The sequence below is a fragment of the Salmo salar genome, chromosome 05, assembly GCF_965601325.2.
Source record: "Salmo salar chromosome 05, fSalSal1, whole genome shotgun sequence".
Taxonomy (NCBI): Eukaryota; Metazoa; Chordata; class Actinopteri; order Salmoniformes; family Salmonidae; genus Salmo; species Salmo salar.
Window position 1 is genome coordinate 39625729 of NC_138295.1, and position 134897 is coordinate 39760625.

The 134897-nt window shown below is 43.5% G+C and overlaps 3 protein-coding genes across 7 annotated transcripts; 2 read left to right on the plus strand and 1 right to left on the minus strand.

The window, feature by feature from the left end:
• Window positions 1-34331: 34331 nt before the first annotated feature.
• Window positions 34332-37186, minus strand: LOC106604895 (homeobox protein CDX-1). The gene is made up of 3 exons (XM_014200010.3): window positions 36650-37186; window positions 35244-35392; window positions 34332-35027 (listed from the first exon to the last, which is right to left on the minus strand). Exons 1-3 carry the CDS (start codon window positions 37059-37061, stop codon window positions 34824-34826), a joined length of 765 nt encoding a protein of 254 aa, XP_014055485.1. The 5' UTR covers window positions 37062-37186; the 3' UTR covers window positions 34332-34823.
• Window positions 37187-42174: 4988 nt separating this feature from the next.
• Window positions 42175-100107, plus strand: LOC106604848 (platelet-derived growth factor receptor beta-like). 2 transcript variants are annotated; one of them, XM_014199904.3, is made up of 23 exons: window positions 42175-42606; window positions 73765-73840; window positions 74215-74496; window positions 74991-75248; window positions 75606-75736; window positions 78043-78208; window positions 79265-79445; window positions 79844-79959; window positions 80264-80387; window positions 80662-80870; window positions 81191-81285; window positions 81421-81550; window positions 81703-81807; window positions 81906-82016; window positions 84201-84360; window positions 86217-86383; window positions 90532-90650; window positions 93772-93894; window positions 95705-95816; window positions 96354-96453; window positions 96571-96676; window positions 97003-97292; window positions 98204-100107. In XM_014199904.3, exons 2-23 carry the CDS (start codon window positions 73792-73794, stop codon window positions 98355-98357), a joined length of 3288 nt encoding a protein of 1095 aa, XP_014055379.2. In that variant the 5' UTR covers window positions 42175-42606; window positions 73765-73791; the 3' UTR covers window positions 98358-100107. The 2 variants fall into 2 exon arrangements, with proteins under 2 accessions (XP_014055379.2, XP_014055378.2); XM_014199903.3 differs by having other exon boundaries at window positions 42176-42606; window positions 81418-81550.
• Window positions 100108-100846: 739 nt separating this feature from the next.
• Window positions 100847-121301, plus strand: LOC106604846 (macrophage colony-stimulating factor 1 receptor 1). Of its 4 annotated transcripts, none has more exons than XM_014199900.3 (22): window positions 100847-101027; window positions 101242-101350; window positions 106315-106605; window positions 106709-106996; window positions 107178-107314; window positions 107431-107596; window positions 107833-108028; window positions 112079-112194; window positions 112381-112492; window positions 112648-112847; window positions 113118-113209; window positions 113427-113553; window positions 114667-114771; window positions 114941-115051; window positions 115221-115374; window positions 115534-115613; window positions 115735-115844; window positions 116053-116175; window positions 116276-116387; window positions 116504-116603; window positions 117786-117900; window positions 118111-121301. In XM_014199900.3, the coding sequence occupies exons 2-22, from the start codon at window positions 101299-101301 to the stop codon at window positions 118273-118275; spliced, it is 2952 nt and encodes a 983-aa protein (XP_014055375.1). In that variant the 5' UTR covers window positions 100847-101027; window positions 101242-101298; the 3' UTR covers window positions 118276-121301. The 4 variants fall into 4 exon arrangements, with proteins under 4 accessions (XP_014055375.1, XP_014055377.1, XP_045574194.1 ...); XM_014199902.3 differs by having other exon boundaries at window positions 106318-106605; XM_045718238.2 differs by lacking the exon at window positions 100847-101027 and having other exon boundaries at window positions 101055-101350; window positions 106318-106605.
• The last annotated feature ends 13596 nt before the right edge of the window (window positions 121302-134897 follow it).

Consider the following 134897-nt stretch of genomic DNA (forward strand, 5'->3'; position numbering starts at 1 on the left):
GAATATAACAGATGTGAGGAAGGTACCTATTTTGGTGATGTGCACGTCCATGAAGTCTCGTCCTTCCTCGTCATGTTCCATAGTGAAGCACAGGTGTTCTGTAATGGTTTCAAAAATTGATGAAAGGACAGGGACTGTAGGTCACCCTTGAACACAACAAAAATGGAATCAATGTTATGTTCCAAATGACCAGGTTCTCGAAAAAAGGGTTGGACGTCTCATTTATAATGTGAGCTTTTTCAACATACCCGAGGTGTAGATTAGGGAAGTTCAAGGGTGCCAATCTTGTGCCCATGGCTGTCCCACTACACTGAAGGAAGGCATTGTCAAGCTTGAAGTAGTTTCTGGTGAGCAACAACCTCATGAGTTCAGCTAGGAAAGAAGAAGGTCGGTTGGGATCTGTCCTCAAGACAAGAAAATGTAAACAATGTTCAATTCCTAACTTATGAGGAATAACTGTGTACAGGGACTGGACATCAAAAGAAAATAGGAAACACTGTTCCGGTATCTCAATGTCAGTCAATAGTGTTAGCAGTTGATGGTATTCTTCAATAACACAGACCCCAAAGCAAATCAGGGGGAGAAAAATAGGTTAATTCAAAGAGGACAAATCGTAGATGTTATGCTGAGAGGTATATGTTCATTTTCCCCTGTCCTCAGTGATTCTCTCCTCAGTGATTCTTTCCACAGAACAAAGCAAAGGGACAGGATGTATTTTTATAACCCAACCCTATCCTGTGGTTGACCATTTAGAATTCCTTGCAATAAAACTGGGCCAATGGTCAAATAACAAGTATCCTATTTCAGGCTCAATGTATAGACAAATTCCTCCCATGTCTCTGACCTATTGATCAATAATTCCCTATTACAGAAAAACACTATTTCCATTGATTGTTAGTACTCTATTGACTTTTAGTCCTCTTGACCTTTATTCCTCTTGACCTTTAGTCCTCTGCGTTGTGTATTTGTCTTCAAAATATTCGTACACTCCCCCCTAGACCATTTTAAAAAGAAATTTAATTAAAATGTGTTTTTAGAAAACAGTAGAAAACATTGAAAAAATGTACAGTATAAAAAACATGAGCAGTAAGCATAAAATAATTCACATTAAACACCTTGCATTTCTATAAAACACAAAGGGCATATTCTACTTGCTGTTACATTAATTAAATAGATTTCAAACAAAGTGTTACGGCCTTCGAAAGGAGGGGACCAAAGCGCAGCGTGGTGAGTGTTCATGATATTATTTAATAATACGAAACACTTTAACAAAAGAAACAAAACGAAAGCCAACAGTTCTGTCAGGTCACATAATACTAAACAGAAAACAACTACCCACAAAAACCAGGTGGGAAAAGGCTGCCTAAGTATGGCTCCCAATCAGAGACAACGATAGACAGCTGCCTCTGATTGGAAACCATACCCTTGCCAAAACATAGAAATAAAATACATAGAATGCCCACCCCATATCACACCCTGACCTAACTAAACAGAGAAAAATGACTCTCTCAGGTCAGGGCGTAACACAAAGTTATAGAAAATAAGTATTAACAGGTGTAATGATGATGTCCCTTATGATTCCTAACACATCCTGTATTAGGAGGAAACTCACAAAAAATAAATATTTGTCTACAAGACAATAATAGTAAATCGTCCTATTGGCAAGGTAATAATTCACCAAGTCCTTTAAAAGTGACCAGCTCTTCCACACTGGTATCATTCCCACATAGATAACTATCAGAACTTATGTTCTGACAGTCTGCCTCTAGTGAGGAATTCTTCTTCCGTTCCACTGGTTGATAAGGAATTCTCTAATTAACACTTCACCGGTGATCTTGTATCTTTTCAGGTACAGTCCTTGGGTCAAGGGATGTTGTGACAGCTTCACACAGTAGATTCTCATAACCTGTAATGAAGGAAACAATAAGTGAAAGTAACATGTGGTTTCAAGACAAATTGATATTTCAGATTTCCCTAAGTAAGCATGTCCCGACTTTCAGGAAAAAGTTGGACATTTCACCTAGATATCCTGAACACTCGGGGCTCCCGAGTGTCACAATGGTCTAAGACACACGCATTCTCCAGGCTCCGCTTTGTCATCAAAATGGACAACCTTGCAGTGAGTGACATTTTTCCATCGTGATTTTCCCTGGACTTTTACTGCTGACCTCATTATGAGTAAAACTTGATAAGGACTTTCCCATTTGGCCCTAATGTGTCTGTTACATATTTTTTTACCATCACCCACTGTCAAATAAAATAAAATAAAATTTTATTGGTCACATATACATGGTTAGCAGATGTTAATGCGAGTGTAGAGAAATGCTTGTGCTTCCAGTTCCGACCGTGCAGTAATATCTAACAATTAATCTAACAATTTCACAACAACAACCTTTTACACACAAGTGTAAAGGAATAAATAAGAATATGTATATATAAATATATGGATGAGCGATGGCCTGAGAGCCTTACGGTTGTGGGCGGAGCAGTTGCCGTACCAGGCGGTGATACAGCCCGACAGGATGCTCTCGATTGTGCATCTGTAAAAGTTTGTGAGTGTTTCTGGTGACAAGCCAAATTTCTTCAGCCTCCTGAAGCCTCGCTGTCTGTGTGGGTGGACCGTTTCAGTTTGTCCGTGATGTGTATGCCGAGGAACTTAACTTTCCACCCTCTCCACTACTGTCCCGTCAATGTAGATAGGGGGCTGCTCCCTCTGCTGTTTCCTGAAGTCCACGATCATCTCCTTTGCTTTGTTGACGTTGAGTGTGAGGTTATTTTCCTGACACCACACTCAGAGGGCCCTCACCTCCTCCCTGTAGGCCGTCTCATTGTTGTTGGTAATCAAGCTTACCACTGTAGTGTCGTCTGCCAACTTGATGATTGAGTTGGAGGCGTGCATGGCCACGCAGTCATGGGTGAACAGGGAGTACAGGAGAGGGCTGAGAATGCACCCTTGTGGGTGTTGTTTCCTACCCTCACCACCTGGGGGTGTCCAGTCAGAAAGTCCAGGACCCAGTTGCACAGGGCGGGGTCGAGACCCAGGGTCTCTAGCTTAATGATGAGTTTGGAGGGTACTATGGTGTTAAATGCTGAGCTGTAGTCGATGAACAGCATTCTTACATAGGTATTCCTCTTGTCCAGATGGGTTAGGGTAGTGTGCAGTGTGATGGCGATTGCGTCGTCTGTGGACCTATTGGGGCGGTAAGCAAATTGGAGTGGGTCTAGGGTGTCAGGTAGGGTGGAGGTGATATGATCTTTGACTAGTCACTCAAAGCACTTCATGATGACGGAAGTGAGTGCTGTGGGGCGATAGTCATTTAGCTCAGTTACCTTAGATTTCTTGGGAACAGGAACAATGGTGGCCCTCTTGAAGCATGTGGGAACAGCAGACTGGGATAGGGATTGATTGAATATTTCTGTAAACACACCAGCCAGCTGGTCTGCGCATGCTCTGAGGACGTGGCTAGGGATGCCATCTGGGCCTGCAGCCTTGCGAGGGTTAACACGTTTAAATGTTTTACTCTCTTTGGCTGCGGGGAATGAGAGCCCGCAGGTTTTGGTAGCGGGCCATGTTGGTGGCACTGTATGGTCCTCAAAGTGAGCAAAGAAGTTGTTTAGTTTGTCTGGGAGCAAGACATCGGGGTCCGCGACGGGGCTGGTTTTCTTTTTGTAGTCCGCGATTGACTGTAGACCCTGCCACATACCTCTCGTGTCTGAGCCGTTGAATTGCAACTCTACTGTCTTGGTACTACAGTGGGGGAAAAAAGTATTTAGTCAGCCACCAATTGTGCAAGTTCTCCCACTTAAAAAGATGAGAGAGGCCTGTAATTTTCATCATAGGTACACTTCAACGATGACAGACAAAATGAGAAAAAAAATCCAGAAAATCACATTGTAGGATTTTTTATGAATTTATTTGCAAATTATGGTGGAAAATAAGTATTTGGTCAATAACAAAAGTCTATCTCAATACTTTGTTATATACCCTTTGTTGGCAATGACACAGGTCAAACGTTTTCTGTAAGTCTTCACAAGGTTTTCACACACTGTTGCTGGTATTTTGGCCCATTCCACCATGCAGATCTCCTCTAGAGCAGTGATGTTTTGGGGCTGTCGCTGGGCAACACTGACTTTCAACTCCCTCCAAAGATTTTCTATGGGGTTGAGATCTGGAGACTGGCTAGGCCACTCCAGGACCTTGAAATGCTTCTTACGAAGCCACTCCTTTGTTGCCCGGGCGGTGTGTTTGGGATCATTGTCATGCTGAAAGACCCAGCCATGTTTCATCTTCAATGCCCTTGCTGATGGAAGGAGGTTTTCACTCAAAATCTCACGATACATGGCCCCACTCATTCTTTCCTTTACACGGATCAGTCGTCCTGGTCCCTTTGCAGAAAAACAGCCACAAAGCATGATGTTTCCACCCCCATGCTTCACAGTAGGTATGGTGTTCTTTGGATGCAACTCAGCATTCTTTGTCCTCCAAACACGACGAGTTGAGTTTTTACCAAAAAGTTCTATTTTGGTTTCATCTGACCATATGACATTCTCCCAATCCTCTTCTGGATCATCCAAATGCTCTCTAGCAAACTTCAGACGGGCCTGGACATGTACTGGCTTAAGCAGGGGGACACGTCTGGCACTGCAGGATTTGAGTACCTGGCGGCGTAGTGTGTTACTGATGGTAGGCTTTGTTACTTTGGTCCCAGCTCTCTGCAGGTCATTCACTAGGTCCCCCCGTGTGGTTCTGGGATTTTTGCTCACCGTTCTTGTGATAATTTTGACCCCTCGGGGTGAGATCTTTCGTGGAGCCCCAGATCGAGGGAGATTATCAGTGGTCTTGTATGTCTTCCATTTCCTAATAATTGCTCCCACAGTTGATTTCTTCAAACCAAGCTGCTTACCTATTGCAGATTCAGTCTTCCCAACCTGGTGCAGGTCTACAATTTTGTTTCTGGTGTCCTTTGACAGCTCTTTGGTCTTGGCCATAGTGGAGTTTGGAGTGTGACTGTTTGAGGTTGTGGACAGGTGTCTTTTATACTGATAACAAGTTCAAACAGGTGCCATTAATACAGGTAATGAGTAGAGGACAGAGGAGCCTCTTAAAGAAGAAGTTACAGGTCTGTGAGACCCAGAAATCTTGCTTGTTTGTAGGTGACCAAATACTTATTTTCCACCATAATTTGCAAATAAATTAATAAAAAATCCTACAATGTGATTTTCTGGATTTTTTTTCTCATTTTGTCTGTCATAGCTGACGTGTACCTATGATGAAAATTACAGGCCTCTCTCATCTTTTTAAGTGGGAGAACTTGCACAATTGGTGGCTGACTAAATACTTTTTTCCCCACTGTACATCATGTCCCCCCTCAGGATTTATTCCCCACGCCTCTTTTACTTGTCTGTCTGCTTCCCCTACTGCAGTATCTTCAAACTGGGGTACAATGCCGCCGGGGGTAGGCCAAATAAAAATGTGATTCACATTAAAAAAAATTATTAAATTCTAACAGTCCATTTATATTTTCCAACGGGGCTGTACATGTGGGTGAGGCTTCACTGCCAAAAATAAAATTAAACCATCTTGTTTTCTGCGAAATAACAACACAATGTCAAATACAGGTAGCTTAGTCAAATAATTAACATCCAATCACATTAACCGTTACTCTCTCGCAGGAATTCCACTAACTAAATAAAGAGCAAAATTAATGCTTGTTAGAGCTCTTTGTCACTTCCCACAAGCTGGGTTGTGACAAAAACTCACTCTCATTCTTATGTTTAATAAATGTATCGTATAGTGTGTGTGTGTGTGGCAGGCTTACAATGATGGCAAAAAAACAATATTTGAGACTGCGCTGACCCTGGTGCTAGAGGGGGTACGCAGCTGGAGGTTGAATATTTGAAGTGATACGGAACTATAAAAAGTTTGGGAACCACTGCCCTAGTGCAATAGAGAGTTGTATGCAATAGTTCAGCATTTTGTCACTCATAAAGTGAACGCCTGCTTTTCTCAAATCTAACGTGCCTGGTAGTGACATGGGTCGACCTGTGATGACCTCAAACGGACTCAACCCTGTGGTTTTGTTAATTGTTGCCCGTATACTACATAATACCATAGGCAATGCATCCGAGGTGTATTTCCTAATCAGTTTAGGTGACAGAGGTGTTCTCTCATCTGTAAAGATTTTTCCATGTGCTCTCATTTTCAAAATTGCAACTTGTCCAGGTAACTGGAGAGCATTCAGTAGAGCCATCACCTCTGGTCCATTCTTCACAGGAGCTCCCAGTGATGTCATGAATCCTCTGTTTTTCCATATTTTTCCAAAATCATGGGTAACACCAAAAGCATACCTTGAGTCTGTGTAGATATTAGCTGTTTTTCCTTTAGCCTGTTTGCATGCTTCTGTCAAAGCCACCAATTCCTCCACCTGTGCTGATGTTCCTGCAGGAACGTGCCTGTCACTATGACATTGTCCATTGTAGTAACTGCCCAGCCTGCCTTCCTCACACCCCCCTCCACAATGCTTGGACCATCTGTGTATAAGATAAACTCAGGGTTTTCCAACGGGTGACTCTTAATTATTTTTTTTATTTTTTTTAACCTTTATTTAACCAGGTAGGCAAGTTGAGAACAAGTTCTCATTTACAATTGCGACCTGGCCAAGATAAAGTAAAGCAGTTCGACACATACAACAACACAGAGTTACACATAGAGTAAAACAAACATACAGTCAATAATACAGTAGAAAAACAAGTCTATATACAATGTGAGCAAATGAGGTGAGATAAGGGAGGTAAAGGCAAAAAAAGGCCATGGTGGCAAAGTAAATACAATATAGCAAGTAAAACACTGGAATGGTAGATTTGTAGTGGAGGAAAGTGCAAAGTAGAAATAGAAATAATGGGGTGCAAAGGAGCAAAATAAATAAATAAAGTAGGTGAAGAGGTAGTTGTTTGGGCTAAATTATAGATGCGCTATGTAAAGGTGCAGTGATCTGTGAGCTGCTCTGACAGCTGGTGCTTAAAGCTAGTGAGGGAGATAAGTGTTTCTAGTTTCAGAGATTTTTGTAGTTCATTCCAGTCATTGGCAGCGGAGAACTGGAAGGAGAGACGACCAAAGGAGGAATTGGCTTTGGGGGTGACCAGAGAGATATACCTGCTGGAGCGCGTGCTACAGGTGGGTGCTGCTATGGTGACCAGTGAGCTGAGATAAGGGGGGACTTTACCTAGCAGGGTCTTGTAGATGACCTGGAGCCAGTGGGTTTGGCGACGAGTATGAAGCGAGGGCCAGCCAACGAGAGCGTACAGGTCACAGTGGTGGGTAGTATATGGGGCTTTGGTGACAAAACTGATGGCACTGTGATAGACTGCATCCAGTTTGCTGAGTAGGGTATTGGAGGCTATTTTGTAAATGACATCGCCGAAGTCGAGGATCGGTAGGATGGTCAGTTTTACGAGGGTATGTTTGGCAGCATGAGTGAAGGATGCTTTGTTGCGAAATAGGAAGTCAATTCTAGATTTAACTTTAGATTGGAGATGTTTGATGTGAGTCTGGAAGGAGAGCTTACAGTCTAACCAGACACCTAAGTATTTGTAGTTGTCCACATATTCTAAGTAAGAACCGTCCAGAGTAGTGATGCTGGACGGGCGGGCAAGTGCGGGCAGCGATCGGCTGAAGAGCATGCATTTAGTTTTACTTGAATTTAAGAGCAGTTGGAGGCTACGGAAGGAGAGTTGTATGGCATTGAAGCTCGTCTGGAGGGTTGTTAACACAGTGTCCAAAGAAGGGCGTCGTCTGCATAGAGGTGGATCAGAGACTCACCAGCAGCAAGAGCGATATCATTGATGTATACAGAGAAACGAGTTGGCCCAAGAATTGAACCCTGTGGCACCCCCATAGAGACTACCAGAGGCCCGGACAACAGGCCCTCCGATTTGACACATTGAACTCTATCAGAGAAGTAGTTGGTGAACCAGGCGAGGCAATCATTTGAGAAACCAATAATAAATTATAATAATAAATTAATAAACCCATCTGAGAGCTGATCCAAAACCAACTCACAACAGTCGTGCTCAAGTAATGCGGTATCTGGAGGAAGCATCAGAGTAGCTGGATTACATGGTGTGCCATGTGGTATGGTGATCTTAGGAGCCTCCAACACAGTCAACCATTTGTTCCTACGAGCAGCTGTGACCTGTGCAACTTGATTCATTGTCAAAAGAGTATGAACGCATGTCGGCAGACTGTGGCCTTTTCAACTATACCCATGTTGCATAGATCTTTAATCTCTACTTTGGTAGTGTCCATAGCTTGGAATGGAATGGAATATTGTTTTGTGCAAGGTGGGGCAACACTTGTCAAGCACACTGGTTCCATATCCAAAGTTCCACACTCATTTTTCTTCGTAGTCTAAATAGGATAGTTCTGAACTGTAGATCCCTGCAGTTGTCTGATTTGCCATGTCACCTTCCCTTCAGAGATGTTCAATGTAGAGTCAAGTTGCATAATAACATCAAGGCCTAAAATAGGTTGTTCAAATGAGCCTATCCACACACGCATCAATCTTCATTGGACCAATAGAAATTGATAATAGTTTGGTCTGTTTCATATCTGTCTTCCCCCCCCCACTCCTGTTGCTCTCATCTTATTGCCCGTGTATTGAGGATATATATCTTTTGCATACGATACGGGCAATACAGTGACTTCAGCACCCGTATCTACAAAAAAATCTATTGCAAGTTGTTAACCATCAAGTTCTGTAATGCTTAGGCGTAGTGGAGGAAGAATCAGACGCAGGAAGCAGCAATACGGGTGATGGCTTTTAATGAGCGACACAGCAAAACACCTGCCACCCCAAATAGCGAACTCAGCGCACACAAAAATCTAGGTGCCCCAAACACAGGGGACAAAACACAGTGAGCGTAAACCCACGCACTAGCGCTAAATACAATACAGAGCTTAACAAAGCAACCAACAGAGAAACAATCCCGCACAAAGAGCAGGCGGGCCAACTAGCTAATATAGCTCCGCTAATCAACCCTACTAAGGACAGGTGAAAACAATAACAGAAAGGGGAAAACAAAAAGGAATCAGTGGCAGCTAGTAGGCCGGTGACGACGACCGCCGAGCGCCACCCGAGCAGGAGGGGGCGCCACCTTCGGTGGGAGTCGTGACATGTTCACACATATTCCATCCGATTTCATATGTACACCAGCTGAGATGGGACGTAAGAGGGGGTCAATTAGTTTACCTCCACAGCATCCAGCAAACTCTGCTGATGAGCCGGAGAGACCTTCTTAAATTTCTGCATCAGCATCGTGTCAACGGACAGCGTTTCTCCTGGCCATTCCTCATAAAGACACGAGCTTTCTCTTCTGTTGAACAAATAATGTTGTTTCTACTCGGAACCTGCGCAACACTGATAACAGCCATTTTATTATGTTGATTGATGTCTCTGTCCAGTCGTGACAGCCTGTAGATGATGTCGCCGTAGTTTTGTCTCTCCCAGTCGTTAGTTGTGTAAACAAAAGTTTTTGCAAATCATCATGTATGGATTGCATCAGCTGATGGGTGATTGCCCCATTTTTGGAGGAATTGAGTGCTTCTTTATCACGATTTCCACCGAAGGTGGCTCCTTTCCCTGTTCGGGTGGTGCTCGGCGGTCGTCGTCGCCGGTCTACTAGCTGCCACTGATCCTTTTTTCTTTTTCGTTTGGTCTTGTCTGTTTTGATTGTGCACCTGTTCCTTGTTTAGGTTAATTCGTGTGGTTATTTATTTTCTCCCTACCCGCTTTTGTTTCGTGCAGGTTTATTTTCGTTTCCTTGTTTCTATGTTGGGCAACGTTATTTTTGTTCATGTATATTCATTCAGGTTTTTCCCTAGATTGTTATTTCTAGTGGTGTTAACGGACTGTGTATTTAGGTCCTGGGCCTGTATGTTTTGGATGGACTCATTAACCTGTTAGGGCTAGGGGGCAGCATTTGCACGTCTGGATAAAAAAAATGTACCCCATTTAATCTGGTTACTAATCCTACCCAGTAACTAGAATATGCATATACTTATTATATATGGATAGAAAACACTCTAAAGTTTCTAAAACTGTTTGAATGGTGTCTGTGAGTATAACAGAACTCATTTGGCAGGCAAAACCCTGAGACATTTTCTGACAGGAAGTGGATACCTGATGTGTTGTATTGACTTTAAACCTATCCCATTGAAAAACACAGGGGCTGAGGAATATTTTGGCACTTCCTATTGCTTCCACTAGATGTCACCAGCCTTTACAAAGTGTTTTGAGTCTTCTGGAGGGAGATCTGACCGAACAAGAGCCATGGAACGATGATGTCCCATTAGACACCTGGCGCGCGAGTTCATGTTGGGTACCCTCGTTCCAATACGTTATAAAAGAGTATGCATTCGTCCACCTTGAATATTATTCATGTTCTGGTTAAAAAAGGCCCTAATGATTTATGCTATACAACGTTTGACATGTTTGAACGAACGGAAATATATTTTTTCCCCTCGTTCATGACGAGAAGTCCGGCTGGCTTAGATCATGTGCTAACAAGACGGAGATTTTTGGACATAAATGATGAGCTTTTTTGAACAAAACTACATTCGTTATGGACCTGTGATACCTGGAAGTGACATCTGATGAAGAGAATCAAAGGTAATGGATTATTTACATAGTATTTTCGATTTTAGATCTCCCCAACATGACGTCTAGTCTGTATCGCAACGCGTATTTTTCTGGGCGCAGTGCTCAGATTATTGCAAAGTGTGATTTCCCAGTAAGGTTATTTTTAAATCTGGCAAGTTGATTGCGTTCAAGAGATGTAAATCTATAATTCTTTAAATGACAATATAATATTTTACCAATGTTTTCTAATTTTAATTATTTAATTTGTGACGCTGACTTGACTGCCGGTTATTGGAGGGAAACGATTTCCTCAACATCAATGCCATAGTAAAACGCTGTTTTTGGATATAAATATGAACTTGATAGAACTAAAAATGCATGCATTGTCTAACATAATGTCCTAGGAGTGTCATCTGATGGAGATTGTAAAAGGTTAGTGCATCATTTTAGCTCGTTTTATGGTTTTGGTGACCCTGTCTTTGACTTGACAAAACATTACACACAACTCTTGTAAATGTACTGTCCTAACATACTCTAAATTTATGCTTTCGCCGTAAAACCTTTTTGAAATCGTAAAACGTGGTTAGATTAAGGAGATGTTTATCTTTCAAATGGTGTAAAATAGTTGTATTTTTGAAAAATTTGAATTTTGACATTTATTTGGATTCAAATTTGCCGCTCTTGAAATGCACCTGCTGTTGATGGAGTGCACCACGGGTGGCACGCTAGCGTCCCACCTAGCCCATAGAGGTTAAACACTTTTTGCATCTACTCCTCTCCTGCGCCTGACTCCTACACCCACCTCTCGTAGAGAGCTCTGACAGAAACCCGCAGCTATTATTATGGAGTCAGCAGGAGCCGACGCACCCGCCCCATCCATGGAGGAGCGCGTATGCCAGCATACAGCCGTACTCCACCAGTTGGGAACGGCAATGGACCAGGTACTGGCGAGACTGGAGAGATGGGAGAGGAGTAGTATTCCTCCACCATCAGCCACTTTTCAGCCTGCACCACCACCCTCTCCAACGGTATCCAGCTCCAGCGGGATTTGACTCGCGCTTCCGAGAGAGTACGACGGAGCGGCTGCCGGGTGCAAGGGGTTTCTGCTCCAATTAGATCTTTACCTGGCGACCGTTCGCCCCAACTCCCTCGGGAGAGGAGAGCGTTAACGCCCTCATTTCCTGCCTTTCGGGGAAAGCCCTGGAATGGGCCAACGCCATTTGGGAAGGCCCAGACTCAGCGAGGGAGGATTACCCAGAGTTCACCCGCCGCTTCCGGGCTGTGTTCGACCATCCACCAGAGGGTAGTGCGGCGGCTGAACGTCTGTTTCATCTATGGCAGGAGACGAGGAGGGCACAAGACTTCGCGTTGGAGTTCCGGACCCTGGCCGCAGGTGCGGGGTGGAACGAGAGGGCCCTGATAGACCATTATAGGTGTAGCCTACGAGAGGACGTCCGCAGGGAGCTAGCTTGTCGGGACACCTCCCTTACCTTGGACCAGTTAATTGACGTGTCCATTCGACTGGACAACTTGCTGGCTGCTCGTTGGCGTCCTGATCGGGTCCTGCTCGTTCCACCTCCAAGCCCACCTGCTCCGATTCCCATGGAATTGGGAAATGCTGCCGCTAGGCCGACAGGAACCTCCTCCTGCACCAGTTGTGGTCGTAGAGGACACACTGCTGACCGGTGCTGGAGGAGCTCGTCTGGGAGTCGAGAGGGCAGGCAGAGTACTGCTCGAACATCCCAGGTGAGTCCGCACCAGACTCATCTAGAGCTCCTTGTTGGTAATATGTATGTGTATGTTTCCTTTCCTGAGTTTTCCCCTCACTCCCAGCATAAGGCGCTAGTAGATTAAGGCGCAGCGGGGAGCTTTATTGATCTTGGGTTCGCTAGTAAGTTAGGGATTCCCTTGGTTCAGTTGGATCAACCCTTCTCCGTGCACGCCTTAGATAGTTGACCACTAGGGTCAGGGCTGGTCAGGGAGGCCACGGTCCCACTGGACATGGTGACGCGAGGGGGGCATAAGGAGCAGATTAGTCTCTACCTCATTGACTCTCCTGCGTTTCCGGTGGTACTGGGGTTTCCCTGGTTGGCTGATCACAATCCTAAAATTTTGTGGAGACAGGGGGCTCTAGAGGGGTGGTCAGAGGAGTGCTCAGGTAGGTGTTAAGGTGTTTCAAACGGTGCAACGACGGTGGAGAGTCCGGACCAAGTCTCCACCGTGTGCATCCCCCCCGAATATGCCGATTTGGCTATCGTTTTCTGTAAGAAGAGGGCGACCCAATTACCACCTCATCGTAGTGGGGATTGTGCGATAGACCTCCAGGTTAACGCTGCACTTCCTAGGAGTCACGTGTATCCCTTGTCACAGGAGGAGACAGTGGCTATGGAGACATATATCACTGAATCTCTGAGACAGGGATACATTCGGCCATCCATGTCACCCGTCTCTTCGAGTTTCTTTTTTGTGAAGAAGAAGGATGGAGGTCTGCGTCCGTGTATCGACTATCGAGGTCTAAATTCCATTACAGTGGGGTTCAGTTACCCATTACCTCTCATCACCACGGCGGTGGAGTCATTCCACGGAGCACGCTTCTTCACAAAACTGGATCTCAGGAGCGCGTATAATTTGGTGCGTATCCGAGATGGAGATGAGTGGAAAACCGCGTTTAGTACCACATCTGGCCATTATGAGTACCTCGTCATGCCGTATGGGTTGAAGAATGCTCTAGCAGTTTTCCAATCCTTTGTAGACGAGATTCTCAGGGACCTGCACGGGCAGGGTGTGGTGGTCTACATCGATGACATTTTGATCTATTCCGCTACACGCGCCGCACATGTGTCCCTGGTGCACAAGGTACTTGGATGGTTGTTGCAGCATGACCTATACGTCAAGGCCGAGAAATGCGTGTTTTCCAAACAAGCCGTCTCCTTTCTGGGGTATCGCATTTCCACATCTGGGGTGGTGATGGAATGTGACCGCATTGCTGTCGTGCGTAATTGGCCGACTCCGACCACGGTGAAAGAAGTGCAGCGGTTTTTAGGGTTTGCCAATTACTACCGGAGGTTTATCCGGGGTTTTGGACAGGTGGCTGCTCCCATTACCTCACTGCTAAAGGGGCGGCTGGTGTGTTTGAGGTGGTCGGCAGAGGAGGACAAAGCTTTTAGTCGTCTGAAGGCTCTGTTCACCGATGCGCTCGTCTTGGCACATCCGGAGCACATCCGGACCCCTCTTTACCATTCATAGTGGAGGTTGATGCGTCTGAGGCTGGGGTTGGAGCTGTGCTCTCACAGCGCTCGGGCACAACCCCCAAGCTTCGCCCCTGCGCTTTCTTCTCTAGGAAGCTCAGTCAGGCGGAGCGAAACTATGATGTGGGGAACCGGGAGTTGTTGGCTGTGGTCAGAGCCCTGAAGGTGTGGAGACATTGGCTTGAGGGAGCGAAACACTCTTTTCTCATCTGGACTGACCACCGTAATCTGGAGTACATCCGGGCGGCGAGGAGACTAAATCCCCGTCAGGCTATGTGGGCGATGTTTTTCACCAGATTCCACTTCACCATCTCGTATAGACCAGGTTCCCAAAACACTAAGGCTGACGCACTGTCCTGTCTCTATGACACTGAGGAGAGGTCGATCAATCCCACTCCCATACTTCCGGCCTCTTGCCTGGTGGCACCGGTGGTGTGGGAGGTGGACGCGGACATTGAGCGGGCATCACGATCAGACCCCCCTCCACCAGGTTGTCCAGCTGGTCGGAAGTACGTTCCGCTTGGTGTTCGCGATAGATTGATCAGATGGGCTCACACGCTACCCTCCTCTGGTCATCCAGGTATTGATCGGACGGTGCAGGGTCTTAGAGGGAAGTACTGGTGGCCCACTTTAGCTAAGGACGTGAGGATGTACGTCTCTTCCTCTGTGCGCTCAGTGTAAGGCTCCTAGACACCTGCCTAGAGGGGAGTTACAGCCCCTTCCCGTTCCACAGCGACCTTGGTCCCACCTGTCGGTGGATTTCCTTACTGATCTTCCTCCATCACAGGGAACACTACGATCCTGGTCGTTGTGGATAGGTTTTCTAAGTCCTGCCGTCTCCTCCCTTTGCCCGGTCTGCCTACGGCCCTGCAGACCGCAGAGGCCCTGTTTACACACATCTTCTGGCACTATGGGGTGCCTGAGGACATAGTTTCTGATCAGGGTCCCCAGTTTACGTCCAGGGTGTGGAGGGCATTTATGGAGCGTCTGGGGGTCTCGATCAGCCTGACCTCTGGTTTTCACCCCGAGACTAATGGGCAGGTGGAAAGAGTTAATCAGGATGTGGGCAGGTTTTTGCGGTCATATTGCCAGGACCGGCCTGGAGATTGGGCGAGGTTCGTCCCATGGGCCGAGATGGCCCAGAATTCACTCCGCCACTCTTCCACGAACATGTCACCGTTTCAGTGCGTGTTGGGCTATCAGCCAGTCCTGGTACCATGGCATCAGGGCCAGACCGAGGTTCCTGCGGTGGAGGATTGAGTGCAGCGCTCAAAGGAGACCTGGAGAGCCGTCCAGGAGTCTCTTAAACAGGCTGGGGGACGGCAGAAGGTGAGCGCTGACTGCTACCGCAGTAAGGCTCCAAGTGTTCACGCCGGGAGACCGGTCTGGCTCTCGACCCTCCACCTGCCCCTCCACCTGACCTGCCGGAAGCTGGGCCCACGGTTTGTAGGGCCATTTAAAGTCCTGAGGAGAATTAACAAGGTATGTTATAGGTTAAGGCTCCCCTTTCACTATCGTATTAACCCCTCGTTTCATGTGTCTCTCCTCAGGCCGGTGGTAGCTGGTCCACTGCAGGACGCCCCCCCTGGACATCGAGGGGGCACTGGCGTACACTGTACGGTCCATCCTGGACTCTAGGCGCCGGGTGGGGTGCCTGCAGTACCTTGTGGATTTGGAGGGTTACGGCCCGGAGGAGAGGTGCTGGGTAAGGAGGGGGGACATCTTGGACCCATCATTGCTAAGTGAGTTCCACAGCTGCCGTCCGGATTGCCCTGCGCCTCGTCCCCCGTGTTGTCCTCGAGGCCGGTGTCGTCGGGGGGGGGGGGGGTGGTGGTGCTCGGTGGTCGTTGTTGCCGGTCTACTAGCTGCCACCGATCCTTTTTTATTTTTGGTTTGGTCTTGTCTGTTTTGATTGTGCACCTGTTCCTTGTTTAGGTTAATTCGTGTGGTTATTTATTTTCTCCCTACCCGCTTTTGTTTCGTATGGATTTATTTTCGTTTCCCTGTTTCTATGTTGGGCAACGTTATTTTTGTTCATGTATATTCATTCAGGTTTTTCCCTAGATTGTTATTTCTAGTGGTGTTAACGGACTGTGTATTTAGGTCCTGGGCCTGTATGTTTTGGATGGACTCATTAAACACTTTTTTCATCTACTCCTCTCCTGCGCCTGACTCCTACACCCACCTCTCGTAGAGAGCTCTGACAATCTTCCTCTTCCATGTCAGGTCACTGTGTCTAACCACTTCTGCTCTAAACCTTTCTTGAAATTCAACAAACGGTTCTTTCGGTTTTTGAACACATTTGGTTATCGCTCCCTAATTGCTTAAGGAAAAAATGTATGGCTCTCCATCCATCGGCCACATCTTGCTCTTCACCGCCCACAGCTCTATAAATCTTTTCTTCAAGTACGCCATGTTCACGGTTGTTCAAAACAAAGGCTAATAACTGTAACCCATCATGAGGACGTAGATTGTAGAGTTTCTTATAACGCTTCAAATGGTCCCATATCTTCATACCACGTCTCGGGGATGTTTCAAGGTATTTGACCATTCATCCAACTGTTTTGGAGATGCTGATTTGTGTGTGATTACTGTCACTGGAGGATTGTCTTTACTACCTTTTACAGCCTGTGTTCTGGTTGGCCTAAGACATCGTTCGTCACCGCTGTCAGAATCTATTGACTCAAAGCCATGCAGTGCTGACCAGATGCTTGCAACCTGATCTTCCTTCCACAACTCAGTGTGAGGATATATGGAAGGTACAGAGAGCCCACAGGTGGGGGTCACGTCTGACTTTTTCACCCGTGTCGCCTCCTCTACTTTGAAAGGATTCTTTGTATCACTAGACTGTGCATTTGAAATTTGTTTCATGCTCACATCTGGAAGAGCTGTTTCACTCTTTTCCAGAGTGGTTTTCTCACTTAACAATACATTAACTTCAAAAGTTGTGTATATATATATATATATATATATATATATATATATATATATATATATAAATAGAAAAAACACAAAGGGGGGTGAATACTTATGCAAGGCACTGTATATGCCTTGCATAAGTATTCACCCCCCTTTGTGTTTTTTCTATTTTGTTGCATTACAACCTGTAATTGAAATGGATTTTTATTAGGATCGTATGTAATGGACATACTCAAAATAGTCCAAATTTGTGAGGTGAAATTAAAAAAATTGCTTGTTTCAAAAAAAATAAAAAATATTAAAAACGGAATAGTGCTGCGTGCATATGTATTCACCCACTTTGCTATGAAGCCCCTAAATAAGATCTGGTGTAACCAATTACCTTCAGATGTCACATAAATAGTTAAATAAAGTCCACCTGTGTGCAATTTAAGTGTCACATGATCTGTCACATGATCTCAGTATATATACACCTGTTCTGAAAGGCACCAGAGTCTGCAACAACACTAAGCAAGGGGCACCACCAAGCAAGCGGTACTATGAAGACCAAGGAGCTCTCCAAACAAGTAATGGACAAAGTTGTGGAGAAGTGCAGATCAGGGTTGGGTTATAAAAAAATATGAAACTTTGAACATCCACTGAGCACCATTAAATCCATGCTAAACAATTTTTAAGAATATGGCACCCCAACAAACCTGCCAAGAGAGGGCCGCCCACCAAAACTCATGGACCAGGCAAGGAGGGCATTAATCACTCTTTACGGAAGAGTGGCCAGAAAAAAAGCTAACTAAAAATAAGCAAACATGTTTGGTGTTCACCAAAAAGGCATGTGGGAGACTCCCCAAACATATGGAAGAAGGTACTCTGGTCAGATGAGACTAAAATTGAGCTTTGTGGACATCAAGGAAAAAGCTATGTCTGGCACAAACCAAACACCTCTCAACACCCCAAGAACACCATCCTCACAGTGAAGCATGGTGGTGGCAGCATCATGCTGTGGGGATGTTTTCCATCGGCAGGGACTGGGAAACTGGTCAGAATTGAAGGAATGATGGATGGTGCTAAATGCAGAGAAATTCTTGAGGGAAACCTGTTTCAGTCTTCCAGAGATGTGAGACTGGATCAGAGGTTTGCCTTCCAGCAGGACAATGACCCTAAGCAAACTGCTAAAGCAACACTCGAGTGGTTTAAGGGGAAACATTTAAGTGTCTTGGAATGGCCTAGTCAAAGCCCAGACATCAATCCAATTGAGAATCTGTGGTATGACTTAAAGATTGCTGTACACCAGCGGAACCCATCCGACTTGAAGGAGCTGGAGCAGTTTTGCCTTGAGGAATGGGCAAAAATCCCAGTGGCTAGATGTGTCAAGCTTATAGAGACATACCCCAAGAGACTTGCAGCTTTAATTGCTGCAAAAGGTGGCTCTATAAAGTATTGATTTTGGGGGGGGTGAATAGTTATGCATGCTCAAGTTCTGTTATTTTGTGTTATTTCTTGTTTGTTTCACAATAAAAAATATTTTGTAACTTCAAAGCGGTAGGCATGTTGTGTAAATCAAATGATACAAACCACCAAAAAATCTATTTTAATTCCAGGTTGTAAGGCAACAAAATAGGAAAAATGCCAAGGAGGGTGAATACTTTCACAAGCCACTGTAGAGGGACTGACTAGTTGTTTTTCTATGGGAGAGGGCTCACCCTTCATTTTTACCCAGTTGGGGTATTTCAGTAAATAGTCTCTTAGCTGTAAATAGCTACAGAAATCTGACTTTGGCAAATGTTATTCTGAACTTAGTTCATCAAATGATTTAACTTGGTTGTTCTTTAAGGCTTGGTGTACATATTGCAAATTAACCTCTATGGGCTATGTGGGACGCAAGCGTCCCACCCCTGGTACACCCAATCAACAACAGTTGAAATATCAAGAGCGCCAAATTTGAAAACAATTAAATGTCATAATTCAAATTTCTCAAAGATACAACTATCTTACACCCTTTGAAAGATAAACATCTCCTTAATCTAACCACGTTGTCCGATTTCAAAAAGGCTTTACGGCAAAAGCATAAAGTTAGATTATGTTAGGAGAGTACATTGACAATAGCTGTGTGTAATGTTTTGTCAATTCAAAGACAGGCGTCACCAAAAGCAGAAAACCAGCTAAAATGATGCACTAACCTTTGACAATCTCCATCAGATGACACTCCTAGGACATTATGTTAGACAATGCATGCATTTTTTGTTCTATCAAGTTCATATTTATATCCAAAAACAGCGTTTTACTATGGCGTTGATGTTGAGGAAATCGTTTCCCTCCAATAACTGCCAGTCAAGCAGCACAACAAATTAAATAATTACTATTCGAAAACATTGGTAAAATATTATATTGTCATTCAAAGAATTATAGATTTACATCTCTTGAACGCAACCGGATTGCCAGATTTAAAAATAACCTTACTGGGAAATCACACTTCGCAATAATCTGAGCACTGCGCCCAGAAAAATACGCTTTGCGATACAGACTAACCGCCATGTTGGAGAGATCTAAAATCGAAAATACTATGTAAATAATCCATTACCTTTGATTCTCTTCATCAGATGTCACTTCCAGGAATCCCAGGTCCATAACAAATGTAGTTTTATTCGAAAAAGCTCATAATTTATGTCCAAAAAGCTCCTTGTTGTTAGCACATGATCTATGCCAGCCGGACTTCTCGTCATGAACGAGGGGAAAAAAATATTTACGTTCGTTCCAAACGTTGTATAGCATAAATCATTAGTGCCTTTTTTAACCAGAACATTAATAATATTCAAGGCGGACGTTTGCATTCTCTTTTAAAACGTTTTGGAACGAGAGTACACAACATGAACTCGCGCGCCAGAGTCTAATCGGCCACCACCGTTCCAAGGCTCTTGTTCGTTCAGTTCTCACAGTATAAGACTCAAAACACTTTCTAAAGACTGGTGACATCTAGTGGAAGCAATAGGAAGTGCTCAACAATTAATAAGCCCCTGTGTGTTTCAATGGCATAGGCTTAAAGGTAATTCAACACATCAGGTATCCACTTCCTGTCAGAATTTGTCTCAGGGTTTTGACTGCCATATGAGTTCTGTTATACTTACAGACACCATTCAAACAGTTTTAGAAAATTCTGAGTGTTTTCTATCCAAACCTGAACAATAATATGCATATTCTAGCTTCTGAGTTGGTGTAGGAGGCAGTTAAAAATGGGCACATATTTTTTTCAAAATTCTCAATACTGCCCCCTAGCCCCAAGAGGTTTTAAGTAAGGAACACCTTAGAAAACCTGAATCTAATGGGATAATGGGATGAAATCTGTAAGATATGCAATACCTGTTAGGGATGATATGCCAATAGGCAGATGGAAACTGCATTGTACTTTCCTATAAATCAACCTCCTTCTATCATATTGAATCTAGACAGTACCTTGCTTACTGGCCTTTCTGTACCCTGGCGTATACACAGTCCTCCTCAGGTATGTCTACCTTCCACCGGGGACCCTCTAATATTTTAACCTGTCCATACTGCTCCAATGGCTGCTGGGGAACCCCCACCACTTTCACCTGTCCGTACTCCACATTTCTTTCCTGCTGTCTCATCAGATTTTTCAGTATCCTGACATCCGCGTATTCCATATCCTGACTGTCAACATTAGAGAGAGAGAGAGAGAGAGAGAGAGAGAGAGAGAGAGAGAGAGACTTTGACTTTTTGTCTTTCTTTACTGAAACATTCTCATTTCATTTAAAACTCACCACCCAACCTCCCCCTTAAAAATAAAACCAAAAATACATCCTGTAATGCATACATGTACCATACTCGCCTTTCCAGCAACCACATGATACAAGCCAACATCACAATACTCAAGACAATACCCACTCCTACAACCGTATATCCAAAACATCTTCCCCAGCTATACAGACAGCCCCCCCAACACACCATATCTCCTGAAACATCTCCACACTTTTTATCATTTTATAGAACTCAAACTCAACCCTAAGGCGCGCAGAGACCATCCCATTAAACAATAATAAAGGGTCTGTTATCCCCCCACCTTTGACCCTGTTCCTCCTTGTTAGCCAAATAGCTAACTTTGCCTGAGCAAACAGAAAATTCAACAAAACACATTTTTCCTTCTCCTTACTTGAATACCTGTATCCCATTATGAACACCCCAACAGTAAAGACCACCCCCAACCTCTCACACAGACATTCCAACAGAGACATTAATGGCATTAATCTGGTGCACACAGAAAACACATGAATCACAGTTTCTTTCATTTTACAGAAATGACACTCCTGCCCGACTCCCGGTTCAACCCGTGCCAACCAGCTGTTAGTGGCCAGGGCTCCATGTAGAACCCTCCACTGGAGGTCCCCTGACCTCTTTGGTACTGGGGGTTTGTAGAGCCCCCTCCATCTAAAACCCACCATACTCTCCACCCCACATACCCCCTGCCACTGATGTGCCTTCACTCCTGTTAGGCTCCTAATGTTCCTCACCTTAACACAGAGGTTGTAGAGGGCTTTACCTCCCACCCCTTCAAACTCCCCCAGGCTCGGAGTGTTAAAATCTAACAAGTCCTCCAGACCCCCTTGCCAGTCTCCAGTCTCTGCCGTCACTTGCAGTGGCGGAAACATTGGTGGCCCCTCTCCCTTTGGCTGCTCAAACATCCCCCTTACCGGCTCAGACAGTGCCTCCTGGACCTCCTCCAGGAATCTCTCCAGCAGCCTAAGAGACGTTATTCCTGTTTGCTGTGCCAAGACTTCTGGGCTTTTCCACCCCTCCTCTCCCAGGAGTCTCAAGTCACCCAGCCTTTTTACACCCCCTGCCATCAGTTGCCTCTGCAGGGTGGCCGACTGGACCGATCTCAAAGGGATGGCTGGGTTGTGGAAGATAGGCTCCTCCCACACCCACAGCCCAGGCTCCACACCCCCTTCTCGTGTGTGCCTTAGCAGCTGCCAGGCCCTCAGCACCGCAGAGTAAAAATCGGAGAGACCTGCTGTACTCAGCCTCTCCAGCTTCATGAGGAACAGCTGCCGGTCCAACCCTAAATCTCCAGCTCTCCTCAGCAGCGCGCATGCTGGTTCCCTCCAGCCAACATCAGTATGGTACAGCAGTCTCTGTGCCGCCTTTAGCCGGAAAGCAGCCATCCTGCTCTCCAGTTCCACCAGGCCCTGTCCTCCTTCGTGGACGGTCATATACAACACTGCCGCCCTCAGCCAGTGATGGCCCGACCAGAAGAAGTCCACCAGCTTGCGTTGCAGGTCTGCGAGCAGACCGGCGGGGGGGTTGAGGACAGCCAGTTTATGCCACAGGGAAGATGCCACCAGGTTGTTAATTATCAGCACCCTCCCTCTATATGACACTTGGGACAGGAGCCACCTCCACCTGGCCAGTCTTGACACCACTGCCTGTGACAGCCCCTCCCAGTTCTTCCTGACCCACCTCTCCGAGCCCAGGTACACCCCCAACACTTTAAGCCCTTCACAACCCCACTGCAAACCCCCTGGAAGCAGAGGAGGAGCCCTATCCCCCCATGCCCCACATAACAGAGCTTTGCTCTTGCCCCAGTTTACCTTAGCTGATGAAGCTCCCTCGTACACCTTCAGACTGGTCTCCAGTGCCTGCATATCTTGACCATCCCTGACCATCACAGAGACATCATCTGCATATGCTGACACTGCTATGCCTGTCACCACACCCATACCTGTCCAGCACACTCCCTGCAGTCTCCTGTGTAGCAGGCCTAAAAAAGGCTCAATGGCTAATGTGTATAACTGCCCAGATAGAGGGCATCCTTGTCTAATGCCCCGTCTCACCCAGACTGGCCTACTGAGCCCCCCTCCCACCTTAACCATACATGATGCCCCAGCATACAACAGCTTCACACAGGTCAAAAAACTCCTCCCAAACCCAAACACAGACATCACATTAAACAGATATTCATGGTCCACTCTGTCAAAAGCCTTCTCTTGATCTAAAGAGACCAGTCCAAAGTTCACATTAGAACCTCTCGACAAGTCCAACATGTCCCTAATTAAGAACAGGTTGTCCGTGATTGAGCGTCCCGGTACACAATATGTTTGGTCCTTATGTACTATCGAGTCCAAGTGGGACTTCAGTCTGTTAGAGAGGACCTTGGCAAATATCTTGTAGTCCGCACAGAGCAATGCCACAGGCCTCCAGTTCTTAAGTTCACACAAGTCCCCTTTTTTGGGCAGGAGAGTCAGAGCCGCCCGACGGCAGCTCATCGGCAACTCTCCTACCCTGACGCATTCACGCAACACGCAAAAGAAGTCCTGTCCAATTATTCCCCAGAATTTTTTATAAAACTCCACTGGGAGTCCATCGACCCCCGGTGCACGACCGGGGGACATCTGGGTTACGGCCTCTGCCAGTTCATGGGACAACAGAGGAACGTCCAAATCGTCCCTCTGTGCCAGAGAGAGTTTAGGGAGTTCTGTGAACAAGACCTGAGCACACAAAGGATCACACTCTTCTGCCCTATACAATTCAGTATAAAACTCCACAGTCCGCTCCCGCATCTCACCCACCACAGAGGTCACCCGCCCATCAGACAGCCGTAGACAATGCATACCCTTGGCTTCACTGCTCTGTCTTTCCAAACCAAAGAAGAAGGAGCTGGGAGCATCCATCTCCTTGAGCATGGAGAATCTAGCTCTTACAAGTGCTCCCTTTGCTTTAACCTGGAAAAAACTGCCCAGGTCCCTGCGTAATTCAGCTAAATTAGCCTGGAGGCCTACATTGCCTTGCCCCATCATCTCTACCTCCATCTCACTAATACACCGCTCTAGTTCCCCCAATACTCTCCTAGCCTCTGAGGATGAGAGAGCTGTGTATTGTTGACAGAAAAGCCTAATTTGGATTTTCCCCACATCCCACCATTGGCTCAGAGACTCATACTCCTCTATTTGCTGCCTCCACCTTTCCCAGAAGGTCTGGAAACCTGCGCAAAAAGTGGCATCTTGTAAGAGCTTTACATTGAATTTCCAATAGGATGCCTGCCGGGGCCCTGGTGAAATAGACAGCCGAGCCATGGTTATGTGATGATCGGAAAACCCCACCGGGAGAATGGTAGCGCCCAACAGCCTATTGCTCCGATTCCTAGACATATAAAACCGATCAAGTCGGGCTGCACTCACCCTAGCCCCAAAAACCTTCACCCATGTGTACTGTCTTGTGTTCGGATGTTTAGTTCTCCAAACATCCACTAAGTCGAACTGATTAATAATGTCCCTTAACACTCCCACTGACACTGAATGAGGCTCTTCCCCATTTCTGTCTTTTGTAAAATCCATTGTGCAGTTCCAGTCCCCTCCGACCACCAGTGTCTCCTCAGGCGCTACCTGTGAGAGTTCCTGTCTAAGACTCCCAAATAGAACCCCTCTTTCTCTCCCTGTGTTAGGCGCATACACATTTATAAAGACAAAACCCATGTTGTTAATTTCTGCTTTAACAACAAGGAGCCTACCCCTACACACCTCCTTTGAGGAGCACATTTTTACAGACAGACCCGGTGCAAAAAGGACTGCCACTCCTGCACTAAGATTTGTCCCATGGCTCAACACACTTGCCCCTTTCCACCAGAGCCCCCAATCGACTTCATTCAACACATCACTATGTGTCTCCTGCAGAAACAACACCTGTACTTTTTTTTGTTTTACATATTCACCCAACACACTCATCTTTCCCGCATCTCTGGCGCCATTTATATTGAGCGAGCCTACCCGTAGAGTCTCCATAAGAAGTGGGAGAAAAGCCAGCAGAGAAAAAAGACCAATAGCAAAGCTCAAAAGTCCCAGTGTCAGAAAGAAAGTATACATCTAAACAGTGTCCGAAGGTAAACCCTTACGCACTGTTGTGACCCACTTCCTCAACCTAAACCGTTTCCTGGGTGAGAGGACACCATGCCCCTCATTTTTCACAGCATGTTGTACTGATCGTACAAACTTTCTTGAATCAGGGAAAAAAACCTCAAGATTAACTTTTTTTCCCTTGGTCTCATTCAGGAACCTTGTCAGTTCTCTCAATGTGTACTTAGACCCCTCTGCTTGACTGGCTGTCAGCTCCGGGCCTATTGAAGAGGAGTCTGAAAAAAATATCTCCTCATCCTCTTCCTCAGACTCACTTTCCTCCTCATCTCTATCTCCCACCCTGACCACCTGCTCTTCCTCTCTGGTCATGGCATCTCCCACAGCAACAGGCAACATTTCCATTGTGCCTTTAACCACACCCTTTTTCCTTTTCCGTTTGGCACCCTCCTCCTCCCCCCCTAGTCTCTTACACTTCCCCACTATACTCTCCTCATCCACTAGCATAACCTGACTAGACCTAGCATCCTCTACACCACCCTCCATAGCATGACTAGGCCCAGCATCATTTACACCATCCTCCATATCATAGCTAAGCCCAGCCTCAGCTACCCCACCATCTCTAGCCTGACTAGGCTTAGCCTCCACTACCCCACCATCTCTAGCCTGACTAGACCCAGCCTCCGCTACACCACCATCTCTAGCCTGACTAGACCCAGCCTCCACTACACCACCATCTCTAGTCTGACTAGACCCAGCCTCCTCTACCCCACCATCTCTTGCCTTACTAGACCCAGCCTCAGCTACCCCACCATCCCTGGTATGACTAGGCCCAGCCTCTGCTGTCTGCATCTCATTTCCCCCTGCACTTTGACCTCGATTTCCCCCACCGGCGCTTGTACCCTCACTTTGTCTACGGCCTTTATGTGGCACGCAAAGCTCTTATGCCCCAAATCCCCACACTCAAAACACCGTAGACTGTCTGTGCTGGCAAACCCTGCATAGAGCCCCTCCCCATGCCTCACTTTAAAATGCACATTTAGCTGTTGCTCATTGTTGTTCAGGAACATAAACACTTGCCTCCGGAACGAAACAACGTGCTTAACAGCAGCTGCCTGAAAACCTGCCGACAGTACACGAAACCCGCTAGCAAACTTACCAAAACGACTCAGCTCTTTCCTGATTTGATCGTCCGTAATAAACGGAGGTAAATTTGCAACAACTACTCTTGTCGAAGGGGTAGAAAGAGGTAAAACTGGCACCAACACATCCCTTACAAATATTCCGCTAGCAATTAGCCTACCAACCAAATTTTCTCTTTTCATGAACACCACCACCGCTTTGTTCATTCTAGAAGCAGAATGTATAAATTCAGCTCCTACCTGTTCGCTGACCGCGAGCAGAACCTCCTCCACCTTAACTCCATTCTCAGGAACACACCTGAATCCATGCCGTATCGACAGCGTCTCCTCCGCGCTAGGCTGAGAAGCCATCGCGCATACCACACCTTGCAAACCCCAGAAACCTTACTCTGTCTTCTTCCACCCTAACTCTGAAAAAAAACGGTGGATACCGCTAAAACAAATATTGCATTAACCCTCCACCATAGAAAAAAAAATGTAAGAAAAAGATCAAGAAAAGAGTCTAGAAAGTTAGTTAGGCCAGAGTCCTCCGCACCAAACACTCAAACAACTCCCAGCATGCAGAGAGAGAGAGAGGAGAGAGAGAGAGAGGAGAGAGAGAGAGAGAGAACTTCAGAAAAAAGTTGACTACAAATACAAAGTTGACAATGTCTTTGCATTTGTTACAAACAAGCGACATGTAAAAAGATGCTTCAAATCAACTGAATTGAACACATAACAAGGCCTATTTTAATCATTGAAATACATTTTATGTTCAATCGAGTACTGTTCTGCTACTTGTAGGCCACTGTCTGTAATTTGCCTCAATATATTTTATGATGAGTAGCCTAACGTGTGCAATGATGTGTCATATCTGGGATTTTATGAATTTTTATTGGGTAAGCATAGAATAAGCCGCCTCAATATTTGCAGCCGTAGGTGGTACGATCTCTCTAGGAGCTGATCCGTTGTCAGTATTGTGAAATAATTATATAATGCTAAGGAAATATTTGAATGGAGAAAGCTGATCCGATCCCTTTCTTTTGATTCTATCAGTATCGACACATACTCCAACGACGCACTTAGCGACTGTTCTCTCTGAACTTTGAACGCAAAAACCATCAAGCGCTATGACGAAACTGGCTCTCATGAGGACCGCCACAGGAAAGGAAGAGCCAGGGTTACCTCTGATGCAAAAAATACGTTTATTAGAGTTACAAGCCTCAGAAATTGCAGCCCAAATAAATGCTTCACCAGAATTCAAGTAACAGACACATCTCAACATCAACTGTTCAGAGGAGACTGCGAGAATCAGGCCTTCATGGTCGAATTGCTGCAAAGAAACCAATGCTAAAGGACATCAATAAGAAGAGACTTGCTTAGGCCAAGAAACATGAGCAATGGACGTTAGACAGGTGGAAATCTGTCCTTTGGTCTGATGAGTCCAAATTGGAGATTTTTGGTTCCAACTGCCGTGTCTTTGTGAGACGCAGAGTAGGTGAACGGATGTGTAGATCCCACCGTGAAGCATGGAGGAGGATGTGTGATGGTGTGGGGGTGCTTTTCTGGTGACACTGTCAGTGATTTATTTAGAATTCAATGCACACTTAACCAGCATGGCTACCACAGCATTCTGCAGTGATACGCCATCCCATCTGGTTTGCGCTTTGTGGAACACTCATTTGTTTTTCAACAGGACAATGACCCAACACACCTCCAGGCTGTGTAAAGGCTATTTGACCAAGAAGGAGAGCGATGGAGTGCTGCATCAGAAGACCTGGCCTCCACAGTCACCTGACCTCATCCCAATTGAGATGGTTATGGATGAGTCGGACCTTGGACATGGAGGCTGTGTTTGGACTGCTGGGGATCTTAGTAGGAGTGTCTCATGGTAAGAAGTTTCTTTATGTGTCGGTGTCCCTCTTTTTATGCATAATATAAGGAGTTTTGTACAGTATATAAAGCAGTAAGAGCATCGCTTGATCACAGCTCTTTGTGATACAGTATACCGTAGGTTACTCAGAATCACTTTTGTCAAATTAATACCTCTCATAAACTGAGGTGCTGTTACAGTATAAGAGTCTGGGGGGGGGGGGGGCGGGGGGGCTACATAGAATTGTTTTAAGAAGGTCATATACCAAGGATCATTTTGCTATTTGATTTTGAATTTTAAGACCCCTTGAAATTATTAAGTTTGACCTTATTGCTATTGGCCCATACAAATGCATTGAATAACAGATAGTCCCATGAAAGAATCTAAAGGATAGTATCTAAAGCTATATAGAATTGTTTTAAGAAGGTCATATACCAAGGATCATTTTGCTATTTGATTTTGAATTTTAAGACCCCTTGAAATTATTAAGTTTGGCCTTATTGCTATTGGCCCATACAAATGCATTGAATAACAGATAGTCCCATGAAAAAATCTAAAGGATATTTGTTCTGAAGTGTCTTTCCTATATCTGAGAGATATAAGAAATATCAGGAAATGTGTATATATACTACCATTCAAAAGTTTGGGGTCACTTAGAAATGTCCTTGTTTTTGAAAGAAAAGCACATTTTTTGTCCATTAAAATAACATCAAATTGATCAGAAATACAGTGTAGACTTTGTTAATGTTGTAAATGACTATTGTAGCTGGAAACTGCTCATTTCTTTATGGAATATCTACATAGGCATACAGAGACCCATTATCAGCAACCATCCCTCCAGACGCCCCAAGTCCTCAGCTGGCAGCTTCATTAAATAGTACCCGCAAAACACCAGTCTCAATGTCAACAGTGAAGAGGCGACTCCGGGATGCTATTTATTTGAGATTCTTCAAAGTAGCCACCCTTTGCCTTGATGACAGTTTTGCACACTCTTGGCATTCTCTTAACCAGCTTCACCTGGAATGCTTTTTCTACTTTTTAGAAGGAGTTCCCACATATGCTGAGCACTTGTTGGCTGCTTTTCCTTCACTATGTGGTCCAACTCATCCCAAACCATCTCATCTGGGTTGAGGTTGAGTGATTGTGAAGGCCAGGTCATCTGATGCAGCACTCCATCGCTCTCCTTGGTCAAATAACTCTTACACAGCCTGGAGGTATGTTAGGTCATTGTCCTGTTGAAAAACAAAGGAGAGTCCCACTAAGCACAAACCAGATGGGACGGCGTATCACTGCAGAATGTTGTGGTAGCCATGCTGGTTAAGCGTGCCTTGAATTCAAAATAAATCACAGACCGTGTCACCAGCAAAGCCCCCCAACACCTCCTCCATGTTTCACGGTGAGAACCACACATGCGGAGATCATCCGTTCACCTACTCTGAGTCTCACAAAGACACAGCATTTGGAACCAGAAATCTCAAATTTGGACTCATCAGACCAAAGGACAGATTTCCACCTGTCTAATGTCAACTGCTCATGTTTCTTGGCCCAAGCAAGTCTCTTCTTATTATTGGTGTCCTTTAGTAGTGGTTTCTTTGCAGCAATTCGATCATGAAGGCCTGATTCACGCAGTCTCCTCTGAACAGTTGATGTTGAGATGTGTCTGTTACTTGAATTCTGGTGAAGCATTTATTTGGGCTACCATTTCTGAGGCCTGTAACTCTAATATCTTCTGCAGCAGAGGTAACTCTGGGTCTTTCTTTCCTGTGGCGGTCCTCATGAGAGCCAGTTTTATCATAGCGCTTAATGGTTTTTACGACTGCACTTGAAGAAACGTTGAAAGATCTTGAAATTGTCCAGATTGACTGACCTTCATGTCTTAAATCTAATTGGTAAAAGACCATTAGTTTATCTTCTGTTTATGCCCCTACCTTGTCACAGCACAATTGATTGGCTCAAATGCATTAAGATGGAAAGAAATTCCACAAATGTCCTTTTAACAAGGCACACCTGTTAATTGAAATGCATTCCAGGTGACATCCTCATGAAGCTTGTTGAGATAATGCCAAGAGTGTGCATAGCAGTCATCAAGGCAAAGGGTGGCTAATTTGAAGAATCTAAAATGTTTTGATTTAACACTTTTTTGGTTACATGATTCCATATGTTATTTCATAGTTTTGATTTCTTCACTATTATTCTACAATGTAAAAAATAAAGAAAAATCCTGGAATGAGTAGGTGTCAACTTTTGACTGGTACTGTATATATATATATATATATATATATATATATATACAGTACCATATATATATATATATATATATATATATATATATATATATTACATTTTTGCACTGAACAGTCTCATATATATATATATATATATATATATACAGTATATATACTTCCATATACTGTTGCGTGCTTGTATCATCATCTGTAAAATTAAACTCAAAATGAGGACAGTAATAGTCACTGACTTTCTTCTTGATTTTCAGGTATGGTGACCTCCTGTGATGCTAGACAGAAAATGTCATGTTATGCAGCTGTGGGAGGAACTGTCTATCTCCATCTGGTGACTTATGCCAGAGCATATGAAATCACGTTTAAAAGACTCCACTGGTAGTTCTACACGAATATTTCGAATGAAAGACAACAAGGTGATAATCCATGACTCCATTACAGCTAGGTCACACTTCTTCATCAGCAATGGGACATTTATGATAAATAACACAGAAAGGACTGATTTAGCTGAATACATAATTGTAACCTTTGATACAAATAGAACATCATCGGGCACCAGAGGACTACAACTGTTAATTGAAGGTAAATGCCTAACTCTCTAACTCATGACCATATTATTTTATTATTTGATACATTCATTTCACTATTTGCTTACTAGATATTAATTTAGGACATTTCATCAACAAGTATGATGCAATGACTTATAAATCAAAGTAACTAAAAATGCATGTAATAATGTGTAACTATTTAAAGTATGTAAATGTGTCCATAGAGCTGTAATTGTGATAAACTAGACAGCAACCAGTAACAACATTATAACCTCAACATAAATACCATTGTTCATCTTCCCCCATAGCCCCTGTGTCCCCTGCAAAGCTGTCCTCTGAGTGTCTGTCTAATGGAGAGGTGAGGGTGTCCTGCTCCTCTGAGGGGGACAGTCCCCAGTACAGCTGGACTCTGGATGGACACCCACTGAGAGACACTGAGGCCTCTCCTGGTGACAAGACAGACACCATCACGCTGGAGAAAGGCCTGTCTGGAGATCTCACCTGTACCGTCGAAGAACAACATCAGCAGTGTTACCACCAGCGAGAGAATCTCGCACTGTCCAGGTTATCTGCTGTTTAATTTATATTGTTAAAGTGATAAGTGATAATGTTCACCCTGATGTTTTATTGCTGTCATTATCATTATTATACAGTTTAGTCTAGTTTATTAATTCGACCATTTAAAAAAAACAAGCACACATAAAACTTGAAAAAGCCATACTTGCACATGAGCAAAATCATGGAGGATAACACACAGTAAAGTCTGGGACTTATTTCCATGGTGGTCCTCTTGAGACAAGATCAAACACGGTTGAACACAGTATGGCAGCGAGATAATACAGCATAAAAACAAAGAAGAACATTTATCTCATCATTGCAGTTATGTCGTAGGGGACATTAATATGGGAACAGAAGACTTCAAACAATGCAGAGAGAGCTTCTCCAAGACATTTGCTAATGTTAGTAAGCTCTGTGCTAAGTATGCTCTCCAACAGTTTTACTTTAATGAGACACCAGAAGTGTAGTCATCCTCATAAAGGAAAAGACTGAGAACAAGCCTCTTTCGTATCGTTTATATACAGTAAAAACAGTAGTGGTCCAAGCACGCTCCCTGCAGAACACTACAACTTATTGGATTTGCCTGAAACAGTGAACCATTTAACCTCTACCACTTGCTCCTTACCTGACAAGTAGGACTTTAACCAGCCTAGAGGGATACTGTTTAACTCCAGTGCCTCCAGTTTGGAGATTAGGAGACAATGGTTGACTGTATCAAAGGCCTTTTGTAGGTCAAGAAGTACCATTCCACAAAGACAATTAGCATTTCCTGTTAGTGCAGGAGGATTTTCCTGCTGTAACAAATGGGCTCAAATTAAGATCCTATATCTGTAGTAACATTGGTGGCTGGTTTTACAATGGAACAACCTTCCACATTTCCATATGTTGTTTTGTTTCCTCTCTTTTACCCAGTGATCATCTGGATGGTAGCAGGGTCTCTGGCAGCAGTGGTTATTGTTCTAGTGATGGTGTTGGCAGTTTACTGTGTCCAGAAGAAAAATAAACCTTCAAAGACGCCAGGTTAGAGGACATTTATCAGTAGCTCTTAATTTTTTCTTAAGTACTACAATTTACTGCGTTTACCAGTCTTGCCAGTGAAATACTAGATGTAACGCCTCCCCACCTGTCCCTCTCGCTCGCTCGCTCGCTCTCGCTCTCTCTCTCTCGCTAGCTAATGATGACAGCCAGGATGTGGAATACGTTGATGTCAGGATACTGAAGAAGCAGATGAGACAGAAGGAGAAGGAGGCGTCAATCGAGGTGGAGTATGGACAGTTTAAAATATTAGAGGGTCCCCGGCGGAAGGTAGACACACCTGAGGAGGAGGACTGTGTGTACGCCAGATTACAGAAAGGCCAGTGAGCAAGGTACTGTCTAGATAGAACATTAATGAATAGAAGGACACTGAGAGTTGAATCACTGAGAGTCTGAGATGAATCACTGGTTGCGTCCCGATAATCTCTACTTTTCTTGTTCACTTCCCTTCTTGGATTTGAAAGGAAATGAATGGAATATGGAATCTCCCTGTTGCCCGTGCCAACACCAATCCAATGCTTTTAAATGTGTGGGAAGTAGTGAACGAGCGCACATTTCAGGAAGAAAGAGAGGCCCCTGAGAGGCCCAGAGTTGATACAGACGACAGCCATGTTGAATCATGTTGTCTTAGTTACAAAACACAGCTGTTACTGTAACTGTATGTTCAGCTTTAGAGCACATACTGTCTGTTTCCAAGAAGTGGATACAACACTTCTGTTTTTCTTTACCACATTTCTTTCTTTGGAAAAGTGTTTTACCAGTTTACGTGTGGTCTTGTTTCAGTTGTGTGATATGTCCCAAATTCTTACATGTGTTTGCTGCATGATAGAAGTAATGAAATAGTTATTTCAAATAATGTTTAAAGAATTTTTGATTTTGATAATTGCATAACAGAAATTGAATTACCAATTTCCAATAGCTTAAGTCAATACTTTAAAGCTTGCAGTCCATCTCCCTCATGGACATAGCTTGAGATATTGCAAAAAATCTAATATACTCTTCTTTTTCTATGAGGAAAATCATCCTGGCATCCACACACATGCATACATTTCTGGTAATATCTAAGATAGTAGTTACATGATGATCTTTTTACAGCACAGTACCTGTACAGCAAATAAGATCATGTTACATTTTTTGAAATTGTATCTGTTTTTAAGCTAGTGCAATAATAAGCTAATGTTGTAAAATAGTTGTTTAGATACATGGTCATATCTTTTCACACCATCAAAAAAATTTTTTTCTTCCCTTGAACCTTTCCACGTCTCTGGTTTTGGGGGGTTAAAGTTGGTGATGCATTTCCTGTTCGAGTTGCATTATTTCCAGTTGAGAATCCCCTCATTAACTAAAAATAAATCATATATGATTTTGCCATATGGTATCTCATTCTCACTCAATAAGTTAAGCTAAAAGAACAAATTGTGAAGCGGCTGTTTATAAATAAAGATTTGTTTCTAACAAAGTGTTGATATCAATGTAATATGCAGAGGAATCACTTGTCGTGCTCATTGTTGATGCCACTGTGTGATTGGAAACTGCAATTTCATAATAAAATCCTGTGTTTTAAAAACAAGCAAAAGTTGTTCCTGTCTTCTCTAATAGTACAGTATAGAGGTCAGAGGTCGAAGGTTAAGAGCATTGGGCTACCATTCATCCCATCTGAGGAGTAATAAACACAGTCTTTATGGCCAATCATAGTTGAATTCTCCACAACCCCAAGATCATTACCTCTCTATGGTTACTGATCTATAAGACAGGTGACAGATGCCCAGGTATGCTGCTGTAATCATATAACTAACATGTTCTTCTGACATCTTCTTTTCATGTCCCCTATTAGACAATAAGCAGGGAGAAAAGAGTATGCAATTTCAAAATCAGCAGACTGCACAGATTAATGTGAAATTCATAAGAGTTAAGGCCAAATACTGTCATATGGGTACTGTAAACTGGGGATGTAAGTGTCCATAAGTTTTACAGCAATGGAATGAGTTCATTACCCATCATCATGTGACTTAGATAGGGCTTTTATCAGTTTGATAGTGCAATCATGAAACTTTTCATTTGCCTATGGCATTAAAATAGCAAACTCATCACTTGTGGAGAGACTGTAAACAGCTAAAACGTGTGGTTTATCTCCTTGGTGATCATGGCTGTCTTGCCACATACTGTACAGGGTATACAGCAGTGGTTTTCAAACTTGTTTTCAGGTGTTCATTTTGGCAAACCAGGACAAACAACATCTATATGTAGCCTATGTGTCACCAATACACTTGTAAAGTCGTTCGTAACACAGAAATGAAAATAAGACGTTCCAAGACATTTATTTGTCTGGATGAATCATATGATTGAGAAACTGAGGCCAGCTGTAGGTCAACTATCAGGATGTGAAGAGAAATAACCCTGCTTACTTCGTATCTCAACACCTCTTCAATTTAATTTCTCTTCACAGTGCCTCAAAACTAATCAAACCTTTCACGCAAAATATTAAAGATAAAAATCTTTAAAAAAAACATGAGATCAGATCAAAACATTTCCATTATTTTGCAGTTACAAATTCATTGGGTCAAGAAAATATAAACACAAAAGCAGTTTCAAATAAGGCACTTATGCCTTTTATACATATTTGCATAGTGTAACCTGTTCTTCTCTCTCTCTCTTTCTTCTTATCATAACACAGACCGTAGAATTCTATTACAGGTGTGGAAGACGCATGTAATAGTATTTTCATCATATCACTGAGGTCAATTACATCTTCTGTAGTGATTGTCATGGGAACAGCAGTTTAATATTGTTATCCTCAGTACTCCTCTTTTATAGTCATTGATATTGTCTCTGACAACAAGCTGGAGCTGGTTGCCATGGAGCCGTTGCTGGGGTCAGCCAGGCAGGATGGGGGAAAGGTCAGGGTAGTTGTTGTCTTAGAGGCCTGCTGGGACAGCTGGATCTTCTTCTTGGTAATTTTCCTCTCCTTGGCTCTCCTGTTCTGGAACCAGATCTTTACCTGTGGTGATATCAGAGAATGATGAGACCTACATTGCTCTCTGAGACTCACCTGTAGCGCTCACCTGTCTCTCTGACCCACCCGTCACTCTCACCGACATGTCTGCTCTCTGCCATCTACCTGTCTCTCTGAGAGGCCCAGGGCCAGCTCTGCACTGGAACTCTTTCTACAGCTCTCCAACTGTCTCTGTAACACACACCTGTCTCTCTGACCCACCTGTCTCTCTGAGAGGCTGAGGCCCAGGGCCAGCTCTGTCTTCCTCCTGATGGTGATGTAGCGGCTGTACTGGAACTCCTTCTCTAGCTCTAGGCGCTGCTGGTCTGTGTACACCACCCTGTACTTGTCCTTGGTCCGCGTCTTCCCTCCTGGAACCAAACACAAGTATGACAATGCAACAAGTATAATAACCAATGCATCTATCAACAATCAAAGGAATGGTCCAGCACTGAGTATTTGTCAAGGATTTTGATGTCGATGTTCTATATTGGTTAAATTGGTATGTCGGGTGATATGATCAATACAAAAAGTGTATAACTCTTGGAGGGATTGGCATACGTAGATTCAAGTGTAAGCAGTGTGAAGATATCTCCATGACTCAGGCTGCACAATGTATGAACAGTAGTGTCACCGCAGACTGCTACATTTGCTGATGGAGATATGTCTGGAGCCGTGTTAGAGTTGAGTCTCACACATGGGGGTGGTTGAAAGCACTCTGGCGCCTGTGAAGCCTCATCTACCCTATTAGTCATGTTAATCATAAGCACTGTGTAAGAGACTACGTAAGACATTACTGTGGTAGTTCTTATCACTGTGAGAGCTGTTTACACAGGAGTTTACATAGATAGCCATTCAGTCCCACTTGCGTGCGTGTGTACACACACAATTCCTATACACACACACAACACACATTCTCTCACACACACACAGCGCCAGGGACTGGTGAGTCAGGGAGATGGTATTGATCCACAGGAGAGATCTTGACGGCACAGTGCGACCGAACATTGATCGTAGTAGGGCGAGGAGGGGAACACAAAGTGAGATAAGGCCAGGAGCGTTTCCAGTAGAGGGGGGTTGATCCTGTCCTCTGTGAGACACCCAGCCCAGTCCAAACCAAACCCCTGGCTCTCAGCCTTATCTGCTTAACCTGTCACCCCCACAGTGGACAGAGAGGGTGGGGAACCACAGGCTGCAGAATCCCTCGCCTCGGATGTTAGCTTTTCACAAAAATATTTTAACCAGTGGAAAGGATAGGTGAAAAGGTTCTGTTTGATGAATGTGTGTGACGTTGTGCAATGGTTCTGAAACTTGTGTATATGAATATGTATTCTGTTTTCAGTGTGCCAACAATGCTTGTTTTGTATCTTGTAAGCCTACACCCACTCAAAATGTTAAATCTGATGTCTGCCATTGAGCATTGACATTGGATCAACAAATCGATAACGTGTGCTATTTTTCGAATAGGTGTAATACTCTCCGCAAAGTTCATAAATCAACAAACTGTTTTGGGCGTTCAACGATAAGTAGCCTACTGTACAAAATAAATACATTTTATTGAGGAAATAAACTATGCCAGTTTATAGATATGAGACAGGCTCAAGGGAATTGGGATTTGGGGAGTTTACCTGTACTGGATGAATGTACATTGTGTCTGATCCAGTCGTATGAGTTTCTTCTCTCTGAGTCTGGAGAGTACTGCCCGGCAGGTGAGTTGAGTGATGGAAGAGTTCCCGGCCCCGTAGGCAGGATGGATGTCAGATCCGGGGAACTGAAACTTATCTGTTCTGTACCTGGGCTCAAACCGTGGAAGTCCGCGCTCTGGCCATACGGTGACCACTCCTCCCGCGGACCTGCTAAGTAAGCAGGGTTCCACACACCTGTCATCTGGGCATGCGGGTCACTGATGCCTGTGACGTGATGATAACCGGTGAAATCCGTATATTGCATGAAGTTCTGACTGTTCAGAGGTTGAGTCGGGTGTCCCACGGAATTTGAGTACATTCCGGTGTTTTGATCCATCAGGTAACTCACGTACATCTCAATGAATTAACTCCTCTGCGCATGGTAATCCACAAAATTATATCACCAATTCTCTAGAAATTCCTACAAATCTATCTATGTGACTCGACCTCCTGTAACCTACGCACCTGTTGGGTATCTACACCTCACCACACCTTTATATAGTGTTGTTTCCTGGACAAGTTGACAGTTCGAAGGTATCTCCATGACGTCAACTTTACAACCTGGAGGGACTACCTAGTTAGCTCAGCTCCTCACATCAAGATTATATAGGGTATTTTTCAGAAATTGTGTTGATTAAAAAGTTAGGATCAGTTGAGGCCCTTGAGGTGAGGACATTATGGTTATTTCATGTACAAAATGATTCCTTCAATCAAAGTCATTCACTGTGTTTATGTCTATATGAGGTGGGGTTGGGGGATATATTCCCTCCTTAAAGTCGGATACACTGCATGACTTTACAGTGATCATAGTGGGGCATCAGATTACCAGACATGGCATGCAGGCCTACAACCTGAAAGGAGAGACGACAACATGCTGGGGGTAAAGTACATCTAATGTGTGTTGTAGCTCTCTTCATGACAACAGACACAGGTTGGTTCCTTGAAACGGGCGTTTATTGCCTTGCACGTCTTTTTCTCCGATGCATCCACGTCACGCCGTGAGAACTATATGTTTGAATGAACACAGTAACGTTGATAAATTATACAGTACTGAAACAAAGGAATACAAATGGCGCTCGGCGCAACAATACAAATGGCGCTTGGCGCGACAATACAAATGGCACTTGGCGCGACTATAAACAAAGTTCTAAAGGTTGAACAAAATACCTCATTTGCTGCTTGTACTGAAAAGAGGTTCTTGAATCCTTAAAGTCCCTTGAAAGTCCCTTTACTGTCTTTCTTAGCCTCTGCCATCAACAATTATGACTCAGACTAAGATCTGCTTAAGTTAGATTGCACACAGTCAATTAACAAATTCCGTAGCAGTAACACAACAGAGAACGTTAGTTCCAGGATGGAACATAAAAACACAAACAATGGCCTAATGTTAATTTACCTGTTACATCACATTTACATTCTTATCTATACATCAATAAATCATTTATTTATTTACTACATCAAATAAACCATGAATTATGTATTAATCATGCATCGTGAACACAGCATCTATGTAACACCACTTACATGTGTGATCTGCTGTCCTCTACTGTTTGTGAAAAGTAATGTTTCTTGGGTTTGAAGTAGGCTGCCATCTCAAAACTACTTTTACTTTCACCTGAGGCAATTAATGCTGTATAGACCCTTCTACTTACTTTATGAATAAAAATGTCACATTGTTGATAATCTACAGTGACAGCCTACTCAGCTGGTGCAAAGACACCATCCATTTGAATTTCGGAAGGGAAGGCATTTATTAAAGATTGAAGTCAATATCTAGTCTAGACGTCCATTAGCGACAATCCACCATTAGCACCGGCCAAGTGAACACTAAAGGATGAGAAACTGTTATAATACTCTTAAAGCATCCAGCCAAATTCACCTGCCGGCGCCCTATAAACATGATGTCCATCAGAATGTGTAGAAAAATGTACGGTGATCTGGCATCCAGACAGAATATAGCTCATACTGTACTATAAATCCCACTTTCTCTACCACTTGTAATGTAAAGAATAGGTTATAAAGTACAGCTTTGTGGAGAGTGTGTTTTCAGCACTGGTATCTTGTTGGACTCACTAGCGGTTCTGGGGGGGGGGGGTCAGGGGGGGCCAGTGCCCCTGTGACAACAATTTTGGACCCCCTTGTGGCCCCCCTAAATATGGAGTATTAAATAATTTTTACATAACAAATTTTTGCTTTCGTTCTTTTTTTACATCCGTTATTAGACAGTGGCAACGATGATGATTATGAACATGGTCTTTTGCCTGCTAATGCCTGCAATGCAATGAAGAAAACGATATGACAACAATAACGTCTAATGTAACTGGCCCCTCTAACAGTACAACTGGCACCAGCTTGGCCCCCCCAGTTGAAATGGTCTAGAACCGCCACTGGTTGGACTGTGTAGGACCACGCATATCTTCGTTGTTGTTGCTGCAAAAAAGACAGACAGACAAACAGACATACATACATACATACATACATACATACATACATACAGACATACAGACAGACAGACAGACAGACAGACAGACAGACAGACAGACAGACAGACAGACAGACAGACAGACAGACAGACAGACAGACAGACAGACAGACAGACAGAGACAGGAATGCTAAGCATGCACACTCACGCACGAAGCATGCACACTCAACTCAACAGGCAAGTCTGTCCATTACACAACACAGATTCCAGACACAAGCTTTGAGCAAAGCCAACTGTCTGAGCTTTATGTAAATCTAAAGTTATAAAAGTTTCCACATCTGCCGAAAAGTTTCAAACTACAAAACACTTTAAATAGAATAAAGTGCATATAGGCAACTGAGTTAGAGGAACTTGACCCTCGCTCTGTGCCAGAAATAAGAATCAGACTTTTTCTAATTCAGAGGTAGATTGAATTGTCTCTGTGGTTAAGTGTAGTAGTCCTACATAAACAGTATAGCATTTCACTACTGTATGTCTTGTAGGCACATAAAGTGTAACTGGGGAAGTAATCAAAAATTTCTAGCCTCTTTGGGCCACTTGTGAGACGCTTACACGTGTCAGGAGCACTGCCTCTGGGCGGTGATGAGTTGTTATGGGTCCCCAGGCAGACCCAATGCTTTGATGTTCACCAGCCTCCTCCTGGAGGGAAAGATACTGTGGACTCAAGTCACAGTCTGAGGCAACCTGTGGCCTACAGCAGGGGCGTCATGATCCCAAAAACTCTGAGGGGGCACAAAGTACGTGAGGATCGCTAGTGGGTGGACACCGGTAAATTGGAAGATTTAGCATTTTTCAAACACCTGAAACCTATCAAGAGCCATTATCATTACGCTTAATTCTATGTAACAAATATGTCTATTTTTCTCCATATCTAAGCATACCTCTTGAGCTGTCTGTATCCTCCTGAGTGGTGGTCCTTTTTAAAGAAACTAAATATGTTTCTCTGCATCTCTGCTAATATCTGGGTCAAAGATTGGTAGGAATGTGAGTCTTATTCTGTACACTTAGTTATTGCTTGCTTTTCAAAAGTCTACAAACCTTGAGAGCAGGGTTGGGAACCTATCTGGGCAAGCTAAGGCCAACTTCATAAAATTTCTAAGTGGCTAGTAGTATTACAGAAGTGTAGAATGTAGAAATCTGCGGTGGCACATGCCCCTGTGTTGCCCCCTATGGGCATGATGCCTCTGGCCTACTGGGCCTTGCTAAATGCTGTGTTATCTATTCTTACTGTGTTATGTAATACTTTATTATGCAATACTAAATGTGGTTGCTTGAAGTTTATCCCACAGATCGTTTACAAACCTCAAACAAGCAAGTCATTGATAACGTCATAACAATTCTTTAAGTGTTTAATTGTGGCCAGTATTCATTCTTATACAACATAATTCTCTCTTACTGTAACTACTGATGAGGATTGACCAATTTCAGACTCTCCACACATAAACCAATATACAGTAGGCAGAACTGCATGGCACCTTATCCTAGCTCGAATTAGTGATTTATTTCCCTACTAAGCTTTCTATATTGTCACACCCTGATCTGTTTCATCTGTCTTTGTGATTGTCTCCACCCCCCTCCAGGTGTCGCCCATCTTCCCCATTATCCCCTGTGTATTTATACCTGTGTTCTCTGTTTGTCTGCTGCCAGTTCGTCTTGTTTGTTCAAGTCAACCAGTGTTTTGTGTCTCAGCGCCTGTTTTTTCCAGTCTCTCTTTTCTCGCCCTGCTATTTTTGACCCTTGCCTGTCCTGACTCCAAGCCCACCTGCCTGACCACTCTGCCTGAGCCTGCCTGGTGAACTGTACCTTTGCCCCCCCCTCTGGATTACCAACCTATGCTTTACCCGGACCCTGAGCCTGCCTGCCGCCCGGTAACGTTGCCCCACCTCCGGTTTACTGACTCCTGCCTGGGGAAGCAATAACTACTGAATAGCAGCCATGGTGTTACTATTACTGGTATTTCAAAATGAGGATGTTTTCTACATCTGGTACAGTAGATGGAGAAGCTGTAGCAGAGGGCTAATATTACAGTGATAGAAGTTTAAGTAATTGATGTTTTAGTAGTGGCAGCAGTGTAGCGATCTGTGCAATGTTTATACTGCACTATGAGCTCACTTTGGGCTTGTAGAGAACATGATAATATCTATTCTAAAGTATTACAGTAGATTACTATTGCATTAGTATAAAACTGAGGTGGGGGCCCACTATGCCCCGACTGGCGGCTTCTGTTCTGAAGACTATGCTGTTTTCCCCTCTGAACTCCATGTGCTGTTGTAACTGCCCTCCTATTTAACTACTAGGCACTATACATCCCTCTAACTGCTGCTGCTGGGCCTTCACATTGACTCACACAATTAAAGGAGAGTATCGTCCAATATTCCCCCGCATCGCTAACTCTCGGTCCCCCCGTTCCCTCTCAGGAGGCCCTCTCTAATAGAAAGGCCTGAGTCAGCTGCTGGCTGGCATTATGAATTTTCAGGCCATCCACTCATATCCTGGGAAAGGAGAAACTAGGAATCTGGCCAAGATTGAAAACAGACTTGGGCACAGACATTGAAAACAGAGATTCTTTCAAACTGAAAGCAGAGCTCCTTTGCACAGTACAAACCTGCTGTTTTCTCTCACTCTTTCACACTTTGTGTAGATGAGGTGATGAATACTGAAAGTGAAGCTGAGTTATGTTACTAAGTGAAAGAGACTTTTCGTTTATTTTCTATAGCCTCGCACAGGCTTGCCAAAACATGTTTTCTCCTGGAATTGTCCCTTTCTCTCACTTGGTTGTGCTTGTTTTGAGTCTTAGATGCAGTCCAGTCCTGTTGCTAGTAGTGACTGTCGGAACTGCTTCAGTTCAGTTACACCTCAAACAAATCACATCGGTGGTGAACCATAGAACAACAAACACAACCTGATCCATTTGTCCCTCCTCTCTCCTCCTCTCTCCTCCTCTCTCGAGCACTGGCAGTCTCTTCTGGGTGAGTTTCTCTTTGCTATTCGGCAGAGCAGTGGGCTGGCTTTATCTGTGTGTGAGAAGAGCGCAGAGGAGAGCAGACCAGAAGAGAGGAGACCCCCTGTGCTGTGATTTGACTACATAAACAGAGCTCAGAGCCGTACCTCCTCCTGCGGACTCCCAGGACACTGGAGATTAACCCTACAGTCCTGCACTTCAGAGGAATCTAGTCCAATCCTTAAAAACACAATTGGCTGGAGACTGTTACTAGAGACCATTACTGTTACTCTAAAGGCAACCAACCGCTGGATAGAGCACTTCTTTGACAGAAGAGAGAGAGAGAGAGAGAGAGAGAGAGAGAGAGAGAGAGAGAGAGAGAGAGAGAGAGCGAGAGATAGAGAACTAGACACTCACAGAGACTGAGACTTGATCATGTTTTAGGAGCCAAGACAGCTGAGAACTGATACACTGAAGGTAAGAGGGTTTAGTTTAAGCCTGGCTCTTTCTTTTTCACATTTACAGTATTTCTGACTAATACATTTTTGGCAGCTTTAATAGAGCCTATGATTTACTACTGGACATGAAGGATGTATAAATTCAATTAGTTGGGACTGAAATCCCACTACGAATAATGAAATTACATGGCTGTCTATCACATGTAACTGTCCACCACTGGATAATGCCATTTTCTTAAAACATATTTTCTGTTGTAATGATTAATTGGGAATGTATTCATTTAGTTAACTTTGTGTATTTAATGTCATGGAATGGCTTGCCAGTCTTACACTATCGTGTGTTTTGTGTGTGTTGGTGGTTGGTTCTGTTTAAGACTGGGGAGGATGATTTTATTTTATGAGCATGGCCTTATTTCTACTACTTCCTATTGGATGACAGGTCGAGAGAAAATTGGATTAATCAAGGTGATAGAAAGTGACACATTCAATACCGTCTTGCACACTCTTGTCTGCATCTAGCTGATCTATGGCGTAATCATTAGTCCAAACAGTTGCAAACAAGAGTTTCTAGACAAATTCAGGTAGATTTATCACCATTTTGTCTGCTTCCATTTAAGAAAAGTTTTTCAACAGAATCTGTCAAATAAATACACCCCTGAGCACATACAGTTCACTTTCATAGCAGCCACATACAAAAAGCATCATCACTTTGCTTATTGTGTAAGTCCTTTTATCTACACACTTTCCTCCTCTCACATTTTCCCTTTGCTTGTGGACTTCAATGCACAACACAACAGCTGCCTGACCAGGCAAAAAAAACATACTTTCCAACCCAAACTTTCATACCATAACCGCTAACCAGCAGACACAGCCTAAATCGTTGTCACCATATTAGCTAACGTCATAGTCAACATAGCTTCTAGAACTAACGCGTTAGTAAACCCACTACAATCACACAGTACAGTGTACATACAGCAAGCAGTTTAGGAGTTACACAGGTGGGACGCGGTGGCAATAAATTAATAAAACCAAAAGCTTACCGTGACTTGGAAGAGTTTTAGTGTTGGATAGCCTTAGCCAGCTAGCTAACATAAATAGCATTCCTCTCTGTTTGAGCCGGGTGTTTGGTAAGCTAAATTAGCTAGCTGCATTAGCTAGCTAAGTAAGTGAAAGTGATACAATTAAATATAGCTATTTCTCTATATCGTGGCTGCTTCTCCTTAATTTTTGAAGAAATTAATTTGTTCAAAACTGTTCAACTATTGTCAAATCAAATTTATTTAGATAGCCCTTCTTACATCAGCTGATATCTCAAAGTGCTGTACAGAAACCCAGCCTAAAACCCCAAACAGCAAGTAATGCAGGTGTGGAAGCACGGTGGCTAGGAAAAACTCCCTAGAAAGGCCGAAACCTAGAGAAGAACCAGGCTATGAGGGGTGGCCAGTCCTCTTCTGGCTGTGCCGGGTTGAGATTATAACAGAACATGGCCAAGATGTTCATAAATGACCAGCATGGTCAAATAATAATAATCACAGTAGTTGTCGAGGGTGCAACTAGTCAGCACCTCAAGAGTAAATGTCAGTTGGCTTTTCATTGCAGAGTATCTAGAGTATCTCTACCACTCATGCTATCTCTAGAGAGTTGAAAACAGCAGGTCTGGGACAGGTAGCACGTCCGGTGAACAGGTCAGGCTTCCATAGCCGCAGGCAGAACAGTTGAAACTGGAGCAGCAGCACGGCCAGGTGGACTGGGGACAGCAAGGAGTCATCATGCCAGGTAGTCCTGAGGCATGGTCCTAGGGCTCAGGTCCTCCGCGAGAGAGAGAGAATTAGAGAGAGCATACAAAAATTCACACAGGACACCGGATAAGATAGGAGAAATACTCCAGATATAACAGACTGACCCTAGCCCCCCGACACATAAACTACTGCAGCATAAATACTGGCGGCTGAGACAGCAGGGGTCAGGAGACACTGTGGCCCCATCCGACGATACCCCCGGACAGGACCAAACAGGCAGGATATAACCCCACCCACTTTGCCAAAGCACAGCCCCCACACCACTAGAGGGATATCTTCCGGAGGATATCCTCCAACCTATCTTTGTCTCTTGAGTCAACTACTCACCACATTTTATGCACTGCAGTGCTAGCTAGCTGTAGTTTATGCTTTCATTACTAGATTAATTCTTTGATTGTGTGAACAACATGTCAGTTCATGCTGCAAGAGCTCTGATAGGTTGGAGGATATCCTCCGGAAGTCGTCATATTACTGTGTAAGTCTATGGAAGGGGGTGAGAACCAAGAGCCTCCTAGATTTTGCATTGAAGTCAATTTACCCAGAGGAGGACGGAAAATAACAGTCCTCTGGCTACACCATGGTGCTGCCCCAGAGAGTGCTGTTGAGGCTACTGTAGACCTTCATGTGTGTTGACAAGTGAATAAACTGATTTTACAAAATATCAAGAACGCCTCCTCTTTCCATGACATAGACTGACCAGGTGAAAGCTATGACCCCTCATTGGTGTCACTTGTTAAATCCACTTCAATCAGTGTGGTATGAAGGGGAGGAGACAGGTTAACGAAGGATTTTTAAACCTTCAGACGATTGAGACATGAATTGTGTATGTGTGCCACTCAGAGGGTGAATGGGCAAGACAAAAAATGTAAGTGCCTTTGAACGGGATATGTTAGTAGGTGCCAGGCGCACCAGTTTGTGTCGAACTGCAACACTGCTGGATTTTTCATGCTCAACAATTTTCTGTGTGTATTGAGAATGTTCCACCACCCAAAGGACATCCAGCCAACTTGACACAGCTGTGGGAAGCATTGGAGTCCACTTGGGCCAGCATTCCTGTGAAACACTTTCGACACTTTGTAGAGTCCATGCACCGACAGGGATGTTCTGAGGGCAAAAGAGGCGGTGCAACTCTTGCACGCACACACACACACACACACACACACACACACACACACACACACACACACACACACACACACACACACACACACACACACACCCTGACACTTTGTGCTTCGGTGCTAAAGGGGCTATTTGTACAGCTTTCTCAACTCACCCTTGGTGAACCACTGGTCCTCACCAGTGAACCATTGATGCCCTGCAGCCCTGGTGAATGACCTTTACAGAATCAATCTTCTACGCATAGCTGCACAGAGGAGCCACTGACAGCCATGGAGCCATTATCATAGCATAGCATCAGTCACGTCATAGGAGTCTTCAGTTGAGGATACAACTCTGATTTGTTTTAACCACATACACAAACAGATGTAGGATCTTAATTTGACTATTGTCACAGCAAAATAATCCTGCAGCAACCGGATTTAAATGTTAAGTCCATAATGTTGCTTGATGGGTGGTTAGGCTATTAGCTGGCCAAAAGTAGGCTACATGAAAAGTGCAATACTGTTAATATAATTGTGTGTTAGAGTGGGTTTTCAGTGAATGTATGTAAATCACAAAGCTCATCTACATTTCCTGTGGTGCAGGAAAATTCCCGGGAACAAAAGTGATCAAATTAAGATCCTACTGTACATCTAAGTGTAATACATTTGGGCCCGGTTTCCCGGACTCCAGATTTCCCGGACTCCTAGTCCTAGGCTGAAACAGGATGTGAATGGAGATTCTCCATTGAAAAGGTTTCTTAGTTCTAGACAAGGCTTAATCTCTGCCCAGGAAACTGGCCCATTGAATTTTTGCTTTGTCATTGGTGAGCATGTGTCACTTGTAACCAGTGAGTTGTATCTGTGTCAGCTGAGCAGAAAAGAGGGAGAGGCAGACATTCATACAAACATACTCTACTCTCTGACATCCCCACAGACAGACTTAATCACTGTGGATGTTTCAGTTATTGAGCTGGCATACATATTACATACCGTATGGTTATAGCAGTCATTTAATCTCATAACAAAGACATGTGTGGCATGTTGATCTTTCATCCAACAGATGTTGTACACCTGAGACTGCTGTTCTATGACTATGGTCAGATGCTAGAAGCCTTCGGTATACCAATGCTCTGGCATGGGGCGGTTTAGGTTGTAGAGCCACAAACAGACAACACTCTAGCACTCTAATGCAGATGGATCTGTTTGATACAACCGATGTTAGCATGACATGTGGTTTACTGTTGACTCCTCATATCTGTCTCTTCTCTGAAGTAGAGTTTTTTTTAATCATGTTTAACCATCTTGTCACGAGCTGTCTGGATGTATATAAGACATGTATAGCCTGTTTAATGATCTTTTAAAAATGATGTTCATACCATTGTTTTGTAACGAGTGTTTTATGTATCGTTTGATAATTGCCATTCTAAGACGTTCGGAAGTTTAATTTAAGGCAAGTTTGGAACATTGTGTGGATTTTCTTAGTGTGTCAGGGGGCCGGTATGTTGGATAGAAAGAGTTCTCCCTGTGCTGTTGTAGTGCACAGTCTTCTCTTCTCCCCTCCGCCCCTCTCCTCTCCCCTCCCTTCTTTGTCTGGCAGTAGAACTAATCCTTTAGCTGTCATCAGCTGTATCCTGGCTCTCAGAGCTCCCTGCATGCCAGCCAAAGTGAGAAATGTGACTCACATTATGACCATGCAGAAGACATGCAGTGTATCTGATTAAACAGGCGGCTCACAGGCACTAACCCATATGGTCTAAAGTACCAGTGTGGTAACTTACAAGCTTTGCAGCACATTGAATAAGGCCTATGATTGATCTTTTCAATCCAAAGTCATAAGTGTTTTGAATCAAGCACAGGCACTAATGCTGTTTAGATTTGGTACTAATAAATCAGAATTCTCTCAAATAATTGTATTTAAGTGGCCTTCATGGATAGATAGTTTAGTATACCTGCTTTAGAGATCATACAATGATTACAGAATTGGCTAAGCGTTGTCCGGGTTAGGGGAGGGTTTGGCCGGGGTAGATGGTCATTGTAAAATAAGACTGTGTTCTTAATTGAATTGCCTAGTTAAATAAAGTTTAAATTAAAAAAATAATAATAATAATAATAACAACAAGGGTTTAGACCCTGGCACTTAACTCTCCTTGAAGTGTTGCCACCTCTAACTTGTACTACAGCTATAGTATATATAGAGATCAACACTGAAAAGCCACATCTTCGTGCTATTGTCAGAACACAACATTATATGAATAATTTACCAGTGGTCAATAATCCATTGATTCATTATGTATCATTCTTATAATTCTGGATCAAGAAATAGCCACTGTAGTAAGGCCAGTGGTGGCTGAAACAGCCTGCTACTCAAAGCCTCCCTCTTTCTCATGCTCCTCCACCTCTCCCTCCTCCTCCACCTTGGTACAAATCATTCTACTGACAGAGTCATTAGAACATAGAACACTTAATGAGTTGTGAGGAGTGCTTGGCTAATACATCCTGTCCAGGTCTGGCTTGCAGCACTCCTCTCCCTCCCTCCCACCGCCTACTCAACAACACTACAAGAAGCAGCTGCATCATATCTGAGAGTGGGTGTGACCGCTATTCAGCCAGCCACTCTCTTTGGAGGACAATAGAAATGGAAGGGTTCCGTAAAAGCTTCGTAACAGAGTAATAAGGCTTCATAAGAAAGTGAAACGCATCCCATGAGGTCATGTGTATTGACAGCGAGAATTCGCCATAACAGTATCACGATGAAAGTGAATGGTGAATAGAGTCAGTTTGACTATTCAGGCTGTAGTGGGTCCATTGAAAACAATGCTGTTTCCTCTGGCGCTGTCCTCGGTCCAACTAAAACATGTCAGGGATTTGTTCTGGTGATACAAACTGGGCAGGAGGGCAAAGGAAAGCATGCTGTAGCTCTCAGAAGTGATAAGACCTTTCACACGAAGGAAAACAGAGAAAAAATAGTCCTTGGCTAGAGTGAATTTATCTGGCTTGCTACTCGTGTGAATTTGAAAGATAAACGCTAAGCTGATGATACTACAGTGAACAAAACTAGCTTATGTGTAATTACATTTTCCCTCCTTAAAATCATAAATTAAACTACCCATGAGTCTCAGGGATGGAAATAGAAAATCACCACTATATGAGTATCTCATTAAAACACTTATCAATAAACATGAAAATAATAAACTGAAATTCCTCAAAGCAGGGTCAGTTGACCCCATAGTCCTGACCCCACTGTAAAGCTGCTTTAATGGACAAACTTTACAAACTTTTTAAAAATCTCCTTTTCCTTCCTTTTTTCTCTCCCTCTCGGCTGTGTTGGAAGCCGCCATGGAAAACGAGAGGGATTTAAAGCCAGTCAGAGCTGTAATTGTATTCAGCTGTTTCTTTTTCTTTCCTTTTTTTTGAGGAGTGTAGGCGTCCTCTATTTCTCACGGGGAAGGGGAGGGTCTGTGGTAGGGTCTGCTATTCCCTCAAGTGTTTGAGCTGAGAGGTGGGAATGGGGTTGGGGGACATGGGTGTTTTACTTGCCAGATGGGGAGGGTTTAGTGGAGTGGGGGGGTGTAGGGGACTGGGGCTAGTTGTCAGTGTCTAACCCTCTACATCCGGTATCTTCGCTAGGAGTGGGTTTTCGGTTGTCATTTTACTGGAACTCTGCCCTTCGTCTTTTTATAACATATTATCATTGCCTGGTGATAATACTGGATGTGCTTTTTACTCTACGTCATAGACACTGGTCTAGATTTTTTAGGCCTTGATAGTAAAGGACAAACATTTGATTACAGGACAATAGTTTTTATTTTGACAAACGCTTAATGAGACATTGAATAAGAGCTACTTTGTTAAGTGTTTTTCCTCCTCTTTAATGCTTTTTAAGCCCTTTTCCTCGTTTAGTTTTCCAAATGACTTGCAAACGAGATCATTAAACTGATATCAAACGTCAGCCACATCCAACAACTACCACACTTTTTACCACTGGGTTTTACCAGGTCCAGACCCTCAGTTCCCCTCCTCCCCTTAGCCTTCTCAGTATCATTTACAGCTTCATTTAAATAGGAGCTAGCCAGAACCCACAGCTTCCCAAATAAGAAGTCTGACACAACTCTGTTGAGGTAGGGCCCTTCAGACACCAGTCACTGTTTACCCATGATAATCCAACACCACTGCGGTGCATTTCAAGAAGCGGAGAAAATACAGCAATGGACATTTGCTGTTATATCAGTTTCACTGTAGTTTCCTCTGTCTCGTTCAATTAACATCTTGTTCTGTGACGATAGTATAGCGATTTAGGGGAGACTGCTGGAGTGGTGTGTGAATCAGCATCTCTGGCATACACTTCCCCGTTACCACCTGTGCCATGAAGGTCCAGACCTCTTGGCAGAAGCTGCAGTATACTTACTGTACAAACAAGGAAGTTAACAGTTAGTCTATAGAGAATGGCCTCTGTGTGATCCTTACTGAAGGGTCAGTAGTTTAATTGTAGGAAAGCTAAGATCTATTAGCCAAGGTAGCGTGGTGTTCTACAAGGATGTAGACTTGGTTGGTTCTATAAACACAGTTCCAGTTCATTTTCCGAAGAGACTGTGACAGTGTCAGACAAGTTTCAGTAGTGGGAAAACATTTCTGGTATTTCCGCGATGGTGAAGTATTTTTATTTAATCTTTGTTGTCTGGCACATAAAGCTGTTCATGTAGCGACCGTAATAATAAATGAAGAAATAGGTCAATTCAAGAATGTTAAACAACTGTCATGAAGATGCATCTACAGTAGAATACATCTGTGTTCCAGTGACATGTTGTTTACACTTTGGTTGTGGATGGAAAATGCCCAAAGGCTTGAAATGTTACTTTTCTCACAGACTGGAAGATTATTGGTTATGGTAAAAATAATGTACTTTACTCTACTGTATAGACCACACACACCCAGTACTAAAGTAGAGAAGACGTATGGTTATGCACAGTACAGTATGCACAATATGCTGAAGATACTATATATCTGGACTGAAATCTCACAACTTTTCTTAAACAATATGTTACAATATTCTAGAAGTTTTAAATAGCTAATGCTATCTCGTGAATTTGCAAAGAAGAACTTGGCTAACTTAGCTAACGTTAACGTTGTTAGCTATTTTGGCTATAATGTCTTTACACGTTAGCTAGCTAATGTAGCTAACTAACTTACCGGTCGCGCAGTCCCTCTACCACCATCTCTATGATGGACTACACCTTCTCCTCCAGCTGGTCCACATGAATGGTCTAATGAATGGCACCATTCGCGCATAACTGAAGCGTGAAACAATGCTTTTAATCACGGCATGGCTGTTCATCGATTACAGCTCAGCATTTAACACCATAGTTCCCTCCAAACTCATCATTAAGCTCGAGACCCTGGGTCTCGACCCCGCCCTGTGCAACTGGGTCCTGGACTTTCTGACGGGCCGCCCCCAGGTGATGAGGGTAGGAAACAACATCTCCACCCCGCTGATCCTCAACACTGGGGCCCCACAAGGGTGCGTTCTCAGCCCTCTCCTGTACTCACTGTTCACCCATGACTGCGTGGCCATGCACGCCTTCAACTCAATCATCAAGTTTGCAGACGACACTACAGTGGTAGGCTTGATTACCAACAACGACGAGACGGCCTACAGGGAGTAGGTGAGGGCCCTCGGAGTGTGGTGTCAGGAAAATAACCTCACACTCAACGTCAACAAAACAAAGGAGATGATCGTGGACTTCAGGAAACAGCAGAGGGAGCCGGGACAGTAGTGGAGAAGGTGGAACGTTTTTAAGTTCCTGGGCGTACACATCACGGACAAACTGAAATGGTCAACCCACACAGACAGCTTGGTGAAGAAGGCGCAACAGCACCTCTTCATCCTCAGGAGGCTGAAGAAATTTGGCTTGTCACCAAAAACACTCACAAACTTTTACATACGTACAATCGAGAGCATCCTGTCGGGCTGTATCACCGCCTGGTACGGCAACTGCTCTACCCAAAACCGTAAGGCTCTCCAGAGGGTAGTGAGGTCTGCACAATGCATCACCGGGGGCAAACTACCTGCCCTCCAGGACACTTATACCACCCGATGTAAGAGGAAGGCCAAAAAGATAATCAAGGACAACAACCACCCGAGTCACTGCCTGTTCACCCCGCTATCATCCAGAAGGCGAGGTCAGTACAGGTGCATCAAAGCTGGGACCGAGAGACTGAAAAACAGCTTATATCTCAAGGCCATCAGACTGTTAAACAGCCATCACGAACATTGAGTTGCTGCTGCCAACATACTGACTCAAATCTCTAGCCACTTTTAATAATTAAAAATTGAATTAATAAATGTATCACTAGTCATTTTAAACAATGCCACTTTATATAATGTTTACATACCCTACATTACTCATCTCATATGTATATACTGTACTCTACACCATCTACTGCATCTTGCCTATGCCGTTCGGCCATCGCTCATCCATATATTTATTTGTACATATTCTTATTAATTTCTTTACACTTGTGTGTGTATAAGGTACCGTAATTTCCGGACTATTCAGCGTACCTGAATATAAGCCGCACCCACTGAATTAAAAAAAATATATTATTTTGAACATAAATAAGCCGCACATGTCTATAAGCCGCAGGTGCCTACCGGTACATTGAAACAAATGAACTTTACACAGGCTTTAACGAAACACGGCTTGTAACAAAAATAAATAGGCTTTAACGAAACACGGCTTGTAACAAAAATAAATAGGCTTTAACGAAACACGGCTTGTAACAAAAAAAAAAATTTGCAGTAAGCTTTAGTTGTCTTTTTGCACTGAGTCAATTCCTCACGCTGCTGTTTCCAACATCTTATCATCGACTCATTAAGACCAAGCTCCCGTGCAGCAGCTCTATTTCCTTTTCCAACAGCCAGATCAATCGCCTTCAACTTGAAAGCTGCATCATATGCATTTCTCCGTGTCTTTGCCATGATGAGGGTGACAAAATGACTACCGTAATCAGAATGATGGGAAGTTTGAGAGCGCTCGATTTAATCTAAACAGTAAACCAAAAAGTTGTTTGACCGTAACCCGTTCGGCAATTTCATTGGTCTAATGAAAGCTTCATGCCGCCAAAAAACTGACACGTCACAGAATGTGTTTTTTTTGGAGAAAGCGGGAAAGCGGGAAAAATCCATATATTAGCTGCGTCATTGTTTAAGCCGCGAGGTTCAAAGCCTGGGAAAAAAGTTGCGGCTTATAGTCCGGAATTTACGGTAGTTGTTGTGAAATTGTTAGATTACTTGTTAGATATTACTGCACGGTAGGAACTAGAAGCACAAGCATTTCGCTACACTCACATTAACATCTGCTAACCATGTGTATGTGACCAATAAGATTTGATTTGAGCTCCCTTCTTAGCAGCCAATTTGATGTCGGACCACTTCTTTTTTACGGCGTCACTGTCCCTTGCCATACCCCCGACGGCAGAGACAGACTCGGCCACTCTCGCCCATCCTTTCTTTTTGGTCTCTGCAGTGACCCCGCAGTGACCTCCCCAACAGCAACCTTTTCCCGGTTGCTATTTCCTCCACCATCACTTCAATCTCTTTTCTTGGTTATCCATTTTTGATTTTTGATATAGCTAGTCTGATGGCTATAATGTGTGAAAAATAACGAAATAACCAAATCCAATCATCCCTGTCACATAGGCTTATTTATTGGTTTCAAGCACGTCACTAACGTCAATGCCACATTAAGAAGATACTTACGAAGTTCCTAAGAAAGTTCATAAATGCAATTCCTATCTTATGAACTTCCTATTTTTCTTCCTTAAGAAACTTCTTCATTACTTTTTTCATAAGTAATGTTTCGTGAATCCGTCCCCAGGAGTCTTGTCTCAGGGGGGTTTAGTCACTCTGTGAGGAATAATAGAAAAATAGGTTTATTTTAAAAAGGACAATGGATCATTTTTTTCCCACATTGTCATTGTCAGAGACTGACTCTGTTGTCTAAAGAGAACTCCAGAAAAATCTGGAGGATGACAATGATGTGTAAACGTGTCTATAGCTACCATATTAGTCCTGTGATTTAGAAGATGTCCAATTCATGTATAGTATGACCACTACACTAGTGCTTTCAGAGCACGGTTCTGTAATGGAAAAGTTGACCACAAAGTTGGAGAGGTTTGTTTAGTTCAGGACCATGTCCTGCACACGTATTAAGAATAGGCAATACCCTCTGTGTTGAGTACGCTTTGTGTCTGTTCTCATATTCTCTTTGTTGTACTTCTCACTTTGTTGTGGTGTTGTGTCATAAACTGTGTTCTGCCCATCAGTGTGTCCCTTCTCTGTTTTGTTTGTATCATCTGAGGTTGTGTTCTATCCGTTGTTGTGGTATCTCTCATTCTTCTATTCCAGTGAGTTTGATCTTGCTCATTCTGTCCCTTATTTTGTCCTGATTTATGCTTTGTCTTGTGTTTTCCTGTGTACAGTTGTCTGGTCTATTTTAATTGTCTGTTTGATCCTGTGTTTTGTCTGTGTTGCGCTCTTCTGTCTCTGATTGTGATGTGCCATTTTTTGTGTCATTGTTTTGTGTGTGTACGGATGTGTTGTGTTGCACTGTACTCTGTATCTGGTTACGTTGTGTTGTGCTTTACAATGTGTCTGGCCAGTGGTCTTGGTGGTCTGCAGCATCACTGTTGAATCACTCCTTCACACCCACACATGGCCGCATGTTTCCCCATACAGGAAGTGAAGACTTTCCAGCTGCGCTCAAATAAGCTTTTTGGACCAAGTGTCTGTCTTTTGTTAATAAATGTATTTTTTATTCTTTCAAACACTGTCTTTCCTCTTCCCCTTGGGACACACTCAGTAAGGCAAATGCTTGGTTGCAAACGTGATTGAGAAAGTGGTTCCCACCTCATCATGTGCCAGATGTCTAACTCAAACACGGACCAGTATGGATAATACCCAGAGATTGAGCATGAAGGCTGCTGAGGAAGGTCAGTTTACACACTAGCTGTATCCTGCGCCTGTGCGTGGGCCGGGCCGCCTGCACATCAGGGGGGGGGGGGGGGTTGACACTGAGTGTGGTGGGGTTGGTAGTGAATGCTGGGAAGGCATCCCTGGGAAAACTCACGCTCTGAGAACACACTTTTAACTGCATGGTGATTACCATGACATCTCTAATGTAAACACCTATCTTTACGTCGACCATGGCCAATGGGGGAAAGGGACAGTATACATACTGTCCTACACCACTCTTTCTATGGACCACTCAAATCTGATAACGCCCCTTCAATTGACCCTTCACCAAGCCCAACTCACCTTGGTTACTGTTGCAACCTCAACATTTTTCCGGAAAGCCCAAATCCCCATTCAACCACTGGCAAAATCCCCTCACTGTTTCTTAAACACAATAAAATTAAACACATACTACCCCTTGCTAATCAGGAAACTCTTGTGGTGGACTGTCATTATAATTGCTTCACGAAAACCTGGTCAAATTATGTTTGTAGTGTAGCTAGCCAGTGAATGGCTCTGAATTCACTGTCATCATGCAGTCAAAGTTTTATAACCACTTTTGTAGCTAAATAGTCCTCTCAAATCGGCAGATTGGAGTAGTATTCATACCATTGCTAGCTAACATACATTTTGAGAACACGTTATATTAAGTGGCTAGCTAGCTAGCATTTGGTGGTCAATGAGACTGAGCTAGAAAACAACGTAACAAAAGTATAATTTTGGATTTGAAAAATATTCCATAATTTCAGAAAAATATTCCATTTCAGGAATTACAGTAGCAAGTACGCCCTTTAATTTTTTTAAAGAAAACTCTGTTTTTGCCACAGCCTTAACTGCCGTTAATGTGATTCAAAGGACATTTCACCACTGCTCTTTAACTGTATATGTCCATTAATATGTTATTAATATATGTGTCAAATTAATAATTTCCTCACTACATGCAAATGCAAGCATTTCAGCATCTTACCGGTAGAAACGGGCCATCTACATTTACTGGTTGTAAGCAAGCCACAATATACAGAATTCACAATTTCAGGATGAATTGCCGCCCCTGCCAAGGTGGATTCGTTTGAGAATGGGAGTCAACAGGTATCTAACTAGCTAGCAAACTACATTTGTTTATCTTAACCAAAGTCGAGCTAGCTAGCTTTCATAATATGCTGGCTAGATGTTCCAAAGCAAATCATTGTAATTAGCCAGCTGCTATCTGGTAATGTGATTTGTAACTTTGCAAGCTATGTCAGATTACACTAGCTACAGCGTACCGGACCATATCTAACTGTTAGCTAGCTAACTACCGCATAGGCTAACGTGACTGGCCTGTATGTTCGAGTCTGATCCCATCAACATCTGCAGCAACATCAACATCAAACTCAGCACCAGGAACTAGTGTTTGTTAAATCTTAGCAAAGTCACCTTTGCTAAATCTTTCCATGACTCCATGATGATCAAATAAATATACTGGAGCTAGGCATAAACATGGTGTGTCTTGTTATAGTTGTTGTAGTTTATAAGTAGGGTACCACTTCTACTGTAGTTATCTGTATTGTGGAGGCTTAGCTGACAGTTAATGCAAAGCTTAATTTCTAAATTGGAAAAAAAGCTAAGTTATTAGTAAGGAGGGGATGGTGTGGGTGACTGACTGGTGTCTGTTGGGGATGGATATTTTGTGGGATGGTTAGTCAGCGTGATCTATTGACACGAGGGTGATGGGGGGGATATAGTACCTTGTTTAATTGTGTATTGATGGGGACAAAGTAGTAAAATGTTGGCTAATCACTGACTTGTGTATGTCCTACTGACTAATCCTGCTGCTGATAATCATGATGACGACCTTGACACCAGCTTTAGTAGTACAGATCCTGTAGACCCATTGGATTTTTATTTCACCTTTATTTAACCAGGTAGGCCAGTTGAGAACAAGTTCTCATTTACAACTGCGACCTGGCCAAGATAAAGCAAAGCAGTGCAACAAAAAACACAGAGTTACACAGGATAAACAAAAGTACAGTCAATAACACAGTAGAAAAATCTATATACAGTAGAAGTTGTAAGTTTACATACACCTTAGCCAAATACATTTAAACTCAGTTTTTCACAATTCCTGACATTTAATCCGAGTTAAAATTCCCTGTCTTAGGTCAGTTATTATCACCACTTTATTTTAAGGATGTGAAATGTCAGAATAATAGTGGAGAGAGTGATTTATTACAGATTTTTTTTCTTTCATCACATTTCCAGTGGGTCAGAAGTTTACATGCACTCAATTAGTATTTGGTAGCATTGCCTTTAAATTGTTTATCTCGGGTCAAATGTTTCGGGCAGCCTTCCACAAGCTTTCCACAATAAGTTGGGTGAATTTTGGCCCATTCCACCTGACAGAGATGGTGTAACTGAGTCAAGTTTGTAGGCCTGCTTGCTCGCACACTTTTTCAGTTCTACCCACAAATTTTCTATGGGATTGAGGTCAGGGCTTTGTGATGGCCACTCCTATTGTCACAGGCGTCGTAGTGAACAGACCAAGTGTTGAGTGCTCATCTTTTATTTTGAATGAAAGCACTTCACAAAGAAAAACAAACGACAGCCAAACAGTTCTGTCAGTTATACTCACACACTAAACAGAAAGCAACCACCCACAAAACCCAAAGGAAAACAGGCTGCCTACGTATGGCTTCCAATCAGAGACAACGAAAGACACCTGCCTCTGATTGGAAACCATACTCGGCCAAACATGGAAAACGAAACATAGAAATAGAAAACTAGAACAAATTCCCCATGAAACACAAAACCCCAAAACACACAAAACAACCCCCCTGCCACGCCCTGACCATACTACTACGGCAAATTACCCTTTTACTGGTCAGGACGTGACTGTAGGGGCGTCGCCGGAGGCCCCGTGCCTTGGATCATCACTGGAGGCTTTGTGCCATGGATCATCACTGGAGGCTTTGTGCCATGGATCATTACATTTACATTTATGTCATTTAGCAGACGGTCTTATCCAGAGCGACTTACAAAATGGTGCATTCACCTTATGATATCCAGTGGAACAACCACTTTACAATAGTGCATCTAAATCTTTTAAGGGGGGGGGGGGGGTTAGAAGGATTACTTTATCCTATCCTAGGTATTCCTTAAAGAGGTGGGGTTTCAGGTGTCTCCGGAAGGTGGTGATTGACTCCGCTGTCCTGGCGTCGTGAGGGAGCTTGTTCCACCATTGGGGTGCCAGAGCAGCGAACAGTTTTGACTGGGCTGAGCGGGAACTGTGCTTCCTCAGAGGTAGGGGGGCCAGCAGGCCAGTGGTGGATGAACGCAGTGCCCTTGTTTGGGTGTAGGGCCTGATCAGAGCCTGAAGGTATGGAGGTGCCGTTCCCTTCACAGCTCCGTAGGCAATCACCATGGTCTTGTAGCGGATGCGAGCTTCAACTGGAAGCCAGTGGAGAGAGCGGAGGAGCGGTGTGACGTGAGAGAACTTGGGAAGGTTGAACACCAGACGGGCTGCGGCATTCCGGATGAGTTGTAGGGGTTTAATGGCACAGGCAGGGAGCCCAGCCAACAGCGAGTTGCAGTAATCCAGACGGGAGATGACAAGTGCCTGGATTAGGACCTGCGCCGCTTCCTGTGTGAGGCAGGGTCGTACTCTGCGAATGTTGTAGAGCATGAACCTACAGGATCGGGTCACCGCCTTGATGTTAGTGGAGAACGACAGGGTGTTGTCCAGGATCACGCCAAGGTTCTTAGCACTCTGGGAGGAGGACACAAGGGAGTTGTCAACCGTGATGGCGAGATCATGGAACGGGCAGTCCTTCCCCGGGAGGAAGAGCAGCTCCGTCTTGCCGAGGTTCAGCTTGAGCTGGTGATCCGTCATCCACACTGATATGTCTGACAGACATGCAGAGATGCGATTCGCCGCCTGGTTATCAGAAGGGGGAAAGGAGAAGATTAATTGTGTGTCGTCTGCATAGCAATGATAGGAGAGACCATGTGAGGATATGACAGAGCCAAGTGACTTGGTGTATAGCGAGAATAGGAGAGGGCCTAGAACAGCGCCCTGGGGGACACCAGTGGTGAGAGCGCATGGTGCGGAGACAGATTCTCGCCACGCCACCTGGTAGGAGCGACCTGTCAGGTAGGACGCAATCCAAGCGTGGGCCGTGCCGGAGATGCCCAACTCGGAGAGGGTGGAGAGAAGGATCTGATGGTTCACAGTATCAAAGGCAGCAGATAGGTCTAGAAGGATGAGAGCAGAGGAGAGAGAGTTAGCTTTAGCAGTGCGGAGAGCCTCCGTGACACAGAGAAGAGCAGTCTCAGTTGAATGCCCAGTCTTGAAACCTGACTGATTAGGATCAAGAAGGTCATTCTGAGAGAGATAGCAGGAGAGCTGGCCAAGGACGGCACGTTCAAGAGTTTTGGAGAGAAAAGAAAGAAGGGATACTGGTCTGTAGTTGTTGACATCGGAGGGATCGAGTGTAGGTTTTTTCAGAAGGGGTGCAACTCTCGCTCTCTTGAAGACGGAAGGGACGTAGCCAGCGGTCAAGGATGAGTTGATGAGCGAGGTGAGGAAGGGGAGAAGGTCTCCGGAAATGGTCTGGAGAAGAGAGGAGGGGATAGGGTCAAGTGGGCAGGTTGTTGGGCGGCCGGCCGTCACAAGACGCGAGATTTCATCTGGAGAGAGAGGGGAGAAAGAGGTCAAAGCACAGGGTAGGGCAGTGTGAGCAGGACCAGCGGTGTCGTTTGACTTAGCAAACGAGGATCGGATATCGTCAACCTTCTTTTCAAAATGGTTGACGAAGTCATCCGCAGAGAGGGAGGAGGGGGGGGGGAGGGGGAGGAGGATTCAGGAGGGAGGAGAAGGTAGCAAAGAGCTTCCTAGGGTTAGAGGCAGATGCTTGGAATTTAGAGTGGTAGAAAGTGGCTTTAGCAGCAGAGACAGAAGAGGAGAATGTAGAGAGGAGTGAGTGAAAGGATGCCAGGTCCGCAGGGAGGCGAGTTTTCCTCCATTTCCGCTCGGCTGCCCGGAGCCTTGTTCTGTGAGCTCGTAGTGAGTCGTCGAGCCACGGAGCAGGAGGGGAGGACCGAGCCGGCCTGGAGGATAGGGGACAGAGAAAATCAAAGGATGCAGAAAGGGAGGAGAGGAGGGTTGAGGAGGCAGAATCAGGAGATAGGTTGGAGAAGATTTGAGCAGAGGGAAGAGATGATAGGATGGAAGAGGAGAGAGTAGCGGGAGAGAGAGAGCGAAGGTTGGGACGGCGCAATACCATCCGAGTAGGGGCAGAGTGAGAAGTGTTGGATGAGAGCAAGAGGGAAAAGGATACAAGGTAGTGGTCAGAGATTTGGAGGGGAGTTGCAATGAGATTAGTGGAAGAACAGCATCTAGTAAAGATGAGGTCAAGCGTATTGCCTGCCTTGTGAGTAGGGGGGGAAGGTGAGAGGGTGAGGTCAAAAGAGGAGAGGAGTGGAAAGAAGGAGGCAGAGAGGAATGAGTCAAAGGTAGACGTGGGGAGGTTAAAGTCACCCAGAACTGTGAGAGGTGAGCCATCCTCAGGAAAGGAACTTATCAAGGCGTCAAGCTCATTGATGAACTCTCCAAGGGAACCTGGAGGGCGATAAATGATAAGGATGTTAAGCTTGAAAGGGCTGGTAACTGTGACAGCATGGAATTCAAATGAGGAGATAGACAGATGGGTCAGGGGAGAAAGAGAGAATGTCCACTTGGGAGAGATGAGGATTCCAGTGCCACCACCCCGCTGGCTCGATGCTCTAGGGGTATGCGAGAACACGTGGGCAGACGAAGAGAGAGCAGTAGGAGTAGCAGTGTTATCTGTGGTAATCCATGTTTCCGTCAGCGCCAGGAAGTCTAGGGACTGGAGGGTAGCATAGGCTGAGATGAACTCAGCCTTGTTGGCTGCAGACCGGCAGTTCCAGAGGCTGCCGGAGACCTGGAACTCCACGTGGGTCGTGCGCGCTGGGACCACCAGGTTAGAGTGGCAGCGGCCACGCGGTGTGAAGCGTTTGTATGGCCTGTGCAGAGAGGAGAGAACAGGGATAGACAGACACATAGTTGACAAGCTACAGAAGTGTTGTTTCTTGTATTATTGTCTCCTGTGTCTTTAGAGAACTGTTTCACTTTGATATCCTTTTTCTTCTGTCCTGATTTTCTCTTTCTTTTCTTCTGTTAACTAGATATTCTTTGTTGTTCTTCGTTAGCTAGCTAGCTTCTTCCAAAAGAGTCCCTAGCAACAACTTAGCAACTGATAAACAATTCAGCTTGCTAAGATAACTACAATTTTATGAAAAATAGTTATTTTTCAAAAGCCTATCTTCTTTGTTTGTTGCTTGTTTTTTCTCCTATTCAGTCTTGCAGTTTTCTTTTGCTTTTTTCCGATGTACTTCACTCTAAAAACCATGTAAATTTCAATATTTGTAGGAGCTCATTTTTCAGCTGCTGCTGCTCAAATTGGAGTTCCGGAACTAGACTAGATCATAACTAGATCATCACTGGAGGCTTCGTGCCATGGATCATCCCTACAGGCTCCGGGTCATGGATCAACACTGGAGGCTTCCTACGGGGAGCTGGAACCGGTCTCACCAGACTGGGGAAACGCACAGGAGACTGGGTGCACAGAGCAGGCACAAGGCACACTGGGCCGTGGAGGCGCACCGGAGGTCTGGAGCTCAGGGCTGGCACACCCCGTCCTGGCTGGATGGTCACTGTAGCCCGGCACGGGCGGAGCGCTGGCACAGGGCGAACTGGGCTGTGCTGGGGAATGAGGGCTGCTGTGCGTAGAGCAGGCGCAGGATAAACTGGGCCGAGGAGACGCACTGGAGACCAGATGCGTTGAGCCGGCGCACTTCTTCCTGGCTGCCGTCCAACTCTCGCCTGGCAACGCTGCGGAGCCCGTACCGACCGCACAGGACTGTGCGTTCGGATGGGCGAGATAGTGCGCATCTCACCGTAATGCATTTTTCACCCCTCTGCACGCCCGCTCCGCAGTGCCCTTTCCACCAGTACCATTTCCTGGAATCTCGCGTCGAACTCAGCGCTTGACTCCTTTACTGGCTCCGGTTTGCTCCACGGCTCTCTCCTGTACGCCCGGGAAGTTAGGTCAGAGCTCCCCCTGACCTAGCCAAACTACCCGTATGCCCCCCCAAAATGTTTTGGGGGGGCTGCCTCTCAGCCTCCTCTTGCCGTCCCAGCCGTTCCTCCCAGTATCACCATCCCGCCTTCGCTGCCTCTATCTCCCATTTTGGACGGCAATACTCCCCGGCCTTGTCCAGGGTCCTGCCCCATCTAGAATCTCCTCCCAGGTCCATGACTCCACGTATCTCCTCCCACACACCTTGGTCTTCTTATGGTGGGTGGTTCTGTCACAGGCGTCGTAGTGAACAGACCAAGGCGCAGCGTGTTGAGAGCTCATCTTTTATTTTGAATGAAAGCACTTCACAAAGAAAAACAAACGACAGCCAAACAGTTCTGTCAGGTATACTCACACACTAAACAGAAAGCAACCACCCACAAAACCCAAAGGAAAACAGGCTGCCTAAGTATGGCTTCCAATCAGAGACAACGAAAGACACCTGCCTCTGATTGGAAACCATACTCAGCCAAACATGGAAAACGAAACATAGAAATAGAAAACTAGAACAAATTCCCCATGAAACACAATACCCCAAAACACACAAAACAACCCCCCTGCCACTCCCTGACCATACTACAATGGAAAATGACCCTTTTACTGGTCAAGACGTGACACCAATACCTTGACTTTGTTGTCCTTAAGCCATTTTGCCACAACTTTGGAAGTATGCTTGGGGTCATTGTCCATTTGGAAGTGTACCAGTCCCTCCTGTAACAAAGCACTCCCACAACATGATGCTGCCACCCTCATGCTTCACGGTTGGGATGGTGTTCTTCGGCATGCAAGCCTCCCCCTTTTTCCTCTAAACATAACGATGGTCATTATGAACAAACAGTTATTTTTGTTTCATCAGACCAGAGGACATTTCTCCAAAAAGTATGATCTTTGTCCCTGTGTGCAGTTGAATCCATAGTCTGGCTTTTTTTGATGGTTTTGGAGCAGTGGCTTCTTCCTTGCTGAGCGGCCTTTCAGTTTATGTCAATATAGGACTCGTTTTACTGTGGATATAGAGACTTTTGTACCGGTTTCCTCCAGCATCTTCACAAGGTCCTTTGCTGTTGTTCTGGGATTGATTTGCACTTTTCGCACCAAAGTACGTGCATTTCTAGGAGACAGAACATGTCTCCTTCCTGACCGATATGACGGCTGCGTGGTCCCATGGTGTTTATACTTGCGTACTATTGTTTGTACAGATGAACGTGGTACCTTCAGGTGTTTGGAAATTGCTCACAAGGATGAACCAATTTTTTCCTGATGTCTTGGCTGATTTATTTTGATTTTCCCATGATGTCAAGCAAAGAGGCACTGAGTTTGAAGGTAGGCCTTGAAATACATCCACAGGTACACTTCCAATTGACTCAAATGATGACAATGAGCCTATCAGAAGCTTCTAAAGCCATGACATCATTTGCTGGGATTTTCCAAGCTGTTTAAAGGCACAGTCAACTTAGTGTATGTAACTTCTGACCCACTGGAATTGTGATACAATGAATTATAAGTGAAATAATCTGTCTGTAAACAATTGTTCGAAAAAATAACTTGTGTCATGCACAAATCAGATGTCCTAACCGACTTGCCAAAAGTATAGTTTGTTAACAAGAAATTTGTGGAGTGGTTGAAAAACATGTTTAATTGACTCCAACCTAAGTGTATGTAAATTTCCGACTTCAACTGTACATTGTGTGCAAATGGGGTAAGGAGGTAAGGCAGTAAATAGGCCATAGTAGTGAAGTAATTACAATTTAGCAAATTAACACTGAAGTGATAGATGTGCAGATGATGATGTGCAAGTAGAAATACTGGTGTGCAAATAAAGTAAATAAAAACAATATGGGGATGAGGTAGGTAGTTGGGTGGGTTATTTACAGATGGGCTATGTACTGCTGCAGCGATCGGTAAGCTGCTTAGATAGCTTATGCTTAAAGTTAGTGAGGAAGATATACAGTAAGACTCCAACTTCAGCGATTTTTGCAATTCGTTCCAGTCATTGGCCGCAGAAAACTGGAAGGAAAGGCGGCCAAAGTGGGTGTTGGCTTTGGGGATGACCAGTGAGATATACCTGCTGGATCACGTGCTACGGGTGGGTGTTGTTATGGTGACCAGTTATGCTCAGATAAGGCAGAGCTTTACCTAGCAAAGACTTATAGATGACCTGGAGCCAGTAGGTCTGGCGATGAATATGAAGCGAGGGCCAGCCGACGAGAGCATACAGGTCGCAGTGGTGGGTGATTATATGGGGCTTTGGTGACAAAACGGATGGCACTGTGATAGACTGCATCCAGTTTGCTGAGTAGAGTGTTGGAGGCTATTTTGTAAATGACATCGCCGAAGTCGAGGATCGGTAGGATAGTCAGTTTTACGAGGGTATGTTTGGCAGCGTGAGTGAAGGAGGCTTTGTTGCGAAATAGGAAGCCAATTCTAGATTTCATTTTGGATTGGAGATGCTTAATGAGTCTGGAAGGAGAGTTTACAGTCTAGCCAGACACATAGAATATGTAGACAACTACAAACACCTAAGTCAGATCCGTCCAGAGTAGTAATACTAGGCGGGTGCGGGCAGCGATCTGTTGAAGAGCATGCATTTAGTTTTACTAGCGTTTAAGAGCAGTTGGAGGCCATGGAAGGAGTGTTGTATGGCATTGGAGCTCGTTTGGAGGTTTGTTAACACAGTGTCCAAAGAAGGGCCAGATGTATACAGAATGGTGTCGTCTGCGTAGAGGTGTACGGTGTTTCCTCCGACACATTGGTGCGGCTGGCTTCCGGGTTAAGTGAGCAATATGTCAAGAAGCAGTGCATCTTGGCAGAGCCATGCTTCGAAGGACACATGGCTCTCGACCTTTGCCTCGACCGAGTCCATACAGGAGTTGCAGTGATGGAACAAGACTCTAACTACCAAAATCATGGAGAAAAAGAGGTAAAAAGTACACAAAAATAAATAATAATAATACTGTGGGTGTGTTTGTAAATTCACTCTGGAGAGCCAGAGTGCGCTCCGAGTGCGCTCCGAGTGTGCTCTGGGCATTCGTAAATTCAGATTATTGTCTGTTTGTAAATTCAGAGCGCACACTGGACGCTCTAGCTGAGGAGTAGGGTTGATCTGAGTGTTCTGGCCTCACAACAGCAGTCAAGCACCCAAGCTAACTGGCTAAAGTTGGCTAGTTTGCTAGCTACTTCCAGACACAAATGAGAGAACACCTCACTCTGACCATTTTGCTCACCCTAGCAGAGCTGGTTAGGCTGTTTTCATGTTATCTAGAGCGTTAGTGACTGTAACTCTAGTGCTGACAACAATATAATTACGTTTTTTTGCTGACGTTTACTGACACTGGTCATATATATACTGCTCAAAAAAATAAAGGGAACACTAAAATAACACATCCTAGATCTGAATGAATGAAATAATCTTATTAAATACGTTTTTCTTTACATAGTTGAATGTGCTGACAACAAAATCACACAAAAATAATCAATGGAAATCCAATTTATCAACCCATGGAGGTCTGGATTTGGAGTCACAGTCAAAATTAAAGTGGAAAACCACACTACAGGCTGATCCAACTTTGATGTAATGTCCTTAAAACAAGTCAAAATGAGGCTTAGTAGTGTGTGTGGCCTCCACGTGCCTGTATGACCTCCCTACAACGCCTGGGCATGCTCCTGATGAGGTGGCGGATGGTCTCCTGAGGGATCTCCTCCCAGACCTGGACTAAAGCATCCGCCAACTCCTGGACAGTCTGTGGTGCAACGTGGAGTTGGTGGATGGAGCGAGACATGATGTCCCAGATGTGCTCAATTGGATTCAGGTCTGGGGAACGGGCGGGCCAGTCCATAGCATCAATGCCTTCCTCTTGCAGGAACTGCTGACACACTCCAGCCACATGAGGTCTAGCATTGTCTTGCATTAGGAGGAGCCCAGGGCCAACCGCACCAGCATATGGTCTCACAAGGGGTCTGAGGATCTCATCTCGGAACCTAATGGCAGTCAGGCTACCTCTGGCGAGCACATGGAGGGCTGTGCGGCCCCCCAAAGAAATGCCACCCCACACCATGACTGACCCACCACCAAACCGGTCATGCTGGAGGATGTTGCAGGCAGCAGAACGTTCTCCACGGCGTCTCCAGACTCTGTCACGTCTGTCACGTGCTCAGTGTGAACCTGCTTCATCTGTGAAGAGCACAGGGCGCCAGTGGCGAATTTGACAATCTTGGTGATCTCTGGCAAATGCCAAACGTCCTGCACGGTGTTGGGCTGTAAGCACAACCCCCACCTGTGGACATCGGGCCCTCATACCACCCTCATGGAGTCTGTTTCAGACTGTTTGAGCAGACACATGCACATTTGTGGCCTGCTGGAGGTCATTTTGCAGGGCTCTGGCAGTGCTTCTCCTGCTCCTCCTTGCACAAAGGCGGAGGTAGCGGTCCTACTGCTGGGTTGTTGCCCTCCTACGGCCTCCTCCACGTCTCCTGATGTACTGGCCTGTCTCCTGGTAGCGCCTCCATGCTCTGGACACTACGCTGACAGACACAGCAAACCTTCTTGCCACAGCTCGCATTGATGTGCCATCCTGGATGAGCTGCACTACCTGAGCCAGTTGTGTAGGTTGTAGACTCTGTCTCATGCTACCACTAGAGTGAAAGCACCGCCAGCATTCAAAAGTGACCAAAACATCAGCCAGGAAGCATAGGAACTGAGAAGTGGTCTGTGGTCACCACTGCAGAACCACTCCTTTATTGGGGGTGTTTTGCTAATTGCCTATAATTTCCACCTGTTGTCTATTCCATTTGCTCAACAGCATGTGAAATTTATTGTCAATCAGTGTTGCTTCCTAAGTGGACAGTTTGATTTCACAGAAGTGTGATTGACTTGGAGTTACATTGTGTTGTTTAAGTGTTCCCTTTATTTTTTTGAGCAGTGTATATTCATAAATTCATCAGTTATTTTGCGCTCTGGCACACTCAGATGAGAGTGCTCTGAAATCTGAGTAGATAGCCAAAATGTATTTACGAATGCACCAAGTGTTGCTTCACGTGCATCTTGTCACTATGGTCTAAGTCAATGTATTTTTATCCATCTCCTCTGGGATCAACTGGAACCAACAGCAGCTTGTATTATTTGGGCCGTTCAGGGTTACTGAAGAACAACCAGGCCCTCTTGGCAGATCCTCCCATGGTTCACTGTCTTCACGCTTAATAAAAGTTACATTCCTCACACAGAGTCCTGACCTGGACATAGATCTACTCTGCACATACACATTTGTATCTTCTTACACCCCCCCCACAGTCTCACTTTACAATACCACAGAGTATCTGATGCACTTTGTCTTTCCCAGAAGCATTTTAATGTGCATAGGCACGAGCAGTGAGTGTTTTCCTATCCTTGGGGTCAACTCTGATGTCCACTCTCCAGACCTCTCCTCATCGCCACTCATGAACGTATACTGTGGTTTGCTATTCACCCCCTTGGCCTTTTTCCTATTTTCTTGCCTTACAACCTGGAATTAAAATTGATTTTTGAGTGGTTTGTATCATTTGATTTACACAACATGTCTACCACTTTGAAGGTGCAAAATACAGAAAACTTGAGCATGCATAACTATTTTGTCGTATTCGAGTGTGTAGGCAGGAGAAACCAACTTTGGGTAAATGAAGTAGTTTAATAAATATAAAACAAACTCGAAAAAACCAACGTACATAAATAAATAAACATGGGTAAAATAACCCGTCGGCACCAATACAAAACACGAGCACATAACACAAACAATCTCTGACAAGGACATGAGGGGAAACAGAGGGTTAAATACACAACATGTAATGAATGGGATTGGAACCAGGTGTGTAGGAAGACAAGACAAAACCAATGGAAAATGAAAAATGGATCAATGATGGCTAGAAGACCGGTGACGTCGACCACCGAGCACCACCCGAACAAGGAGGGGCATCGACTTCGGCAGAAGTCGTGACATATTCACCCTCCCAAAGTCAATACATTGTAGAGCCACCTTTTTCAGCAATTACAGCTGCAAGTCTATTGGGGAATGTCTCTATAGGTTTGGCACATCTAGCCACTGGGATTTTTGCCCATTCTTCAAGGCAAAACTGCTCCAGCTCCTTCAAGTTGGATGGGTTCCGCTGGTGTACAAAAATCTTTAAGTCATACCACAGAGTCTCAATTGGATTGAGGTCTGGGCTTTGACTAGGCCATTCCAAGACATTTAAATGTTTCCCCTTAAACCACTCAAGTGTTACTTTAGCAATATGCTTAGGGTCATTGTCCTGCTGGAAGGTGAACCTCAGTCCCAGTCTCAAATCTCTGGAAGACTGAAACAGGTTTCCCTCAAGAATTTCCCTGTATTTAGTGCCATCCATCACATCATTCCTTCAATTCTGACCAGTTTCCCAGGCCCTGCCAATGAAAAACATCCTCACAGCGTGATGCTGCCACCACCATGCTTCACTGTGGAGATGCTGTTCTCGGGGTGATGGAAGGTGTTGGGTTTGCGCCAGACATAGCATTTTCCTTGATGGCCAAAAAGCTCAATTTTAGTTCTCATCTGAACAGAGTACCTTCTTCCATATGTTTGGGGAGTCTTCCACATGGCTTTTGGCGAATTATTTTGTGTATGTCCATTACATGAAATCCAAATAAAAATCCATTTAAATTACAGGTTGTAATGCAACAAAATAGGAAATACGGCAAGGGGGATGAATACTTTTGTCATATGTGACACTGAGTAGACTTGTGCTCATAAATATTGATGTACTGTTTTCCTGGTTGCGGATCGTTCTCTGAGTGTTCTGATGTATGGCCTTCTGGGACGGTGTGACCTCCAGGCCCTGGCGCTTCCGTCACCATCCCCACTGTATCAGTGGGCCTGGGAAGTTTCATAGGAACACTGTGGGAATGTGAACTGTACTGTACACCAGTGACACAGAGGGGAGGTAAGGGGAGGGAGTGTGTGTTGAGGGTTGAATGAAGTGTGTGCATGCATGCTTGTACATATCATGGTGAATGTGTGTGTGAGTGACAGTAAGTGTGTGTGTGTGTGTGTGTGTGTGCGTGCGTGTGTGTGTGTGCGTGCCTGCGTTTGTTTCCTCTGTAACTGTGAGTGTGTGAGAGAATCCAAAGAATGTATAATGAAATCAATCAAACATTACACAAGGCCCTTGCTAGCCTAGTGCAGGATGACGTCCAATCGCTCTCTCTCTGGATCCTCAGCTTTATTAGAACCAGGAGGATGGAGGCGGGGGAGGAAATGTACTAGTCATGTTGTTGGAACAGTTTAAGAGTTTCAGTTTGGGGAACGGAAGTGCCAAGGGCAGTTTCTTTACACAGGCTTAAAGATCTAAAGATATACTGTATCTAAGTTTGAGTAACTGTTAGCTGGATAGTCAGGGGATTTCAAATATTAACAAATGCTTTATATAGAACCTTTCATAGGCTAGAATACTTGTAGCACAACGTGCTTTACAGTAATCAAAGTAACAGTAATACTTTTTCCAGCAGGTTTTATGATTCTGTTGATTACTTCTAAAAACAGAACAATTAATCAATTTACAGTATTTCAAACTGTATATGACAATGAATGAAATATTGTCTTGTGAGGAGGAACATCTTCATGGTGATGGAACAGTTCCGCAGTTGTATCGTGATCAGATGAGAAGTTGGATCATTTTTACTACACATGCTTTTAATAGCACGCATTAAGTAATCCAGTTCAAAACAGAATTAAAACAATTTAAGTGCCCACAATTATTTTTAAGATCAATTTCAATGTTTCCACTAAGGATTCCTCCTCCTTTTGCTTCTCCTCCCTCTCTTCCCAGGGCTTCTTTCTTCCGCCCTCTCTCCATTTCCCACCCTCCTCCTGCGTACAAGCCTGTGATCTATCCTTAACTGTTTCCAGACGCCTGCTGCTGCACCCCTTCCCTGTGCCCCCCTTAACGCTCCCCCTCCCCACTTCCACCCACAAGAACCTCCACCCCTCTTTCCCTCTCTCCTTCCATCACATTATCTGTGTTGTAGATATTTCTCTCTGTCCTCTTTCCCTCTTATGATGCAGTGTTTACTCAGGAATACTTTCCAGCTCTCTCATTGGCTGTCTGTAGTCAATGATGGGTGAGCCATGTCACCTTTAACCTCTATTGATCTCTGACATGATGTTGATGCTGAAGTGATGACGTTGCTCTTAAAACATCAAAACCAGTCTGTGTCTCAAAAAAAGGGGGTCTGGTAGTGAACCTCAGTGGCTTCAGAAAGTGTTCACACCCCTTTACTTTTACTACATTTTGTTGTGTTACAGCCTGAATTTAAAATTGATTACATTTAGATTTTTGTTGGTCACTGGCCTACAATGTCAAAGTGGAATTATGTTTTTTGAAATTTTACAAAATACAAATAAAAAGCAGAAATGTCTTGTGTCAATAAGTATTCCATCCTTTTCTTATGGCAGGCCTAAATATGTGCAGGCGGAGAAATGTGCTTAACAAGTCACATAATAAGTTGCATGAACTTACTCTGTGTGCAATAATAGTGTTTAACATACATTTTTTATGACTACCTCATCTCTGTACCACACACATACAATTATCTGTAAGGTCCCTCAGTCGAGCAGTGAATATCTAATACAGATTCAACCACAAAGACCAGGGAGATTTTCCAATGCCTCGCAAAGAAGGGCACCTATTGGTAGATAGTTAAAAATAAAAAGAGCAGACATTGAATATCCCTTTGAGCATGGTGAAGATATTAATTACACTTTGGATGTTGAATCACACCCAGTCATTGCAAAGATGCATGCATCCTTCCTAACTCAGTTGCTGCAGAGGAAGGAAACCACTCAGGGATTTCACCATCAGACCAATGGTGACTTTGAAACAGTTACAGTTTAAACTCTGTGATAGGAGAAATCTTAGGATGGATCAATAACATTGTAATTACTCTACAATACTAACCTATTTCACAGATTAAAAAGAACAAAGCCTGTACAGAATACAAATATTCCAAAACATGCATCCTGTTTGCAACAAGGCACTAAAGTAATACTGCCAAAAATTTGGTAAAGCAATTCACTTTTTGGCCTGAATACAAGGTGTTGGGTTTGGGGAAAATCCAACACAACACATTGCTGAGTACCACTCTCCATATTTTCAAGTATAGTGGTGTCAGCATAATGTTATGAATATGCTTGTAATCGTTAAGGACTGGGAAGTTTTTCAGATTAAAAAGAAACAGAATGAAGCTAAGCACAGGCAAACTCCTAGAGGAAAATCTGGTTTAGTCTGCTTTCCACTAGACACTGGGAGATTAATTCACCTTTCAGCAGGACAATAACCTAAAACACAAGGCCAAATCTACACTGGAGTTGCTTACCAAGATGACAGTGAATGTTCCTGAGTGTCCAAGTTACTTAAATCTGCTTCAAAATCTATGGCAAGACCTGAAAATGGTTGTCTAGGAATCAATGATCAACAACCAATTTGACAGAGCTTGAAGAATTTTGAAAAGAATGATGGGAAAATGTTGCACAATCCAGGTGCAGACAGCTCTTATGCCTTGCTCACACTGCAGACCTTAATTCTCAAATCAGTTTTGTTTTTCAAATCCGTTTTGGAATACTGACTGTCCAAACAACAAGTTACAAGTGACCAAATTGGATTTGTGTATAATCAGACAGCAGTCACTTGCTGACATGGCTATGCTAGTTGTCATATAATGACGGGTGTGTAGGCTGATTGGTGGTCGTGCTTCCTGTAGCTCAGAAGTTAGCAGGTGACAACAATGCTTACCATTGGATGTTTCCCAGTTGCATTGAATGTTCTAAATCATAGTGTAAGAACACCTTTAAAGCATCAAAGAATAAGATGATCCAACTTTCAAAATAAGTCATTTTTGGTTAGCCACAGCAGTCAGCTAGCTAGGTAGCTGTTTATCTTTCTATCACATTTCAAACACTAATTTGTTTGTAAACAGTGAACAAGTTAGGTACAACGCCTTGTTCTTGTCAAACTGTCAATAGAGTAGCTAGCAAGCAACAAGACATGCCAAATAACAGTCTCACAACCACTTGAGGGCAAATAAATCAGATTTGACTGTTCAGACATGATTCGCTAGGCCAGGAATCAAATTTGTATCTCATTTAAACTATATCTGAAGGTGGTTTGAAATGTGGATTGAAATATCAGATTCCATGTGGCTTTTGGGTGTTCAGACTGCAGGAAAAATAACAGATTCAAATCGGATATGGGAAAAATTTGGATTTGATTCACTTCAAACTGCCAATGTGAACAAGGCTTTAGAGACTTACCCAGAAACACTCACAGCTGTAATCGCAGCCAAAGATGATTCTAACATGTATTGACTCAGGGGGTTGAATACTTATTTAATCAAGGTATATTAGTGCTAGATTTTTAATCTTTAAAAAAAAAAGTATTTTTACAATTGATAATTTTCTTCCACTTTGACATTACATAGTATTTTGTGTAGATCATTGACCAAAAATTACAATTATAGGCCTCCCGAGTGGCGCAGCGGTCTAAGGCACTGCATTGCAGTGCTTAAGGCGTCACTACAGACCTGGGTTTGTTACCAGGCTGTGTCACAACTGGCCGTGACCGTGAGTCCCATAGGGCGGCACACATTTGGCCCAGCGTCATCCGGGTTAGGGGAGGGTTTGGCCGGGGGGCTTTACTTCTCATCATGCTTTAGTGACTTCTTGTGGCGCGCCGGGCACCTACAGGCTGACTTCCGGTCGTCAGTTGAACAGTGTTTCCTCCGACACATTGGTGCAGCTGGATTCCAGGTTAAGCGGGTCATGTTTCGGAGGATGCATGACTCGACCTTCGCCTCTCCCTAGCCCCGTTGGGGAGTTGCAGCGATGAGACAAGATCGAAATCCATTTTATTCTTACTTTGTAACACAACAAAATGTGGAAAAAGTCAAGGGATGTAAATACCCTTTCTGAAGGGTAATAGGGTATCATTTGAGATTTTACCTCAGTGTTGAGTTTTAAAATACAAAACTACACATTGTATCACCATAGCAACTTATCAGTAAACAAAACCCCAAATATGGTTTGCTATTGCCGTTCTGTGGTTGCCGCTATTGCCTAATTACTTTTGTTTACTTGGAATCCAATTAAGGGTTCAACACGACAGTGGAGTAGTTTTAGACCCAGCAGCATTGTTGGGGAATAGGGTATCATTTGAGATTTTGCCTCAGTGTTGTTTTAAAATACGAAACTGCACATTGTATCACCATAGCAACTTATCAGCAAACAAACTCCAAAATATGGTTTGTTGTTGCCGTTCTGTGGTTGCCTTTTGTTTACTTGGAATCCAACTAAGGGTTTGACACGACAGTGGAATAGTTTTAGACCCAGCAGCAGAGTGTTGCAGAGGCACACACTGACCTGTTAGTTGGACAGAACGCTGGCAAAACAAGAACAAAAACTCTCCGACATTGTTCTGTCCCTGTGCAGCGAGCCGTCACATACCTCTCATGTGAACCCATTCAGAACATAGAACCGGAATGTTGTGTACAGAACTCACATCTCATTATTGAGAGGGGAGTAACCTTCCATTGTATTTTAAGAGCCGCATCTACTCTGTTTAGTCTGTCTATGATTAGCCCTGTGTTCTTTCTGTGGCATACAGTATCTTTGGATTAGGAACAGATTGTGCTGTCATGACATGTGATTTATATAGTAAGCTCTCAACTTGGTTTCGACCTAACCTTGTTGGTCCATCATGATATGAGCGTATCAGTAGTGTATGTGAAGAGATATTAATGAGATGTTATGAGTTCAGAATGTTCAGACCAACTCTGAGTCCCACCCTCCCCATGTCCCAATCCCCGAGCCGTCCTAATGCCTGAGCTCATTAGTAACCGGCGTCGGAGGGAACAACACCCTTGCGCTAACCTTGGAGTCGTCTGTCTCTCTCAATCATTTTGTCTGTCATAAGCCATTTACTGTATGAAGGACAAGTGTAAAATAGAAACTCTGGGTAGGGAGTTTGTCTTTAACACAAGGGTCAAACTCAATATGCTGGGAGGAATGTCATGAAGAAAACAGGGGCTATAATGGAGAATACAATATTCAGTGTTTTTGTTTTTAAATCTGTTTGCAGAATAATTCTCTCCTGAAGCGTATCACCATGAGGAGTGTCAGAGTATGCACTCTCCATCTGACAACCATTCTTACAGGTGAGAGGAACAACCACACATCTACTGAAATATAATGAAAATAAACTGTGAGGTATAACATGACTAGAGCCTGAGTCTTTCCTAGTTAGGTTACATAGTAGGGAAAAACTTCTGTACTTTGTATCCAGCTATTTTGCCATAGAGATTGTTCTTTAATATGGATGGCAAAGAGCATTGATCAGCTTAAAAGGATCTGTCATTAACGGTGCGTCATCATCCCTCCTCCATAGCCCAGCAGACTGGTCACATCCGTCATCGCTGTGTAATTGGACGGATATCTCAGTTGTTATTGCTATCTTAACCTTTGACCCTTGACCTGGAGATCTAGCTATTTGATCCCAAACCTGACCTTTTCTTGTTTGTGTTGACTGCAGCTCTTTTACACTTCTGTCCTGAGTTCTGTTGCCTGGAGATCTCCCCTAGCAACAGTGAAGTCGTCATGGCAGCGGGTGACTCCATAATCATTACCTGTACCGGCTGGGGGACGGTCGAATGGAGGTTCAAGCGGGATGACAATGTTCCCTATTTTGGAGTGGAGAACCAGAACACGACCAGTGTTCTCATTCTGGACAATGTGACATGGAGCCAAACGGGAGTATATGTCTGTGCCGAGACTTGGACTGACAAGACTATAGAGGTGGCAGTCTTTGTGCCAGGTGAGAACACTGTTATAATTTTAAAATTAGATTAAGATCACTTTATTGGTCAATTAGACACATGGTCCAACCAAAATTGTACTTCCGCTTTTAACACAACCCCACCTTTGGAGAGGTGCGCAGGGCTGCCACACTCGGCACCGTTGTAGTGGGGGTTAAGTGCCTTGCTCAAGGGTACAGCAGCATCTAGGATTTGACACCAGCAACCCTCCGGTTACTGTCTCGTCTCTAACTGCTAGGCTACCTGTCACCCCCTTTACACTCTGTCACAGCTATAGTACTTTTACAAAGATAGGCTAGGTTAGACAACTGTTATGTTCCCACTGCCCAGGCAAATATTGGATATTGTAACAGCGAACTCAGCTTATAGGCCTCCATATCTTGGTTCAATCATGATATAAAGTAAATATGTTTATTCCTCATATGGTGTGAAATGATTCCTCTTATTCTTCAAGTGATGCTAAGTCTTCCCGTCCCTCGCCTTCCTCATACAGACCCTGATGTGTGGTTCATTGAGAGTTTCCACGGCATGGTGACCAAGACCAGCGAGGAGGGCATCATCCCGTGTGTGGTCACCAACCCCCAGATCAACGTCACCCTCTACGAAAGAGACAGTGACATGCACCTGAAGGGGGTCTACATCCCAAGTGAGGGCTACAGGGCGCCCCTGGAGGACAGGACCTATGTGTGCCGAGGAGAGCTGAACGGGGAGGAGAAAGAGTCCCAGGCTTTCTACGTCTTCAGCATTGTTGGTGGGTACCTGGGCTGAGGCTGGGGCTGGGGTTCAGAGATAGGGCTGGGGATGTAACAATGAAGGAGACTAGAGAACGCAAGAGACCTAGCGTTACATGACATTCATTGTACTGTACAGGCCATGAACGTCATTGTTGATATGCATGTATGGATGTAACGAAGACAGTATTGCAAGGGTATCAATCTATGGTCTCAAGCTGTTGTATATCAGTGATATTGCTAAGTAAGCAATATGTTCTCTTTCACCTTGCGGTAATGTCTAAAAAATAACAAGGAACTCATTATCTCTATCCCTCTTTCCCTGACACCCTCCCTTTTCTTTCTTTTCTTCGCTTTCCACACATTTCCCGTGTTAGTTCCGGAGATGATCGACGCCTACATCAATGCGTCTAAGACGGTGCTGAAGCAGGGCGAGCCTCTTACAGTGAACTGCACGGTGCACGGAGTGGATTTGGTCTCCTTCTCCTGGGACTATCCCAATAGAGACGTGAGTGGGAGAGAAGAGAGGAGAACAGCCATAGAGTAAATTACATCAAGATGTCTGTGTAGCCACACCTAGATGTGTTAAATCCCCAGGAAATATAATTCATGACAGACATGGTTTTCATATCATCATTCATAATACACTATCTTTTTGGTGGTGAAAGTGTTTTACCTCTATGGGATCGGTGTCCCTATACCGGGACGGTTGAGCTAACGTGCGCTAATGCGATTAGCAGGTTTTTGTAAGTAACAGCAAACTTTCCAGGACATATGTCTTCTATGGGCAGAAAGCTGAAATTCTTGTTAATCTAACTACAGTAGCTATTACAGTGAAAAAATACCATGCTATTGTTTGAGGAGAGTGCACAACAACAACAAACTTTATCACGGCAACTGGTTTGATACATTCATATCTGAAGGTAAATAATGTACTTACATTCAGTAATCTTGCTCTGATTTGTCATCCTGAGGGTCCCAGAGATAAAATGTAGCATAGTTTTGTTTGATAAAATCAATTTTTATATTAAAATGTAGGAACTGGGTTCTACAGTTTGAACCCCTGCTGTCTCTGGCTCCACACCCACCCCGCCCGGCCATCTAGATGTGTGAAAGTTAGTGTAATAGCTAATGATCCATCATGTATGACATTCCTGGGAGTGTTTAAACTTTTTTTGTAAAATGTTGTATTACCATATAATTTGTGTATGTTCTCTATAGTTATGTACTTGAAAATGTATCAATTCACCAATTCGGCACATTTAGGCAGACTTGATACAAAATATTGTCCAGTATTGCAATGCTTCACTGGATCAATCTAAAACTTTGCACACACAAGTGCCTAATCTGCAATATGATGTTATGGCCTTTCTCTTGCATTTCGAATATTTTTTTTGAAAACACATTTTTTTTGTTTGTATTATCTTTTACCAGATCTAATGTGTTATATTCTCCTACATTAATTTCACATTTCCACAAACTTCAAAGTGTTTACTTTGAAATGGTTTCAAGAATATGCATGTCCTTGCTTCAGGTCCTGAACTACAGGCAGTTAGATTTGGGTATGTCATTTTAGATGAAAACTTTTTTTTAAAGTGTAAGATCCTTAAAAACCTGTTTGGGATAGGGGTTCCACTAGCGGAACGTTTCGACAACATCCGGTGAAACTGCAGACCGCGAAAAAAAAAAAAAAGTATTACAAATATTTAACTTTCATACATTCACAAGTGCAATACACCAAATTAAATCCTAACTTCTTGTTAATCTAGCCACCGTGTCAGATTTCAAAAGGCTTTACGGCGAAAGCAAACCATGCTATTATCTGAGGACAGCACCCCATCAAACAAACACATGACAATCATAACTCAACCCACCAGGCGCGAAATAACGATATAATTCATGCCTTACCTTTGAAGATCTTCTTCTGTTAGCACTCCAATATGTCCCATAAACATCATAAATGGTCCTTTTGTTCGATAAATTCCGTCATTATATCTCCAAAATGTCAATTTATTTGGCGCGTTTTATTCAGAAAAACACCGGTTCCAACTCGTGCAACATGACTACAAAATATCTAATAAATTACCTGTAATCTTGATCCAAACATTTCAAACAACTTTCCTAATACAACTTTAGGTCTTTTTTAACGTAAATAATCGATCAAATTTTAGACGGGATAAACTGTGTTCAATACAGGACGAAAACAAAGTGGAGCGAGCTTTCAGGTCGCCCGCCCCAACCACAAAAGTACACTACACTCGACCTTCGTTCTGAACAGCCATACTTCTTCATTACTCAAAAGAAAAACATCAACCAATTTCTAAAGACTGTTAACATCCAGTGGAAGCGATAGGAACTGCAAGCAAGTGCCTTAGAAATCTAGATCCACATAGAAAACCCATTGAAAACACTGTCACCTCAAAAAGAATCCTGGATGGTTTGTCCTCGGGGTTTCACCTGCCAAATAAGTTCTGTTATACTCACAGACATAAGTTGAACAGTTTTAGAAACTTTAGAGTTTTCTATCCAAATCTACCAATTATATGCATATCCTAGCTTCTGGGCCTGAGTAGCAGGCAGTTTATTTTGGGCACACTTTTCATCCAGACGTGAAAATACTGCCTCCTATCCCAAACAAGTTAAGAGGTTTGAAGGCCCTTGTGTTAGGATTTCACTGATAGATATACATGTGGATAAAATCAACACATCCTGTTAAACTTGTAGAATCTGATATTACTTAGTTTATATTTCCATAGCCTTCAATCAGAAGGAATACAAAATGTATGCACCCCTTTCCTCCCCTGTGTCTGTCAGGTGGACTCCATTGAGCCTCTGACTGACGTCCTGTCATCCCAGAAGATGCGCTCACGCCTCATAGTCTCCAAGGTGACGCTGGCCAACACAGGCCAGTATGCGTGTCATGTCCACGAGGGTGTCCAGGACCAGAGAGCCACAGCCAACGTCAACATCACCATCCTTGGTGAGAAGGAGACAGGAAGAGACTCTCTAAAAACAAACAATGACTGGATAGATTATTATTAAGGCAATTCTTTAAGACTGAAAGAGCATCACTCATAATATGAACCCCCATGCACTACGCGAGAGAGAGTTCTGTTAAAATAAACCACATGTAAATGTTTTTTTTATCATTTAGCTAGTGAACGTCTCTGAACATGCAAACACAACATCTGTGTTTTGTGTGAGATAGTCAATTAAAATAAAATAATATTGAATTATTATTTTTGATAACATTATGTGCAAAGTGTCCAATCTGAGAGATTTTGTCGACTCAGAATCAGCACTGTACCTTTACCTTTGAAGTCATTTCAAATAATTGAAATTCATTCAACTTAACTGCATCTAACAAGCTGCAAAATGAAAGTCAGCAGAAAGTTTTTTGAAGGGTAAACCCAACATTTTTCTCTTTCACCCTTTTTGAGGATTGGATGTAGCCAAAGACAGTGGTGCCTCTGTGAATGCTTACCCTATTCCCACTGAGTTGTGCTATATTTAGGCCACGGTAGTCAAACATGTATAAACTGCCTTCTTCATACAGCCAGGGCATGCATGTTGTAAGTCTTTCTCTCTACATGGCTCTGGGCCAATACTCTGGACAGCCCACTGGAAATGACAGATCCTCATTTCAGTCTCTAAACAGTTCAACCATTTGAATAGACAGCTTTGTAATCACCTCAGTCTACAATATGGACCCACTATACTTAGCAGCCATACTGTAAACACAGTGAATTACATTTAATACTCTTAAATAGTAGTTACGATAAAGGGGAAAAAAAGAACTTTTGATATCATAGCATATACGCTAGCATACTGGGCATCAGAAAGCATTGGCTGCAGATATGGATCAACAATTTAAAGGCATCTTCCCTTGCCCTGGGTGCCTGTCTGTTTCAGCTTCTCAACTCCCATTTGTCAAGCTATTTATTCCTTAACGCAGGCTACATGTTCTTGCAGAATGTTTACAGAGGTACTATACTTAATATGTGTTAACTAACTAATGACAACCTTCTTCTGTCAGAACAAGGATTCGTGGAGCTGAGGTCCATCCAGGATCGTAATGTCTCAGCCCAGCTGCACCAGAATGTAGAGCTGAGGGTGGAGATTGAAGCTTACCCCCCTCCACGTGTCCGCTGGACCAAAGATGATGCCACGGTCAATGGGGACAAAGTCGTAGTCACCACGCAGGAGCATGAGACCAGGTGAGACCACCTGGACGACGATCAATTCTAATCAATCTGGAGATTACATTTCTCAGATTAGATCAATAGAGTTTGTTCTATTTGTCGTTACATGAAAGTATAAAACAGATCAGGCAACCAGATTTACAATCCCACTTGTGTGGTATGCAATGCATTACGTTAGCGACTAATTGGGTAATTTACCCCTCAGAGATGGTCTTAGTCTGCCTCTGGTTCCTGCTGGGTGTTGGGTTACCTGCTGTCTAGGCTTTATCTGCTGTTGATTGATAGAGACTGGATGTCTCAGGAGGTTTTATGGTTTTAGCAATGTTGATGGGTTTATTAAGATAAACCCATTTTTACAGGATCAGTGAACCAACATTATAACTGTGTGGTTTTCCATTACCCCTCTATCTCAGGTACGTCAGCACGTTGACCCTGGTGAGGATCAGGACAGAACAGAAAGGCCTCTACACCGTTCACGTCGCCAACGGAGATGATACCAAGAAATTGACCTTTGATCTAGAGGTCAAAGGTGAGTCGCCTTTGCAACCAATGTAAACCAATGTGGTGTATATCAGTAGTCTGTTAAGTGGTTCCTTCTCCTCCTTTACCTTTTGTCATCAGCACTGATTTGAAAGAACTGCATCCACCATGGATGTAGCTCCATTGCTTTCACACTCCCTATGCTTTGAGATCAGTATAAATAAATGAGAGGCGATGATAATAAAAAGTAACTTAAGACTATTGAAATTCCACCCTGGCTCAACATATACCTACACTTATCATCTAGATTCATGGGATATGTCGTTCCTAATCCTGTACCCCTCTCTGTGTAGTCCCCCCTCAGATCACAGACCTGTCAGACCACCACCTCCCTGGGAAGAGGCATGCAGTGACCTGTGTGGCTGAGGGGGTACCTTCCCCCACCATCCAATGGTTCAGCTGTGACAGCATGCTCAAGTGGGTCATGTCATCATCATCATCATCACACTGTCAGTGTCTGGCATTCTGTCACACTCTGGACACTAGAGGGCAGACTTAGCTTGTTTCGTTTTAGTAATCGCAGTTAAACTGATATCAGGCCAGCTATGGGTTATCAGACAACTTCTATACCACAGTGCATTAGCTCACAGCATTTACCTCAGACACACCTGAGTAAAGGTAGCAGTAGTAGTTCACCTTCACTACTGTACTATTGAAACACCTGCAGTTATCATTATAACATCTGTCCCAGGTGCAGTAACCGGAGCACAGTGTGGCAGCCCCTAGTGTCAGACCCCGAGACCCTGAGCGTCCAGACCAACGTCAGCTTCAACGAGAGCCGTAAGGTGGGCCAGGTCCGCAGCCAGGTCATCTTCCACAAGCCCCAGCAGGTGAGCGTCCGCTGCGAGGCTAGCAACGAGAGAGGACTCCGCAGGAGGGACGTCAAACTGGTGTCCAGCAGTATGTATCTAAAGATAGAACCGAACAATGATGCTATTGCCATTATCTAAGAACAACATTTTATCGATGGGGATATTTGTATTTCGATGTGTATCTACCTAAGGGGTTGCATTTATCAAGCACATACTGTAACTAGACAGTCCTGGAGAGTTGCAGGGTGTACTGTGCAGGCTGTTGGTTCCAGTCCAGCACTAGCACACCTGATAAATAATAGTTTATGTATAAATAATGGTGTGAATGTTAATACTAGGAACAAATGTTCTCTGTGACTATGTCGACTATGTAATAGTTGGACGTTAATGTTCTGTGTTGTGTTCTAGCTTTTTTCTCCCAGGTGGCAGTGTTGGCTGCGGTTCTAGCCCTGGTAGTCATCGTCATCCTCTCCATCATCATCCTCATCGCTGTGTGGAGGAAGGTGAGACTACACAAAGACACAATGAACAATGTTAAAACAACAATGCAAAATGGAGTACAATTACTAACTCACTCATGGTATCTCAATGTGCCTGAGTGATTGGGTAACTCTTACTCTTGTGTGTTGCCTCAGAAGCCTCGCTATGAGATCAGGTGGAAGGTGATCGAGTCAGTGAGTCTGGACGGACATGAGTACATCTACGTTGACCCCATCCATCTGCCCTATGACCTTGCCTGGGAGATGCCCCGAGACAGCCTGGTGCTGGGTAAGGACCAGGAACCATGGGGGAAGGGGGTGCCAATGATGTCTATGGGGCTACCCCCAGTCTTTATTTGATAGTGTATTTAATAGAGACAGATATAAGTTACTGTTCATATTGACTTTTCTGATTTGGGCAATGTTTGTGTTGTGTTCCAGGTCGTACTCTTGGGTCCGGAGCATTCGGCAGGGTGGTCGAAGCAACCGCGTATGGTCTCGGTCATTCCCAGTCCAGCACGAAAGTGGCAGTGAAAATGCTCAAATGTAAGTGAGAACAATCATCTTCAGCATAGAGATAGTTTTAAGCCTGTATGCCAGTCTGTTTCATGCTTTAGTTCTCTGACCTCTGACCACTCCTCCAGCCACGGCTAGGAGGAGTGAGACCCAGGCTCTAATGTCAGAGCTGAAGATCATGAGCCACCTGGGGCCTCACCTCAACATTGTCAACCTGCTGGGGGCCTGCACCAAACAGGGTGAGCCCTGCCCCCGTCACCACAGCAACAATCACAAGCTCACAACCTAATGTCATTAGTCTCTGAAATCCCAGACCTAGGACAACAGCATGTACAGTGGCTTGCGAAAGTATTCACCCCCTGTCACCCCCTGACCATAGAGAGCTCTTATTTTCTATGGTAGAGTAGGTGGGGGGGGGGGTGGGGGGGGGGGGTTGTTATCTAGTTTATTTAGTTCTATGTTGTTTTGGTTCTAGTTTATTTTTTCTATGTTGGGATTTTTGTATGATCCCCAATTAGAGGCAGCTGGTCATTGTTGTCTCTAATTGGGGATCATATTTAAGTAGTTGTTTTTCCCACCTGTGTTTGTGGGAGATTATTTTTAGTTAGTGCATGTTGCACCTCTTTCGTCACGGTTTGTGTTTTGTTTGTAGTTTATTGTTTGTTTTGCAAAGTTTCACATTAAAATAAAAGATGTGGAACGATACCCACGCTGCGCTTTGGTCTCCCTACGACGAACGTGACAGAATCTCCTACCACCAGAGGACCAAGCAGCGTGGCCAGGAGTGGACATGGGAGGAGATCCTGGATGGCAAGGGGCCCTGGACGCAGATTTGGGAATATCGGCGTCCAAGGGAGGAGATAGAGGAACGGCGACGATACGAGGAATTAGCACGGCAACGACGGAAACCCAAGAGGCAGCTCAAAAGATTGTTAGGGGGGGGTGGGGGGCACACGGGGAGATTGGCGGAGTCAGGGTTTAGACCTGAGCCAACTCCCCGTGCTTACTGTGGGGAGCGGGAGCGTGTGACAAGTCAGGCACTGTGTTATGCAGTGATGCGCACTGTATCTCCAGTGCGCATTCATAGCCCGGTGCGCACTTTAGCCCGCATTTGCCGGGCTAAAGTGAGCATTCAGCCAGCACGGGTTGTGCCGGCTCAACGCTCCTGGTCTCCAGTACGCCTCCTTGGTCCAGGATATCCTGCGCCAGCTCTACGCACTGTGTCGCCAGTGCACATTCACAGCCCAGTTCATCCTGTGCCAGCGCCCCGCACTTGCCGGGCTAAAGTGAGCGTTCAGCCAGGACGGGTTGTGCCAGCTCTACGCTCCAGACCTCCAGTGCGCCTCCACAGTTCAGTATATCCTGCACCGGTTCTACGCACCAGGTCTCCAGTGCGCCTCCACAGCCCAGTACGTCCTGTGCCTCCTCCTCGCACTCTCTCTGGAGTGCGTGTCCTCAGTCCAGTACGTGCTGTGCCTGCTCCCCGCACTCGCCCTGAAGTCCGTGTCACTAGTCCGGTGCCACCGGCTTAAAGTGGTCCTATGGACAGATATTCCAATCTCCACTGTGGAGCTTCGCAGCTCCTTCAGGGTTATCTTTGGTCTCTTTGTTGCCTTTTTGATAAATGCCCTCCTTGCCTGGTCTGTGAGTTTTGGTGGGCGGCCATCTCTTGGCAGGTTTGTTGTGGTGCCCTATTCTTTCCATTTTTCAAAAATGGATTTAATGGTGCTCCGTGGGATGTTCAACGTTTCTGATATTTTTATATGACTCAACCCTGATCTGTACTTCTCCACAACTTTGGCCCTGACCTGTTTGGAGAGCTCCTTGGTCTTCATGGTGCCGCTTGCTTGGTGGTGCCCCTTGCTTAGTGGTGTTGCAAACTCTCGGGCCTTTCAGAACAGGTGTATATATACTGAGATCGTGTGACAGATCATGTGACACTTAGATTGCACACAGGTGGACTCTATTTAACTAATTATATGACTTCTGAAGGTAATTAGTTGTACCAGATCTTATTTAGGGGCTTCATAGGAAAGGGGGTGAATTCATATGCACGCACCACTTTTCCGGGTTTTTTGTTGTTGAATTTTTTCAAACAAGTTATTTTTTTCATTTCACTTCACCAATTTGGACTATTTTGTGTATGTCCATTACATGAAATCCAAATAAAAGTCAATTTAAATTACAGGTTGTAATGCAACAAAATAGGAAAAACACCAAGGGGGTGAATACTTATGCAAGGCACTGTATGCTGGAACATTGTTAGGCAGATGGGTTGCCTCCCACACTAAGGGGACTATAACATCATAGTTACAAACTTTTATTTTTACTAACCATGTAATTGTATGTGTAATACAATAGTTCACACAAATTCTTCCCCGATGAAGATAAAAATGTCCCTTTTGTGGCACCCAACCTCTCAGGCCCTCTCTACCTGGTGACAGAGTACTGTCGCTATGGAGACCTGGTGGACTACTTACACAAGAACAAGCACACGTTCCTGCAGTACTACCTTGAAAAGAACCAGGAGGACTCTGGCTGCCGCATCTCTGGAGGGAGCACTCCTCTCAGCCAGAGGAAAGGGTGAGAGCTACCTCTTCATCTGGGGGTCTGTCACGAGAATGTTCAATCCCATTGATAAGCTTTGACTAATCCCCAAGGTTTGTAAGACACTGGGTTAATAGTAATTAGGCAAAGACTCAGCTTATGCAAAAGGTTCGTACAGTTTATTCAGAGAACGTTCTGAAGTCCATTATTCAAAGATATTCATTTTATAACTTGCTTCTTCCTTACACACATACATCCACACAAACAGTAGATATCCTACGCACATACATACACACGAACAGTAGGTGGGATGTATCCCTCCCCAGAGTTCTCACCGCTGTTTATCACTACCCAGCACTGTCCATTCCATTCCCCTGAGATTAGAGGAACCTTGAAGTATTCCCTGTCCTATCATAAGTTTCTCAGAGTTCTAGCCAGGTCGAGCCAAACACAGTCTAATTGTTATTTTCTTAGGCACACACATACACACATACATTTCTCTTCCTCACAGGTCTCTACTAAACCTTATGGGACTTACGTTTAGTACTTTAATTATACATGCTACATAAACGAATAATCACTAATAGTTAGGTTTCAGGGTAGAATTATTTAATCATTACATTTAAACATATAAATCCTTTATCAGGGTCACTCAGGTCTTCATTTGGAAGATAAAGAAGAGGTTATATTGGCCAGTGCGTGGATCAAGTACAACCACATATGAATGGGAGAAAAAAGACATACACTACCATTCAAAAGTTTGGGGTCACTTAGAAATGTGCTTGTTTTTGAATGACAAGCACATTTTTTGCCCATTAAAATAACATAGAATTGATCAGAAATACAGTGTAGACACTGTAAATGTTGTAAATTATTATTGTAGCTGGAAACTGATGATTTATTATGGATATCTACATAGGCCTTCTTTAGAATAGTTGAGTATCTGGAGCATCAGCATTTGTGGGTTCGATTATAGGCTCAAAATGGCCAGAAACAAATAACTTTCTTCTGAAACTCGTCAGTCTGTTCTTGTTCTGAGAAATGAAGGCTATTCCATGAGAGAAATTGCCAAGAGACTGACGAGTTTCAGAAGAAAGTTCTTTGTTTCTGGCCATTTTGAGCCTGTAATTGAACCCACAAATGCTGATGCTCCAGATACTCTACAGAAGGCCAGTTTTATTGCTTCTTTAATCAGAGCACAGTTTTCAGCTGTGCTAACATAATTGCAAAAAGGTTTTCGAATGATCAATTAGCCTTTTAAAATGATAAACTTGGATTAGCTAACACAACGTGCCATTGGAACACAGGAGTGATGGTTGCTGATAATGGGCCTCTGTACGCCTATGTAGACATTCCATTCAAAATCAGCCGTTTCCAGCTACAATAGTCATTTACAACATTAACAATGTCTACACTGTATTTCTGATCAATTTGATGTTATTTTAATGGACAAAAAATGTGCTTTTCTTTCAAAAACAAGGACATTTCTAAGTGACCCCAAACTTTTGAACAGTAGTGTCCATATGTAGGATCTTAATTTGATCACCCTGTTGCAGGAGAACTTTTCTGCAAGGCAGGAAATGTAAACATGTTGTGTATTTGAGCTTTAAAAATGCTTCTGAAGTTGTCATTTCCACTTTGAAATTTCAGACTTGATTTTCATTTACAAAAAATTGATCAACCACAAAAATGTCCATTCATTATAATCCACATAATAATTTGCATTTCCTGCTGCTGCAGGGTTATTCCTGTTGTAGCAAACTACCTCAAATTTAGATCCTACATCTGTAGACATTCAATTACAAAATGAGGCCATAGAAACATAGAGATGACCATGCGTTTTTTTATTTTTCATTATACTTTACCCTAATGTGTCCCAAATATCTTGGCAGCTACGTGTCATTTGGCAGTGAGTGTGACGGTGGTTACATGGACATGAGTAAGGACGAGCCCACAGTGTACGTCCCCATGCAGGAGCTGAAAGACACCATCAAATACGCTGACATCCAGGCTTCTCCCTATGAGTCTCCCTATCAGCACGACCATTACCAGGAACAAGGTATAGAGTCCAAGAAATGCAGAGCCATAACAAAGCTCAAGCGTACTGTATACTTTGTATATTTTAGGTCTGTTATATGTCAAACATATGGGAAGCACATGAGAAGAGAAAGCGCAGGAGGATGGGTTAAGGACAGTTTAATTGTTTATTTGACCTACAGAGCCTCTATGTACACTGAGTGTACAAAACACTAAGGACACCTGCTCCTTCCATGACAGAGACTGACCAGTTGAATCCAGGTGAAAACTATGATCCCTTATTGATGTCACTTGTTAAATCCACTTCAATCAGTGTAGATGAAGGGGAGGAGACAGGTTAAAGACAGATTTTTAAGCCTTGAGACAACTGAGACATGGATTGTGTATGACATCAATAAGGGATCATAGCTTTCACCTGCATTCACCTGGTCAGCCGTCAAGGAAAGAGCAGGTGTTAAAATGGCGCCGAAGAGGATGGCTGACGTTTTACATGCCCGTAACCAATTGTGCTATTTTGTTCGTTTTTTGCGTTGTTTGTAACTTATTTTTTTTACTTATTTTGTACATAAAGTTGCTGCTACCGTCTCTTATGACCGAAAATAACTTCTGGACATCAGAACTGGGATTACTCACCACGAACTGGAAGAAGCTTTTTCCTGTAACGAGTCCAACGAGAAAGATATACTGCTCTCCCGGAACAGGCCCAAATCCCCGTCATATGCGTGAAGAAAAGATAGAGGAAAAGAGGATGCAGATTGGGCTGCCTTTTGAGAATCCGTAGGCGAGCGAGTAAACTCCCACTGCCATCAATTCTACTTGCTAACATGCAATCATTGGAAAATAAAACATTAAGAACTGTAATATCTTGTGTTTCACCGAGTCGCGGCTGAACGAGAACACGGATAATATAGAGCTGATTTTCAATGCACCGGCAGAACAGAGAAGCCACGTCTGGTAAGACGAGGGGTGGGGGGTGTGAGTCTTTTTGTCAATAACAGCTGGTGCGCGATGTCTAATATTAAAGAAGTCTCGAGGTATTGCTCGTCTGAGGTAGAGTACCTCATGATAAGCTGTAGACCACACTGTCTGCCAAGAGAGTTCTCATCCATATTATTTGTAGCCGTCTATTTACCACCACAGACCGATGCTGGCACTAAGACCGCACTCAACCAACTCTATAAGGCCATAAGCAAACAAGAAAATGCTCACCCAGAGGCAGCGCTCCTAGTGGCTGGGGACTTTAATGCAGGCAAACTTAAATCAGTTTTACCACATTTTTACCAGCATGTCACATGTGCAACCAGAGGAAAAAAAACTCTAGACCACCTTTACTTCACACACAGAGATGCATACAAAGCTCTCCCCCGCCCTCCATTTGGCAAATCTGACCATAATTCTATCCTCCTGATTCCTGCTTACAAACAAAAACTAAAGCAGGAAGTACCAGTGACTCGCTCAATACGGAAGTGGTCAGATGAAGTGGATGCTACGCTACAGGACTGTTTTGCTAGCACAGACTGGAATATGTTCCGGGATTCATCCAATGGCATTGAGGAGTATACCACCTCCGTCATCGGCGTCATCAATAAGTGCATCGACAACGTCGTCCCCACAGTGACCGTACGTACATATTCCAACCAGAAGCCATGGATTACAGGCAACATCCACATCGAGCTAAAGGCTAGAGCTGCCGCTTTCAAGGAGCGGACACTAATCCGGACGCCTATAAGAAATCCCGCTATGCCCTCAGATGACCTATCAAACAAGCAAAGTGTCAATACAGGATTAAGATTGAATCCTACTACACCGGCTCTGACGCTCATCCGATGTGGCAGGGCTTGAAAACTATTACAGACTACAAAAGGAAACCCAGACGCGAGCTGCTCAGTGATGCGTGCCTACCAGACGAGCTAAATGCCTTTAATGTTCACTTTGAGGCAAGCAACATTGAAGCATGCACGAGTTCACCAGGTGTCCTGGATGACTGTGTGATAACGCTCTCGGTAGCCGATGTGAGCAAGACCTTTAAGCATGTCAACATTCACAAAGCCGCGGTGCCAGATGGATTATCAGGAGCTGTAGTCTATTATCAGGAGTCTGTAATACCTACATGTTTCAAGCAGACCAACATAGTCCCTGTGCCCAAGGAAGTGAAGGTAACCTGCCTAAATAATTACCGCCCGTAGCACTCACATCGGTAGCCATGAAGTGCTTTGAAAGGCTGGTCATGGCTCACATCAACAGCATCCTCCCAGATACCCTAAACCCACTCTAATTCGCATACCACCGCAACAGATTCACAGATGACGCAATCTTAATCGCCCTCCACACTGCCCTTTCCCAGCTGGACCAAAGGAACACCTATGTGAAAATGTTGTTTATTGACTACAGCTCAGCGTTCAACACCATAGTGCCCACGAAGCTCATCACTAAGCTAAGGACCCTGGGACTAAACACCTCCCTCTGCAACTGGATCCTGGACTTTCTGACGGGCCGCCCCCAGCTGGTAAGGGTAGGCAACAACACGTCTGCCACGCTGATCCTCAACAGTGGGGCCCCTCAGGATGTGTACTTAGTCCCCTCCTGTACTCCCTGTTCACCCATGACTGCATGGCCAGAAAACGACCAAAACCATCATTAAGTTTGCTGACGACACAACAGTGGTAGGCCTGATCACCGACAATGATGAGACAGCCTATAGGGTGGAGGTCAGAACTGGCAGTGTGGTGCCAGGACAACAACCTCTCCCTCAATGTGAGCAAGACAAAGGAGCTGTTCGTGGACAACAGGAAAAGGAGGGCCGAACAGGCCCCCATTAACATCAACGCAGTCATAGTGGAGCGTGTCGATAGTTTCAAGTTCTCTGGTGTCCAAATCACCAACGATCTATCATGGTCCAAACACACCAAGACTGTCGTGAAGAGGCCATAACAAAAGCTTTTCCCCCTCAGGAGACTGAAAAGATTTGGCATGGGTCCCCAGATCCTCAAAAACTTCTACAGCTGCACCATCTAGAGCATTGTGACCGGTTTCATCACCGCCTGGTATGGCAACTGCTCGGCATCTGACCATAAGGCGCTACAGAGGGTAGTGCGTACGGCCCAGTACATCACTGGGGCTTAGCTTCCTGCAACCCAGGACCTATATAATAGGTGGTGTCAGAGGAAAGCCCATAAAATTGCCAGAGTGTCACGTCCTGACCAGTAAAAGTGGTTATTTGTCATTGTAGTTTGGTCAGGGTGTGGCAGGGGGTGTTTGTTTTTGGTTTAGGTTCTATGTTTAAATCTAGTTTTCTATTTCTATATTGGATTTTTGGTAGGACCTCCAATTAGAGGCAGCTGGTTGTCGTTGTCTCTAATTGGAGGCAATATTTAGTTGAGGTTTGTTTCACTTGTGTTTTGTAGGTGGTTATTTACTGTATAGCCTGTGTGCCTTATGGAACTGTTTTCGTCGTACATTTATTTTGTTTAAGTGTTATCTTTAAATAAATTAAGTATGAGCACTTTACCCGCTGCGCCTTGGTCCTATCCTTACGACGCCTATGACACAGAGACTCCAGTCACCCAAGTCATGGACTGTTATTTTTCTGCTACCGTACGGCAAGCGGTGCCGGAGTGCCAAGTCTAGGACCAAAAGGCTCCTTAACAGCTTCTACCCCAAAGCCATAAGACTGCTGAACAATTAATCAAATGGCCACTGGACTATTACATTGACCCCCCCCCCCCCCTCCATTTGTTTTGTACACTGCTGCTACTCGCTATTTATTATCTATGCATATTCACTTCACACCTACCTACATGTACAAATTATATCTAACATGTACCCCCGCACACTGACTCGGTACCGGTACCTCCGTATATAGCCTCGTTATTGTTATGATATTGTGTTCCCTTTTATTATTTTAGTTTATTTGGTAAATATTTTCTTAACTCTTAAACTGCACTGTTGGGAAAGGGCTTGTATGTAAGCATTTCACGGTAAGGTCTACACTTGTTGTATTCGGCGGATGTGACAAATAAAGTTCGATTTTATTTTATTTGTTATTGATGTTTCGTACACTCAGTGTATACTGTCCATGTGTATCATCTGAACATCTATTCACCTTTACATTGTCTCTCTTTTTTACCTCGTTAATGAACCCTGCCATCCCTGTCTCTGCTCTCCCTCCAGACCAGACCATAATGGACCCTGCCCTGTTCATCAGTGACTCTACCACCCTCAGCTATACTGACCTCATCGGCTTCAGCTACCAGGTGGCCAAAGGCATGGAGTTCCTCGCCTCCAAGAACGTATGTAATGTTTTATTTACTCAGCCTTTACTAATTACATGGAATCTAAACTTTATTGATATATATTTATTTATCATTTACCCTTTAATGAGCCAGGCACAGTAATTACAGAGCTGTAGATATGGATATAGAATGTACTTCACCATCAATAGTTAATGTCCAGTCTGACCTTGGCTTCCTGTAACCCTGTTGTTTACATGGGCAATCAGCAGTTGAAACAATAACAAAGCATCTTCCCTGCCAATGTTTTGGTTAAAAGCTGATAGATGGGGCTGGAGAAATGTAACCACTCTCAAATAGACAGAGCTATGGATGCAACAGCTGATCCAAAATGACATATAAAATTAGTTTGACATGTACACTAAACAAAAATATTAACACAACATGTAAAGTGTTGGTCCCATGTTTCATGAGCTGAAATATAAGATCCCAGAAATGTTCCTTATGCACTAAAAGCGTATTTCTCTCAAATTTCATGCACACATTTGTTTACATCCCTGTTAGTGAGCATTTCTCCTTTTCCAAGATAATCTATCCACCTGGCAGGTGTTGCATATCAAGAAGCTGATGAAATAGCATGATCATTCCACAGGTGCAAATTGTACTGGGACAATAAAAGGCCACTTTAAAATTTGCCACAGATGTCTCAAGTCTTGAGGGAGCGTACAATAAGCATGCTGACTGCAGGAATGTCCAACAAAGCTGTTGCCAGAGAATTCAATGTTCATTTCTCTACCATAAGTCGCCTCCAACTTCGTTTTAGAGAAATTGGCAGTACATCGAACCGGCCTCAGAACCGCATACCACGTGTATGGCATTGTGTTTTAGCATGATTATGCACGGCCCCATGTCGCAAGGATTTGTACACAATTCCTGGAAACTGAAAAGGTCCCAATTCTTCCATGGCCTGCATACTCATCAGACATGTCACCCATTGAGCATGTTCGGGATGCCTTGGATCGACGTGTAGCGTGTTACATTTCCCGACAATATCCAGCAAATAAGCACAGCCATTGAAGAGGAGTGGGACAACATTCCACAGGCCACAATCAACAGCCTGATCAACTATATGTGAAGGAGATGTGTGGTGGTCACACCAAATACTGAATGGTTTTCTGATCCATGCCCCTACCTTTTTTTTAAGGTATCTGTGACCAACAGATACATATCTGTATTCCTAGTCATGTGAAATCCATAGATTAGGGCCTAATTTATTTATTTAATTTCATTGATTTACTTATATGAACTGTGCCTCAGTAAAATATTTGAGACACTCAGACATCATTTACAAACTAACATTTGTGTTTAGTGAGTCCTTCAGATCAGAACCAGTAGAGATGCCAGGTATGTTCTCTTGATAAGTGTGTGAATTGGCCCATTTTCCTGTCCTGCTAAGCATTCAAAATGTAATGAGTACTTTTGGGTGTCAGGGAAAATATATGGAGTAAAAAGTACATTATTTTCTTTAGGAATGTAATGAAGTAAAAGTTGTCAAAACTATAAATAGTAAAGTACAGATACACCCAAAAAGTACTTAAGTGGTACTTTAAAGTAATTTATACCACTGACAGAATCAGAATCCCATTTATTGTCCTACAATTGGAAAATCTTGGCACAGCTCACACAGGAATAACTAAAACAAATATGAAAACACAGAAGAAACAAACAACAGTGTTGGTTATGCTTACAGAGGACTGGGTGTTATCTATTCTCATGGCCTGAGGTCTGCCACTTAAACAGTTGTGGATCCAGCGAATGATGGTGGGAGATATGTCCAGGTTACTGAGCTTCTGGATCATAATGTGTCGTTGGATGGTGTTGAAGGCATAGCTGAAACCCACGAACAGGATGTGTGCGTAATTCCCCATTCCTTCCAGGTGTTCCAGGAGCCTGTGCAGGCTGCAGACCACCGTGTCATCCGTTCCTCTCCCTGCTTTGTAACAAACTGGTAGGGATCAAGGGCGGAGTGAACGGTGGGTAGTAGTAGTAGGATGTTAAGAACCAGTCTTTCCAAGAATTTCATGATCAGTGACTTGAGAGCAACATGCCGGTTGAACTCAGTCGAGGTAGACTTTTTAGGAATGGGGACGATGGTAGATGTTTTCCATAGGGTGGGGATTGTGCCAGTGGATAGCAATAGGTGGAAGGCTGTGGAGGATGGGGCTGAGCTCAGAAGCTCAGGCTTTTGGGACTCGACACTTTATCTCGCCTGGCCTTGCACTTACTGTAGCTTTCCGCTGGTATACCGCCACCTCCTCCTCACTGAAGAGTGGGGCAGGGGAATCAGTAAAGTGGAGGGCATCCAGCAGGTTCTCACAGCTTCTGGATCATAGTGGGTATCAAAACGTGGGTATCAAAACATGAGAAGAAGTTTCTTTGTACTCCCTGACGAAGGCCATGCAGCCGAAACTTTGTTTCTATTGAACATGCCATACAAATCAAGGCATTTTAATTAATTATATGAAGAGTGCCTTGGTCCTCCTTGCTTTTTGATAACCAATTTACCCCTTTTACCAAAGAGCACCTTCTGTCTACCAAAATCTACTTTTGTGTACCTTAGCAGCGCTTCCCTTCCTCCTCTTTTTTCTACATGACAAGAAGTTGTTGAGGTTGTTGGACAAGGCGAGTGGGTCATCATGGGCCGGCGGAGATGGTTTGTCAGAGTAGCCTGCCAACTTCCTGACTTTTTGAAAGACCTGCTTAGAAATCATATTGCTGTTTCCACCTCCACCTTGTCCTTGTATCTTAGTGTGGCTCGTTGGATGGCATGTTTGTGTGAGCTGTTCAGTTAGCGCAGGGACTGCATATCCCGATGGGAGAACGCAATCTTCTTCATCCGTAATGCGTTTTTGATCTTGCCATTAATCCATGGTTTGTCATTCGGAAATAACCTGGTGGTTCTCATGGGGATCACACGGTGTGTACAGAACTTGATACTGTCTGCTATTGTGGTAAGCATTTCACCAATGATGTTGTTGGGTATTACAGTAAAGCTCACGAGGCATATATACGTCCTACGCTTCAAGAATCAACGGGTACATAATATATCATACATTTTATTAGTCCAAAAATGAATGTAGCAACTGCAGATTGCCCCTTTTTAAAACCCTCTCCTCCCCAGTGTGTCCATCGTGACCTGGCCGCCAGGAACGTGTTGATCTGTGAGGGGAAACTGGTGAAGATCTGTGACTTTGGCCTAGCCAGAGACATCATGCACGATTCCAACTACATCTCCAAAGGCAGCGTGAGTGGCAGGCTCACTAAGGGTCACTCATACACATACAATGGGGGGAAAAAGTATTTGATCCCCTTCTGATTTTGTACGTTTTCCCACTGACAAAGAAAGGATCAGTCTATAATTTTAATGGTAGGTTTATTTGAACAGTGAGAGACAGAATAACAACAAAAATATCCAGAAAAACGCATGTCAGAAATTTTATAAATTGATTTGCATTTTAATGAGGGAAATAAGTATTTGTCCCCCTCTCAATCACAAAGATTTCTGGCTCCCAGGTGTCTTTTTATACAGGTAACGAGCTGAGATTATGAGCACACTCTTAAAGGGAGTGCTCCTAACCGCAGCTTGCTACCTGTAAAAAAGACACCTGTCCACAGAAGCAATCAGTCAATCAGATTCCAAACTCTCCACCATGGCAAAGACCAAAGAGCTCTCCAAGGATGTCAGGGACAAGATTGTAGACCTACACAAGGCTGGAATGGGCTACAAGACCATCGCCAAGCAGCTTGGTGAGAAGGTGACAACATTTGGTGCGATTATTCGCAAATGGAAGAAACACAGAAGAACTGTCAATATCCCTCGGCCTGGGGCTCCATGCAAGATCTCACCTCGTGGAGTTGCAATGATCATGAGAACGGTGAGGAATCAGCCCAGAACTACACGGGAGGATCTTGTCAATGATCTCAAGGCAGCTGGGACCATAGTCACCAAGAAAACAATTGGTAACACACTACGCCGTGAAGGACTGAAATCCCGCAGCGCCCGCATGGTCCCCCTGCTGTAGAATACATATACATGCCCGTCTGAAGTTTGCCAATGAACATCTGAATGACTCAGAGGACAACTGGTGAAAGTGTTGTGGTCAGATGAGACCAATATGGAGCTCTTTGGCATCAACTCAACTCGCCGTGTTTGGAGGAGGAGGAATGCTGCCTATGACCCCAAGAACACCATCTCCACCATCAAACATGGAGGTGGAAACATTATGCTTTGGGGGTGTTTTTCTGCTAAGGGGAAAGGACAACTTCACCGCATCAAAGGGACGATGGACGGGGCCATGTACCGTCAAATCTTGGGTGAGAACCTCCGTCCCTCAGCCAGGGCATTGAAAATGGGTCGTGGATGGGTATTCCAGCATGACAATGACCCAAAACACACGGCCAAGGCAACAAAGGAGTGGCTAAAGAAGAAGCACATTAATAAGGTCCTGGAGTGGCCTAGCCAGTCTCCAGGCCTTAATCTCATAGAAAATCTGTGGAGGGAGCTGAAGGTTTGAGTTGCCAAACATCAGCCTCGAAACCATAATGACTTGGAGAAGTTCTGCAAAGAGGAGTGGGACAAAATTCCTCCTGAGATGTGTGCAAACCTGGTGGCCAACTACAAGAAACGTCTGACCTCTGTGATTGCCAACAAGGGTTTTTCCACCAAGTACTAAGTCATGTTTTGCAGAGGGGTCAAATGCTTATTTCCCTCATTAAAATGCAAATAATTTTATAACATTTTTGACATGCGTTTGTCTGGATTATTTTGTTGTTATTCTGTCTCTCACTGTTCAAATAAACCTACTATTAAAATGATAGACTGATCATTTCTTTGTCAGTGGGCAAACGTACAAAATCAGCAGGGGATCAAATACTTTTTCCCCCCACTGTATACATAAAATAAGACAAAGTTTGAACGATCACAGTAAAACACCATTTAAACACCATAAATTACAACTTTCAACCGACTTAAATTGTAAGCCATAACTGCTGCTGTAACCTACCTCTAAGTACCTGGCTGATGCTAACGTTCTCTCTAATTCTGGCCCTCTTAGACATTCCTGCCCCTGAAGTGGATGGCCCCAGAGAGTATCTTCCATAACCTGTACACAACCCTGAGTGACGTGTGGTCCTACGGCATCTTGCTCTGGGAGATCTTCACCCTTGGTACGTGGACGGGAAATGGAATCCATTCAATATTAACTGATAGAGTGAAGAGATTACTGTTTGATTAAATCGAAACAACCCATTAACTGGAATTCGTTCAGAAAGATCAGTCGAAGCATGAGCGGTTTGATGACCTCGTTTATTTAATGTATGTTAGTATAGAGGTTTCAAAAGGCTGTCAATACCGTGTTTAAACAGACAGGCAGTAAAGTTGTCTTAAGAGGACAAGACAATCAGCTTGTCTAATCCTGAGTCTATTTAGGGTCAGATGAGGTTTTGTTATTAGCTACAGTCTGGGTTTATTATCAATTAATTTTAGGATTTTTACAAATGCTTTTGGAACTGCTGTGACAAGAAGAGTACCAATTGAGAAGTGATTAATTTAGCGTGAAACAGCGTGAACAATGTTTTTCGTGGGAAACCAAATACAGCATGAGTCTTGTTTCATTCGAGATTTGAGAACTTTTAGACACTGCTGATTCAGCATGACTTAAACAGATCAGCCTTTAAATACTTGAATGGTTGATCTTTTAACAGGAGGAACCCCTTACCCTGACCTTCCCATGAATGAGCTGTTTTACAGTGCCTTAAAGAGAGGCTATCGCATGGCCAAACCTAACCACGCCACAGACGAAGTGTAAGTCTCTACCATCACTCTCAAACATCTCTCTCTAATCATGTCTTCTGTCAGTTTTCTTTTTTAGTGACATGTTCAGTTAAAGTGTTCAACTAAGGAAGTAAATATGTCCTCCAGTTATGAAGTGATGCAGAAGTGCTGGGATGAGAAGCATGAGAAGAGGCCAGAGTTCTCCTTTCTGGTGCACACCATGGGGAACATGCTCACTGACAGCTATAAAAAGGTATCCTATTAATATAGGGTTTTTCCCTTTACACAATGCATCTGAGGACCAACAGTATTTCCACATCCATCTATGAAACGATCACATTTTTTGCAAAATGCAAAATCCATCATACGGGGATGATTTCTGTATTTTGAAAGTTACATATCTTAAAAACCTGATTACTGACAAGTAAAATATTTTGGGACTATGTCCAGAAAGGACAAATGAAACAAATACCAAAATATAGTTTTTGGGTGGAGTTTTCCTTTAAGTGTGTTTTGACTATGGACAGATCTGACATTGATCACTGAGATGTATCTAATTGACTATAATTATTGGTACAGAGATACTGCCAAGTCAACGACGAGTTCTTCAAGAGTGACCACCCGGCCGTGGTCCGAACCAAACCCAGGCTCTCCTCCCCCTTCCCCACCCCAGCCATCACCCCCTCCACTGCCCCTGACACCCTCCAGGACCTCAACCCCTACCCCCTAACTGGAGACTTTAGACCGGAGACAGATGGAGAGGAAGTGACGACCTCCTACAACGACTACATCATTCCCATCCCGGACCCCAAGCCTCACGAGGAAGTCTTCTCCGAGGCCAACAGCATGCCAATGGAAAGCCCCGTGAGGTATGGCTGTCTAACATACTTCCTGACTACAAACACTGACTGACTGACTGCAAATGTGTGCCAAATGCTGATCATGCAGGAAAGATAAAGCATATTTACTCTAGAGGACCTTGTATCGTTACAACACCAACACACAGAGCCATATGTGGGATTTTGATAAAAAAATCGGTCTTATCTTACCATGTATACACTGAGTGTACTAAACATTAAGAACACCTTCCTAATATTGAGATGCACCATGCACCCCCCAATTTTTCCTTAGAACAGCCTCAATTCATCGGGGCAAGGTGTCGAAAGCGTTCCACACGGATGCTGGCCCATGTTGACTCCATTGCTTCCTACAGTTGTGTCAAGTTGGCTGGATGTCCTTTGGGTGGTGGACCATTCTTGATACACACAGGAAACTGTTGAGGGTGAAAAACCCAGCAGCATTGCAGTTCTTGACACAAACTGGTGCACCTGGCACCTACTACCATACTCCGTTCAAAGACACTGTCTTGCCCATCCTCCCTCTTAATGGCTCGCATACACAATCCATGTCTCAATTGTCTCAAGGCTTCAAAATCCTTCTTTAACCTGTCTCCTCCCCTTCATCTACACTGATTGAAGTAGATTTAACAGGTGACATCAATAAGGGATCATAGCTTTCATCTGGATTCACCTGGTCAGTCTGTCATGGAAAGAGCAGGTGCTCATAATGCTTGGTACACCAGTGTTACATTTTGAGGAATTTGTAAGACATTTAACCTGAAACCTTAGAAAAGCCAAGCTGGCAGAAATATGATAGTTTAGGTTTTACATTGTTTGGATTTGTGGCACAATGCTGTATAGTTTTCACCTGAAATGGGACGTAAAATCGTAAAATCCCACGCTTGTTTGTAAAGGAACATGTGTGTTGTTATTCCCTGTAGCTCTCTGGCTCTGGAGGATGATGAGGCTGATTCCATCTCCCAGGAGACAGCAGAGGCAGACACCATTCCAGAAGAGGAGGATCTCCATGCCAACCAGGCTCTGATTCCACTGGAATCTTCTGGAACACCGGAAGTGGAAGACAGCTTCCTGTAGACCTTTAAGAAACTTGGTGAATGTATAGCAACATTCCTGAATAGCTTTAGTGTGGAGATGGGAAACTTTGATGGGGGTTGGGGCCACATTTTTTTTACTAATCATGAGGGTCCGCAGTGGCTTGCAGGTCTGCGTACACACATCCCTACCCACAAATGCAGTCAGAGCCGGTACTAGTTAATTTCCTGCCGCCAGTTGGCCATCCCTGCTTTAGTGGTTTAAGACAACATGTTGCGATTTCAATGAGAAGCTAACCCTAACAACATAAACAATTCCAACTGCTTAAGCAAATATTTCACAACTGGTACTTTCAAAATAATTCTGTGCTGAAAATCAATTGAAAATCAATAATTACAATGAGAGAGTGACATATATTTAATCAATGATGATTGTTGATTGATGATGATTTTAATTAATCTAATCAATGCAAAATACTCCATATTGAAGAGAAGGACCATTTTCAAAGCCTTCACATAATAATGAAGATGGAAAAAATACCAGTATCACATAAGAATAAAAATGTACATCAGGAAATTCATGATTTTAAAATACACTTGTATTATGGTCACTATTGCAATGTTTCTATGGGGATTTGTCTAGTCATTTTTCCTTTTACATGTGTTGTATTTTTATATTATGAAGATGAAAACATTAGGCTTCTAAAACCCTTTCAGTTTTTTATCACTAAAAGTGAAGCATGTACTGGTACATTTTGCTTGTGTGAAGAAGTTCACATTTTTAGACGGGTAGGCTACTTTAGTTAGTAAAAACAATCAGAAACACATCATCTTATGGCATCTATACTTCTCAATATCAATGGGATATGACTTTCTAGTTGCACTGAGATATATTTTCTTTGTTTTTACAAATGTGTACTTTCTATTTCAAGTTATTTCGTGGGAATATAATTAACTTAGAGAAAAGATTCATACATTTGGCCTTAATTAAGCAGAATATTGTACATTCAGTAAAGGTTATGTGTCAAATATCATTTTATGTTGTCTTGAGTTTTATAGAGATTTCTTTTCACATTTTATATAGCATTTTGTTTAAACAATTCTGTATACATTTTGCACTTTACAATGTTTAGGAAAACATGAACATTTCCAAGAAAGGGATTTAGGTTCAGTACATAAGAGATTGAATGATGTCTGAGAGGTATGAACAAATTGTATGTTTTTACACGGAGGTACTGACTGAATGAGAAGTGATCTGAGCATATCACTGCCTTAGCACACCTGGTACAAGATTAGTACGTTGTTGTGTACTGTGACCATGACTGATCTAATGTCTTTGAAGTGCTTTGTATTGTATGAAGTTCTATGAAAAATACAAATAGTAGGCCTAATGTTAAAATAAGCTTTTCTTTGGTAGGAGATCTTTTTAGAAATGTGGGTATCGAGATTTTAATCTATATTATTGAAACAATGTAATGATACCTGAGAGAAGTTACTTATTTTCTTGTAACTTGCTTAGAGTCCACTCACAGAGGTTGACCTATGGTTAGATACACTACCACTGAAATATAAATATGCTTATTTGTATACATTTGTCACATGATGTAAGAACACGGAATGCAGAACACGCATGAATGCAGAACACACACACTACATAATGTAGAATATTCACCACACACACGCTATGGTACCAAAGCTTTTCTGTATGTTCACAAATGTATTTTTATATGCAGTATTTTGTATGTTAATTAAAAGTGATTATGTGAAAATAAAAGTTTATAATAAAAATATGATAGATCAGTTCACAAGAAATGTGTTCTGCATTTTATATTAGTTCAATGACTTGCAGCGTTCTACTATTTTCCCATAACGGAAAATAATAAATTATGTTTTTTTGCTCTCTAATTTTCAACACCAACATCTGTTTCTACACTGTCTTGTATTTTAATGCCTTGGCTTTATCCATTCAATGTCGAAGAGATAATAAATGTCCCCAGATGAATTGACCATAAGAGAGAGATCCCCAAAAAATCCAAATGAACTTTCCCAAGCCCAGCTAGACTTAGTTCAATCAAAGCCTCTCTTTTCAGCCCTCAGTACAAACAAACTCAAAACTCAGCTGATCATCTACCGTGTCCATCATGGGTTCTCTCTCTACACCCCCCTACCGACACCTCTCACCCAACATACTCCCTTGCGCCCTCTCACCATCCCCCCCTTTCCCCCACTCCATGCCCTGAATCCGAGGGCCATCAATTAGGTATTTTACTGTCCTCCCAGAAGCCCCAGCCCTCTACGCTGTTTGGAGCTGAGGAACATTGAGGCCTGGGGGTGAGGCTAGGCAGGCTGGGAATGGGGATGAGGCTAAGCAGGCTGGGAATAGGGATGAGGCTAAGCAGGCTTGGCCTGGGGCTAGGCAGCAGAGCAGCAGTGTGACCCATCATCACAGCAGATTAGTCTCAGCACCATGGCATTAGGACTGGGAGGGCCGGCCTGTTTTCTAGCTAAACAGAGACACATGGTCATTAGTGGGGAGCGTGACACCTCTATCTGTCTGTTTATGCCTCTCTCTCTTTTACTGGCTTCTGGTCAGACTAAGGGAGATAGAGACAAAAGAGAGACAGGGTTGGAGGGACTTTACTCGCTCCTGGATGGTGAATCCACAGAGCTCTGTGGGATCAGAGGCATACCACTGAGCTGAAGACATCTACAGGTTCAGTAGAGTTTATTGTTTCTAATCTTAGTCATGTTACACAGTAACTTTTATTAATAGCATGTGAATGACATTAGAAAAGGCTTTCAGTAAGGTCTGGCCTATATTGCCTTGATTTCCAAATATCCTCTTTAGAAAAGAAGAAGTGAATGACAGTGAGTGAGTGACAGCAGAGATCCAGCGTAATGATTCCAAATTTTTCTCCTTGACCAAGACACAATAACAACACTTCTAGACATACAGACACACACAGATCTGGAGCAGATCCAGGATGGAGCTGTACCTGGCCTTTCTGCTGGGGATCCTGCCCACTGCAGCTCAAGGTACGACTCAACACCTGTTTTCAACTATACTGCATCATATTGGGATTCATGTGTTGTGTTGTTGACATTGTATTCACTGCAGCTCTTCTGTCCTCCATAGTTTTACATATATATTACCAGACTAAAATGCAATTTATATGCAGCGGTGGAAAAAGTACCCAACTGTCATACTTCAGGAAAATAAATATACCTTAATAGAAAATGACTCAAGTAAAAGTGAAAGTCACCCAGTAAAATATTTCTTGAGTAAAAGTCTAAAAGTATTTCGTTTTAAATATACTTAATTATCAAAAGTAAATGTAATTGCTCAAATATACTTAAGTATCAAAAGTAAAAGTATAAATCATTTCAAACCAGACAGCACGATTTTCTTGTTTTATTATTTTACGGATAGCCACAGGCACACTCCAACACTCAGAAATAATTTACAAACGAAGCATTTGTTTTTAGTGAGTCTGCAAGATCAGAGGCAGAGATGACCAGGGATGTTCTCTTAAAAAGTGTGTGAATATGGCAATTTTTCTGTCCTGCTAAGCATTCGAAGTGTAACTAGTACTTTTGGGTGTCAAGGAAAATGTATGAAGTAAAAAGTACATTATATTATTTAGGAATGTAGTGGAGTAAAAGTAGAAGTTGTCAAAAATATCGAGGCAAGTCAGTTAAGAACAAATTCTTATTTACAATGACAACCTACCAGGGAACAGTGGGTTAACTGCCTTGTTCAGGGGCAAAACAACAGATTTTTACCTTGTCAGCTCAGAGATTTGATCCGAGCAACCTTTTGGTTACTGGGCCAATGATCTAACCACTAGGCTACCTACTGCCCCAATACCTGATACTTAAGTATATGTAAAACCAAATACTTTCAGACTTTTACTCAAACAGTATTTCACTGGGTGACTTTCACTTTAACTTGAGTCATTTACTATTAAGATATTTTAACTTTTACTCAAATATGACAATTGGGTACTTTTTCCACTACTAGTGTAATGTTTATGTCCAATGGCCAATGAGCACCGATAGTTTTTATCTATAATTTCTCTTCATATGACAAGGATTGAAAAGGATTTGCCAGTAGACTTTTGACTTGACTCATGATGATGACTGCTTGTCCAGCTTGCTATGTTAACATGATCAGTCCAATCAAAGCTATGGTAGATATAACATGATTTTACATGATTTTATCTGTGGCCAATGACCTTGAGTCCTCTCAGATGGGCACTTCTAATGTAAATCTATGGCAGCACTCAAGGGGCTTGAATTTTCAAGATCTCCCCGTAGATTCTGCGGTCCCCATGAGTGACAGAACACTGAGCCAATCACGGCGCAGCTAGAGAACATTACCAACCCCTATGCTCCGTATTTTCTCGCTGGCTGCCCCACCACCACAGAAAGCACTGAGCTAGGCTGAAACACCTGCATTTTAGAGCTGCCTTATTCAAGAAAGAAAAAAATGTATGCAGCTTTATCAACTCAAAGATTTTTTTAAAACAATGTTTGCAAACTGATATGTGACATGTTTTAATGCCAAAATAACATGCATGCAGGGCTAAATAGGTGGGGCTCTGCCCTGAATGATTGGTAGGAAAGTGAGAAAAAAATATATATATATTTAGCTTGCTCTCTCTCCCTCTCTCTTGCTTCTCCTTCATTTTTAAAGAAATATATTTGTTCAAAGCTGTTAAACTATTGTCTTTCTCTTTCTTTGAGTCAGCTACCAATCACATTTGATGCACTGCAGTGCAAGCTAGCTGTAGCTTATGCTTTCAGTACTAGATTAATTCTCTGATTCTTTGATTGGGTGGACAAAATGTCAGTTCATGCTGTAAGAGCTCTGATAGGTTAGAGGACGTCCTCCGGAATTTGTCATAATTACTGTGTAAGTCTATGGAAGGGGTTGAGATCCATGAGCCTCCTAGGTTTTGTATTGAACTCAATGTACCCAGAGGAGGACGGAAACTAGCTTTCCTCCGGCTACACCATGGTGCTACCCTACAGAGTGCTCTTGAGGCCACTGTAGACCTTCATTGCAAAACAGTGTGTTTTAATCAATGATTTGGTGACGTGAATATATTTAGTATAATTTTATCTGAAAATTATAGCGTTTTTAATGTTTCATTATTTTTATTTTTATGAGCCTACATTGGTAGGACCGTATTGTCCTGTACATCTGCTGCTGTTCTTGTTCCATTGCTCGACAGCCATTTGATAGGCAGCTAGTATACTTGGAGTCCATAGGAAGGTGGTGTGCAATGTTATCAGGAAGTCTAGACCCAATCAATACTGAATAGCCTAAAACCATGAGCACTCCCTCACTTTGACCCTCTGAGGTTGAGCTGTGGGCTGTGGTAAATAAGAAAATCTGCTGAACAACAAAACTCAGTTCTGCTTTGAGATAAATCAATAACAAGACATACTTTACATGTAAGAATGAATTGAGACAAAACCTATTGTGATTTTCAGATGTTGTTTTCTGATCCATGCTTTACCAGATACAGGAGAGTGGATGCTGAAATAAATCCACCACAAGAGAGCCGAATTAGAGCCCAATAGAGCCCAAATTAACCTTTTACCAAATAAGGTGTTAGAGAGGATAAGAAAAACATGTTATTTGAAGCCATATCCTACTGTAGATTTATGTTGAAGTTCTTCAAACTCCCTTAGCCCCTGTGATTTGCTGGACTGTCTCAAAGAAGGCATTGTTTGTCCCTGTATCAGCGCATCACCAGCAGTTAGCTTTGTCACACCCAAAGGACATATACATGGTTTTACCACCCCATACAGCTCCCTCTGTCTCACTCTGACCCTTCTGTTCGGGAAGAAAATAAGTAATTCAAAGATTTCTTTGTTTGTTTTTGTGTTGGTGTTTGTGGGTGTAAAAGGGCCAGGGCTTTACCATAGTCTAGGACGGTGGTTCTCAAACCGCTCTTCAGGGACCCCCAGCCGTTCCATGGATTTTTATTTAACCCTTATTTAACTGTATTTAACATGTATTTGATATATTCCAGAACTAGCACACCTAACTCAACTTGTCAACTAATCATCAAGCCCTTCGGCGTGTTCCTCTGCCCAGGTGTTTCTGTCGCATGCCAGATCTTACATGCCTGGATATGTATTTTATGTATCAGCTAACCATATAATATATTATAGCAATCTGGTGCCCGACCGTACTGTCAATGACGCAACACGCAACCATTAGTTGATGCATGCAACATCTGAGCAGGGGAACACGACCCTTGACTAGGTAAATCAACTGAACTAGTTCAGGGCTACAACTAAATTATGAAATGTCTGTGGGTCCCTGAGGGACTAGTAAATGTGTCTCCATTCACTCCCGTCCTCGGTAGCATGACATCGATATAGAGAAGAAAAGCAGAAGTGAGAGAGAGAATAGGATCTCTCCTTTAGAGCCAGACTGGCCAGTTCTGTAATTTGTTTCCTGAATTTGTGGTGTCCAAGATGACTCTTACTCAAATCAAATCAAATCAAATGTATTTATATAGCCCTTCTTACATCAGCTGATATCTCAAAGTGCTGTACAGAAACCCAGCCTAAAACCCCCAACAGCAAGCAATGCAGGTGTAGAAGCACGGTGGCTAGGAAAAACTCCCTAGAAAGGCCAAAACCTAGGAAGAAACCTAGAGAGGAACCAGGCTATGAGGGGTGGCCAGTCCTCTTCTGGCTGTGCCAGGTGGAGATTATAACAGCACATGGCCTAGATGTTCAAATGTTCATAAATGACCAGCATTGTCAAATAATAATCATAGTAGTTGTCGAGGGTGCAACAAGTCAGTAACACAAGAGTAAGTGTCAGTTGGCTTTTTCATAACCGATCTTTGAGAGTATCTCTACCGCTCCTGCTGTCTCTAGAGAGTTGAAAACAGCAGGTCTGGGACAGGTAGCACGTCCGGTGAATAGGTCAGGGTTCCAGCAGGTCTGGGACAACAGGTCTGGGACAGGTAACACGTCCGGTGAACAGGTCAGGGTTCCATAGCTGCAGGCAGAACAGTTGGAACTGGAGCAGCAGCACGGCCAGATGAACTGGGGACAGCAAGGAGTCATCAAGCCAGGTAGTCCTGAGGCATGGTCCTAGGGCTCAGGTCCTCCGAGAGAGAGAAAGAAAGAAAGAGAAAGAGAGAATTAGAGAGAGCATATTTAAATTCACACAGGACACCGGAAAAGACAAGAGAAATACTCCAGATGTGACAGACTGACCCTAGCCCCCCGACACATAAACTACTGCAGCATAAATACTGGAGGTTGAGACAGGAGGGGTCAGGAGACACTGTGGCCCCATCCGATGAAACCCCCTAAACACAGAGTGACCAAAAAGACATTCCGAAGAAAGAAAATGTGATTTGAGGTTTAAATCTTGTCTTGACAGAGTTAACTGAAATAAAACCAGTTGATATAACCATGTTTAGGAATCAGAGTTTCCTGGTCATGCACAGGGTGGCAGGTAGCATAGTTGTTAAGAGCATTGGGCTGAAAGATTGCTACAGTAGTTCGAATCCCTGAGTCGACTAGGTGAAAACCTGTTTGTCCAGGGTCACCGTCAATGATGGCTGATCCCTGGCTGTGACCCCATTCTCAGTGGGAGGAGGATATGTAAAACATACATTTCCATTTTACACCTGACACTTGTACATGTGTGAAAAAGGACAAATATAAGCACCCCCTATTTGAAGAACTCCATCCTAACCAATATGGTGCTTTCTAATCTGAAAAAAAAACTTTGTCAAATCATGACATCAGTGATATTCTGGTCAGACGTCTATAAAGATGCCAGAGTTTCCGACCCAGAATTCCCAGTTTGATGTCTGTTCAAAACAAATTTTCCAAGTTTAAGCTTTTTCTGAGTTCCCATTAGTCTTGAACCCACTGAAGTCAGAGATTTCCGAGTTCCCAGTTCCCAGTTGTTTTGAACACGTAGATTTATGATCTCATCTCTATGTTAACCTCAGCAGAATGGCGGCGTCCTGTGATCAAGCTAAACTCAGAGGTCGTGGTTGGGCCTGAAGTAGTACTGAACCCTGGCACCCCATTGGTCCTGAGGTGTGAGGGGGATGGGCCAGTCAACTGGCTAACCCGGTTGTCCAAACACAAGAGCTTAATCTCCAAGGGCAACGGGAGTGTCAGAACCTTCACGGTGGACCGTCCCTCTGCAGAACACACTGGGACATATAAGTGTGAATATACCAGTGGGAACGTCAAGGGCCGGGACTTGTTCTCTACGGTGCACGTATATGTTAAAGGTAAGCTCAGAAGAGGAGTGAGTTGCCGTTTGTTTACCATACCTGTAGAAAGGGTGTGTTGGCCAGTATCCCTCATTCTAACACATCCCACCTTCTCCACCAGACCCAGACAGCCTGTTTTGGACCAGCAGCACATCCCTGCGTGTGGTGAGGAAGGAGGGGGAGGACCACCTGCTCCCCTGCCTGCTGACCGACCCAGAGGCCACAGACTTGGGGCTCCGCATGGACAACTGTACCTCCGTGCCCCCAGGGATGAACTACACAGCAGACCCCCGCAGAGGCATTCTCATCCGCAACCTCCACCCCAGCTACAATGCTGACTATGTCTGCAGCGCCAAACTCCACGGGGTGGAGAGGACTTCCAAGACTTTCAACCTCAACATCATCCAAAGTAAGTAGGTTGAGTGTTGTGGAGGGATACTTTACTTAAAGGCGCATGCTTGATCAGGCCCATGTACCATACTGTACTGTAAAATTGCTATATATTCAAATTCAGGAACAAGTATTCGAATTGGCAAAGGAGCTTGTACTTTTCTTATACATGCTGTGTTTCTGGTTCCCTCTGTGTCCAGGGCTGCGTTTCCCACCTTATGTATTCCTGGAAAAGAATGAGTATGTTCATATCGTGGGCGAGAAGCTGAGCATCCACTGCACCACACACAACCCCAACTTCAACTATAATGTCACGTGGAATTACAGCTCCAAAAAGGCAAGCACTTTCAGAGTATCTGAAACAACCTATTTGTTCCACTGTTGGCCAAAATAAAATGCATGACAATATGTCTTGACAATGACATTATGTTATTTTCCTGTCTCTTCCTACAGAGATTTACAATAGAGCAGAAAGTCCAATCAGTGGACAGTAACCGTCTGGACATTGAAAGCATCCTGACCATCCCTGTAGTGGACCAGTCAGACACAGGCAACATTACCTGCATCGGCACCAACGAGGCTGGAGTCAACAAATCCACCACCTCCCTGATGGTTGTAGGTAAGTTATTGGATAACTCTAATACAATTCAGGCACACATGGGGATATTAGCACATATTCCAATCACAGAACTGGATTGTTAGAATCAACACACACTGTATCAAAACATTTTGCAACAGAAGCTTTTTTTGGGTGGACAAGTTAAGGAAGTCCCTCTCTGTTTCAGTGCCTAATGAAAACACTTCTGGCTGATCTTGAAGATAACCACTCCCATGTCTCTCCATGTCTCTGTCCAGAGGAGGCCTACATCCGTCTTTCTCCCCAGCTATCCTCCAAGCTGGCTCAGCAGGGCCTGTCCATTGACGTGAACGAGGGGGAAGACCTGAAACTCAGTGTCCTGATCGAGGCGTACCCTCAGATCATAGGCCAGCACTGGGACACCCCTACAGCCTCCTCCACGCAGGAACAAACCTTTACACGCTATAACAACAGGTGGGTGGGACTCATACAACAACAAGATGAAGAGAACTGACTGAGTGAGGAGTGATCCTCCTCTAGCTGTTTTGGGAAGGCGTTTGGGGCTTTGGGACTAAAGGGCAGCAACAGAAAACTGTATTTTAAAATGTTCACGGATCAAAGGCTCACTAGACCCCTTACTTTTTCCTCATTTTGTTACGTTACAGCCTTATTCTTAAATTAATTAAATATTTTTTTCCCAATACCCCATAATGACAAAGCAAAAAAACGGTTTTTTAGAAATGTTTGAAAAAATATATAATAATAATAATGTACATAGTACATACTCAGACTCTTTACCCAGTACTTTGTTGAAGCACCTTTGGCAGCGATTACAGCCTCAAGTCTTCTTGGGTATGACGCTACAAGCTTGGCACACCTGTATTTGGGGAGTTTCTCCCATTCTTCTCTGCAGATCCTCTGAAACTCTGTCAGGTTAGATGAGTAGCCGCACAGCTTTTTTCAGGTCCCTCCACAGATGTTCGATCGGGTTCAAGTCCGGGTTCAGGCTGGGCCACTCAAGGACATTCAAAGACTTGTTCCGAAGCCACTCCTGCGTTGTCTTAGCTGTGTGCTTAGAGTCATTGTCCTGTTGCAAGGTGAACCTTCACTCCAGTTTGAGGTCCTGAGCGCTCTGGAGCAGAATTTCATAAAAAATCTCTCTGTACTTAGCTCCGTTCATCTTTCCCTCGATCCAGACTGGTCTCCCAGTCCCTGCCGCTGAAAAACATCCCCACAGCATGATGCTGCCACCACCATGCTTTACGATAGGGATGGTGCCAGGTTTCCTCCAAACGTGATGCATGGCATTCAGGTCAAAGAGTTCAATCTTGGTTTCATCAGACCAGAGAATCTTGTTTCTCATGGTCTGAGAGTCCTCAAAGCTGGCTGTCATGTGCCTTTTACTGACGAGTGGCTTCTGTCTTGCCACGCTACCATAAAGGCCTGATTGGTGGAGTGCTGCAGAGATGGTTGTCCTTCTGGAAGGTTCTCCCATCTCCACAGAGGAGCTCTGGAGCTCTGTCAGAGTTACCATTGGGTTCTTGGTCACCTCCCTGACAAAGGCCCTTCTCCCCGGATTGCTCAGTTTGGCTGGGCGGCCAGCTCTAGGAAGAGTCTTGGTGGTTCCAAATTTCCTCCATTTAAGAATGATAGAATCCACTGTGTTCTTTGGGACCTTCAATTCTGCAGAAATGTTTTGGTACCCTTCCCCAGATGTGTGCCTCGACACAATCCTTTCTCGGAGCTCTATGGACAATGCCTTCAACCTCATGGCTTGGTTTTTGCACTGACGTGCACTGTCAACTGTGGCACCTTATATAGACAGGTGTTTTCCTTTCCATATTATGTCCAATCAATTGAATTTACCACAGGTGGAGTCCAATCAAGTTGTAGAAACATATGAAGAATGATCAATGGAAACTGGATGCACCTGAGCTCAATTTCGAGTCCCATAGCAAAGGGTCTGAATACTTATGTAAATAAGGTTTTTCTGGGTTTTTTTTGGTTTTTTTTTTGCAAAAAACATTTTTTTACCTGTTTCCGCTTTGTCATTATGGGGTATTGTGTGTAAATTGATGAGGACATTTGTTATTTAATACATTGTTAAATTGGCTGTAATGTAACAAATTGTGGAAAGGGTCAAGGTGTCTGAATACTTTCTAAATGTACTACAATTCAGAATGGGGAAACTGCAGAAGATTTGAAATTAGCTGATGTTTCCGTTTATTTGTTTATCTGGCACAAACTCAGAGGTGACCACCACCAGTCCAGAGAGTTCTGTACTATGAAACTAGAGTTAAGGGAAGGAAAGAGCTAAAGTTTTACCTCCGCTATGACACATAGCAGTAACTGTCTAAGGAGAACTAGCATGTATAAGTCACCAAACCACACCACAACATCTGCATTCATTCCACTTTTGTCCCAGTTAAACATTTCCAGTGATTCTACAATACACTCTTAGAAAAAAGGGTTCCAAAAGGGTTATTCAGCTCTCCCCATAGGAGAACCCTGTTTGGTTCCAGGTAGAACCCTTTTGTGTTCCATGTAGATCTCTCTGTGGAACCCAAAATTATTCTACATGGAACCAAACAAATTCTACCTGGAACCAAAAAGGGTTCTTCATAGAGTTCTCTTATGGGGACAGCCGAAGTGTCACGTCCTGGCCAGTATAAGGGTTAATTAGTATTGTAGTTTGGTCAGGATGTGGCAGAGGGTATTCGTTTTATGTGGTTCGGGGTGGTGTGTTTGTTAAAAGGGTGTTTGATTTAGTATTTCCGGGTTTTGGTTTATGTTTAGGTATTTCTATGTTTAGTCTAGTGTGTCTGGTTCTATGTTGAGTTAATTGGGGTTGGACTTCCAATTGAAGGCAGCTGTTTGGTGTTGCCTTTGATTGGAAGTCCTATATTAGTTGGGTGTGTTTGTCTTGTATTTTGTGGGTGATTGTTCTGTGTTGAGCCTATGCTTTGCCAGACTGTTGGTTGTTCGTTTATTCTCGTGAGTTCGTTTCGTTGTTTTGATGTTCATTTAGTCTGTAAATAAATACACACAATGAGCATACACATACCTGCTGCGTTTTGGTCCTCATTCACAGACGACAACCGTGACACGAAGAACCCTTTTAGGTTCTAAATAAATAGTACCTTGTTTTTCTAAGAGTGTACAGTCGTGGCCAAAAGTTCTGAGAATGACACAAATATTAATTTTCACAAAGCTTGCTGCTTCAGTGTCTTTAGATATTTTTTTCAGATGTTACTATGGAATACTGAAGTATAATTACAAGCCTCTTGCGGATTGACCACAAGTTCTCAATGGGATTAAGGTCTGGGGAGTTTAGAGGCCATGGACCCAAAATATCGATGTTTTGTTCCCCGAGCCACTTAGTTATCACTTTTGCCTTATGGCAAGGTGCTCCATCATGCTGGAAAAAGGCATTGTTCGTCACCAAACTGTTCCTGGATGGTTGGGAGAAGTTGCTCTCGGAGGATGTGTTGGTACCATTCTTTATTCATGGCTGTGTTCTTAGGCAAAATTGTGAGTGAGCCCACTCCCTTGGCTGAGAAGAAACCCCACACATGAATGGTCTCAGGATGCTTTACTGTTGGCATGACACAGGACTGATGGTAGCGCTCACCTTGTCTTCTCCGGACAAGCTTTTTTCCGGATGCCCCAAACAATTGGAAAGGGGATTCATCAGAGAAAATGACGCGGTCAGCGGTCCAATCCCTGTACCTTTTGCAGAATGTCAGTCTGTCCCTGATGTTTTTCATGGAGAGAAGTGGCTTCTTTGCGGCCCTTCTTGACACCAGGCCATCCTCCAAAAGTCTTCGCCTCACTGTGCGTGCAGATGCACTCACACCTGCCTGCTGCCATTCCTGAGCAAGCTCTGTACTGTTGGTGCCCCGATCCCGCAGCTGAATCAACTTTAGGAGACGGTTGTGGCGCTTGCTGGACTTTCTTGGGCGCCCTGAAGCCTTCTTCACCACAATTGAACCGCTCTCCTTGAAGTTCTTGATGATCCGATAAATGGTTGATTTAGGTGCAATCTTACTGGCAGTGAAGCCCTTTTTGTGGAGCCCTTTTTGTGCAAAGCAATGATGATGGCATGTGTTTCCTTCCAGGTAACCATGGTTGACAGAGGAAGAACAATGATTCCAAGCACCACCCTCCTTTTGAAGCTTCCAGTCTGTTATTCGAACTCAATCAGCATGACAGAGTGATCTCCAGCCTTGTCCTCGTCAACACTCACACCTGTGTTAACGAGAGAATCACTGACATGATGTCAGCTGGTCCTTTTGTGACAGGGCTGAAATGCAGTGGAAATAACTTTGGGGATTCAGTTCATTTGCATGGCAAAGAGGGACTTTTCAATTAATTGCAATTCATCTGATCACTCTTCATAACATTCTGGAGTATATGCAAATTGCCATCATACAAACTGAGGCAGCAGACTTTGTGAAAATTACTATTTGTGTCATTCTCAAAACTTTTGGCCACGACTGTAGATCCGGTCTGTTTTTCACTCAGGTATTCCGCAACCCTGCTGCTCAAGAGGATGATTGCACAGGAGCAGGGCCAGTACACCTTCTATGCCAGGAGTTCCATGGCCAACGCATCCATTACATTCCAAATCCAAATGTATCGTAAGTAAAGTATGAGTACAGACGTACTAATACACAGTGTCAGTTCATACAACAACCATACTCTCTGAGGAATACATTTTTTTTCAGCACAGCATCTATTGAACATATTTGTCTCTATTTTGAGTGTGTGTGAGATTTATTATTTGACCATGCCACTGACTTCCTCTGCTCTCTCTTGATTGGCAGAGAGGCCGGTTGCCGTGGTGAGATGGGAGAACATCACCACCCTCACGTGCACGTCGTTCGGTTACCCTGCTCCCATAATCCTCTGGTACCAGTGCTCTGGAATCCGAACCACGTAGGTGTTAGAGAGGGCACAGTGGTATGATATTGCCATTGTAAAAGATAGAGTTAATAAATATAGTATGTATTTTTTATTTTTATTATAATGACATATTAGGTATCATAACTAAATGGGGAACTCTGTCCTATCTGTGTCTTCCTATGGAACAGGTGCAATGAGAACGCAACAGGTCTCCAGATGCCTGCTCCTCTCTTGGCCCAAACAGTCGAGGTCCGGAGGGAGGAGTATGGAGCGGTCGAAGTCCAGAGCGTCCTGACAGTGGAACCGTCCAGCCATAGGATGACCGTGGAGTGTGTCGCCTTCAACCTGGTCGGAGTCAGTAAAGACACCTTCGCCATGGAAGTTTCCAGTAAGAGCCAGAGCACGGTCACCCATGGTTATCCTCAGGCTTACTGTCTTATCCTTAGTTCATACTCCTTTTTCCTGTGTCATCATAGTCAAGTACATGAACGGTACATGAACTGTCTGTTCTTTTGTTTATTCAGATTCACAATAGCCGTTACTTTAGCTGCAGCTACTCTTCCTTGGTTCCACATAAACCCATAACAAAGCCATCACACACAGAAGGTTCTAAGTGTGTCATCACAAGACACCCTGACTCTTCTCTCTGATTGGATAGATATAATGTTCACCTCCACTCTATTGGGAGCAGCTGGTGTTCTGGCCTTTCTCCTCCTGCTACTCATGGTCCTGCTCTACAAGTACAAACAGGTAGGACACAAAACACCCTCTGTAATATAGAAAATATACTAATAGACCAGTATGTGATCTCATCTAAAATAAACTAGGTAAGAAACTGATATATTCATGAATAGAGTATTCACAAATATATTTCGTTTGAAATCATTGTTACCTTTAGTCATAGAAACCATGGAGAACCCTTAGTTATTCAAATGGTTGACAAATGAAAATTTCCTTCCCTCTGAAGAAACCGAGATATGAGATCCGGTGGAAGATCATCCAGGCCAGTGAAGGAAACAACTACACCTTTATCGACCCGACTCAGATGCCGTACAATGAGAAGTGGGAGTTTCCCAGGGACAAGCTCAAGCTAGGTGTGTGGCCTTTCTTAGATAGGCTACTGCAGTGGTTTGGTTCTTGGAAGTTTGATGAAAAATGTAATTTGGCCTTACTACTGTTAGCCCATACAAACACATTGAATAACAGATTCACTACATGGAACAACAGATGGTCCCCCAAAAAGGAAGTTTGTTCTGAAGTGTCTGTTCTATATCTGTGAGATATAAGAAAGATTTTTCTGACATGTATTTGACCACTTATTTTTGACAAAAACTATCTCCATATACTGTATACAGTGCTTCCATTACTTTTTTTAACTGGTAATGGGGGACCTTCAGAGGAGTCTTGTGAGGCTTGTGGGCATCCTAAGGCAAAACAATGGACATGTACGTGTTTGTGAGAGACTCACCTTTCCACAGAGGGGTCATATTAGTGTGTAGCCCAAACTGTTCAGACACTACAGACAGAAGTTGGAAGATCGGCTGTACCGACTACAGAAGAGTCCCAAGAAGATGGTCGGGGTAGTAGAGCAAAACTACGACTCCCACAAGGGGGTTAAAGTACATTTCCTGAAATTCTGCACATTTTGCCATGTGGCGTAGCGAAAACGTTGCCGTTTTAAAGCAAGTTAGCTGCAATTCTACACATTTTGCCATGGGGCGGAGAGACGTTTTTGAAATTGTATAAATCATTTCATGCAATTCTGCTCATTTTGCCTTAAGGTTGAAACACATGTATGCAGTTTTTAATATGCTAACTGATGATCAATGGGCCCCGTCCCATCGGTAATTCGACCATGCTTACTACAAGTTTAGATAGCTGTCCGCTAGACTAACTTACCACGTTAAAAAAGACACAGCTGACATGGACTAATTGACTGCTGATGCACAACTAAATTTCAACATTGCACCTTGTGTATTCTATTATTCTAACTGTCAACAGTAATTTGAGACCTCGACTGATTTATTATTTAAGTTTTTTTGTGAATTTGCCAGTTTCCCATCCCTGGGTTAGATATTCCATACTGTATGGTGAATGAGTGGAATCTCAACTACATGTACAACTGTAAAGTGTCTTTATTTACGGAAAGAAAGGATATTGACATACAGTCAGACTAGAAAGTGATGCGTTGGATGTGTGACCTGCAGGAAAGATCCTTGGAGCCGGGGCCTTTGGGAAGGTGGTGGAGGCCACAGCCTATGGTCTGGGGGAGGACGACAACGCAATGCGAGTGGCTGTAAAGATGCTCAAAGGTCAGAATCCATTGACTTGAACAAGCTTTTTTAGTTCAGGAGTAGAATTGATCAAAGTCTGAGAAACCGTCTGTGATCACAGTGGTAGGGAAGTGTCATATGATTGGGTTTGTCTTTCTCTCTGTTTATTTGTCTATCTATCTGTCTATCGATCTATCTCTTTCTGCAGCCAGGGCCCACTCAGATGAGAGAGAGGCTTTGATGTCAGAACTGAAGATTCTGAGTCACCTGGGACAGCACAAGAACATTGTCAACCTCCTGGGAGCCTGCACTCAGGCGGGTGAGACTGAACACTATACAACACAGCTTCCTATCTGAAGAAGTACAGAGACATTCAGAGAATACAGTATCTGTATTTTTTTGTAAATGTATTTGAGTCAAATTTCATACTATGTGGAAGTTTGATAGTTTTCTCCATTTATTGAAAATATAAATGTTTCTTATCTCAGGACCTGTACTGGTGATCACTGAGTACTGTAGTCATGGCGACCTTCTGAACTTCCTGCGACACAAGCAGGAGACCTTCCTGAACTTTGTCATGAACATACCAGAAGAGACCAGTGACTACAAGAACCTCTGTGAGGGGAAACAGTTCATTAGAAGGTATGGATAATGTTGGCATGCACCAAGCTCATGAAAAATAAGGTGTACTCAGCATACACAGCAGCAGTCTTGTGAAGTAACCACTTTGTGTGATTTACCTCCTCCCGATCCCTCACGCTCCTCTCCTCCCCTGATCCCGTTCTCCGCTCCTTCTACCAGTGATAGTGGGATATCCAGTGTGTGTTCTGACAGCTACCTGGAGATGAGGCCTGGTCCCCAGCCTGTCAACTCCTCTCTGGGTAATTGATCTGTCTTACTCCCTTTTCTTTTATCTAGCACCATTCATTGCATTGGTTCACCAGTTTATTGTTGTTTGTCTCAGTTGGACATTTCTATGAACATAAAATTCTATTCTATCAGATTCTGTGTGTGAGGATGGTGGGCCGGACTCGTGGCCGTTGGACATGGAGGACCTGCTGAGATTCTCCTACCAGGTGGCTCAGGGCCTGGACTTCCTTGCAGCCAAGAACGTGAGTCACATCAACACAAAGTTTCACAACAAAGGTTGCGAAACAAAGCTTGTATAACTATATTTCACAGTTTGAGATTATGTTTGATGAAAATTCAGCATACTATAGTTTTTTTTAAATATCATCTCATAGAAATTGGAGATGCACTATGTGATGTTGTCGTAAGGTACTGTAACTGATTCTCTCTCTCTCTGTCTCTTTGTTTCAGTGTATTCACCGGGACGTTGCAGCCCGGAACGTTCTCCTGACAGACCGCCGTGTGGCTAAGATCTGTGACTTCGGCCTGGCACGTGACATCATGAATGACTCCAACTATGTGGTGAAGGGCAATGTGAGCAAACAACAACAACAACCTCAGTAACATGTTCAATGTCAATAAAAAAACATTCATGTATGTGTAATATGCGCTTCCTCACACCCTGTGTCTATAGGCGCGTCTGCCAGTGAAGTGGATGGCTCCAGAGAGTATCTTTGACTGTCTCTACACTGTCCAGAGTGATGTCTGGTCCTATGGGATCCTGCTATGGGAGATCTTCTCTCTAGGTGAGCTGGCATAAACATAGATTTCTCAACATAATAGATTTTGATATCTCTGGTGAAATCATTCAGTCATTCTTGTTTAGTTGTTTAATTCATGTGTCTTTGTTTAATTTCTTTAGGAAAGAGCCCCTACCCCAGTATCCTGGTGGATATTAAATTCTACAACATGATAAAGTGTGGTTATCAGATGTCTCAACCAGACTTCGCACCTCCAGAGATGTAAGTTACAGATTCAGGGCTTTTAGGTTTAAATAACCTTGTTCCCAGGCCAATTGGGCTTCATTGGGATATCCTTTTATAATATTATGCAAGACTGGACAAAGTCACCCTATGTTCCAGTCATACCCCCTTTTCAGCATTTGTAGTAAAAGTACATGTATTGTGCCATAAAAGCATTAAGCATTGCTGATTCCAGATTACTTGGCTGGAGTTCTGAGCCCTACATTGAAAAAGTAACAAAGCTCTCCTCCACAATCAAACACCCCACAGAAATGAGAAATAAAGAGTGTATTTTTCAATATCTCCAAGGCTCCATACATCTGTGTGTGTCGATTCGCTGTGGTTGCCACACTACCCGGAATAACTGTATTGTGGGTCCGGAGACAGAGCGACAGAGGGCGACTGAGACTGAGTCAGGACTTATTCATCTGGGCCCCTTTGTGTGGGGATGAGTCAGTCCTTGGTCAGGCATGGTTCTGCGTGTTAGCCACATGATCAGCAGACTGTAGCCCGGAACAGTGACCTTTCACAGACCAGGCAAGGAGAAGACTAGAGGGACTGTAGTGGCGTTTAGGAGGGGTGCATCTCCGTGCGTCACAATCAACCATATTTATCATTCTCGGACCTAGATACATACAACCCCAAAGATTGGCCAAAAAGGGTTCTAAGTAACACAAGGCAGAAGTATTGCAACTGAAAAGTATACTGTCCAGTTAATTTGATATGGACATGGTGGGATTCGAAAGACCACAGAGCTCTATATTGAGACAATCTTCTCCATGATGCTTGAAGGCCTTGTAGAACGATGATGAATGATACAAAATATTGCATTTTTTATACGGTATCGGAACCAATATGATATTTCAAAACAAATCATATTATATTTGTCACATTCGCTGAGTACAACAGTTGTAGACTTGACCGTGACATGCTTTCTTACGAGCCCTTCCCAGCGATGCAGAGTAAAAAATAACACAAGAGGAATAACATACACAAGAATGAAGCTACTGTATATTCAGTACAGCGAGTAGCAGTACCAGATCAATGTGCAAGGGTACGATGCACAGTATTTGAGGTATATATTTACATAAAGGCAGGGTAAAGTAACTGGGCATCAGGATGGATAATAATAAGAGTAAGAATAAAGAAGAATAAAATAATAATGTATTTATGTCCCACTAGGTATACAATCATGAAAATGTGCTGGAATCTGGAGCCAACAGAGCGACCGACCTTCAGCAAGGTCAGCCAGCTGATTGAGAGATTACTGGGTGAGCAGCCAGAACGTCCAGACCAGGTAACACAGACAGGGGGATGGATGTTTACCATGGTAGATAAGCTGTATAGCTCTTATCAGAATAAAACAGCATATACCCTATGGACAACATAAAACATATTTCATTGTCAGACTGGATTGACCAGATTTAAGCATTGTTTGAAGATAGCAATATGAATGAGTATTTGTTTTGAAACCTGTTATTTTCAGTGTTCTTCTCTCCTGTCCCAGGAGCACCAGAACGTCCAGCTGCAGCAGGACATGATGGTTGAGGAGTTGGAGCTGTGTGATGATAATGATGAGCCTAAGTGTTGTGACGGCTCCTGTGACCAGTCGTGTGAGCACGAAGAGGAGGAGCAACCACTGGTGAAGACCAATAACTATCAGTTCTGCTGAAAGCATAATTCTATTTCTATGTCTGACAGCTCCGACATCATCAAACTATCCACATTCTGATCTGGAATTCGTCCACTTTCTATCTTCTCCTGCTCACTGTAGAATCATTCTGGCAGCACAGATATTTTGTTAAAGCAGTGAAAAGCAATTTTTACGCCCTGTTTTACACTGTATACAGACAGGAAGCTGAGAGAGTCATGTCATGTGACTTGTTATATCCCATGACAAGTTTTGGAAAAACAAAGGCGAGAAATAATCTATCACAGATAGTGCCTTATTTGTGTAATTAATACATATAATGCCTTAATTTACATTAATTACTCTTCTTTGTATGTTTTGGAGATTATATTTTAAATCTATGCACGAAAGATGCACCTACCGTGACAGAACAGATTGTGTTGCTCACAGCATTTTGTAGGCTATTTGTCCTTTTAATGTCCATTATATTCTTCTGTAGCCACTACGGTGAGGGTTTATCTATTATCTGTGGGAAATGGGAATGAATGCTGGTGGCGTTTAAATTGACATTTGTCAGCGGGTTCACTTTCACATTGTAGGACTACCTTTTTTCAACATGCTATGCAGCAGCAAGACAGTACATTCACATTTACATTTTAGTCATTTAGCAGACGCTCTTATCCAGAGCGACTTACAGTAGTGAATACATTTCATACATTTTTTTTTCTTCCGTACAGTAGCAAACAATGCAATTGTATAATTTCTGCTACAGTATATTTGAGCATGTTCTATATTTGTATGATGGCTTAGTTTGATGCTGGATGTAATAACATGAGATACAATCTAACTGGGGACCACATTCTATGTATTGTCCTTCAGCCTAAACATGCTGCATGAACCATTGAAATGGATATTGAGACGCTATTTACGTCAATGAAAGCATGTGTATTGTTCTTTTATCTCTAGTCATAGTTGTTTCGTATGACAGTCACAGTATCTTCTGAGTTACTCTCGTGTTGACAGAATCACGCAGCTGACTAAATGACGCAAGATTTTAGTTGTGTGTTAAGCAATATTACTTCAGACTCAGCCAGTCGATGGCAACATGTGATTGTCACATCGACATATAGCCTATATGCTACAGTAGGGAATGAAAGGCAGATAAAACTGTGTAAGGAAATCTGTGGATCACAGTATGGACAACACAAAGGCTTTGTTTTTGATTGATTCAACCGATTCTTTATTTCTGTAACACTCAATATTTTGATGTTCATTCATTCATCAGTTCATCATTTTTTGGGGGGTCAATTATGCTGTAAAAATGTTGATTCATTGTATTGAATGTAGAATTCAGCTAATACTGCCTGCTGTAATTTTGATGATTGCAGATGCGAGCTCTACGTCAGAGTAAAAGCTATATGTCAGCTGTAAATCAGAATTGTTGTAAGGCATTTACTCGGATTGTCAGCAGCTATTCTCAATACTGAGTTGTAAGCAGAGAAAAGTATGAGCTTTTTATTAAAGGGAAATTTCAAAAATGTTCAATTGCATATTCATCATCTCCAGCACCACCCCAACATCAACATGTGAAAATGGAGCGTTTCTATGTTTTTTTGTTGTAAAAAAGATAAAGATAAGTATTTCCATTGACATCATTGGTGTGCATAATGTGATTTTAAGCATTTATGAGTAGGCATTGTCTTCTAATTGCTTGATGATGCCACTGCAACACAGGCTGCCGTTACACGATGCAACTTGCATGCAATTTTAGTTGCTTCTTCATTGCTTTGTGAAATAATAAGCAACTAATCTGCAACTTGGCTGCAAGCAACAACCAATCAAAACAAACACTTTTGTCACATTATCCATTTGAAGGTTAGGAATTCTGACCCAGTTGTCATGTCAACACAGCTGTCAGTGCTGTGCAGCACCATCAGTGGTCAAGGTTGACAGAACAGAGACTAGCACAACAGGAGATGTATACAAATGATTGTACATGGTTTAGCAGTCAATAAATTATATTTCAAACAAAAAATGTCCACCGTGAACTGTGCTAGCTAGCTAGCTGTGTTGGTGTTTGCAATGTCCTTTTGGCAAGCTAACAAGCTAAATTGTACATAATGCATATCTTCTATATCCTTGCTGTTACAATAACCAAATGGTTGGATAAACAACTCATTTGTGAAACCACAATGTAATGCAGCAGAAGACATGGGGAGAGTTTAGAATTCTCAAACAAGCAGCTTCAATTTGATTGGCTGTTGCATGCAAATGTAATCACGTTTGAGTAGCTTCATGTAACAGCAAAGTTGCTTGAGATTATGTCACTTGCAACCTGCATCTGTAGCGAAAATGTCGTGAAAGTTGCTTCGTGTAACTCCAGCCTTATCTTCCACTATCTTTTTTACTACAAAATATAGAAACGCATAATTTTCACATATGTTGATGTTGTGGTGGTGCTGGAGATGATGCATATGAAGTAAAAAGATTTTGAAATGCCCCTTTAACTGTATGTATGATATACACTGAGTATACAAAATATTAAGAACACCTGCTCTTTCCATGACAGACTGAACAGGTGAAAGCTATGATCCCTTATTGATGTCACTTGTTATATCCAATTCAAATCAGTATAGATGAATGGGGAGGAAGGTTAAATAAGGATTTTTAAGCATTGAGACAATTGAAACATGGATTGTGTATGTGTGCCATTCAGAGGGTGAATGTGCAAGACAAAAACGTAAGTGCCTTTGAACGGGGTAGGTGCCAGGTGCACCGGTTTGTGTCAAGAATTGCAATGCTGCTGAGTTTCACGCTGTGTATCAAGAACGGTCCACCACCCAAAGGACATCCAGCCAACTTGACACAACTGTAGGAAGCATTGGAGTCAACATAGGCCAGCATCCGTGTGGAACGCTTTCGACACCTTGTAGAGGTGGGGGTGCAACTCAGTGTTAGGAAGGTGTTCCTAATGTTTGGTATACTCAGTGTAATGTAAATGTTATTTTTACTTTACTGCTAGAAGGCAAAGGGCAACTCTGAAACTTGAATAAATATATTTTTCTGGCTTTCCTTGGAAATATGTAATTTCCATTTATCCTCGACTTCAAAAACGAAATATTTCAGCCTAGATACTCTATTGTACGTCTTAAGAACAAATAGGACCACAACAGGGAACAAAATGCTACATTTCTATGATTTTTAAACTCAGTCCCCATTTTGGATACAATAATGTCTTCTCTGCGTTCTTCTGAAGTTTCATTCCATGTTGTCATGGGAGGTTGAGCAATACCAGACCACCTAAATAGGAAGTAAGAATCACCCCAAACAACCTTATTCAACATAAATAAATACTTTTCCACTTTATTTAGAAAGTCTTGCGCAAAACCACTCAGGAAATGTAATCATTTAAGCTTCCCCGAGCTGAACCGGCCAATGGCACGCGTGCCTTGCTCAAAATGAAATGGAGGTCCGTGCCGCACGCTCATATTGTTAACGATGCAGCATGGTGCATTGTTCAGAAACATTCATCTCTTTTCCATAAAATATGTTTGAGTTATAAAACAATTTTTCATTGTGAAGGCAGATAAAGCGTTTTTTTTATCAAAAGTAATGCCTTTTGCATGTGAAAACACAGAATCCTACTCATTACGGGGTGTTAATAGAATCCATTGATTGTTCTCTTGAAATTCCATTTGAGCAGCTGAGATAGAACAGTCCTGACATTTGGAGCCACTCCTCCAACTGGAGTTTAGGCACAGTCTCCTGTAGACCTCCTGTAGTCCTCCACAGTCTCCTGTAGTGCTTTCACATCTGCCATGAGGCAGATGTGAAAGGTTGTCTACTTGAATCTTTGAAAACATGTCAGTTCAAAACAGAGGATAAAATATCAAAACAGTCTCACTGATAATGAGAAAGCACGAGAGGTCATTAAATACACACAGTTATTAAATCATAATAGACTTCTAGACAAAACATTAAGCACTCCAATATTGAAGTTAGTCAACATGGACAATATGTTCTATTCTAAAACTATGTGAACATTCCTTCAGTCAAAGTAAAGCAGAGAGCAGTAACCGTAGTAACGTTCAAGTTTAGACTCTTCATAAGTTCCTCTTCTCTCACATAGAAAACGAATTGCCCTTATTTAGATTCATTTCAAGCCAGCAAATTCTCTGCTGGACTGATGAGAAAATAAGTTACAGACTATAACTCTGGTTAGCAGCAACACCTCTGCTTCTTTGAAAACACTCAAGCATCTCTTTTTGCACCTTACATTGAAGGCCTCCCAATACAATTTGTCTGTTTGTCATGTCAATAGATTTAGTAAATGTTGTTGAGGCATGGTTGGCTAGCTAGCCTTTTTCATAGACTGACAGACTGAATGGTTGATTGACAGGTTGATTAACTGAGTAATAGTTGAATGGATTATGGTGGATGACTGATTGACTGATCGATTGATTGATATTCTATTGGATGGATTGACTGGTGAGTTGTATGCGGCTAACTGATGGAGGCAGATCTGGGACAGCTCGCCTGCGGTGAGGTGTGAGGGTGTCGCGAAGAGGCCGTTCTGAACACGTATACACGGGGAGATCAGAGAGACCAGCAACTCATCCTGTCAGAGATAAAAGAGACAACTATCAATCTCCTAAACACACACAATCAAAACAGAAATAAACATACATCGAGACATAACTTACACCCACACAGGGTCCCTACCCTGTTGCTCTCTGGTTGCAGCCATCTCTCCACAGCAGTCCCGTATGCCTTTGGGCTCCTCTGCACTGTGCTCGTCCAACCGGTATGGTCTGAGCTGGCCCTCGTGGATCAGACGCACCACAACTGACGGGTCAGCCGGAACCCACACAACATGTAATCAGTAAGTAGTGGGCATTATTTGTGTCCTGATATTGTGCAACAGTGTTTTTTCTACTTGTTTATTCACATCCTTTTAGTTACTTTTTGGATAAACACAAATGATAATGAATCAAAAATCAGAAATCTACAGCCAGAGAGCTGTCGTGACTACTTACCTGTGTTGTGTGAGTAGGAGGGCCTTGTCCTTCTCTGTGTTGATGACGGTGGAGCCCCTCCTCAGTGGGGGGGATGAAGGGGGGCGATGATAGATGCGTCAACCTGCGTGATGGCGACGCTGCAGGGGAACGCTGCCTGCTCAATGGCCTCACTCTCCATGGAAGAGAGTGAAGTCATCCACATGACTTCCACAGAAGTCCACATCCACAGAAGTCATCCACATGCACCTCATCTGGAACCCCGAAATCTGGCCACGTAAAATACAGGAGGGAGGGAAGAGGGAGACACACTGGTATCCACATAAATACAACACAATGCATGCAGACACAGCTTGAAAGTCCTGAAAACGGGCCAGGCTAAAACAAACTCAATAAACCACAGAGGCCACGTGAAAAATGTATGCAAAAAAAGGACTACTAAATGTCTCTATTTTTATGGCTGTAGGATCTGTGGTTCTTTTAACAACACTGAGACCGAGGTGAGCCCTTTGTACACAATACACATTGAGATACAATATACACATTTACTACTACAGTACACATTAATAAATACATGTTAAAATACACCAAAATACACAGAAATATGCAAGTCTCTTTGCAGTCTCTCCATGCCCTCACAGTCTCCATCCTCTCTCACCTCCACATTCCTGAGCTCCAGCACGTTGTGTGTGTATTACCGCTAGTACATCTCCATCTTGGGGGCGATGCCACACACACACACACCACAGATCATGTCATTGTAGTCCCTCACCGTCAGACACTCAAATGCCCAGTAGCCACTAACTAGCAGCTCCTGGACATTGGCCAACTCCTCGGGTCTCGGAGATTTGACTGATCGACAGAGGGAGAAGGAGTTGGAGAGAGGGGGGAGAAAAGCAGATGGTGGGGTGAGAGGAGGAAAGAGGAATGGAGGATGAGTAAAAATACGAGCGAGAGAGAGGGTTGGATGAAGAGAGGAGAAAGAAAAGAGAAAGAGTAGATGAAGTTAGAGCATGAACAAAAGGAATAGCTCAAAACCATCTGAACTGTCATTTGCTCCAAGCGAGTCTAACCAGGGTGGTTGTGGATGTGGTCCAGGGTGGTCCTGACTGCCTGGTTAGGATGCTGGCCCAGTCTGAGCTGGCTCCAGATCTTAAAGAATAGATCCACACTCACCAACAACCTGTTGCCAATGTTAAACAGGCCTGGGTGGAGGTCGGTGAAGCTGTGTAGGGCCAGACACTGGGGGTTGAGACACACCTTCAAATCAAATGTTATTGGTCACATTCAGCTGGAAATAGGCTGTCTGGATCAGAGTATCAGTCAGCAGCCAGCAGTCCTCTTGCCTTGCTACAGAAATATGAGACAAAACACCAGAGACACATGATAGAGACCTTTCCATAAAGATAGAATCACCACAGTTGTTATTGTTTTTGTTGCAGAGCTGAGAAGCGTCATCCAGCATGGTAAAAAAACTATGCCGTACATATTGTGCTCTTCTATCACACGTGTGATGATATCAGAGGGTAAAAAACAGTGTTTGATGTTTGCAGTAACTTCTTTGTTGTTGTAATATCCCAAACGGACGTGGCCGTTTCATAATTAAGGATTCCAGCTTTAAACCAAACTATTGTACAAAACACCAGACATGTGAAACAGTGACCAACCATTGAGCTAAAACAAAAACAAAACAAAACTACACAAACAAATCTTCTCACCTCTGTCCTCCCGTAAACAGGGATAGTGACACAGAGCGCAGTGTGTGGCTGCAGACTCATAGAACCGTGACCAGCCTGACTGGACCTGCACCTCCCCCAGGCCTCCCTGGTCCTCCTCCAACTCCTGGTCCCCAGCCTGGGTGGTATTGAGGACCACCTGGGTGGAGTTGAGCTCCTGCATGTGGGCCAGGGTGTCGTGGAGCTCAGCCTCACTCTCGGGGATCTGCAGGGCATGGTGTAGCAGCTGCAGGGTGGACTTGCGCTGGAGCTCCCTCTGGGCTGAGGACAGGGTCTGGTATGGGTCTAACAGAGCTACTGAACCACCCTGAGGGAGGGAGGGAGGGAGGGAGGGAGGGAGGGAGGGAGGGAGGGGAGGGAGGGAAAGAGGATAGGGGGATGGAAGGGAGAGAGTGAGAGTAAGAGAAACAGTGCGGGAGGGGGAAAGAGAGGGATAGAGGGAGAGATAGGGATACATGAGACAGGGGGATGGAGAAGTAGAAGAGGAAAGAGGGAAAAAATGTGAGAGAGGATGAGAACAGAGAGATGAGGTTAGAGAAGAGTAAGGAAAAAATCAGATGCCAACAGCGAGACATACAGCAACACCAAAACATTGCGTGATTCCCTCCAGCAATGCACAGATAGGAGTCAACCTGTGCCCAGCACATGCCCCTTTGCCCTCACGCTTTGCCTCCTGCTTTTTTTTTTTTACTCTGAATTGTTGGGAAAGGGCTCATAAGTAGCCTAAATTTGTAAAGTCTACATCTGTTGTTTTTGGCACATGTGACAAATACAATTTTATATTAGATTGCGAACGCCCGGTATCCAAACATGCATGGCTTGAGATGCGGTCGCCAGTCGAGTGTGTGTAGTTAGCAACAGTACTGCCACAGCAGCATAACACTTGACAACACTTGATTTTTGATTTACTGAACATCAGCGTCAATATTCGGTCTGGTTGGCTCATATGCGCAGCAGAGAGGCAGAAAGACAGAGAGGGGCCGCGGCATCAATGAACTTCGCTCCGACTCAATTCCATCCCTTCCTCAGGCGGTAGCAGCAACACAGATAGTCTAAACTCTTGTTAACCACAATATACATATAATACATAAAATATCCACACAAGCCACTAGCCAGCCAGTCATACATCTTGACTTATACGATTCTGAATATTATCTTATGAAGTTATTATTTAAGAGCATTGAAGATAAATCACAAATCAGTAAACAGAAAATAAATAAATAAAATGGGCCTCCCGAGTGTCACAGCGGTCTAAGACACTGAGTGCTGAGGCATTATTACAGCCTCGAAGTTCGATCCCAGGCAGTGTCACAGCCGGCCGTGATCCGAGAAACCCATGAGGCGATGTCCGGGTTAGGGGAGGGTTTGGCCCGGGATTTCCTTGTCTCAACGTGGTCTAGCGACTCCTTGTGGCGGGCCGGGTGCCTGCAAGCTGACAGTGGTTGTCAGTTGGACGGTGTTTCCTCCGACACATTGGTGTGGCTGGCTTCTGGGTTAAGCGAGCAGTGTGTCAAGAAACAGTGCGGCTTGGCAGGGTCCTGTTTCGGAAGACGCATGGCTCTTGACCATTTCCTCTCCCGAGTGCATAGGGGAGTGGCAGCGATGAGAGAAGACTGTACCTACCATGAAATTGGGGAGAAAAACGGGTAAAAAGTTAAATAAAATAATAGAGCTGCCTAAGTAGTAGATTTACATCAACATCAATGATCAGCCACAGACCACCCTCTTTTCCTGATGTCAATCATGTCTTTAGGAGGCACTGTATCTAGCTTGCTTACAATTGGTAAAAAGTGAGTGTATTGTTGCAGAAATAAATAGGCCTCTGCTAAAAAAATATGAAATGTTCACTAAAGGCAGTTGGTATGTTATGAATTTCGAGATATGAATTATGAAAGTATTTTTTTTTTTAAATGTGTGCATGGACCTGCCCTCCAGACTGACCTGTGCCATGTTTCCGTTGCCTTTCTTCCTGCACTGTTCCCATCCACAGCAGGGGCTCTCTGTAGGCTGTTCTTATATATGTAGTCATATGACGGGTTCTCACAGCGACCCCTGCCCCCGCGCCGAAGACAGACTTAGGTCCTGACAAAGGAGGAAGAGACAGTCACACAGAGGACACATGTCATACCATGAGCCAATATTGAGTTGGAGTAATACAGAAAAGTCAACATTGTCACACTCCAACAGACAACACTGAGCCCTACAGAGGAAAAGTGTGGATGGCTTATGCTCCCCAAAATGTAGTTAAAAAGGTCCCACTAACTAGTGTGGAGGTAGAGTTCTGTTATTTTATAGGTACATAATATCATTTTAAAAACAGCTGGATATCTACAGCCATATTATGGCTGCTTTGTTGTCTTCTCAACTTTGCCTTTGTCAGGAGGGAGAGTAATCCACTGGACTAAGGCCCGGCCTAGTTTCAGACAAATAACAACACAGTTTCAGGCACGTGTGTTTACACCACAAACAGAAGCATTAATCCAATCATGTCAAAGTATTGAAATAGGGTTGTCGCATCTGTCCACAGTAGTGCCCACCTGTGTTGAAAGGGGCAGGGAGGATGGCTCTCACAGATTGCGACTGACCATACACACTGTTCCTCTCCTGAACTTTGACCCTGGCACCAGTGACAAGTGTTCCAGCCCAAGATCAGCTCAAATACACCACAATTTACACTTAAAATAACTTTTAACAATTATAACTTGAAGCCCACTAAGAGAAATACTCACAGGGCTTGTTTGAAAAATAGATTCTCAGTGTGACCACCTAGGTAAAATAAAAAAAATTAAAGATGAATTAAATAACATTATCCATGGTAATGCTCACATCATAGTAGTTGTCTGAGTCCCTGACACCACTGCAGTAGGCTGTATGACTCCCTGGCTGTTGACTCTGCCCCTCTCTAGTGATGACCCTGCTGTAACTGCACAGTGCATCGGTCTTCCGGACTCCAGTGGTCCTCTTCCTGCATTCCACCCTCCAGGCACTTTACTGGGAGGGGCTGTCTGGTCATCAGAGGGAGGCACACCAGTCTCAGGGGTGTCCCCAGGGTTGGTTGGTTGTTTCTGGGGAGAAGTCTTGAAGGGGCTACACCTTTCATTGCAGTCTTCTTCACCTGAGACATAAAACATGGAACATTTGTGTCACACCTAGTCTGAACTGTTTAAGTATATGACTCATCATTTTCCTACCAATAAATTGTCATTTTCACTTCACTCTCCATACATACCTCCAGTTGGGAACCTGTCTGTGACCCCCTTGGGCAGGAGGATGTAGTTGGCCCTGGGGAGGATCCTACAAAGCCTGGGAGCTCCTTGGAAGGGCCCAGCGATGTCTACGAAGGACACAAAGAGAAGAAGGACTGGTGTTATCTTTAATAATAGGGCCAGGAGTTTTTCTTGACCACACTATCTTAGACAGAAGACACACTGGTAGAAATATGAGGTAAACATACAGTGTCTGTCCCTTCCTTCTCCAACTTGGCCTTTTCCAGGTAGTAGCCCTTGTCTGCCACGTTGAGCCTCTTCCAACTCACACTGATCCTCTTGATGATCTCAGACTGGTGCAGGCTGGGGAACTCCTGCTGTATGGTCTGGTGCACGTCAAAGTAGTACAGCAGGTAGGCTGATCTGGAGGTGAAAGGTCAAACATTGTAAATAATTGTTATCTTGACTGATACAGCAGTCAACTCAACACAAAGATTGGGTCATTTGATTTAGCTTCCTCCGTCTACCCGAGCAATCCAAATCAGGTGCACTCAGTCAGTGTGAAAATAGTGAGTATGTCATCTGCATTGACTGTTTGGGTGCAGTAGAGTAGACTACCTGGGCTTTTGGGGTTTCTCCATGATCTCACCCTGCTGAGCCATAAAATATATTTTCAAACTATACTGAATAAAAATATAAAACACAACATGCAACAAAATTTTACTGAGTTACAGTTCATATAAGGAAATCAGTCAAATGAAATAAATGAATTATGCCCTAATCTATGGATTTCAAATGACTGTGAATACAGATATGGACTGGGACATTTTCAGCTTCCAAGAAATGTGTACAGATCCTTGCGATATGGGACTGTGCATTATCATGCTAAAACATGAGGTGTTGGAGGCAGATGAATGGCACGACAATAGGCCTCAGGATCTCGTCACGATAACTGTGCATTCAAATTGCCATCGATAAAATGCAATTGTGTTTGTTGTCCGTAGCTTATGCCTGCCCATACCATAACTCCACCGCCACCATGGGGCAATTTGATCACAACGTTGACATCAGCAAACCGCTCGCCTACATGACGCCATACACGTGGTCTGCGGTTGTGAGGCCAGTTGGACGTGTGACAAAAATCTCTAAAACTACGTTGGAGGCGGCTCATGGTAGAGAAATGAACATTAAATTATCGGGCAACAGCTCTGGCGGACATTAGACTAAGGCACTGCATCTCAGTACTAGATGCGTCACTACAGACCCTGGTTCGATTCCAGGCTATATTACAACCGGCCGTGATTGGGAGTCCCATAGGGTGGCGCACAATTGGCCCAGCGTCGTCCGGGTTAGTGTTTGGCCGGGGTAGGCCGCCATTGTAAATAACAATTTGTTCTTAACTGACTTGCCTAGATAAATAAAGGTTAAATAAAAATAAAAAACATTCCTGCAGTCAACATGCCAATTGCACTGCTCCCTCAAAACTTGAGACATATGTAGCATTGTGTTGTGAGAGAAAACTGCACATTTTAGAGTGTCCTTTTATTGTCCCCAGCACAAGGTGCACCTGTGTAATGATCATGCTATTTAATCGGGGGGGCTGAAGGGGGGGTTCGCAATACAAGCTAGAACCGCCACTGGGTGGAGATGATGAAAGACATGGACCTGGATGGTCTGGGGTGAAAAGGAAAAGGAAAAAGAATTGCCCTGCTATAAGCGCTACTGCCAGCAGTGGCACTTCTAGTGTTGAGAACGTGAAGAGAGTGAAAAACAAAAGTAATGGGGGGCATAGTGGTTGAAGCCAAAATACTGTTCAGTAAGAAAGAGCTGCAGAGAAGTGAAAGCCTGTCAGTATTAATGTTTGAGAAGGTTGTACCTAAGAAAGTACAGATGGGCTTCTTGGCTTTCACTGTTAGAGTTTGTTCCACCTCGATGGTGTTTTAAATGCCAAATAATGGGAAAGGTAGAGGCTCTGTGCAAAGGAAAGAAAATATGTGCCAAGTGTGGAGGTTATGATTATGGTGAATGTGGGAACAATGTCAAGGTTAAATGTTGTAACTGTGGGGAGGAACACAGTGCAGCATTTGGTGGATGCCAGGTGCAGAAAGAGGCTAGAAAGGACCAAAGATGTAACATCACTCATAATGTATGTTATGCAGAGGCTGCAAGGCAGATTGGGGGAACTATTAGGCAGAATGATGGAGATAACAGGGTTACTCCTGGAATAAGTGGACCTACTGTAGAAAATGTTGTTAATGTTGGTCCTGACACGGACACAAGACCGTTCAGAAATCTTGCTTTCACAAATGTGTTGTTTCAAAGGACACCTTAATAGTTAATCAGATTGACTTCATAGCCTTCATTGGAAAGGTTATCAACTTGACTACGTTTGCGGAAAGAAGAACTGACAAGTTGAAGATCACTGTGGAAGTAGCAACAGAGTTTTTAGGAGTAACAGATGTTACTGTTGCCATGATTGTTGATATGGTGACTCCTAATAATACTTATGATAGATTGTCTCAGCATGATGATAATTAGAGTTACGGTTTTTGTTATCCTTCAGTGGAATGCCAGAAGCCGTATTGCTAACGGTCAGAAGTTTAAGAAATACAGTGCCTTCGGAAAGTACTCAGACTACTTGACTTTTTCCACATTTTGTTAAGTTACAGCCTTATCCTAAAATGTATTAAATAGTTTTTTCCCTCATCAATCTACACACAAAACCCCATAATGACAAAGCAAAAACAGGTTTTTAGACATAAAAAACTGAAATATAACCATTTACATAAATATTCATACCCTTTACTCAGTACTTTGTTGAAGCACCTTTGGCAGTGATGAAAGTCTCGAGTCATCTTGGGTATGACGTTACAAGCTTGGCACACCTACATTTGGGAAGATTCTCCCATTGTTCTCTACAGATGCTCTCAAGCTCTGTTAGGTTGGATTGGGAGCATTGCTGCACAGTTATTTTCAGGCCTCTCCAAAGATGTTTGATCGGGTTCATGTCCGAGCTCTGGCTGGGCCACTCAAGGACATTCAGAAACTCCTGCGTTGTCTTGGCTGTGTGCTTCGGGTCGTTGTCCTGTTGGAAGGTGAACCTTCGCCCCAGCCTGAGGTCCTGAGCGCTTTGGAGCAGGTTTTCATCAAGGACCTCTCTGTACTTTGCTCCGTTAATCTTTCCCTCAAACCTGACTAGTCTCCTAGTCCCTGCCGCTGAAAAACATCTCCACAGCATGATGCTGCCACCACCATGTTTCACCGTAGGGTTGGTGCCAGGTTTCCTCCAGATGTGACGCTTGGCATTCAGGTCAAAGAGTTGAATCTTGGATTCATCAGACCAAAGAATCTTGTTTCTCATGGTCTGAGAGTCTTTAGGTGCCTTTTGGCAAACTCCAAGCGGGCTGTCATGTGCCTTTTACTTAAGAGTAGCTTCCGTCTGGCCACTCTACCATAAAGGCCTGATTAGTGGAGTGCTGCAGAGATGGTTGTCCTTCTTGAAGGTTCTCCCATCTCCACAGAAGAACTCAGGAGCTCTGTCAGAGTGACCATCGGGTTCTTGGTCACCTCCCTGACCAAGGCCCTTCTCCCCAGATTGCTCAGTTTGGCCATGCGGGCAGCTCTAGGAAGAGTCTTGGTAGTTTCAAACTTCTTCCATTTAAGAATGATGGAGGCCACTGTGTTCTTGGGGACCTTCAGTGCTGCAGACATGTTTTCGTACAATTCCCCAGATCTGTGCCGCAACACAATCCTGTCTCATTATGGAAGGCCGTTTGGGTCTTTGCGTTTCAAAAAAAGATACACTTCAAATAACACTATTTGATGTGTCAAATAAGCTTGTTGACCAATCAGAACCTGAATATACGTATGCTATGATGCTGGTAAAGTTGTCTCGCGCACCTACAGTGCTGGTCATAAAAAAAAGCTAGGTAGCTCATGGATGCAAACAATGTTCTTCCCCAAAAACATAGCAAAACGACATAATCTGTTTCAGTAGCTAGCTAACTATATAGCTAGGTGTCATCATCTAAAATAACCTTAATTTATAAGACAGTTCTTATTTGATTAATGGTGGTCAGACCCATCTATGTGAAGCTAGCCACAATAAGGATTAGCCACAATAGTGGACTTTGCGTTTAGCCTTCAAATTAAAAGTATGTCATTGACATTGATGCAAATGAATACAAATAGTAGTAGAATTATGCCATAATTGAATAGATCATACTAAAAGAGGTTGGAATGTTGTTATATAAAATCAATAAAAGAAAATAATTTATTAATTTGACAAAAATCTGTTGAAATCACACTGGATGTATGTCAAATGTCATCTATGTTGTCTTTTCAAATGTTCAACAGTTGTATTGTAGGAAGTTCTTGTAGGAAGTTGTTTTTTTGTAGGAAGTTCTTTTTTTAGAATTGCATTGGGGGCATACTTATTTCACTGTACAGCTTTACCTATGGATTGGATCAATGACATGGGGTATCAGTCTACTCAGTGACACCCAGAGAACAATAGCGTCATAGCTCTTATTGCGGGACTCTGAAACAACTGGGAATTGAGACACATTTATTGTCAACCTATGTGTATTGAACACTATTCCTGAGAAAAAACAATACTGCGTGGATGTTTTGGAGTCTGATAACAATGAGGAGGACGTTGGGGGGAAAAAAATAGCTTAGGTATTGAGTAGACTGAAACCGCATTTCATTGATCCCCAATCCTTAGGTAAAGCTGTACACCGCAATACCAGTGTCAATACACACAATAGGCTCACTGGGGAGGTGATTTCACACAGTCACAGTCCCGCAATAAGAGCTACAATGCTAATATTTGTGTAAACTCTTCACAGTTGTGTTCTGTGGGTGTCACCGAGTAGACTGATACCCCATTTCTTTGCTTCACATTCCAACCTTGTTTAACATTATCTAGTCTAAATATGGCATGATTCCACCAATCGTAACCTTCTGTATCACTTTCAAAGAGGTTATTTTATTTTGAAGGCAACCCGAAATTCAACTATTGGGCCTAATCCTTTTTGTGGCTAGCTTCACAACACATAACCCTGTCCGGTGGAGTCTCACTAACCAGATGAAGCTTAGACGGCTGCTTATAACGTTAGCTTTGGGCAACAGGGTTTAAGTAGCTGGCTATCTATTTATTTTCCTGAACTTTAGTTCAATTTCAATAGTCGAACAACAAGTGGCTACCTAGCTAATACTTACTGACAAGGATTCCTAAATCATTGCTAAGAATAATGAAAATGACTGCAGTTTCTACTGGCCATTGTTTTCAGCCTGGTTGTATTGGTACCAAGCTAAAGCTAGCTGGCTAACGTTACCCCAGAAGCGGTCCAACAAATAATGCTTTATTACCAACGCAGTATTGTAAACACATCGTTCGTGGCCGGTGTTTGCAGACTTTTTTGTACAGCTTTGACAGTGCTACTCATAGTAGTGGTGGCGCTTGGCTTGCACGTACAAATTCATAACACAACATTCCATAATAGCACTGTGTTATTTGTCGTGTATCTTTTTTTGATACGCAAAGACCCAAACGGCGCTCCATGAACAATTACTTCGACCCCATGGCTTGGTTTTAGCTCTGACATGCACTGTCAAATGTGGGACCCTATATATATATATATATACAGATGTGTGCCTTTCCAAATCATGTCCAATCAATTGAATTTACCAATCAAGTTGTAGAAACATCCCAAGGATGTTCAATGGAAACAGAATGCACTTGAACTCAACGTCGTGTCTCATAGCAAAGGGTCTGAATACTTACAGTACCAGTCCAAAGTTTGGACACACCTACTCATTCAAGGGTATTTCTTTATTTTTACTATTTTCTACATTGTAGAATAATAGTAAAGACATCAAAACTATGAAATAACACATGGAATCGTGTAGTAACCAAAAAAGTGTTAAACAAATCAAAATATATTTTATATTTGAGATTCTTCAAAGTAGCCACCCTTTGCCTTGATGACAGCTTTGCACACTCTTGGCATTCTCTCAACCAGCTTCATGAGGTAGTCATGGAATGCGTTTCAATTAACAGGTGTGCCTTGATAAAAGTTAATTTGTGGAATTTCTTTCCTTCTTAATGTGTTTGAGCCAATCAGTTGTGTTGTGACAAGGTAGGGGTGGTATTCAGAAGATAGCCCTATTTGGTAAAAGACCCAAGTCCATATTATGGCAAGAACAGCTCAAATAAGCAAAGTGAAATGACAGTCAATCATTATTTTAAGACATGAAGAGCAGTCAATCCGGAAAATGTCAAGAACTTTGAAAGTTTCTTCAAGTGCAGTCGCAAAAACCATTAAGGGCTATGATGAAACTGGCTCTCATGAGCACCGCCACAGGAAAGGAAGACCCATAGTTACCTCTGTTGCAGAGGATAAGTTCTTTAGAGTTACCAGGTGAATGATTCTACTGGCCTAATGCTCTAACCACTAGGCTACCTGCCGCCACAAGTGGAGCTGTTGGCGATAATAGTTGCCCTCCACTAGGTGGAGTACGTACAACGTGTTAGAATTATAGTATGCTCAGATTCTCTGTCTGTATTGAATAGTTTATCATCTGGTAAATCTAATAGGAGTGACCTACTATTGAAGGTATTAATGTTGTTATGGAGAATTGAGAGAATGGGTGTATTAATGAGATTCTGCTGGGTCCAAGCACATCCAGGTGTGGAAGGGAAT

Excerpts from the sequence above, each read along its gene's own strand:
- LOC106604895 (XM_014200010.3), bottom strand. The coding sequence starts at position 37,061 with ATGTACGTGAGTTACCTGATGGATCAAAACACCGGAATGTACTCAAAT. Across the intron at positions 35,393-36,649 it reads TGTACATTCATCCAGTACAG|GAGGGAAGACGCGGACCAAG; the intron begins GTAAACTCCCCA and ends GTTTGGTTCCAG. Across the intron at positions 35,028-35,243 it reads TCAGCCTCTCAGAGAGACAG|GTAAAGATCTGGTTCCAGAA; the intron begins GTGGGTCAGAGA and ends ATATCACCACAG.
- LOC106604848 (XM_014199903.3), top strand. The coding sequence starts at position 73,792 with ATGAGGAGTGTCAGAGTATGCACTCTCCATCTGACAACCATTCTTACA. Across the intron at positions 81,286-81,417 it reads TCATCGCTGTGTGGAGGAAG|AAGCCTCGCTATGAGATCAG; the intron begins GTGAGACTACAC and ends GTGTTGCCTCAG. Across the intron at positions 95,817-96,353 it reads CTGGGAGATCTTCACCCTTG|GAGGAACCCCTTACCCTGAC; the intron begins GTACGTGGACGG and ends ATCTTTTAACAG.
- LOC106604846 (XM_014199900.3), top strand. The coding sequence starts at position 101,299 with ATGGAGCTGTACCTGGCCTTTCTGCTGGGGATCCTGCCCACTGCAGCT. Across the intron at positions 113,210-113,426 it reads TGCTCTACAAGTACAAACAG|AAACCGAGATATGAGATCCG; the intron begins GTAGGACACAAA and ends TTCCCTCTGAAG. Across the intron at positions 115,614-115,734 it reads GCCTGTCAACTCCTCTCTGG|ATTCTGTGTGTGAGGATGGT; the intron begins GTAATTGATCTG and ends CTATTCTATCAG.